At 48.3% G+C, this 121,896-nt stretch overlaps 2 protein-coding genes and 1 non-coding gene across 9 annotated transcripts; 2 read left to right on the forward strand and 1 right to left on the reverse strand.

The window, feature by feature from the left end:
• Window positions 1-52,825: 52,825 nt before the first annotated feature.
• Window positions 52,826-79,961, reverse strand: USP1 (ubiquitin specific peptidase 1). Of its 2 annotated transcripts, none has more exons than XM_061562129.1 (10): window positions 79,500-79,961; window positions 72,672-72,913; window positions 71,254-71,356; window positions 70,790-70,879; window positions 69,026-69,168; window positions 66,076-66,581; window positions 63,787-64,242; window positions 63,172-63,378; window positions 59,757-59,952; window positions 52,826-58,704 (listed from the first exon to the last, which is right to left on the reverse strand). In XM_061562129.1, the coding sequence occupies exons 2-10, from the start codon at window positions 72,908-72,910 to the stop codon at window positions 57,606-57,608; spliced, it is 3,039 nt and encodes a 1,012-aa protein (XP_061418113.1). In that variant the 5' UTR covers window positions 72,911-72,913; window positions 79,500-79,961; the 3' UTR covers window positions 52,826-57,605. The 2 variants fall into 2 exon arrangements, with proteins under 2 accessions (XP_061418113.1, XP_061418123.1); XM_061562139.1 differs by lacking the exon at window positions 79,500-79,961 and adding an exon at window positions 71,876-71,960 and having other exon boundaries at window positions 72,672-72,810.
• An 80-nt stretch (window positions 79,962-80,041) lies between these two features.
• On the forward strand, window positions 80,042-80,133 carry TRNAY-GUA (transfer RNA tyrosine (anticodon GUA)). The gene is given in 2 exon segments: window positions 80,042-80,078; window positions 80,098-80,133. It is a non-coding gene; the product is annotated as a tRNA-Tyr (tRNA).
• A 6,686-nt stretch (window positions 80,134-86,819) lies between these two features.
• Window positions 86,820-121,442, forward strand: LOC133348972 (ankyrin repeat domain-containing protein 13C-like). Of its 6 annotated transcripts, XM_061562170.1 has the most exons (16): window positions 86,820-86,835; window positions 87,080-87,164; window positions 89,793-89,888; window positions 90,869-91,229; window positions 103,100-103,141; window positions 105,583-105,687; window positions 106,494-106,579; window positions 107,860-107,905; window positions 108,824-108,890; window positions 109,384-109,528; window positions 113,735-113,866; window positions 114,201-114,362; window positions 115,660-115,739; window positions 116,622-116,720; window positions 117,481-117,581; window positions 118,550-121,442. In XM_061562170.1, the coding sequence occupies exons 3-16, from the start codon at window positions 89,874-89,876 to the stop codon at window positions 118,681-118,683; spliced, it is 1,575 nt and encodes a 524-aa protein (XP_061418154.1). In that variant the 5' UTR covers window positions 86,820-86,835; window positions 87,080-87,164; window positions 89,793-89,873; the 3' UTR covers window positions 118,684-121,442. The 6 variants fall into 6 exon arrangements, with proteins under 6 accessions (XP_061418154.1, XP_061418145.1, XP_061418136.1 ...); XM_061562161.1 differs by lacking the exon at window positions 86,820-86,835 and having other exon boundaries at window positions 86,989-87,191; XM_061562152.1 differs by lacking the exon at window positions 86,820-86,835 and having other exon boundaries at window positions 86,989-87,164.
• The last annotated feature ends 454 nt before the right edge of the window (window positions 121,443-121,896 follow it).

Consider the following 121,896-nt stretch of genomic DNA (forward strand, 5'->3'; position numbering starts at 1 on the left):
GCAACGAGCTCGTTAACTCGGGAAACTTTGATAGACTGCAATGGTGGGTTGGACCCGCGCGCTGGTGGCTTCCGTTGCGCGCACTGAGTACACGACCCTAAAAGATCATCCACGTCCCTTGCCATGCCCGGCCAAGAAAAATCCAGCTGGAGCATGGCAAGGGTTTTGTGAGTCCCCAGGTGAAGGAGTCGCTCGTGCGCAGCCCACACCACTCTACCCCTCAATGCGGAAGGCGGGATCTCCCGTCCCAATGCATCAAAAGACCCTGAAATAACCCCCACGAGTCGACATTTTCCGCCCCCCGACCAACTCCCCCGATGCGACGGCGCAAAGCGAGGAGGGAGGTGTCCTCCATTTGGAGGCGCCCCTACTCCGCAACAGACAACCCCAGCAAAGAATCCCTCCCTTCTTGCTCAATAGGACCCACAATCGAAGGCGCATCAGCCGCAGCCACAAGGACCGAATCAGAGATCACATTCGGAGGTCTGCAACACCCCGAACCCAGGAGGCAAGTGCACTCGGAGGTGGGCGGCAAACGCGACAGAACGTCTGCGTTCGTGTGGCGAACGCCCTTACGATAAGTAGTTTCAAAATCGAAATCTTGGAGAATCTCCAACCATCGAGACAATTGTCCCGATGGCCGTTGAACCCGCAAGGCGTACTGCAGCACCGCATGATCTGTGCGGATGGTGAAATGTTGACCGTACAGATATGGGCGATATTGCTGAATGAAGTAAACGATTGCCAATAGTTCCCGACGGGTAACACAGTACCTTTGTTCCTGCCGGAGACAACACCCGACTGCCGTACGCAACCACATGCTCTACGCCCCCAACAACCTGCGAAAGCACGCCCCCAATGCCCGTGTTGCTTGCGTCTGTATCGAGCAAGAAGGGTTTTGTAAAGTCAGCATAGCTCAATGGCGGAGCCCCCACTAGGACGTCCCGGAGGGAGCGAAAAGCAGCCTCCTCCTCCTGACCCCAATGAAACTTGACCCCCTTTGATGTCAAGGCATGTAAGGGTTTCGCAATTGTAGTGAAATCAGCGACAAACCGTCGGTAATATGACGTGAATCCAATCAAACTCCTGACCTCCCCCACCGAGGTGGGAGTCGGCCAGGAGCTGACACATTGTGTTTTGGCGGGATCTGTGGCAATATCTGAGCGTCCGACAATGTGCCCCAAATACCGCACCGATTCGCGGAGAAAATGACACTTCTGGGGCTTGAATTTCAAATTAGCAGCCCGCATTTTGAGAAAAACGGCACGCAACCTCTGGAGGTGTTCATCGAATGTTTTACTAAAGACGATGACATCGTCTAAGTAAATTAAACATGAATCCCATTGCAACCCAGCCAGGACCAATTCCATTAATCGCTGAAAAGTTGCCAGTGCTGAATGGAGCCCCATCGGCAAGCGGTTAAATTGGAAAAGGCCGTGCGGCGTACGGAAAGCAGTTTTAGGTTTAGATTCATCATTCAAAGGGAGCTGCCAGAACCCTGACAATAAATCCAATGTGGAGAAGAACCGTGCCCCCGCCAGGGCATCAAGCGATTCATCCATCCAAGGGAGCGGGTATGCGTCGGCTACAGAAATCTTGTTCAGCCGACGGAAATCTACACAAAACCGCAATGAGCCGTCGTGTTTTTTAACTAAGACGATCGGCGCACCCCAAGGGCTGGTAGAAGGGGATATAATATCCGCAGCTAGCATGTCGTCTACGGCCGATTTGACATGATCCTTTTCGGCGGGACTCAACTGAAAAGCATTTTGGCGGATTAGCGCTGTCACCCGTGTCAATATGGTGTCGCAGCAGATTAGTACAACCAAGATCGTATTTGTGTTGACTAAAAACGTCGGAAAACTCGCGCAGGAGGATTCGAAGCCTCTCACGCTGTGAGTCGGACAGGTCCGATGATCCCGCACAAAGCGCATCCAGCCACCCCTCATCACGGTCCGAATGCGGTCGCGACGGAGGAGTGGTGCTCACCTGACTAATGACGGGTTCCTCACAGGGTACCGGCGTTGCGTGTGCAAGCACGGTCCCTTGAGGAACCACAGCCGTTCGCAATCCCACATTGAGGACCGCGATGAAGGGGTCCCCGTCCCCTTTCGCAATGGTCTGGGCCGCTATCAAATCGGGTCTGTTGACCCCGGCCCTAGATGGTCCCAACAGAACCCCCCGATCCCCAACGCCCTTAGCAAATGGTCGCCGCAGACTAAGAGGCACGAGCATCTGAGCTCCCGGCGGTACGCATACCGTCCTCGCAACCAGCGCCTGTACCGTCGCAAATGCCGTACGGACAGTAGCGGGGGAGGACAAAAACATTATACGTCGGCCCGACGGGAGTTCGATGCAACCCTGGTCGACCAAGATACGAATTAGCATTTTGGCCAAGAAATCCGTCCCCAACAGGCATGGAACCGCCAACGAGGAGGAGACCAATATCGGGCCGGATAATTTGATGTCCTCAATACAAATTTGCGCGCGGATCTGTCCGATAATGCCCAGCGAGCCCCCGTTAGCAGCGTAGCATGGAACATCAACGGGGAGCAAAGGACGGCTTTGAACGGGGAGAATGTTATAAATTCAATAGGACACAATAGTTGCCGATGCTCCCGTATCAACTAAGACCCGCACCTCAACCCCATCAATATGCCCCACAACGACCGACGACCCCGATGACGCGGCAACAACGCGATGGGCCAACTCGGAACACTGGCCCGGTTGGAACGCACTCCCCAGCGTGGCATGTTTCGGCGCGACGACAGGCAATTTTTGATCCCCGTTCGTTGCAGTGCGTGAGTGTCACAGGTGTGTGCGTAGGCCAAACATGTGGGGTGCTACGACTCGCCGGAGTTTTCTGGTGAAGCTTGGGTAGAGGCGCGACGTCCGGCCGAGGCATCGCACCCCGCTGTCGAGGAGCCCGGCATCCCGAAGCCATATGGCCCCGGAGGCCACAGTTGTAGCAGCGCGTGAGCGCCCCAGACAGCTTGGGCTGATCCTGGCGGCTCGGTCCGTCCCGAGCTGGTCGTCTCCCGGATCTCCACTCCATCGGGCGATCCACAGCGCAGACCTCTTCCGATGGGAGGGTGGTTGCAGCCACGGTATGCCTGGCCGCCGCCTTGCTGGCCTTGCGATGCTGGGACAGCAAGTTAGCATGGATGTGCCGCGCGGCCCGCAGGGAGCACATCTCCGTGTCGTCTTGCACCAAGATGACAATGTCCAAATCGTTCGTCAACAGCAGTATCTTCTCTGCCACCATGGCGTCCACCCCTTCCTCGTCCATCCGAGGGAAAGCCGCCTTCGCCAGGGCCAGGAGAGCTGTGCGGTATGCCAGAGGCGATTCCTTGGCGCCCCGCTGGCGATCGTAGAACAACTGTCTGCAGTCAGACGGTGGTCTGTAGACTGCAGACAGGAGTTGGAGCGCCATTTGCAGCGTGGCGCACTTCGCTCTTGGCGCCGAGGTGAGGGAAGCGAGGGCGTCACTGTCGAGCATCGCCGGTAGCGCGCGTAGTGCTTCGTCATCCGTCCATTGTGCCATTTCTTGGTGAGCGAGGAAGCATCTTCGGAAGGCTCCCCAGTCATCGTCTTCCCCCACAAACTCTTTGAGAGGTGGTAATCGCTGCTGTAACGCGGTGTCCGCAACCGTATATCGTGCCCCGTCGTTCCCGCCACTCCGCACAGTTTCGGCGGGAAGGGTAGGTGCCATCGGCGGTCGCTCTTCTGGTGACGCGCCGGCCGCTATTGACGACGTGGCGGCTTCTGGTTGGCGAATGTCGGTCACCTGACGTAGCCCGGCCCCCCCCCCCCTCAGCACCCACTGTACTGATGGCGGCAAATTCGACTTCCAGGCCCGTAGAAAATGGCGGGAACCAGCGTCGCGTGTCGTCCGTCGTCGCCCCGTGCAGCTCCTCCAGCCCCCAGGCGAGTGATTTCCTCCAACGTGGCAGCCGCCGCGTAAAGTAGCTCCATCAGGCGGGAGTGAGCCAGCCGTAGTCCGTCAGCCGACGGTCCCCACCCGTCCTGCCGTTGCGGTGTGGGTGGACTCGGCCCCGGTTGCTCGGATTCGCCCTCAGCAATCTCGGGCTCTGTATCCATCCTTAGACGACCACTTCTGACGCCAGTTGTAGTAGGTTCCAGGAGACTTGGATGACGTAGTTGGAGGCACACTTATTTATTAACCACAATGTACATAACAGGCCGAGATGTACAACACTCGAAGGGGTATCGGCCCCTTCACCCGTCTAACAGGGAGATCACACAATCTATCTCACGGCTAGCCTACTCCTAGGTCCTCCACTGAGGGCTAGGGGAGGCTAGCTAACCCAGCTCTGGTTAAGCTGGGATTACGGCACCCTGAGTCCCCAGACCGGCTCTTACAAGAGCATCGGCTCTGGGCTCTTGGGGCCACGCCACTGGCTTGCCCTGGTCGGTCCTGAGAAGGACAGCGATCCAGGGGAGTCCCAGGGCCTATCTCGCCGGTCTTCTTGCTTCGCTAGTTAAGGCTGAACACTCAACCCCGAGCCCTCCGGCTCACCGCCTTATATAGCAACTCCCCCACTGAGGGGTGGGGCCGTGGGGGATCCTAGCGCCGTGTTAGCCCCCCAGGCTAAACGGTGCGGACGTGGATGTAAGCACCTCTCGGCGTACGGGCATAACCATGCCCAGTGTGTTTGTTTGCCCTCCGTAACACCTCCACACATGTGTAGTGAATTCAACTGAGTCGCAGACATACTTCTTGGAGGCAACACATATTTATGAATACCAACACATAACACAAAGGGGTTACTGCCCCTTCACCAGATAACCCTGACACTTGACCACCCCCAAGCCCCCCACCTGGGGCCCTTGTGTAGATCTTGCTGGTCACGTGACTTCCAGGGTCAACCAGAGTGCCATGGCCTAGGACAGGGTTGGAGAACGTTTTTTCTGCCAAGGGCCATTTGGATATTTATAACATCATTTGCGGGCCATACAAAATTATCAACTTAAAAATTAGCCTGTTATATTTGGTCCATCATTTAATTAACTCACCTCTAATGTGATGGCTGGAACTGCTTCTCTTTGGTGAGGCGTGTAATGTTAGCTGGTATTGATGATGTTGCTACTCGCAATTGCTTTTCCAGGTTTGCTCATAGATGTATTAAATTTCGAGTCCCGCTTGCGGTTGCCTTGGCAGGGCCAGACCAAATGATATCGCGGGCCTTATACGGCCCGCGGGCCGGACGTTCCCTACCCCTGGCCTACGGTAACTTCATCCCATGGCTGACACTCCCACTCGCTCCTGTAGGAATCAGCACTGCACGCCACGCGTGGTGCCACTGAACGCTATCCCAGTGCTCACCGAGCCACCTCTAGGGCTGTTTTTGTTTGTTGCAGTTGCACCCGATTCAAGAGCCGAATGGCTCACAGGGCTATGCCTAATAAATGAAACTGAAACCTGAAACCTGCGGGGTGTAAGCAATGACATTGTATCGCACACCGTGCCTCGCTAGAGCCGGCATTACACAGCGACATCCACGATGTCGCTACACACGTGATGTCCGCGATGTGAGTACATCGCACGCCGTGCCCCTCTAAGGCCAGCACCATACAGTGACATCCGCGATGTCACTACACTAGTATGTGTAGTTTTCGACTTGTATGTGTATGTGCGCGCTTGCATATTCTATGGGGAGCCGTGGCAAAGTGAATAACGCACTGCACTACGAACTTCGCAACCAGAGTTCAATTTCCGATCATGGCCAACCGGTCCTGAGCCTCCCCTAGGTCAACTCAGCTTTAAATGAGTATGTGTGTGTGTTGAACTGAACATCTTTTTTACCGTACATAGCAAACCGTGATAATTGGATGTTCGAGTACCTGGTGTGATGTGTAAATATCAGCACTCGGGAGACTAAGATGGCCGGGTGTTGTGTTGGTCACCGACCCCCCCCCCCCCCCCCCGTGTGCTGAGCTGGTCTTACTTAGGTGCTCACTAACAGCACTTAACCCAAATAGTCTTTTGTGTGACTGGATCTTTGTGTTTGCACATGACAACATTTCAGCACAAATTACATCCACACGCTTTGAACTGAACAAACAAAAACAACAGCCATAGTGAAGGAGCAGTGCAAATCTATGCCCTGTGGCTCAATCGCCCCGTGCTGTTCATTATTAAATCTGACAAACATTTATGCAGGAAGGAACAACAGGTTCCACACTGCCCACCAGGGATTATTTGTCTGTCTGTCGTGCATATTTGTCTGTCGTGCACGAATGCGCTGTCCAACCAAGTTTCTACCTGCCCACCCCGAAGGAACGTGTTTGTGCTGAGGTAGGGTCCTGTGACTAATGCACTGGAGCATTCGGACAATGAACAAAATGTACGCTGATTTTTTTTTACAGAAAGTACATTGCGAACAATGCAGCGTCCACGCTTCGAGGAAAATCATCGATGGACGTGCGCGGTCCGTGTTTGAGCGTGGGTCTACACAAGACGTGGGGAACGGTGGCGCAGCGGTGCATGCACCGCGGCCACGCACCCGCTCATCCGAATCGTATTCCAGGGCCATGGCTCAATTTGAGCGGCGAGTGATATCTGACCCAGTCCCGAGCCTTCCCTAGGTAGACTCGGCCTTGAGGTGTCTAAATATCAACAGCTGCGGAGACAAATGCGCGGCCTAACGTGGTCCCGCCCTCACCACCCCGCCTTGTGCGCCATGCATGCTTCATGGGCGCTCGCGAACAGCAATTCCCCCAACAGTAAATAGTTGACTATTCATGGGATATGTGTGCAGTATAAAAATCCCGTTGCGTGTCTGTGTGCTGCGTTGAGTTTAAAGGGTGCTTGCTAAAACAATTGCTCCAATGGGCTTTTGGGCCTGATTTGTGTTTTGTTTTTCCCCCCAAATATATTCCACAGGAAGTCGCGTAAATCTCAGTTATTTCATCCATATTTGGCCGTCTAACAGAATTCGCCTTTCTGCCAATGGATGACTCAGGTCTGACACTTGCACGATCATTCCATTCTCATCCCAGTGCTGAGCTCAGGGACCTGTGCCACCGCACCTGGCGCTCATTAAAATACCGCGCTCTCAAAGTCATCGTCGACCAAGCGTCTCGATGCTTCAGTGGGGAAATCGAGACCGTACGCATCTCCAGTGATGGGTGGCACCGAAACCAAGTTGCGGAAAAGCCACATTCCCATGACGGGGGCTGTTCGCTCCGCAAGACAATCCCTGTCGGCTTCCCAGAAGGTTTATTGGACTGAGTCATTCGATTGGGCTTTTAACTTTCAACCTATCATCTGTGAGGCAGCTGCTCTAACGAGAGTATACCACCGTGACTGTGATTCATAATGAGTTTTTTTGGGTTAGATCGTATGCGTATAAGGTCAATTGGAGCTATGTACCCTGAATTACCTCACACAGACAAACAAAGCAATTTGATCACCTGGATTAATGTGCCAATTGAGGTAATTGCAGATAGATTGGTTGCAAATTTACAGGGTTAAATAAGGTAAATCTATTTATTGGTTGAAAGTGAAACAGGGGGACTTCTCCACAAATCTGGCTGTCGCCTGATGAAGCTAGTTGTAATTACTGGCGAAACGTCGTATTCAGATTGTAAATGTTGTGGCTTGACTCTCCAACACACCAGTGTGCTGTACTAGTGACGAATTGGCATGTTCAGTTTACGTGATAATCCTTACTAGTTGGCTGTGTCGGGTGGTGGCGGGTTTTAACGACACATTTATATACAGTGAGGGAAAAAAGTATTTGATCCCCTGCTGATTTTGTACGTTTGCCCACTGACAAAGAAATGATCAGTCTATAATTTTAATGGTAGGTTTATTTGAACAGTGAGAGACAGAATAACAACAACAAAAATCCATAAAAACACATGTTAAAATGTTATAAATTGATTTGGATTTTAATGAGGGAAATAAGTATTTGACCCCTCTGCAAAACATGACTTAGTACTTGGTGGCAAAACCCTTGTTGGCAATCACAGAGGTCAGACGTTTCTTGTAGTTGGCCACCAGATTTGCACACATCTCAGGAGGGATTTTGTCCCACTTCTCTTTGCAGATCTTCCCCAAGTCATTAAGGTTTCGAGGCTGACGTTTGGCAACTCGAACCTTAAGCTCCCTCCACAGATTTTCTATGGGATTAAGGTCTGGAGACTGGCTAGGCCACTCCAGGACCTTAATGTGCTTCTTCTTGAGCCACTCCTTTGTTGCCTTGACCGTGTGTATTGGGTCATTGTCATGCTGGAATACCCATCCACGACCCATTTTCAATGCCCTGGCTGAGGGAAGGAGGTTCTCACCCAAGATTTGACGGTGCATTGCCCCGTCCATCGTCCCGTCCATCGTCCCTTTGATGCGGTGAAGTTGTCATGTCCCCTTCGCAGAAAAACACCCCCAAATCATAATGTTTACACCTCCATGTTTGACGGTGGGGATGGTGTTCTTGGGGTCATAGGTAGCATTCCTCCTCCTCCAAACACGGCGAGTTGAGTTGATGCAAAAGAGCTCCATTTTGGTCTCATCTGACCACAACACTTTCACCCAGTTGTCCTCTGAATCATTCAGATGTTCATTGGCAAACTTCAGACGGGCATGTGCTGTCATGAGCAGGGGGACCTTGTGGGCGCTGCAGGATTTCAGTCCTTCACGGCGTAGTGTGTTACCAACTGTTTTCTTGGTGACTATGGTCCCAGCTGCCTTGAGATCATTGACAAGATCCTCCCGTGTAGTTCTGGGCTGATTCCTCACCGTTCTCATGATCATTGCAACTCCACGAGGTGAGATCTTGCATGGAGCCCCAGGCCGAGGGAGATTGACAGTTCTTTTGTGTTTCGAATAATCGCACCAACTGTTGTCACCTTCTCACCAAGCTGCTTGGCGATGATCTTGTAGCCCATCCCAGCCTTGTGTAGTTCTACAATCTTGTCCCTGACATTCTTGGAGAGCTCATTGGTCTTGGCCATGGTGGAGAGTTTGGAATCTGATTGATTGATTGATTGCTTCTGTGAACAGGTGTCTTTTATACAGGTAACAAGCTGAGATTAGGAGCATTCCCTTTAATAGTGTGCTCCTAATCTCAACTCGTTACCTGTATAAAAGACACCTGGGAGCCAGAAATCTTTCTGACTGAGAGGGGGTCAAATACTTATTTCCCTCAATAAAATGCAAATCAATTTATAACATTTTTGACATGCGTTTTCTGGATTTTGTTGTTGTTATTCTGTCTCTCACTGTTCAAATAAACCTACCATTAAAATTATGACTGATCATTTCTTTGTCAGTGGGCAAACGTACAAAATCAGCAGGGGATCAAATACTTTTTTTCCCTCACTGTATTTACACGATCTAACCCAAAAAAAACCCTCTATACCTACTATAATCACCAAGCAATGTATGTCCTTTACGCTGGTGACGTCACTACACATCGACCACCCCTCCTCATTAATAATCATGAGCGGGTGACATCACTCAATATGGACTCCCCCCTTAATTCATAATCATGAGCAGGTGACGTCCTCCAAATGGACACCTCCCCTGTTATTACCGAGTATAATGAGCCAAGAATGTCTGTGTGCAACGCTCGTGACGTCACTCCACGTCGACCAGCCCCCTTCATTAATAATCATGAACAGGTTACGTACTCCACATGGACCCCCCTAATTAATAATCATGAACAGGTGACGTCACTCCACATCGAACAGCCCCCCTCAATAATAGTCATTATAAGGTAACATCCTCCAAATGGACCCCCCCTCCATTGATATTAATTAGCGGCTGACGTCACTCCACATTGGGGGCCGAGGCGCCTCCTCGCCTCTCCTCGGCGTCAACTTACAACCCTCACGACAAAGGCAGAACCCTCACGTCACGCGGTCTCCTTCTGAGACATCAAAGTAAAAAGGACGTTGTGATTAACAAGGTATTATAATCTTCATCTGAAATAGGTCTGTGTCACCGTGCCCTTACGAATTGCACACGCATTAATGCAATCAATATCACGTCGCGGTCTGCTTTTCGCTTGCAAGTTTCAGATTTACTGCAATACACCCGTCCTTGGACGGGCAAAATGTTAGTTATGGATATTGGTCGCGAAAGCCTGCGTGTTAAACTGGTTGTAAATATATTTATTCATTACGCTTAGTCAGCGAATAACCGTTGCGCCAAACGTGACGGTAAATATAGGCTATCCTTAATTACCTTGATATATTTTCCAGACATTCTGTCAGCTCGCCATGCAGACATCCAGACCAGTTGATCATCACTTCAACAGCGGGGGGACCACATCCCCCGTGTCATGTCGCTGCGTGGGCTTGCCTCGATCTCTCGTTGGAATGAGACCAATCAGAGGCCAGAAGCCCGCCTTGTTTTAAAAATAAATACCGTTAAACTTCACGTAAAACATCACTTTTATTAAGTGCTAAACAAACCTAATGCCTATTTAGTTTCATGTAATATATTTTTGTTTCATAGTTATACCTCACAATTCTTTTTCTCAGACTTCTCTGCCTCAGGAATGTTGGGCAGTTAAATTAATTTTATATTAAAATGGTAATTGCGCCCAGGAATGCTTTGCGAGGTAGATTGTACTTTAAACAATCCTTCCCATTATGAAATGTGCCAGCGACATTTAATAGTTTAACTTTTCATAAAAAATGTGTGTGTATTTAACAATTCGTTTTGCTTACTGAAAAATTTGTCTGGTACTCAAACGTTACTATTAGGGTAGCTAGTCACACGCCAATGTATAAACTTGTCTTAAGCAAACATTATTAAACAATGTCATTCTCATCAGCCCTCATGGTGTTAACAAGTGTAGTCTCCAACTCTTAGCATCCACTTGGTCTATCTCCTGGCCTCTCTCGTTATATGCTATGATGAAGGGCCATTGCCTGAAACGTCACCTATTATATATTTGCTTTTAAGGCCACGGTGTTTTTTTTTGGAATTAGAGGTTGCCCCACCCCCCCTCAATTTTCTTCAGGTATAACTGTTACGTTATAACTGATATTAGTTATTCGAATACCTATTTGTTTATAAAATCTCAATTTCCGTTATTAAACACAATTTATTCTATTTTTTTCACGAGGAAAAAGTTACGGTTAGTTACAGTGTTTGAGAGTCAGCTGAGTAAGAGAACATTAGTTCACAATAGAGGTTTTTTTTTGTTAGATCGTGTAAATATAAACGTGTCGTTAAACCCGCCAGTACCCGCCAGTAAATTTATAAGGTTTGTCACGTCAACCAAACGTGCCAATTAGTGACTACTTCAGCACACCAGTGTGTTGGAGCGTTAACCCACAACATTACAATTCACACCGGTACACTGAACTAATAACTAACTAGTAACTAATTGGCATGTTTGGATATTATTTATTATTTGTGCTTTCTGACAGAATGCCATGGGCTCCCATCACTTGTTCGACTGCAGGGTAGGGGCAGGAATTGTTCAGAGTATCGATTAGACCCGGGTTCTAACTCGTGTTCGACCCGGTTTCAGCAAAAGGAGCAACATGCAGACACACCTCTGTGCTGGAACGCATTAAGCCCTTGCAAAAGTGTCCCAGGAGAAGCAGGGTTGTATAGTATTACAAATCACGTTACTGTGACACCCACGACCAACTTCACCCAATCCTCCACTATAAGTGAAGTCACATGTCTACCATCATGGATGAGGCAGCCCATGTCCGATGTAGGATAGGCTCCATCAGGGTGTGGGTTAAAGGTCCAACCCTCCATAAGTCTCTAGGCTTCGTGGGCTTGACCCCTTCTGCTTTGCCCACTTTGCCCGATCTGCATCCCCACCTTCCACGCCAGGGGGTGGGAGTTGGGATGCGATAATAAAAAAAATAATAATGCGATTTTGGAGATGGTCGGGTCACTCGGTGGTCAAAGTACAAAGCCAGCACTCATTCGATTTTGGTATCCAATTCCTGCAGCCACCCTTGTTGAAACTTGGTTTTCGAGTGAACAGTTTTCAGTGCACCTGATCATCAGACACGTCAGGGACAAAGGCCCATTGCGCCAACCAGTGTCCACGTTTCACCGCATTGCAGGAGGCCTCCTGCAAGGATAGGCCCATGTCACGACCGATCTGACGAACCCACGAGTCTCTTGGACGACCGACTGGACAAGTGCTGTCATGAAGACAGTCGAGATCATCCACTCTTGAACTCCGGGTGAATAGAAGCCAGGCGCCATGTGTGGTAGAGTCGTCAATCATTCTTCTTGTACGTGGCCAAACAGATGACTACGTCTTGAGTAGACGATGTCATCTGAAATCGCACCCAAGAACCAATCTGTTAAACTCCCTGGCTTTTTGCATTGAGCAGGATCCCATTCTTAAATGGAGTGCTGTTGACAATAATTTGTGGTAATCCAGCACCATTTGTTTAAACTGGTCCAGAAGGTCAAAACCGGTCCAGAGTTTTCTTGCTTGAACAGACGTGGCTTGATATTGGTCTGGAATACCAATAGGATGCTGGATAATATATAATCCTTTCTGTTGTATAAACCCTCACAAAGGAATTACTCAAAAGCAGTAGATTAGTGTGCAATCTACTTACTCTTTGGTTCTTTCGGTAAAGTCACGTAGGTATAAATAAAATAAATCACGACGTTTCGATCGCAACACAAGCATTCGTCCTCAGGAAGAAAGAACATAATCCAGCAGTGGAACTGCTGAGCCAGCGAGAGAGCAGTTACAACAAGAGGTTATATATGTGGCGATGGGCAAGCAAGCGAGGTCTGAGCTGGAAAGGAATTCCATCCACGGACGTAAGCACGTCAGTTGTGTTAATGGGGGAGGTTAGGGAGAGATGGATTAGGGAGGGAGATTAGCATGAATAAGCTAATCCCTCTCTCCCTAATCTCCCCCATTAACACAACTGACGTACTTACGTCCGTGGATGGAATTCCTTTCCAGCTCAGACCCCGCCTGCTTGCCCATTACCACGTAAATCACCTATTGTTGTAACAGCTCTCTCGCTGGTTCAGCAGTTCCACTGCTGGATTATATTTTTTCCGCCTGAGAATGACTGCTTGTGTTGCGATCGAAACGTCGTGATTTATTTAATTTTATACCTACGTGACTTTATCGAAATAACCAACGAGTATGGATTCCTGCAGTCACGAAAGCTTCATTGCACTGCGTGTGGGTAGCTGTCTCGCTCAAATCTGTGTGTGATCCAACAACTCTCTCCACAACTTTCTGGTTTGCAGGACAGAAGATTAGGCAATCTCCTTAGTGATGCAACACTGAGTGGATTATGATAATTATGGGTTCATTGATCTGCCTTTGGTAGTCCTACCCATCATGCAATGTCCCATAAATATTAATTACTTATTTTATATACACATTCATTTAATAATACATCCGATTACTGAAGAGTTTATCGACTAATAGTCCAACGATCCATATGCTAAGTTAAAAACTGTCTATCAGGAAACACAAATTTCAATTCTCATAAAGCCCCATGGTGTTAAGTACAAACTCCAACTATTATTATCCTCTCTCTACTTTCCTCTATGTGCGATTAAAAAGGACCGTTGTCCAAAACGTCGCCCAATACGTACTCTTCCTTTCAAGGCTACATTGATATTAATTAGCTATTTTTTTATCTTCGGACAACTCTAGTGGTAGTGCCTTATTTCTATAATCCCAAATAATACTTAAGCCAGCCTAGCGGCATGCTATAAAATATCAAGCGAAACATTTAAGCCCCGGGTATGCCGATGAAGTGTGCCACTGCCACCCAAGTGTTGATGAATTTCGTTCAATGCATCGTTGCCCTCTTGTGGATGAGCGATATGCTGCAGTTATCAGTGGAGGTGAGAGAGATCAGATGTACTGCATGTTGAACTTCTTTCGCACCGTACGTAGCCAACCGTAATAATCGGAGGTGCATGGGAAGGACAACTCTTCAGGTGCCGGGTGAGTTATTATATCGTAGAATTGTGAGATGATGTAGTGGCTTGGAGGAAGCCTTAATCGAGCAGGGGACTGACCATGGTTGATTCTTTCAAACATAACCAGTGGTGCTGGCTCAGTTAACTGTTACCACGACTTTCTTTTTTGATACGTGGAGATGGGATCGCGAGTGTATGCGTGTTTGCATTAACTAAATTCCTGGTCCTGTGTGCCTTTTCCCAGTGTGGCACATCCGATGTTCACAGCCCAGACAGGTGTGCACGGCATCAATAGCAGATGCGATGCCATTAACGGACAATTCATGCCTGTCATGTGCTGACAAATTATAATCTTGGCTGTCACTGCAATTGGTAAACAGGACTTCTCTTAAAATGGTTTCCATATTTAAATACACAACATGCCTTATATTGAATTTTGGTTTGCGAATCGACATGCGACCTAATGCAGTCATACTTAAGATCATTGTATTGACAAAAAATAACGCATTATTAACACTGTGGCCTTAGAAGAAATATATAATATGCAACTATTTGGGAAATGGGCCTTCTTCTTTAGAAGTTAGAGGCTAGAGAGATAGTGGGTAAGAGTTGGAGCCTCCACTTGTTTTATATGGGGCCTGATAATAATTACGTTTTAAAAATGTTTTGTGACTATATTTTAAATAGGCTTATGAATAGTTACACTAATAGTAACTACGACATACCAGATGCAGCCGTCCACGCCCTGTCCCTCTCCTCTCGTGAATCGTAACGAGAGGACAGGTTGGCTAAATAGACAAGACAAATAATAAAGTTCAGAGACGATAAGCAGATTCCATGAGTTGTGTTCTGTCCTCCTGAGAAGAGCACCAGAGGTTTCAAAGTATTCTTCCGAGGAGTATTTGCGTAATCATGAACCAGACATACCCTTATCACAATGTCACATAACACTTGCTCAGTCCCTCAGCACGGAGTCTACTCAAATCTAAATCCTGATAACAGCCGCTTATCATATCTAAGAGCATTTAACAAGAAATATTTAAATATTTAAGATCAAACATCTGCCCAAAACATCTGTAGTGCCTCCTAAATTTCCCAGTCCCTGATAATACTCCTTAAACAAAACAATACGTGTTTATATAATTAATAAATTAACTTTAATATAAAATAGTGTTCATCATGTCAATCAGGGAAATCATAAAGTGGCAAGTGAAATAAATCTGGCCCAGAATAAAATATAAAATGGCCAGTAAAAAGAATGGCCCATGAAAAAATATATTGTCAGCAAAAAAAATCTGGCCATAAAATAATAAGTGGCTTATCAAAAAATAAAGTGGCAAATCAAAAATATCTGGCCTGGAAAAACATGAATTGGCCAGTCAAAAGAATTGGCCCTTAAAAAATTATGGCCAGTCAAAAATTGGTCAATCAAAAAAAAAGTGTCCTGTAAGAGAAATGTGGCAATCAAAATAATGTGTTCAGTGAAATAAAGGGGCCACTAAAAAAAAGTGGCATGTTAAAAAACAAAGTGGTCAGTCAAATGTTTATATGCCCTGGTGGCGAATATGGATCCCAACATGGAGGGTTTAGCCCCTTCACACCTGACAATCGTCTGGGGGTTTGTACACTTGATCTCTTGACCCAAGTCATCAGCACCCGACTGCTCTCCTAAACCATTGTCCTCATCCTCTTCTTCCCCAATACGAGCTACGCCGCCAGTGTTTTGATGGACGGTCGCTACATCTGCACTGGCGCTGCTACGTTATCATCCTTGTGTTGAAGCTTTCTGATCGCCTGCAGTTGGATGTGGCCACGGCCCTCCTGGTTATCAATTTTTTCAACATTTACCTGCACGATAATTACATCAGCGAGCGACGGCTTTACATGCTAAAGCGTTCTTGCCTCATTCTGGGAGGTTTGTCATTTGCACACTCATTCACTCACCTCTCACTTTCTCACAATCTTTGTCACTCACGTATTCACTTGCTTGATCACCCACGCGTTCCTTGTTGTTTTCTTACAAGCCCAGTTACTTTCTAAGTCAATACAGTATATCTATAACTTGTGTTAATTCATCCATGTGCTCTTATTTCTGTCCCACCACCCACTAAACTACTGTCACTTGCTTAACTTACTTCTCTCTCCTTTAATCACTTATTCCTCTATAATTCATTTATTTATCTCATTCATTTAGTCACTCATTCGACTCATTCTTGCTCATGTATTCTTCATTCTCACACTTTTTCTCATTCTGCCCTAATTCCTCATCTTTCATTCACTCGTTAATTTCAGGGGTTTCTCTTTCAGTTTCTTGATTTTCTCGATCAGCTATCTCGTGGGGGTTTCCTGTTAGTTCATTGGGTTTCTTTAATAAAAGTGGCTTAAAAAAGTGGCCCAATAAAAAAATGCCCTCAAAAAGTGACCTGTCAAAAATAGCGGCCTGTGAAAACGGTGGACAGTGAAAATGTTCATGTCAAACCCCAGTGCATGTTTAAAAGTCAAAAATCTTTACTCCAACAATGTTAGGTAGAAATTTCGATTTAAAGCTTTCGTGACTGCAGGGATTCATCTTCTTGGCTCTTTCGGTAAAGTCACGTATAAGGGAAATAATAAAATAATAAAAATAAAACATTATAAAATACAATTCTCACGACGTTTCGACCACAACACAAGCAGCCGTCCTCATGTGAAGAACAGGGCTGTCGGAAAGACAGCGTCCGAATGAACACCACCAAGCTTGGCAGCGTATATTTAAGCAGGGGTTAGAGGAGGAGAGCGCCTTGACAAAGGAATTTACATACCAACAGAGGAATTTAGCATATTTATGGAAAATGCAGATATGGGATTAGTCACTACTTGTGGAATGTGTAGGTGGTAGTGATAGTAAGAAGAGTTTGTTTGCCAGCTCAGGCGCACTTCTATGTGGAGTTTGTACGCTCTTCCCCGCTCTGCATGGGTTTCCTCCTAGTTCTCTGGTTTCCTCCCATAGCTAAGAACATACAATGTAACAGATATTGGCTAAACATCCCAATGCAAAAAATACCTGCAGATTACTTAATTGAGACTACACATAGTAGGACCCTCCTTGAAAAAGTCTTGAGGTGCAATGATAGTCAAAGTAATGTTGTGTAGAAGGCATAAGTTCAACATTAAAATTGTGGATGTTAAGTTATTATTGCTTACCCAGTCACTGTGACCACTGGTGGTGGAACACCGCAGTTTATCGGCAGTCAGCACTGCTGCTGCGCCGCTTCCAGATGACGAGTGGAAGCGGCGCCGCAAGCTCGCCAGCGTGCGAGCCGGTCGATGTGGCCACCCTCTGCTGCTCGGCCATCGGCGAGGGCGGCCTGCTCACTAACGAGCTGCCTCCCACACACACGCATGTGCGTCCATGGACCCACACACGTGCACCGATGCATGCCGACGCACGACCAAGTGCACGCACATGCTGCCGCCTGTATGGGTCAGCATCTCCGTGCATCCATGCGTGATGTCAGTACTTGTGTATTTAATTAATAGGTGGGGTTCGCCGACTTTTGCCTCGAGGCGCTCCACATGTAGCCGGCGCTGTGAACCTGGGGGTGGTGACCCCGGCGCCTCAGCGGCGTCCAGCTCCATTCGCGGCGTGGTGGGAGTCGCGGCCGCGTCGTCGGCCACCACCGGTGGCGCAGGAGCGGGCAGGGACTGGCCCGACACCGTCGGCGATGCTCGTTCCGTCACTGTGAAGCGGTCGAATGCCGCCACGAGCGTTGCCAGCTTGGCCCGGCTCAAGAATGGACGGCCGTCCATTCTTGAGCCGGGCTCGGGGTCTCTGCGTCACCTGGTTCGCCCTCCTGCCCCGGAGGCACCCGATTGTCCAGGTCCGCTGGGGGAGCGGCAACCTCTTGCCCCGACGGGGGCACCACGTCCACATCGCTGCTGTCCTCCAACGAGTCCGCCGGCACATTTCTTCGTTTAGCCGATTTCTTCGACATGTTGGCATGGTTCGGCAGTCACTTCCAACACCAAATGTAGTGCTGAACTTTACGCGGACAACTTCTTCTTTTTCCGTCGTCACTTTATTTTACAAACTCAACACATTCCACAACCAAGACGTCAGCGTGTTCTCTGCTCGCTCGCCGCGCCCCGCTGGCCTCGCTCGCTCCGTTTCCTCCTTCTCTTTCTCCGTCTCTCTCTCCCCGACTCTCCTCTCTGCTTTGCCTGTCTCGGCTTCGACTGTCTCGCTCTCTCTCGGCTTCTCTGTCTCACTCTGACTGTCTCTCCCTCTCGTCTCCGTCTCACTCCAACTGTCGCTCTCTCTTGGCTTCTCCGTCTCACTCGGACTGTCTCTCCCTCTCATCTCCGTCTCTCGTGTCTTCTCTATTCCCGTTCCACTGCTAGCCTATCCTATCTCTCATCTCTTCTTCTACTCCTGCTCCACTGCTACCCTATTCTATCTCTCATATCTTCCTTTTTTCCTGCTCCACTGCTACCCTATTCTACCTCCCATATCCTCTTCTTCTTCGTCTCTACTGCTAACCTATTCTTCTTCTTCTGCTCCGACTGTCTCCGTCCAGCTCCCAGCACAACTCCTCGTCTCACTCTCACGCTCCCGTATTTATCCCCGTCCTCATTAATTTCCAATTAACTAACCGGCGTCCCCACCGACGCACCGCGCCCGCGGCCCCCGCCGTCACCTGCTCCTATCCCTAGACTTGCTGGCGCCACCTTGTCCCTGACAACAACAACCGACCAATCACTGCCCTGGCGCCAGATGACGCCAAAAGGCGCCTTTTGGCGTCATCTGGTCCAACCCATGTGAGACTAGGCTCTAAGGAAAGCTGTCTCGGGTGTGGACCAATCAACTTCAAGGACAGTGCACATTATCAGAGTTATGTTTTTTGTTTGCATTATGACTGCAGGTATTGTGGTCTATGCAAACATGACTTTTTGTAAAAAAGGTGTCAGTTTTGTTGCCAGATGGAAGGGTAAAAAACCAATTATCATATTTTTTACTGGCAAATGAGGTTCCAATGGTGTGAATTTGTTAAAGCTTTATAATAAGATTCGGCAGCCTTCAAGTACCTTCAAGACTTATTCCCTAAGCTGTCTGAGGCAAAGATCAAAGCCGGTGTCTTCATCGGACGACAGATAAAGAAGAACCTGGAGTGCAATAAATTCCCCAAAAAGCTCACTAGTAAGGAGAAAGGGGCTTGGAACAACTTTGTCGCAGTGGTTCGTGGCTTCCTGGGTAAATACAAGGTCTAAAACTATGTGGAGCTGGTTGGGACTCTGATAAAGAACTACGGCACAATGGGCTGTAGGCTGTTCCTCAAAGTCCATATCCTTCATGCTCATCTTGATTAATTCAAGGAGAACATGGGAGCATACTCGGAGGAGCAGGGAGAGTGCTTCTACCAGGATATACTGGACTTTGAACGCCGCTACCAAGGACAGTATAACGAGAACATGATGGGAGACTACATTTGGGGGCTGATTCGTGAAAGTGGTTTACAGTATAATCCTAAATCTCGATAAACAACTCACTTCCAAATCTTTTGTAGTAATTTTTGTATTACTTTAGTGTAAATACATGTTAATGTTGATTCATATATTTTTTTCTGACTTTATGTGAAAGAAAAGACACAAATTCGCCCGTTTTCTCATTGTAAATTTCCTTAAATTTCAAAATATCACTGTCCTGGTCACAAAAGCAAAGTTTGTGGGGAATAATAGCCATTTTTTAAATACTTTTTAGGCATAAGCAATTACGAAATAACACTTTCTAAACAAGAACCAAAACTTTGTAACATAGTGTTATTTAATGATTGTGTAGTGTGGTAAAATATATGGCGCACACTGTTGGCCGAGAGCAACCGAGGACAAACACGTATGCGTGTGCAACATGAGGTTGCACGGGCAAACCGCCACCTAAGTTGGGAGAGAAGCTGGTGCAGACCAGGTCGGCCCGGGGTTGCACGTGTAGAGGTGTAATTGTAAAGATGTATGGGCACGGATGGGTAACAAACACAAGGGGCGTGGTTAGGGCCGTACACAGAGGAGGTGCTCACACCGACGTCCGCACCTGCATCCCCCACGGGCCCCTCCCGGGGGCCGAGTGCTATAAAAGGTGGTGAGCCGGAGGGCTCGAGATCGAGTGTTAGCTTTAACCAGCGAAGAGTGAAGACCAGCTAGAATAAGCCCTGGAGCTCCCCTGGCTCGCTGTCCTTGTCAGGACCGACCAGGGCAAGCCGGTGGCGTGGCCCCGAGAGCCCAGACTGACATTCTTATAAGAGCCAGTCTGGAGACTCAGGGTGCCGGGATCCCAGCTTGACCAGGGCTGGGATAGGTAGCCTCCCCTAGCTCCGTAGTGGAGGACTCGGGCGTAGGTTAGCGGGGTTAGACGTTGTGTCTCCCTGTTAGACGAGTGAAGGGGACGATACCCCTTCAAGTGCTGTGTATTCCCGTTACTGTACACAAGTTGGTATTAATGAATAAGTGTGCCTCCAACCACGTCGTCCAAGCCTCCTGCAACTTAGCAACTTACTACACACGCTGGCAGCGGAGGTGTTGCCAGGGAGACGTGCGATAATGGGTGATTAATGGCCCGACAGGTGCCAGCCTGTCTGGCCCGAAAGAGACACAAGGGAGGAGCTGTACAATTGGGAGGGGGATATAAGGACGCGCGTGAGAGCGGAACAGGGAGTTTGTGTTGCTGGGGGCCAGAGAGAGAAGACGTCTCGCCGCTGCCGCTTAAGCTGGGAACGGACCTCAACCCTCACGAGTCGCCGGGCGGGTGATGATTGATCTCCCCGCCCGGAACGGACGAGTGAGTGGGTCTGAGGGAGCGTAGGCGAGGGCAGCGGTGGAATGGGGGTGTTGTGTGAGAAGCTGTGTGAGCGCTGCTGTGTGCGAGCCTCTGTGTGAGAGCTGCTGTGTGCGGAGCCTTGAGTGCGGAGCTGCCGAAAGCGAGAGCTGCTGTGTGCAGGTTAGCGAGGTGTAACGTAGATAAGACTGGGAAGTGACCGTATAGACCAGGGGTCCTCAAACTTTTTAAACAAGGGGCCAGTTCACTGTCCCTCAGACCGTTGGAGGGCCGGACTATAGTAAAAACAAACTATGAACAAATTCCTATGCACACTGCATATATCTTATTTTGAAGTAAAGAAACAAAACGGGAACAAATACAATATTTAAAATGAAGAACAAGTAAAGTTAAATCAACAAACTTGCCAGTATTTCAATGGGAACTATGGGCCTGCTTTTGGCTAATGAGATTGTCAATGTCCGGTTCCATATTTGTCACTGCTAGTCGTAATAAGTGATGCAAGTGTGCATCCGTTAGTCTAGATCTGGTTGGAGATTTCAAATGTTTCATTCTGGAAAAAGTCTGTTCACAGACATAAGTGCTGCCAAAGATGGTTGCCATTTTGGGTGCATGGTTCCTGAGATGAGGATATGTCTCAGAGGGGAGAGATGCATAGAAATTATGAAGGCTGCTTGACTTGAATGCGTCTTTCAGAGAGTCACAATTCTGCAGTTCAGCCAGTTCCATTTGGTAAATTGTATCCACATTTTCAATGTCAATAGAAAACGGGTTACGGAAAAGCTGTATGTCCTGTTCATGGAGATGAAGCTCTTTAAATCTAAATTGGAACTCCTTTTGCAAATTTTCCAGTGAATCCACACATGTTTTGTTTGGGAATGCAACCAATGGTTTTTACGCTAACAGATTTTGAGTTGTGGGGAGATGGCAGAAGTTTTCCTCCTTCACTTGTTTGATGAGGAGGCCTAATTTTACTTCAAATGCTTTGATATGTGATTGCATATCACAGATGAGCTTCCCCTTTCCTTGAAGTTGCACATTGAAACTGTTGAGTAGCTCTGTTACATCTGTCAGAAAGGCAAGGTGCCGTTTCCATTCTGCATCATTGAGCTCTGGTACTTCTTTGTTTTTTGAAAGCAGAAAAGCTGTAATCTGTGGAAGTAAGTCATAGAAACGTTTCAAAACTCTCGCTCGACTCAGCCAACGGACTTCTGTGTGGTACAGAACATCTTCATAGTCAACATTTAGCTCAGACAGAAATTCCTGAAATTGTCTGTGGTTTAGTGCATGAGCTCGAATGAAGTTAACACAAGATACCACAATTTTCATAACAGAGTCCCACTTCAGTGATTTACTACACAGCGCTTGTTGGTGGATGAGGCAGTGTATGGCTATTGGATGAGAATGGTTATGTTTGTCCATCTCTTGGTTAATGCGAGCAATTACTCTTTTCTTAGACCCCACCATGCTAGGAGCACCATCAGTTGTCACACTGGCTAGTTTAACCCAGTTCAGCTCCAAACCATTCACAGTTTGGCAAACCTGTTCATAGATATCCTCTCCTGTAGTTGTTCCTTTGATGCTTTGCAGTGCAGCAAGCTCTTCTGTGACTTCGATGACTTCGAAATAGTCATTCGCCCCACGAATAAAAATTAGAAGTTGTGCAGAATCACGAACATCATTGCTTTCGTCGAGTGCCAAGGAAAAATAGGAAAGTTTTTTTGTGGAGTTTTGCAAATGCTGATGCAAATTGTCTCCCATTTCTTCAATCCTCCGTGTAATTGTAGGTCCTGAAAGACTCACTGTACTAAATAAATCGGCCTTCTCTGGATACATCTCTTTGGCAACAGAAAGAAGGCATTCTTTAACAAATTCTCCCTCCACGAATGGTCTGCCAGTGCACGCTATTAGCTTGGCAACTTGAAAACTTGCTCGCAGTGATGACATATTTAGCTGCTTTTGCTTCACAAAAGTATTTTGCTGAGTTGTTAATGTATTTTTCAATTTTAATATTTTATCTTTTCTCACTTCTCCGACCAAACAATCATATTTATCTTAATGTTGAGTTTCATAGTGTCGACGTAAATTGTATTTTCTGAACACAGACACTATATTCTGGCATATCAGACACACAGCTCTTTCCTTGTACTGCATGAAAAAGTAATCATAAGTCCACTGTTCTTTGAATATCCTACACTCCGAGTCAATTTTTCTATTTCTTGACATCATTGTTTCCTAGGCAGTCAAAATTGCTATTAGTAAAATACCAATATATATACAGCGCTACAAAAACAATATACCAGAAATAACTTTGCCCACACAGAGACATACAGACTGCACTGCCCATCAATGCAGTCTGATTGGGGGAACTCCGCTTTAACCCCAGGCTCACACTGGTGCGGGTGCCATTAAAAAGTTAATTACACCTGCAGTTTTGTTCACAGATCGCAATGCGATCTGCGAACTCGCATAGGAATCTGATCGCATGGGGGAGAAGACCCATGCGATCCGATTCCACTGCAGGAAAAAATAAGGCACATGTGCCTTTTTTCTTCCGAATCTAATGCAAGTTCAGCCATACAAGCATATGGCTGAACTCGCACTGCTCAGAGATCGCAACAGTATGAACCGGGGCTTACACAACATACAACATATAACTTCATACAACTGAATAGCAATCAGAATATAAATGCACTTACTGTCATTTAAATTGGGTTTCCTACTCCTCGGCTGTCTGTCACTGACCAGCATGGGAAAACAGCAGGCAGCCCCTCCAGAGATCAGAGATCACTCTGTTATTACCCCTCTATCATTTACTCAGCGGTGTGTGTGCTGGGGATCTACATCCCCAGCACACAGGGGATCTACATTCCCAGCACACAGGGATATCACTGGAAGTGGAGCCGAGGGGCAAGTGAGGGAGCTGAGGGAGGGAGAGCCAGTCAAGCGCAGCCAGGGGAGGGCTGGCAGCCTTAGGCCTGGGGGGCAAGTCCAGTCAATTGGCCCATTGAACCATTCACCAGCGCAGCCCAATGAGTGCCCACCGCCGCAGCTCAAACAGTGCCCACCGCCGCAGCTCAATCAGTGCCCACCGCCGCAGCTCAATCAGTGCTCACCAGCGCAGCCCAATCAGTGCTCGCCACCGCAGGCCAATCAGTGCCCACCACCGCAGCCCAATGAGTGCTCACCAGCGCAGCCCAATTAGTGCTCACCAGCGCAGCCCAATTAGTGCTCACAAGCGCAGCCCAATTAGTGACCATGGGCCGGATAAATGTCCTCGGCGGGCCGCATGTGGCCCGCGGGCCGTAGTTTGAGGACCCCTGGTATAGACTATAGACAGTGACAGGAGTGCCTGCAACTGGTGCAAGAATAGGCTAATAAAGTGGAAGCAGGTGACCTGTTACAACGTGTCAGTCTGAGTGATTTTACACGACACTACAATTGTAAGGGTATGTCCACATTGAGATTCAGAAACTTTTAATTGAGTGTGAATTATTGGAGTCGAGGTCAGTTTTGAAAGGTAAATACTCGTACAGTCATGCTTGTTGAAATGTATGGTGTAGTCTGATCTTGTAATAACTTTAGTCATACTAGGGGTGTGAAACGGTAACTGGTAAATCAGTAAGCATTATCAAGATCAGTTTCCAGTTCCAAAAGTCGGTAACCTATCCCAAAAGTCGGTAGCGTACACGCTGATCAAAACGCGAACGTACAAAGCACACGGTGGCCTAAGTCACCTCATGATTACATTTGCCCTCGTTACACAGCTCAAAGGTAAAGGCGCATCCCTGCAGTTGCTTGCAGCTCACGCCACTGCCGGCAGAAAGACCTCCACTAGCGGGAGTTCTAGATGGTATTTGGTCTTCACACTGACCAGGGTGTGTCTAAAACTTGTAGACTTGTCTATACATTCAACAAGCTGGTGACTGGTTTATTTTTTTCTTGCAGTTATCGGTAACACAAAAAAGTTCATTCACACAAGTAGTGAAGAGACTCATTGATTAATGTATTTATGCCGATTCTTAAGCTCACGGGTGATACTTCCCTCCACGATGGAGAGATATTAACTACGTCACTTGGTATACAGAAGGTTGTGTTCTACCCGTGGTTGAGTTGATTTTTCTCCAGGTCCTCTGGTTTTCCCCTCCACATTAATAAATGTTTAAGAGTATTTGACTGCTATAAATTTCCACACGATAAGCCACCTAGTTAGACTATCATTTGCGGCTAGGTCGCTTCTGAAAAAGAGCTATAGAGTATAGTTCAGTGGGCCTTACCTGGTGAAATAAAAAATAGTTTATAGTTTTTGTTTACCCGAGCATGCGCGTGCTTAACCAGCATCCCAGTACCACCTGCTACGAGTACCCACACTTTACCCCACCATACGCGACATTTCTGATTGACTACTTGTGGTATAGAAATGTGAACAGCTGGTTGGACAGAGGCGGGTGCGGATTTAAGATACTTGCCCAATTGTTTCAACTGCCATGCAGTGGGATGGAACCGGCGCCCTCTTTATTGCAAGTCCAGCGTGTTCACCGTTACACGAATTACCTGACATGTGAAATGTTCGCTTAATTTCACTTATTACAGCATGGAGACAAACTATTTGGTTTTATGGGCACGTGACAAACACCCCTGGCAGGGCAAATAAGAGGTTTGCACCTCGTGTGGGTGAAGAGAATGACCGAAGCAACTTCAGAAGTAATTCCGTAATAGCACTCTCCGTGACTGCGATGCTGGCCAAGTGTCAGAGTCGTAACGCTCACGAAGCGCGTCACGAATGGTCTGGGAATTCGATTCCTGACTCGCGCAACTTTCTGCGTGCTGTTTGTATTTTCTCTGCGTGCTGTTTGTATGTTCTCTGCATGGGTTCTTTGGTTTTCTCCCATAGTAAAAAAACAACATGTAATACAATTGACATTGGCTAAACATCCCAAAGCTGAAACAATCACCTGCAAATGACTCGGTGTATGCACGTATGTTGAACTTCTTTCGCACCGTACGTAGCCAACCGTGCTAATCGGAGGTGGGGTGTAAGTATATATGTTGAACTTCTTTCACACCGTATGTAGCCAAATATGCTAATAGGTTGGGTGTATGGACATGTGTTGCGCCATAATATTCAAGTATTTAGGTTGCGAAGAGTTGGAACAAAGTGTAATATGAAATAGCTTCTAGCGTTCCTTTGTCAACTGCAGTCTCACAATATGAAGGGTGTGGTATCTGATTTGACAATAACAAGGTACGCTGTAAGGTCCTAGGCAATGTAGAATATGCGTGATATGGAATATCACGTATCAATAACTAAAAGCCTAGTATGAAATTAAAATAGAAAGTTCACCATTCATCTGCAAATCTTGACGAGCAATTTTTACTTATCAAAAGTTCAAACTTACCAACATTAGTAATAAGTATTTGAAGCAATTGAAACGCGCATACTCTTTGGTTTTTTCGGTAAAGTCACGTAGGTTAAAAAGAAAACAAATAAATTAAATCACGACGTTTCGGAGGCAACACAAGCCGCCGTCTTCAGGTGGAACCGTCACAGCAAAATTACTGTATCAAGTGAAGAGAGCTCCAAGAGACACGACCTTATATACTGGCTAAGGGGAGGAGCCAGGATGGGCTGTGGTATAAGCTGGTGAGGTGACGACCAGTGCTGCAACTGGCGGCTATGCCTGGAGCTGCGACCGAGGCCTTGTGATGTAGATGGCGTAAGTAGATAAGAGAGAAAGGATTACGCCGCCTTTTGTTATGCACGCCGGTGGGTTGCAGGCAAGCAGTGTGTGAAAAGCTAAAAAACGACTATGGCTGTACAATTATAAGGCAGCTAGAGTTTGGCTTGGTTGATGACATCTTTCCAATGATTGCTTAGTTTAAAACCATCCTCTCGGTTGAAGTGTCTATGTTTGTATATCTGGATGGCTTCATGGACAAATCTTTGGTAGTAACCGGGTGGTTTGCAGAGTACTTTGTTATCGGAGAAAACGATTTCATGAGAACCCGCTGTGTTGAAACAATGATCAGCTACGGCCGAATAATTAGTTCTGCCGTGTTTCAAATTTGATTTGTGCTCGCGAATTCGGTCAGAAATATGTCGGTTCGTCTCCCCGATATAGCAGTCACCACAGGTACAACTCAATTTGTAAACACCGGGGTACTGTAAGTCGGGATGGGATCAGATCACGGATTTTGTGTACTGTATTGAATCGAACCTGGATCTTGTGTTTGTTTAGAATTTTGGAAATCTTTTTGGTAACGCCTACTATGTATGGCAACGTGATGATTCTGATCGGAGTTGCAAGTGGTTGTTTCTGCATGGTGGGAGAAACAGCTTGGTGGATAGCATGGTCAGAGTATCCGTTCATCTTGAGGGCCAGATGTACATGTTTTAATTCACTGGCCAGGTGGTGTTGGTCTGAGATGCAATGAGCCCTATGGTATAGTGTTTTGATGAGGAAATTATTTTGAGCCGGGTGGTGGTGGGAATCAGGCTTCAAGTAGGACTCTGTGTGGGTGGCCTTCCTGTAAACAGAATGTCCCAAAGAGCAATTGGGCCTCCTTTCAAAGAGGAAATCCAGGAATGGTAGCTTGCCATCCTTCTCCACTTCCATGGTGAATTTGATGGACGGGTGTATGGAGTTGATGTGGTCTATAAATTAGTTCAATGCTTGGAGGCCATGTGGCCAAATGACGAAAGTATCATCCACGTATCTCTTCCACAGGGAAGGACGCAGGATGGATGTCTGGATGGCGTCCGTTTCAAATTTCTCTATGAAAACATTGGCTATCACTGGTGACAAGGGGGAACCATTAGGGGTGCCCTCATTTTGTTTGTAGAAGGTACCATTCCAGGTGAAGTAAGTATTGGTGAGGCAGTGCCTAACCAGCGCAGGGACATCAGGGTTCAGTCCATGTTGGACTAAGTCTTGAATTATTGTTATGGTGTCAGGCACTGGAACCTTGGTGAACAGAGATACCACATCAAAGCTGATGAGGATATCATCAGTAGACAGTACAATGTCCTTGACTAGAGAGACAAAGTGAGCTGAGTTAAGTACTGCTGAGGTGGTCTTGCCAGTGAAGGGAAGCAGAGTATCCGATAGAAAACGGGCTAGCTTGTAGGTACGTGAGTTGATCGTGGACACGATGGGCCGTAGTGGGGTACATTCTTTATGGATCTTGGGAAGACCATAGAATCTGGGAGGTCTCGCAGCCGAAGGTTTTATGGAGGGACGTTTGGTTGGTTCGATTAGGGAAGTCGAACTAGTGATGATCTTGTTGGTTTTTGTCATTAGGCTGTTAGTCGGATCACTTTTAATTTTGGAGTAACTACCATCATTGAGTAGGTCCTGGATTTTGTTGTATGAGTTTTTATCCATGATGACAGTAGCATTGCCCTTGTCGGCCGAGAGGCTTGTGTTGCCTCCGAAACGTCGTGGTGTTATTTATTTATCTTTTTAACCTACGTGACTTTACCGAAAAAACCAAAGAATATGGATCCTTGCAGTCACGAAAGCTTCAAATCTAGAATGAAATGCACATGTCAACTTGATTATGATAGGGAAATAAAAAATGCATAAATAATAGATAAAATATTTACAATTGTAGTGGTGATACGCGCTGACAGTAGGGATCGTGGGGCAGCGCGTGGTGATTGGCTGTGTGCCGGTGACGCGCGCTGACGGTGAGGGATCACAGGGCAGCGCGGGGTCATGGGTTATGTGGTGGTGATTGGCTGTGTGTTGGTGACGCGCGCTGACAGGGGGTGATCGTGTGGCAGCGCGGGGCGATTGGTTGTGGAGTGGTAACACGCGCTGGGAAAACGGATCGTAGGAACAGCGCGCCGTGATTGGTCGACTAGTGGGTGCTCACATCGCGGTCCGCAAGAGGGCTATATAAGGCGGTGCGCGCGGGCGCTCGGGGAGTTGGTGACCAGCGAAGACTGAAGACGGCGGAGGAAGAGATAGGGCCCTGCGGCACCTAGTTCCGCTGTCCTTGTAAGGACCGGGGCTCTGTGTGACCCAGAGGCGGGACCCTGGGACCCGGGGCCGAACGTCCGTGTGAGGGCCGGCTCGCGGGACCCAGAGGTTGTGACCCACGCCCAAGCTTGGGGTGGGTCTGTAGGCTCCATGGACGTTACGGGGCTGGAATGCAGTGTGAGCATGCAGTGTGAGCATGCAGCGTAAGCTATAGTAACTACACGTGTCAGTGGAGTGTGTAGTGGGAGAAGTAGTGACCACACGTGTCAGTGGAGTGTGTAGTGGGAGAAGTAGTGACCACACGTGTCAGTGGAGTGTGTAGTGTGAGAATAGAGACCACACGTATCGTAACAAGTCAAGATTTAATAAAAGAGTGTGCTACCCGTCAAGTGGTTTCCTGCCGTCATTCCGAATACTTCAACTGGCGTCAGAAGTGAAACAGTCTTCCAGGCATGGATACAAGGAAGACCCGTCGGACTCACGGGAATGACCGCGTGGATAACCTTGACGACTCGGGCCAGCTGGCATTGGGGGGAGACGACGAGGAAATGCCGACGCCGCAGGACCCGCCAAGGGCGCCGGACGAGCGACTGAGGACCGAGGCCGTACTCCGCGAGGCGCACTCCCATCTGGCAGAGCTGCTGTTCGCCGCCGCGTCCATCCTGGCAGAAATCAACACAGCGGGAGGAGCGGGGACGTCGACGGACATTCAGCAAGCGCGGCCCGCAGATTCCCGCCAAAATGACTTGGCGATTCCCGCCATTTCAACTGCGCGGCCATCTTTTGGCGGGAACGGCGAGCAACACGTGGCGGCGGTTCTCCACGCGCGCCCGCTCACGTCATCAACGCGCGCCGCGGACCGCCATCAGCCGCCCGCCATTGGGGCCGCCATCTTGCAGACCGACGGTGCGGCAGAGAGGAACCACGTGGCAGAGGACGACTTCATTTTCCAGCAGCGCCTTCCCACATTGTCAGCCTTCAAGGCGGAGGGCGGGGACTGGGGCGCATTCCAGCGCAGGTTTCTGGCGCATCAGGAGATGTCGGCCTGGTCCGACGCTACGGCGCTGCGGGCACTGCCTGCCATGTTGGACGACGACGCGCTCGCGGCCTTCAGGTCCGCACAGAAGTCGGACCGCTCCACGCTCAAGGCGGCGCTGGGTCTCATGGCCAAGGTCTATGGACCTCCCTCGGCGTGTCGCCATCACTTTTATGCCCAACGGAAGGCAGACACGAAGACCGCCCTCGCCTACCGCACGGCGTTGTTGGCTCTCGCCGACGCCGCGTTCCCTCGTATGGACGAGGAGGGCCAGGACGCGATGGTCTTGGAGCAGCTGCTCAAATTGGCGCAGGACTTGGGGGTCCCCATCAACACGGCCGACGAGGTCGATATTTCTTCGTTGCGGGTCGCAACAAGTATACAGGCGTACGAGGTCCTCCAGCGTAAACAGGGGGCCGTCTGCACTGCTGCCGTGGCCTCAGCTCCGGGCCCGGTCGTCACCGAGCCCCAAGTCATCGGCCCACGGGAGGAGGCGTTCACCGCTGGACGACCGGGGGACTGGAGGTCGGGGGGTCGTTCGCCTCTGCGATCGGCCCGCAAGCCGGAGCAACCGAGACCTCCGACGTCCCTCATCACGTGTTACAACTACGGCCTCCGGGGCCACGTGGCGTCCGGTTGCCGCGCTCCTCGTCAGCGCGCCCTGGGACCTCGGCTGGACGACGACCAAGGCCCCAAGTCATCCCTACTACCCCCGGCAAGTCGCGGCACTTCACATGCTCGGCCTACATGCACGACACACATGTGTTGTATATGTTGGTTATGAAAATTTGTTATGCTGTATGCGTGCGTGGGTGAAATTATTATGTTGTATATGTGGGTTATGAATATTCAGTGGAAATAATAATAATTAAATGAAATTTGGCCAAATGTGTAATTATCCGGAAATATGTTAATTTATGTAATTACGCACATTTTAATTATGCCAATTCGAGAGGTAATCGTATTAATTATGCGAGTGGGTGTAATTATGATAGCGCAAGTCGTTATGATAACCAGACCCCGGTTCACCCCGTTATCGCTTTAACATTTACTGAGTATGTATTAGTGTGTTTATTAAGGTCACCAAGTTCAAATCTCAACGCAGAAGCAGATCTTATGCATAGATTTCAGGAAAGAATCACACAACCACTTCTGTATTGATCAATTTATTACTAATTCAACCTTAACTATGATATAGTATGCGAACTCTCAATCCCTGAACGTCAATACGGCATCAATACAGTATCATCAACGATTGTCTGATTTCACTTTGACAACGGCACATGGATCCCGCATAACGCGATGGTTGTTAGTGAGAGAGAGAGTCGTTAAAACATGCAAATACTATGCTAAGAAAACCTTAACGTTAATGAATGATTATACTCAATATTGTTCACGCAGTACCGCACTCCTTATTGATCATACGCAACCCTTATCACGTTGTTAGCACCTTGGGTCACGGAACAGTTGAATATTCTGTAGAGGATGCGAGTACGTGCGGCGATTATGACTGAAAGATACTTGAAAGATAATACGGCGATAAAAAAAAACACAATCAAAAACAGTTATTATTCTTAAAGGCACCAATCTCAACAGATACATCGGCAGGTTATCTCAGAACGGCTCGGAGTAAGGGCCTGCGACGGTGCTCCTTTTCCGAAGATCGTTATCTTATACCAAGTTTACTAATTGGGGACCAGATCACCTGATAAGGATCCGATGGGCCACCACTCCCCACGTGAGCGTGGCTCGGCGGAAGGAGGTGCCAAGAATCAGTTCGTATTGATGGATCTGTTGGGAATTTATGCGATTAAGAGTACAGTCCACTAAATATTAAAGATAAAAATTAAGAGTACTCTTATAAACGACGGAGGGCCATCCCTCGGTCTCGTTGTGATGCTTTCCAGCCACGGATGGCTTATGGGTTCGAGTGTTTTGAGTGGTAAGAGTTGTCTTGAATAGTCAGTGTTCGGAGTCGATTCTTTAGGTCAAACAGACGCCTGGTGGTCGTGTGGTGAGGGGGCGGTGCGCGTCATACGTATCAGGCGCTCCCCTGTCACCGTGGTGAATTGGCTCGGATGGCTGTTGATACGCTGTCGCAGTTCGGAACCCGGTCGGTAGGTGGCGCCCACAACTCGCTCGTAGCGTGCAGCGCTGGATCGTCGCCAAGTCGCGACGCTCACCACCGGCGGCAGCGGAGACCCCCGTCGGCAGCAGAGATTGACGAGCTGAAGATGAGTCGAGCCGACCCGCTGGTCGCAGCTCGCTCCTGAGTCGACCCTCCCGGTCGAGCTCGCTCCTGGGTCGACCCGCTGGTCGCCCTCGCTCCTGAGTCGACTCTCTGGTCGCACTCCTGAGTGGACCCGCTCTGGTCGCACTCGTTCCTGAGTCGACCCTCCCGGTCGAGCTTCTGAGTGGACCCTCCCGTCGCACTCCTGCTGAGTCGACCCTCCCGGTCGAGCTTCTGAGTGGACCCTCCCGTCGCACTGGTTCCAATGCTCAGGATCCTTTACTTTATGCCGAAAAATCCCCCTGGATCCCGCCCACAAGGCGGGGCTTCTTTTCGATTTTTGCTATGTCAGGATCTGTCCGTAGGCAGGTGTGTCCATGTGTCTGTCCGTATGTCCGTGTGTCCTTGTGTGCATCACTGACGGTATATTCGTTGTCACACTCCCTCCATAAAACCCACGAGCAAACAATCAGATGTTACAAATTGCCTCGAAGTCGTCTCTCTGTCTGGGTGCAATATTATCTCTTGTCTGGCCTTCTTCATGACCCAAAACACAGACGTTACAAATCGTCTCATAGGCGTCTTTGTTCGTGTTGCAGAACCGGGAGGGAGGGGCAACACTCTCTCCGACCCGGCGCACAAAGAAATGGTTAAAAAGTTTTAAGTTAACATTTGTCCCTTACTATTTCACAGTTATGATTCTGTATGTAACCTAAGGTCTGTCGTTTCCCATCGTGGTGCCCGACCCAAGTGTAGGTGTTTCCCCGAGCGTACACACACTCCTATCCCGCGCTGCGGGGATACAAAGACGGCCGGGATCTCCCTTTCTCTCCGACCCTGGGTTTAACATCGTTTTTTTTTATTATGTATTATATTCGACCTGGTTGTGATTCATCCCGTTATCCTGGCTTTTCCATAAGTTTTACTTTTGTCTTTCATGCATATACTTATTACTATAAATTTATTTCCGATATCTTAGGTTAAGGGGTAAGTTTCTTGATCCTAGGAATTCGTATTCCTTGGTGCCTGGATGGTTATATAAGCGGAATATAGTTTATGGTGAATAGAGTTAACATTGATGTTATGTGCGATACTATGTATTGTGATGTCTTTAACTTAACTTGTTTGTCAGGGCTTTACTGACACGAAGTTGCATTCATAGCCCGCAGTCTTTGCCCCACCCTATCTCTGCTCGCCGTTGTTGTTGCAGTCCAGCTGACGTCGTTAACTCAAGGCCTCATTAATTTCCGTCACTCCTGAGTAGGTGAGGGCGGTTGAACCTTGGAGTCAGTTCTGGTTTTTGTCTGCCTGCTTCTTCTTGTGTCCCCTGACCCCGGGAGTTATTATTCTACTTTATGGCCTGTCGAAGCCCCACTCGCTGTTGCTGGGCTGGTGTTGTTCCCGGCTTTTTGCTTACGTTTGCAGTTCGCCGTGCTCTTGATTTCCTTCCCTCTTCAACCTTATATTGACTATTCGCTCCTGTCTGGGTGCGATTCAATTTTGACTTAGGAAGGTTCTGATTGTCATATGCTTCGGGTCGAATTGTATAGAAAGTATTGAAGTATGGAAATAACATTTCATATTGACTTAATAATGGTGATGGTTCAGTAGGCGTAACTTGTGGCCTGGTTTAATTGGAGTGGGTGTGAATATCGATAACTTTAGCCTACCCTGTTGTTAAATTCCGACTTTAACGTTACTTTAATAGCAATACAGAATAATTGAGCTTTTTGTCTTAACTAGGCGAATGCGAACTTCTGGTGACCCCGCAGCCTTGTTGTTCAGCTGGGTCTGCCTCCTTGAGAGATATACACCACTCTTATTCTCGTCTCACTGTGGTCATCCAACCTTCTGCTCTGGGAGTGTTATTCTTACTTTCAGGTCAAAGGCCCCCTCACATCCAGACGCGCAGGGTTGTTTACATCAGCTCCCCCCCTGTGCACGTGTTCTAACTAGCTCGGAATTCCTGAACACACAATCAGTGATGATTCCTGGCTTTCTGTGGTTGTGATTTAGACAAAGGCGCCTCTGTTTTCTTCCATTGCCTTTGAGTCGACACTGCCCTATTATTTGCCCATGTGCTGAGGTCATAGAATTCGTTTTGACTTCAGTAATATTAACATTCAGTATTGGATTAGCAAATGGGCAATGGTTCATTGATGTAGCTCGCAGCCTGGTCTCCAGTTTGAGCGAGCGCGAGGATCGATAATTTAGCCTACTCTGTTGTTGAATTTCGAATTTTGACGTTACTTTAAAACCATGCAGGATGATTGGGCTTTTGCCTTAACTATGTCTGGCTGACACTCCCACTGTCTCTGCCGCCTGCACGGGTGACATGTGCCCGTTCATCAGGCCTTATCTTCCCTTGAAGCAACGTTGTAAATTCTGCCATCCTAGCCCTCCTCCGGTTCATTACTTAACAACACCTGGTGTTTTGCAGTTTGCTGCGCTTGGTGTGTTTCACTCATTAAAAAAACAAGTAAAAAGATAATATATAAAAATCATCAAATATTATTAATCTCAATTATGGAAGAAGGGTTAGTATACAACATTCCGCCCTTTTAAAAATGACCAGTGGTCAAATGGCCACGGGTTATTTTTAAAAAAATGTATACCCTTCTTCCATCATGAACCATCGATTGTCCTCAAGTTTTGCTGCTATTCCTTACAACGCGCGCGTACGTGTCACAACTTAACATGGTTATTTTGAATTGAGCAAAGAAAATTAAACAAGCGTTAAACATCGATATTGCGTTACATCGGTTCTGATACATCATGACTCCGACGAATATTCATTTTTGTTTTTGTTAAATCCTGGGAAACGCTAGGTAGCGGTTTCGAACGCATTTATGCGTTACTTTCCTCATGTTGCCTCGTTCACCACTTATCACTTCGATAATTCGATCACGGTTTTCGGGGTTCGTTTTTGTAGTTTCCTCTCTCACTCTCTGTGTCGTGGGAGTGTGTGGTGAAAAATTGTGCTGCACATAACCAGAATTCGCGCACCCGACCCACTTTGACCCTTGGTTCGAGGCATTCGCTCTCTCTGCGATTACATGCACATTTGCCGAGTCCGTGTGTCGATTTAATTCTGTCCCTCGTAATGTTGCCCTCTTTGTTTTTACTAGTGTGTTGGATTTCAACACCATTCCCGATACGTCATGGACATTCGTCTCCATTTTAGCACTCCGATCCACATAATTTTTGGTTTCCCTTGGATATTTTCCATTCAAAGGCTCATGCCTGCGCTCCTCAGGGCGTGTCCCTGCTGTCTGTTTTTGTACTGTCCGATCACGCTTCAATGCAACCCTGTCCTTGTATTCGATCCGCGCGTCATTTACGGGAGCACTGTCCACGTTTTTGCCCGCCCTGTCACTTGCAGCCTGCCTGTATTTCACATTGAGCGCCGGGTTTAACACCTCGGCGGGTGTGGCGCGTATGGGCTGCCCGCTCTCAATCACTGTGGATGGTTCATCACGTATTTGGACCGTATTCTGTGTTATTCCTCTATTCCCTCCTGGTATAGCCGGTGGAGGAATTGGTCGGAATTGTATCGATTGTGTTTGACCTCCCATCCTGCGATTCTCGTGAATGTTCGCATCCATACCTCCGCGGTATGTGTAACACCTTCCCGCTAGGTGGTTATCTTCCCATCTCTGTGCGTAATTTGAACCTTGCGTGTGTCGTGGGATGGGGTGTTGATATGGTTCTGCTCTGAACCTCTCCCTCCTGCGATTCTCCTGAATGTTCGGCTTTGTGCCGCTCTCATTCTCGTGCCAACCTCTCTCTGGGTTATTTTGCCATGTGTGCGTGCGTTTCTGCTGCTCTCTGCATGGTGGGACTGCTCGGTGATTTTTATTCCTCTCTGAGAGGCTGGGTTCCTCATCCCTCTCCCTGTGTTCTGGATCCGAATTATGATTCTTAGCTCTGTATAACCATGCCATGTACGCCTTGCTCTCTATGCGGCGTAAGGATGCGGTTTCTGGATTCAAAACCATCCTCACCCTTTCTGTAATCTCTGGGCTCAAGGATTCAAAAAACATAATTTTGAACATATTATCCCCTTCGTGGTATTGATTCACATCGCCTGCGTAATACGCTCTTTTAAATTGGACGAGGTAGTCACGTGGATCTTGGTCCATGCCCTGGGTCATCGATTTTACAGCATAAAACCCCTCAGTGAGTGTCGAATATTCTCCAAACTTCCGAATCACTGCCAGGCTCAATTGTTTAAAATCATTTCTAACCTTGTGTGGTAGTGACTTTACCCATGGAATAGATTCTTTATGTAAGGTCCGTTTCAACAAACTCGCTTTTTCATCCCGTCTCCTCAGCCCTCTAATCATTGCCTCCTCTTCCACTGTCGCGATATGTGTGTGGATATCCATAGTCTTATTGTGGGGGTCAAAATCGGGAATTCTGACCAGAGCCTTGTCCATCAACTTAAGGGTTTTACTGGTGAACAGGTATTCCGAAAGTTGATTGCTGACAGCGTCATCATCAAACAAGTTATCATCAGGCAATCTGTCACTTTGGTCTGTGCTGTGTCTCCTGTGTTTAAGTGGTGTGCATTTTCTGTGTGCGCGCCCAGTGCCGTGTCGCTCGTGTTGCCATTTCCCTTCAGTTTTTGCCTCTGCCCTTAGTGTACCATGTCCTGGCGATTTTACTTTAACTTTTGTGCGATCAATCCCTGGACTCTGTCCACGTACCCAAGAGAGTGATTTGATGTTACTTCCATATTTATTTTGTGGCTCAACGTCTGTGAGTTTCGCTGGTGTCGCGAGCTTTGACTTCTCCTCCCTCTCGAGGGCGTCTGCTGCTTCAATTTGTTGTTCTATTTGTTCTTCTATTGTAAGGACTCTTCCCTCTTGGTTTGGATCTAGGGCCTTCGTGGTTTCGGGCGGCTCAATTGAAAGTTCCTTTTGCGTTACTATCGGTTGAGTTGCCTTGGCTTCATCCGAGGGTAATACGCTCTTGCCCTTGGGTTCTCCTTCATCAGTTTGCAGTTCGTCGGTTTGGCCTCCAGGGGGCGGTATATACTCCATGAGGGGACGGTCTTTCGGTGATACTGACTCTAAGTCGGCTTCCTTTCGGACTTCTCTCAGTCTGTTAGTCATTAGCTGAGTGATTCGAATTCCTGCGGGGAGCTTGTCTTCGTTCCTGATTGTCGTTGATAGGTCGTCGAGCTCTTGTGTTATCACTTGGATTCCCGTGGAGTCTCTCATAACGTCTTCATCTTCTGAGTCCCTTTGTTTCTCCGGCATTGACTGTGCCCAAATTTGTCGGGATTCAAGGTTCACAATGGGTTTCAGGCGATTCAGTAGTTCGATCCCAAAAATCAGTTCTTTACCTGGGTATTGTACGACATATAGTGGATGGTTCATGTTGATTTTGTTGAACGTCAACTTCGTCATAACTTTGCCCAATGGTCGCATGTGGGTCCCTTCACATCCTGAGTAGGTAAGTTTACTTGGCATCATTTGTAGTGTTTCATTCTTCCTCTGGAGGGCAGTCTGGAGTTCGTCAAATAATTCTCTGGATATCATGGATATTTCTGCTCCAGTATCACAAAGGCCCTGGCTGGTCAGGGTGTCTTGCAGTATTACTTCCACGTGGACTCGTCCGACTGGTCCTACGGGAATCAATTCCCCCAGATGGTACCCTTTTCCCTCTGGTACCACTTCGGTGATTGCTTCGAGGCTTCTTGTCTTCTCTACGTTCACTTGGGCTACCTTTGCTCTGGGTGTGTCCTCCTCCTGTGTGGGTATAGTTGGTATTCTTCCCTTCGCTACTTGCATGGAAGTCTTCATACTCCCTAGGAGCTCTTTTTCCATCCTAATGTGGTGAGCATATCGATTCCTGTTAGCTAACGGTGGTCTATGCTCTATTGCTGGTGGAGGCGGCAGTAGGGGACGATATGGTGACTGGTTTGGTGGGCGTCGGCCTCCGCGGGGTAGGTGTGGCCCGTCACTCTCTCTTCCTCCTCCATAATTCCAGCCTCCGCCCTCTTCTGAATTCCATGGTGGTGGCGGCTGTGGGTGCCAAGTTCCTCTGGCCTCGTTCCTCCCCCCACGTGGAACGTTATTCAGCGTGTTGTGGACGGGTGTCGATTCTATTGGGTTAGGCGCCCTCTCCTGGGGGAATTCATGTCCACCCCGTGTGGCGCTAATATTATTCCTTGGGGATTCGCTTCCCTCCAGATCGAGGCATTCTTTATCTCTGGTGACGATGTGGGTTTTGGCTATGCCAGTGGTTTTCCGTCCGTTCACCCAGGCCGTGTGGGCCTTGCTTTCAATCTGGCGTAGGGAGGCAGTCTCGGGGTCCAACATCATTCCTACTATTCTCACTATTTCAGGTCTCAATGATTGGAAGAACATCACTTTTAAGACTGTCTTATCTCCCTGGGCATTGTCCACGTCCCCTGCGTAATATGCTTTCTTAAGGCGTAGGAGATAATCTCGTGGGTCTTCGTCTACACGCTGGGTCATCAACTTTGCCGCGTTCAATCCCTCGGATAGTGTGGAGTATTCCCCAAATCTCTTAACTACTGCTCGGCTCAATTGTTTAAAGTCACTCTTCACCCTATTTGGCAGGGAGGCTACCCATGGTCTGGCGGGTTCATGTAGGCTCCTTGATAATAAACATGCCTTTTCTGCTGATTTACCCAGACCCCGGATCTTAGCCTCCTGTTCTACTGTAGTTATGTGAGTGTGGATATCCCTGTTTTTGTTATGTGGATCGAAATAGGGAATTCTCACGAGTGCTTTGTCCATTAGTTTTAGTGTCTTACTGTTAAAAGTGTGTTGTTCGTCACCAGTGGTGTCGGTTCCTGAGGAGTGCTCCCTTGAGCTACCCTTGTCTCCACTATCACTGTTGTCATGTGTCCCGTGTCTGTGTCGTGATCTCCCTCTGTCCGAGGATTCGTATCTGTCCCGTTGCTTGTGTCTCTTGTTTTCCTTATGTGGGTCTTGTGATTCGTGCTTGTGGGTTGGTGTGCGTGATCTCCTTGAGCGGTGTCTATGTGGTGAGTGTTTTTGTCCTCGACCTTCATGCTGCCTACTACGTGTGTGGTGCCTGCTAGGTGAGGTGTTGAATTTATGTTTGTCTCGTGCTTCATGGTTATCGGGATTCCTGTCTCTGGGATTTTTGGTGCGGGTGGTTTTGCGTGGGTGATTTTTACATGTCATGCGTCCCTCTGGTGAGCTCTCTCTGGTACCCATGTCGTGTTGGTCATTGTCAGAGGAGTCAGTGTTAGATGAGCCGTCACCATCACGGTGGCTCTGCTTAACATAACTTTTGTAGTGCCTTTTGCACCTGTTACGTGGGTCAACTTGGCTCGGTGATTTCTGCTTATCCCATGGCTCATGCTTGTGTGATGTGCGTCTCTCTGGTGAGCTCCTGTTATCCGTGTCGTGTTGGTCATTGTCAGAGAAGTCAGTGTCAGATGAGCCGTCACCATCACGATGGCTCTGCTTAACATAACTTTTGTAGTGCCTTTTGCACCTGTTACGTGGGTCAACTTGGCTCGGTGATTTCTGCTTATCCCATGGCTCCTGCTTGTGTGATGTGCGTCTCTCTGGTGAGCTCTTGTTACGTGTGTCGTGTTGGTCGTGTTTGTGCGAGGTGCGTTTCTCTGGTGAGCTGTCTCTGTCATCTGCATCATGTCGGTCATACTTGCGTAGCGTGCGTCTGCCTGGTGTTCTGTTTATGTCATGTTTCCCGTCTTGCACCAGCTCCGCCCTTTCCCGCTCTATCATTACAGTGTATCCTGATGACTTAGGGTTAATTATTTGTCTCTCTCTAACGTTGGGGTGGTCGGCCTCATGTTTTCCCGTTTGTATTATTATTTCCTCTTCTCTCTCCTCGATTTGCGAGGGTGTTACTTTATCAAAATTGCTTTGCATAGTAGCCATACTCATTGTGGGATCTGGCCCTGGGCTACGTCCCCGTGGCTCGGAGTGTGGTAAATTGTTACTCCCGTATGTGTTCTGTGTATCAACGTCTGGGTGTTTCACTGGTGCATTTAGTGCGGATTCTTTCTCTCTCACGAGGGCGTGCAGACGCTCTACCTGCACCATTAAGGACAGTTTCTCTTGTCTCTCCCTTTCAAATTTTTCCTCATTCCATAATCTTTCTCTGTCTGTCTGTGCGATGAGATACGAGTCTACCCTCGCTATTTCTGCAATTTTTACGTCACGTTTGGCTTTGCCACATTTCATCACGTCCTTAAGTAGTTTCCTTCTATGGGCCTTAACATCTTCTGTATGGCTCCCCTCCCATATATCTCTCTGCTCCGTCTGCTGGCTAGCAGTCCGTCCAGTACGTTTTAACACAAATTCCCGATATTGTTTTTCCATAGATTCCATCTCCTCCTCAGAGGTCCACTCTGTATCAGTGTTATGCGTTGGTGTGTCAAACTCAGAATGTTGTGGATCCTGTGCCATCTCTATTATGTAGTGTGGTTAATAGACTTAAGAGTGTATCTTAATTCTAACATCTCATGTGCGTCGTGAGTTACTCTAGAATTCCCCTTCAGAGCACATATAAACAATTGTATCACAGGATGCGTCAGTTCAACTCGAGCAAATAATCTCAGCCCAGCTGTCTTTGTTATACTCTGCTACTCTGGTATTTCCCTTCAGAGCGCGTTTTGTTTGTATACCCCCGTTTACAATCACAAGGCAACGTTAGTTCACAACACTTTGATTAACACATCAGTGATTCGTTCCTGAATTCATGCATAAACTGTCTGCGAGAGATCCCGGAAGACGAGCCCCCATTATGTTGTATATGTTGGTTATGAAAATTTGTTATGCTGTATGCGTGCGTGGGTGAAATTATTATGTTGTATATGTGGGTTATGAATATTCAGTGGAAATAATAATAATTAAATGAAATTTGGCCAAATGTGTAATTATCCGGAAATATGTTAATTTATGTAATTACGCACATTTTAATTATGCCAATTCGAGAGGTAATCGTATTAATTATGCGAGTGGGTGTAATTATGATAGCGCAAGTCGTTATGATAACCAGACCCCGGTTCACCCCGTTATCGCTTTAACATTTACTGAGTATGTATTAGTGTGTTTATTAAGGTCACCAAGTTCAAATCTCAACGCAGAAGCAGATCTTATGCATAGATTTCAGGAAAGAATCACACAACCACTTCTGTATTGATCAATTTATTACTAATTCAACCTTAACTATGATATAGTATGCGAACTCTCAATCCCTGAACGTCAATACGGCATCAATACAGTATCATCAACGATTGTCTGATTTCACTTTGACAACGGCACATGGATCCCGCATAACGCGATGGTTGTTAGTGAGAGAGAGAGTCGTTAAAACATGCAAATACTATGCTAAGAAAACCTTAACGTTAATGAATGATTATACTCAATATTGTTCACGCAGTACCGCACTCCTTATTGATCATACGCAACCCTTATCACGTTGTTAGCACCTTGGGTCACGGAACAGTTGAATATTCTGTAGAGGATGCGAGTACGTGCGGCGATTATGACTGAAAGATACTTGAAAGATAATACGGCGATAAAAAAAAACACAATCAAAAACAGTTATTATTCTTAAAGGCACCAATCTCAACAGATACATCGGCAGGTTATCTCAGAACGGCTCGGAGTAAGGGCCTGCGACGGTGCTCCTTTTCCGAAGATCGTTATCTTATACCAAGTTTACTAATTGGGGACCAGATCACCTGATAAGGATCCGATGGGCCACCACTCCCCACGTGAGCGTGGCTCGGCGGAAGGAGGTGCCAAGAATCAGTTCGTATTGATGGATCTGTTGGGAATTTATGCGATTAAGAGTACAGTCCACTAAATATTAAAGATAAAAATTAAGAGTACTCTTATAAACGACGGAGGGCCATCCCTCGGTCTCGTTGTGATGCTTTCCAGCCACGGATGGCTTATGGGTTCGAGTGTTTTGAGTGGTAAGAGTTGTCTTGAATAGTCAGTGTTCGGAGTCGATTCTTTAGGTCAAACAGACGCCTGGTGGTCGTGTGGTGAGGGGGCGGTGCGCGTCATACGTATCAGGCGCTCCCCTGTCACCGTGGTGAATTGGCTCGGATGGCTGTTGATACGCTGTCGCAGTTCGGAACCCGGTCGGTAGGTGGCGCCCACAACTCGCTCGTAGCGTGCAGCGCTGGATCGTCGCCAAGTCGCGACGCTCACCACCGGCGGCAGCGGAGACCCCCGTCGGCAGCAGAGATTGACGAGCTGAAGATGAGTCGAGCCGACCCGCTGGTCGCAGCTCGCTCCTGAGTCGACCCTCCCGGTCGAGCTCGCTCCTGGGTCGACCCGCTGGTCGCCCTCGCTCCTGAGTCGACTCTCTGGTCGCACTCCTGAGTGGACCCGCTCTGGTCGCACTCGTTCCTGAGTCGACCCTCCCGGTCGAGCTTCTGAGTGGACCCTCCCGTCGCACTCCTGCTGAGTCGACCCTCCCGGTCGAGCTTCTGAGTGGACCCTCCCGTCGCACTGGTTCCAATGCTCAGGATCCTTTACTTTATGCCGAAAAATCCCCCTGGATCCCGCCCACAAGGCGGGGCTTCTTTTCGATTTTTGCTATGTCAGGATCTGTCCGTAGGCAGGTGTGTCCATGTGTCTGTCCGTATGTCCGTGTGTCCTTGTGTGCATCACTGACGGTATATTCGTTGTCACACTCCCTCCATAAAACCCACGAGCAAACAATCAGATGTTACAAATTGCCTCGAAGTCGTCTCTCTGTCTGGGTGCAATATTATCTCTTGTCTGGCCTTCTTCATGACCCAAAACACAGACGTTACAAATCGTCTCATAGGCGTCTTTGTTCGTGTTGCAGAACCGGGAGGGAGGGGCAACACTCTCTCCGACCCGGCGCACAAAGAAATGGTTAAAAAGTTTTAAGTTAACATTTGTCCCTTACTATTTCACAGTTATGATTCTGTATGTAACCTAAGGTCTGTCGTTTCCCATCGTGGTGCCCGACCCAAGTGTAGGTGTTTCCCCGAGCGTACACACACTCCTATCCCGCGCTGCGGGGATACAAAGACGGCCGGGATCTCCCTTTCTCTCCGACCCTGGGTTTAACATCGTTTTTTTTTATTATGTATTATATTCGACCTGGTTGTGATTCATCCCGTTATCCTGGCTTTTCCATAAGTTTTACTTTTGTCTTTCATGCATATACTTATTACTATAAATTTATTTCCGATATCTTAGGTTAAGGGGTAAGTTTCTTGATCCTAGGAATTCGTATTCCTTGGTGCCTGGATGGTTATATAAGCGGAATATAGTTTATGGTGAATAGAGTTAACATTGATGTTATGTGCGATACTATGTATTGTGATGTCTTTAACTTAACTTGTTTGTCAGGGCTTTACTGACACGAAGTTGCATTCATAGCCCGCAGTCTTTGCCCCACCCTATCTCTGCTCGCCGTTGTTGTTGCAGTCCAGCTGACGTCGTTAACTCAAGGCCTCATTAATTTCCGTCACTCCTGAGTAGGTGAGGGCGGTTGAACCTTGGAGTCAGTTCTGGTTTTTGTCTGCCTGCTTCTTCTTGTGTCCCCTGACCCCGGGAGTTATTATTCTACTTTATGGCCTGTCGAAGCCCCACTCGCTGTTGCTGGGCTGGTGTTGTTCCCGGCTTTTTGCTTACGTTTGCAGTTCGCCGTGCTCTTGATTTCCTTCCCTCTTCAACCTTATATTGACTATTCGCTCCTGTCTGGGTGCGATTCAATTTTGACTTAGGAAGGTTCTGATTGTCATATGCTTCGGGTCGAATTGTATAGAAAGTATTGAAGTATGGAAATAACATTTCATATTGACTTAATAATGGTGATGGTTCAGTAGGCGTAACTTGTGGCCTGGTTTAATTGGAGTGGGTGTGAATATCGATAACTTTAGCCTACCCTGTTGTTAAATTCCGACTTTAACGTTACTTTAATAGCAATACAGAATAATTGAGCTTTTTGTCTTAACTAGGCGAATGCGAACTTCTGGTGACCCCGCAGCCTTGTTGTTCAGCTGGGTCTGCCTCCTTGAGAGATATACACCACTCTTATTCTCGTCTCACTGTGGTCATCCAACCTTCTGCTCTGGGAGTGTTATTCTTACTTTCAGGTCAAAGGCCCCCTCACATCCAGACGCGCAGGGTTGTTTACATCAGCTCCCCCCCTGTGCACGTGTTCTAACTAGCTCGGAATTCCTGAACACACAATCAGTGATGATTCCTGGCTTTCTGTGGTTGTGATTTAGACAAAGGCGCCTCTGTTTTCTTCCATTGCCTTTGAGTCGACACTGCCCTATTATTTGCCCATGTGCTGAGGTCATAGAATTCGTTTTGACTTCAGTAATATTAACATTCAGTATTGGATTAGCAAATGGGCAATGGTTCATTGATGTAGCTCGCAGCCTGGTCTCCAGTTTGAGCGAGCGCGAGGATCGATAATTTAGCCTACTCTGTTGTTGAATTTCGAATTTTGACGTTACTTTAAAACCATGCAGGATGATTGGGCTTTTGCCTTAACTATGTCTGGCTGACACTCCCACTGTCTCTGCCGCCTGCACGGGTGACATGTGCCCGTTCATCAGGCCTTATCTTCCCTTGAAGCAACGTTGTAAATTCTGCCATCCTAGCCCTCCTCCGGTTCATTACTTAACAACACCTGGTGTTTTGCAGTTTGCTGCGCTTGGTGTGTTTCACTCATTAAAAAAACAAGTAAAAAGATAATATATAAAAATCATCAAATATTATTAATCTCAATTATGGAAGAAGGGTTAGTATACAACACATGGCCCCGTCGCGTTGCGGCGGAGGAAGGCCGGTTAGGGATCGGGGATTCGGTTCGGCGAGGGGGGTTCGTGCGGGACCGAGGGGACATTGAATGGTCTGAGTTGGGGCACAGGATAGTGGCTGCGTCGGCGGGATCATCGGTCGTTACGGGATTCATTGACGGGGTCGAGGTCAGGGTGTTGGTGGACACGGGGGCGTCGGCGACTATTATATCAGACCTCATTTACAACATTCTCCCCGTCCAATGTAGACCTCTGCTCCCGGTCGACGTGCCATTTTACGCGGCAAATGGGGGCTCGTTGGGCATTGTCGGCCAAATTAGGGCGTCCATTTGCATTGGAGATATTAAATTGTCGGGACCTGTTTTCGTTTCTTCTTCCTTAGCGGTCCCTTGTCTGTTGGGCACAGATTTCTTGGCTAAAATGCCCATTAAAATTCTCATCGATCAGCGTTGCATTGAGTTACCATCGGGTCGCCGTATTTCATTTTTGACGAATCCTACCGAAATTCGGACGGCGTGCGCTACGATACAAGCGCTGGCGACGCAGACCGTGCACGTGCCCCCGGGTTCACAGATGTTAATTCCCCTCCGGTTGAGAAAACCATTGGTTGGATAGACCTCGGAACGAGGCATGATTTTGGGTCCTTCTAATAGGGCTGTGGGGGGTCTCGATTTGTCGGTGGCTCACACTTTGGTTCGGGCTGACAGGGACCCATTCGTGATGGTTTTAAACGCTGGTTCGCGGCCGGCCGTTATTCAGCAGGGCACTGTACTAGCTCACGCGGCACGGGTCCCTGCGGAGGAGCGCCTAGTTGCACAGGTTGACCCAAGCCCGACGCAGAACAATCCATCGAGGGAGGACCTTGAATGGGTTGATTCGCTGTGGGCGGACTCGACCCATTTGTCAGCGGTACAGTTGGGTGCGCTGCGTGCGTTACTGATTGAATTTTCGGACGTCTTCAGTAAGCATAAATATGACATTGGGTGCACGGACCTGTTGCACCACCACATTGAAACAGGCGATGCGGCACCGGTCAGGCTAAATCCCTTCCGGCTGAGTCCTGTTGAAAAGGAACACGTTCAGTCGGCCGTTAACGATATGCTGGCGGCCGACATTATTTCGCCTTCTTCCAGTCCATGGGGAGCACCTATTGTGCTGGTTAAAAAGCAAGACGGGTCCTTGCGATTTTGCGTAGATTTCCGTCGCCTGAATAAGATATCCGTGGCTGACGCGTATCCGCTCCCCAGGATGGACGAGTCCCTCGATGCATTATCTGGCGCGCGATATTTTTCGACTCTGGATTTGTTGTCGGGATTCTGGCAGCTGCCACTCGACAACGAGTCTAGACCCAAGACAGCATTTCGGACTCCAGGGGGCCTGTTCCAGTTTAACCGGTTACCCATGGGTCTTCACTCCGCTCCCGCGACATTTCAGCGCCTTATGGAGTTGGTTTTGTCGAGCTTGCAATGGGATACTTGCTTGATTTACCTAGACGATGTCATTGTTTTCAGTAAAACGTTCGAGGAACACCTCCAGCGATTGAGAGGGGTGTTCTTGCGGATGCGATCGGCTAAATTAAAGTTTAAACCGGCCAAATGCCACCTTCTTCGTAAGTCCGTGAGGTACTTGGGCCACATTGTCGATTCTTCGGGGATCTCTACCGATCCCGCGAAGACGAACTGTGTCAGTTCATGGCCAACGCCCACGTCGGTTTCGGACGTGCGCAGTTTCATCGGTTTTGCTTCTTATTACCGCCGATTCGTTGAGCATTTCGCCACCATTGCAAAACCCTTGCACGCTCTAACGGCAAAAGGAGTCAAGTTCCGATGGGGACCGGAGGAGGAGGCCGCATTCTGCTCCCTCCGGGACGCCTTGGTGGGTGCCCCGCCCTTGCGTTACCCTGATTTTACAAGTCCCTTCTTGCTAGACACGGATGCTAGCAACACGGGCATTGGGGGGGTACTCTCACAGATCGTCGGGGGAGTCGAAAGGGTGGTTGCCTATGGTAGCAGGGTTTTGTCGCCGGCGGAGCAGCGCTACTGCATCACCCGTCGCGAGTTGCTGGCTATTGTTTTTTTTGTACAACAATTTAGACCATACCTCTATGGCCGTCACTTTACGGTCCGGACGGACCACGCGGCACTTCAGTATTCATTGCGGGTTGCCCAACCCTCGGGCCAATTGTCACGGTGGTTGGAAGTCCTCCAGGACTATCAGTTCACGACCACATTCCGAAAGGGGTTGCGCCACACTAACGCCGATGCCCTGTCGCGATTGTCGCCTTGTCACAAATGTGCGTGCTTAATGGGATCGGCGCGCTGTAAACCGCCAGCTGCGGAAAGTATGGGGGCGTTCGCCGCGACCGCGGATGCACCGATCGGCGATGTTCCCGCTGCCCCGGAAGGAGTGGACTCGCTGCTCTCATTGTCGCTGATTGAGTGGGGCCGTCTCCAAATGGCCGACAGCTCCCTGCTCGCGCTGCGCCGCAGGGTGGGGGGTCCCGAGGAGGGCCGGGAACGGACTGGCTCCTGGGTGCTCAAGCAGGGCCTGTTAATGAGATGGGACAATTTGTCCCGGCGGCACGCACTCGTGGTGCCTTCCGCTGTGCGGGGGAAAGTTGTCCTGGCCGCACATGAACGCCTCTTGCATTTAGGGGTCAACAAAACGCTTGCTCTGCTTCAGCGTGACTATTATTGGCCGGGGATGGGGAGTGATGTGGTGAACATTCTAAAGGGGTGCGTTGATTGCGCCAGACGAAAACCGCCGGCCGTGGCGTCGAATCCACCGCTGCAATCTATTCAGGTTTCGCGCACTAACGAGCTCGTTGCGCTCGATATTTTAGGGCCTTTTCCAGTCACGCCGAGGGGAAATAAGTACCTGTTGGTTGGTGTCGAGTACTTTACCCGGTGGCCTATGGCGTGGCCACTCGCCAACCAGTCGGCGGCGGCTGTGACGGACGCCTTTGTCCAGGGCTACGTCCTGGACAAGGGGGCTCCCGAACGCTTGCTAACCGACCAAGGGAAAATTTTTTCTAGTAAATTGCTGCAAGAGGTGTGCGACCTATTGGGTACTAAGAAGGTGCGTACCTCCCCGTACCACCCACAGACAGACGGGATGGTGGAGCGACTCCACAGGACTTTGACTTCTATGCTGTGCCAGCAGGTGTGCGAGGCACATGTTGACTGGGACCTGCAGGTCCCGGGGGTCCTCGCCGCGTATAGAATGGCCCCCCATGCAGCAACGGGATTTTCCCCATTCTATCTGATGTATGGTCGGGAGGCCGACCCGCCCATGGAAACGCAGCTGGGACTATCCGCGCCACGAACGAATTAGAAATTGGCTGAATATATTAAATTTAACATTCATAAGCTGACCGAGGCAAGGGAGGCTGCACGGCTTAATTCGCGGGCTCGCCAAATTGCCAACGAGCGTTTGCGTGCACGGAAGGTGTCCGTGCACATCTGGAAACCAGGCGATAGGGCCTGGCTGCACTGCCCTCAGGCACCTTTGGCTACGTCGCCTAAATTGTTGAAGCCATGGCGGGGACCCGTGGAGGTCGTGCGGGTTGCACGCCCCCAGTGTGTTCAGATAAAATGGGGAAAGCGCCGTTGGTACGTCCACCCCTCCCGACTGAAACCGTTCTCGCCTCCATATGGCCTCCCTTTGTGTCATGAGGGCCGAGCATGTGACGTGACCGACGACCCGAGGGGGGAAATGTCTCCGCCTGATCCTCACATGTCTCCGCCTGATCCGCTCCCAGGTGTCTCGGAATTGACAGCTGCCGACCACCGGCGGCCGGATCCCCGCGGCGCGCCCGGTCCTTCCAGGCCCGATCCGCGCCTTCCAGGGCTGCCGGAGCCACCAGACGGTCGTCAGCGTCCCGTACCATACGATGGACCGGCCAGGCGGACTCGCGCTCAGTCGCGCAACTTTTCTTGACCAACCGAATGAGGGGCCGATGCGGCCGGAGCGCCTCGTCACTGCGTTCCTCTTCCGCTCGACCGCTCCATCATCCCGGTGGAGGAGCGAGCGGAGCGGGGGGGGGGGATCGATAGTCACAGAGACACTGGACACGTTCCTTTTCTCGGACTTGCTTTTATTGTGTTGTTCGTCGGTTTGTACATAACTTGTTGTCTAGGTGTTGTGTGTTGTTGTTGTTTTTTTTATTGTGTTGTTGTCGGTTTGTACATAGGTTGTTGTTTGGTGTTATGTCATTGTGTTGTTGGGGGGGTTGGGGTTTGTTGTGTTACTATTGTTGTTGTTGTTGTGTTGTTTAGCAGCCGGGCCGGCTGCGAGCTATGTGGGAGGGGGTGATGTAGTGGTGATACGCGCTGACAGTGGGGATCGTGGGGCAGCGCGTGGTGATTGGCTGTGTGCCGGTGATGCGCGCTGACGGTGAGGGATCACAGGGCAGCGCGGGGTCATGGGTTATGTGGTGGTGATTGGCTGTGTGTTGGTGACGCGCGCTGACAGGGGGTGATCGTGTGGCAGCGCGGGGCGATTGGTTGTGGAGTGGTAACACGCGCTGGGAAAATGGATCGTAGGAACAGCGCGCCGTGATTGGTCGACTAGTGGGTGCTCACATCGCGGTCCGCAAGAGGGCTATATAAGGCGGTGCGCGCGGGCGCTCGGGGAGTTGGTGACCAGCGAAGACTGAAGACGGCGGAGGAAGAGATAGGGCCCTGCGGCACCTAGTTCCGCTGTCCTTGTAAGGACCGGGGCTCTGTGTGACCCAGAGGCGGGACCCTGGGACCCGGGGCCGAACGTCCGTGTGAGGGCCGGCTCGCGGGACCCAGAGGTTGTGACCCACGCCCAAGCTTGGGGTGGGTCTGTAGGCTCCATGGACGTTACGGGACTGGAATGCAGTGTGAGCATGCAGTGTGAGCATGCAGCGTAAGCTATAGTAACTACACGTGTCAGTGGAGTGTGTAGTGGGAGAAGTAGTGACCACACGTGTCAGTGGAGTGTGTAGTGGGAGAAGTAGTGACCACACGTGTCAGTGGAGTGTGTAGTGTGAGAATAGAGACCACACGTTGTATCGTAACAAGTCAAGATTTAATAAAAGAGTGTGCTACCCGTCAAGTGGTTTCCTGCCGTCATTCCGAATACTTCACAATTACAAACACTTGACAAACACCTTCGAAATCATTTTTTACCAATATACTACGCTTTTATTTTATCTGGGGATAACCAAAGATATATTTTATTATCTGTATCTAGCTATTACATGTACATGTCATGTATGTACTTATGTTTCCTTCCACTAATATACTGCCACCAAGAATAGAAGTTGCCATAGGAAGGTGAGAAAAAAACAATGGGTTTTGGTAAACTTTTCATCACTTTCCAGTCAACTGTTCTTAAAAAACAGTTCAACACGGATACGAGTAGAAAGAGCTAGTAATACAGATTTAGTAATTATACTCAAAACACTTGCACATGTTCTACACTTCATGACAAGCTTAAATGACATCATTATCAACATTTTGCCTTCTACTACTAATGATTGACTATAATTTTGACAAACATTGTATCACACAAATAAACTTTGATCAAAATCCAAAATTTTAAAGCAACTCATTATGCCACCCATCTCAAGCCGACATAAGACCTTGTTTCAGTAGCTTTCTCTTTCACCCGAAGACGGTTGCTTGTGTTGCGATTGAAACGTCGTGATCTATTAATAATTTTCTAGCGACGTGACTTTACCGAAAGAACCAAAGAGTGTGTCTATAGTTACTCCTAAACAACTTAAAGGAATAGCAATACTGAGTGTTAGAAACGAAGACTCTCTTGATCTTAACAGTAAAGCACTCGGCAATATTAATGGAGCTGTAGTGGTCTTCAAATGCGTGGATACTATTGTGATGATACTGCTATTCAACTTGCATTCCCAGAAGAGTTAATAAACAGCCTTACTCCTACCGGAATGCCTCCTCATGAACTGAAACGTTAAGTATGAGCCATTATTATGCTCCTTAAAAACCCAATGCCATTGAGAGGAATATATAATGGTACAAGACTTACTCTTACTCGAATACACACAAAGCAAAAAATATTAGTGCAGCAAACTCAGACATGGTACTGAATCCAAGAATCCCACTCATTTCATCACACAAGTTTTTCATCGTTTCAAATGAAAATAATTCCCCATACAATTGTTGCTCTATCAAGAGCCATATCGTTTGATTCACTTAGTGTAGTGTCAGAAAAGAACCCAGAAATTGACAATTGTGTCTTTAGAAATATTTTGATTCAAAAATGTAAGTAAAGAAATGCGTGAATGTTCAATTAAGATCATACATTACAATTCTATGTCGTGTATGTATGACTTACTGTTAGTAGCTCAGCTTATTGGAGAGTATATTGAGTATATTGATGTTAGCTTATATTTTAGTTTTTTACGTGGTAGTTTGGCTGCTGCAGCTCCTTACTATTAAAATTTCCTCCCTTTATTACTGCTAATCCTACATAATACAGGAGCATGACTTGAAGACCTCCCCCCACCACCTACACATTCCACAAGTAGTGACTAAACCCATATCAGCATTTTCAATAAATATGCTAAATTCCTCTATTGATACGCAAATTCATTTGTCAAGGCGCCCTCCTCCTCTAACCCAGCTTAAATATACGCTGCCAAGCTTGGTGGTGTTCATTCAGACGCTGTCTTTCGGACAGCCCTGTTCTTCACCTGAGGACGGCTGCTTGCGTTGTGGCCGAAACGTCGTGATAATTGTATTTTATTATGTTTTATTTTTATTATTTTATTATTTCCCTTCTACGTGACTTTACCGAAAGAAGCAAGAAGATAAAATCAGCTAGATTGGCATGTTACGCCCGGTACAGCTAGTGTATTTTACATAGCATCACTCCATATGCGTGGTGGATGGTCTCAGGCATATTCACTACTTTGGCTGCCAGTCTGTTGTGATGTAGAGTGAGCAACCGTGAGGGAGCGTACACAGGGAGGTGCGAGCGAGTTGACAGCGGAGGATGACGTCATGTCACGGGTGCTGTAAGGGAGGGGTGGGTACCTTCGGGAACAAAGGCGGGTCCAAGCTTAGGGGGAAGAGCCGCCAAGGGGTACTTCAGGGGGACCCCGTGACGGCGTGGTTTCCGTTGGGAGAGGAACAAGAGCCTGTGTGGACGACATCCCATTCGCCGCCGAAGAAGGGCTAGAGATGTAGAGGTCTCACCTCGTCGCCAGGCGGCGATGGGTGATCCCCCGCCCGGGCAGACGAGGGGGTAGACAAAGGGGAGCCGTACCGGGGCGTAGATGGCTGAAGGGTTGTCCGCGTAAAGGACAGAGTTCTGACGTGCGCCATAACGGGTGTAAGCGTCGAGTGCAGATGGTGTAACAACCAGTGAGTGTACAGTGGACAGAGTGTGTAAGAGTGTGAATAAGCGGCAAACAGCCTTAAGTAAGAATCCTCGTCTCCGTCTGGTTCTACAAGTCTCCTGTGTGTCAAGAAGTACGACACATGAGCAATAGCCAAGGGACCGTCCCCTCTAGCCATGACCTGTGTCCCCTGCTCGAACCCACTTTACTAAATTCTCACAAACTCACGGAAGTTCTCTACTCCACGCGTGCGTCCTTTATATATTCGACCGTGGAGAGTTTTGTTATCAAGCACCTATTATACCCATACTGGGCCTATCGGAAGTTTCCGAGACTGCATAAGAATGTGAATACATTGGTTCCGTATCTTACAAAACAATTACAATGTTCGACCACGATAATTTAGTCTATTTGTCAAGATTGTTTACCCGTACCTCACCACGTTGGTCAGTGCGAGTTGGTGAATTAGGAAGATTACACTTAACCAGAAATCAATCATGTGAAGTCCGGTTCAAAGTGCCGTGTACCAACCATTGCATCACCACTTCCATCCATTATATCCTCACTTCAAGACAATTTATGATTCTTAAAAAGTACCGACCGATATTAAAGTTCAAAGCATAACCATACACGAAATATTACCTTTCAATTTCTGGCACACGTTTCATGCACACACAAAAAACCCAACGACGCAAGTGAAATAGAGGATATTTTTTACTGAACGAAAAAGGTTAACCGATGATAAAACACGATTACAACAGGATAAAATATAACGAGCAATATTCCCTAGAATGACTTACACTCACCCTCCAGAATACATCCAAAGCCACCATCGAGACTCACTTTCACGTAACCTTGCATAAATAGTTTTGAATATCACGAATAAACTCCAATTTAAAAAATACGCGTCCGAGGTTTGCTATGATGTTGTGTGTCACTTGGTACCGCAACACGAAATAGCAAACGCTCCTATCTCTAGCCCCACCCCACCCCTCGTTAACCACTTCCCAAGGTTCAAAAGAACACCTTGCTACAGGCACGCGTTTATATTTAAAGGATTGCCCCTTCGTCATTCGTGCAATACATCCACTGAATTTGCAACACATTGCACTATCAGTTTGCGGTCTATTTTCAGAGTATATAACAGTCTTAGTCACAAGTATATAAATACCGATGAACAAAAACAGCACCATGTGTTATATTTATTGCCTAGTTACCGTCTAGTTGGGTGGCAGTGTGGCGAGTGGACTTGATTTATAAACGGAAAGATCGTGAAGTCACATCTCGGTGGGTGGTAGACTGAGTCCATCATCTTCTTTCATGGGTTGCTAAAGTGTCTGCAAAGGTTATGATTTACACAGAAACAGTACTTGGATCTGTCGAGGTATACAATTTACACTAACGACTCAGGACTGTCAACGGAGATAAGCCAGCACTGCGGAGACGCTGTGTTTGAACAATCTAGGAGCCCAAAAACAGTGCAATTGATCTTGATGGTCTCACCATGGTGACTAACGACTGCACGTATAAACCCGGTACGATTCATCATGCGACAACGACTATTTCCAGGGCTTTAGTCTACAATTAGGGAGCGACGATCGTTATGTATGAACCCAATCGAGTAATTTGTGCGCAGTTTTAACCTATGGTTCACACATACAGTAGGAAAGTCAAACGGATAGATTTTTTTATATTCAAAGTTGCAATTTAGCCAATGATGGCCGTTTAATTTATAAGTCCAATAGTACATTTCACGATGGATCTTTTTTTCGTGCAGTTATTGGTGACCGGGCTGAGACGATAGCCTCACTGCACCGAGAACCCGGTGCAGTCACAAGCAGCTGAACACTGGCTCGGTGCTGACCTCTAAGCCACCTGGCCACCTCTGCTAAATAACAAAAATGTATTTACCCTTAAATCCACTTTATCCAGTGCAGCGTAGTAAAATGGACACATATACAAGTAACGTGGTTAACCAATCATTACAGCATGTTTTGAGACCTGGTAATGGGCAAGGGAGGCCTTCCCACAGCCTAGAAATATAGCGACAAGATAAGGTGTTGCTTTCTTTTTGAATAAAGGGATTTAAATGACTGCCTTGGCACGTCTCTTCAATAACTGGGTAATTTGAGTACGTTTGCTTCTCAAGTGCATTTCTTTAAATGCAGAATTTACCGTATTCTCTGTATTCTAAGACACTTTGGAAAGGTGCAACCAAATCTTGTGCCCAGTGTCAATAAATTTACAAACACAAAGATCGACCATACAGCATTTAATCATTTTGCAGAACGTGCTGTTAGCGAGCACCTATTAAGGCTGGTACAGCACACCAGTGGGTGGGTTTGGTCAGCTCTTACCTGACCGCCTTTGTCTCTCCAACACTGCACCAGCTATGAGCGGAAAGCAAACTCGGGTCGTAGGGTTTGTAGCATGATGCGTTAACCCCACGTGACCGCTCCTAACAAGACAAACTACAACACACACTCACAACTACAGGATTATGAAGAACCCTAAATTTTTGCTTTAAACAGGGCAAAAAAGCAGGTCCTAATCCGGGTTATAAGGTCGAGCATTACATCCTGGTATCTCAAGTTAGCGGTGGTTGGGCAGTGGTGGCCTGTAATCCAGCACTGTGGAGGCAGAGGGTTGGTGAATCGCGAAACTCTCGTCCCGTGGGCGTCGATGAAGTGCCATACCCTGATTGGCCAGAAGGCCGTTCACCAAGTGGACTAATTGCCATCAGTTTTCATCTGTACTGAGATAGGGTGTTGCCCCCTTGCATGTGTGGGTTTTATTCGGGTGCTCCGGTTTCCTCCCATATGTTTAAAGAATCACTTTGGCTAACCATGCAAAAAATAATTACTGCATTGTACGCTTTCAGATGCGCTTCTGCGGTCATCTGGTACGCTCTTCCTTCCGATATTAGGAAGCCACTGGAGCTATGCACTTTTAAATAACATAGGCCGAAAGCTAACTTCTTAAGAGCGGATTTTTGTGCTTGGTATGTTGTCCTTCCCTGGTATCTCTGATTAGCATGGTTGGCTACATACGGTGCAAAAGAAGTTCAACGTACATTAAAAAAAACCCAAAGCGGGCCGCGTCTGAAAAAAGTCATACGACCTCGCCACTCTCCTAATGATTAAACTCAGGTGTATGAAAAATAAGAAAAAGTTTTACCGTTTCTGGTAATAAAACAGGTGTTAAGATGTTCAAACATCTTAACATGCATGTTTTGCCACAAGCATGTGAGGTTAATGCAGACTTGAAACCTTGCAAAAGGTATCTATTTGGTGATTGAATATCTTAACACCTCCTGTTTTATTGCCAGCAACGGAAAAAACTTATTCTTATTTTTAATACTTTTATACCGGAAGAAAACGGTCCCAGGGATAAACTCCAGGTATGCTTACACTTCGCCACCATTTCCCCCCCTTCCTACTGCGACTATAGTGATACTGCTGGCAACTGCGCTCACTCGATGGGACATGGCCACCTCTCGGTCGCACGAGTTCCCGAGGGACGTCTCCCCACTCCGCGTCGTTTCACCTCGTTGTTCACGAAATGCGACGGCCAAGTGCACTTGGGGAGCACGCGTCGTTCACAACGAACGAGCCCGGGCGGCGACAAATGAGCGAGACGACGGATGGAGGCAGCGGTGAGCGGACAACCCGCTCGGTGGGTGCGACAACCCCAGGAAGACGTGCGACAGCGATGAGTGGGCACCTTGATATATAGGGGACAAGGGGCCAAAGCAACCAAATAAGAACTAAACTCAATTATTTTTATTTTACCAGGTTAAGCCCACTGAGCTATATAGCTTTTTTTTAAGTAGCGACCTGTCCACAAATGATAGCTCAAAGTGGCTTATGTCAACATTCCTAGCAGCCAAAAACTCTAAAAACATGTTTTTAAATGTGGAGGGAAAAAACCAGAAGACCTGGAGAAAAATCCATGCGACCACGGGGAGAACACGCAAACTACAAATATACAACAGGCATCAGGGTCGGCATCGAACCCACAAACTCCTTTATAACAGGCGACCGAGTTAGTATCCCGTTACCTTCGTCCAACAACAGCAGAGGTGATGCATCGATTCACCAAACAGCAATTATAATAACAAAAAACACAAGTGGTGATGGCCCTCACAATGAACTGGTGGGACAAAGGAGTTAACACATCCAAGAGGACGTCTCCAGCAGAGATGGAGTGCTGATCGACTCGTGCGTAGTTGCGAGCTGCAGCGTTGTATCATAGCGAGTGAGGCATGGCAACAGCTGGGGAAGCCGTTCATCCAGCAGTGGATCGACAATGGCTCATGATGTTGGTATATGCATGAAGTTGTGAGTGAACAATTATATATATAAAAATATATACACATCTATGTTTGTATGTACAGTATATGTACAGCTCTGTCAAACCACTGCAGGATGATGGCCTCCACATGCTGTGAGCCATGGGGGGGAGGGGGTTATTGATCATATTTCACCACTCTGGTCATTCAGGTTGAAGGGGAGAGGGGATCAGGAGCAGTGCTAATGTTAACCATAACTGGGAATCAAACTCAGGTGACCGGGTTTATAGTGCATTGCATTAAACCAAAGCGTAACCCACATCCATTCGGATCGATTCATCTCTCGGGACGCACGCATTGCGTAATAATCAATGCATTTAGATTTGTGTGCGTAAAATGCAATTTACGGGCCGATACGTGTGACCTTTGCAGCCACTAGTGGCTGCTATACCACAATGTAAAAGAAATAACCATTTATAAACCGGGTCTGAGACCATGCGTTCATGGTGTCAGACCGGTCAACAAGCCTTGTCACTCTAAATTTGGTTCAGCACCTTAAATTTCCATAAATTCCAGCTGAGAATTCCAATGCTGAGTCTGATCATCACGCAACGAACATTACTCTCAGTAGGAGAGTGGATGGGAGAGTGCCGCCCGTTACGATGTTGTCCAGAGGTCACCTGAAGGAATCTTCAAGATGTAGTGCTGGAATATCTGCTACCGTGGGCCGGTGTTTAACAAAAAGGGGCTTGCAGTGTTGCCTTGCAAAACACTGCAAATAACTAATCGTCTCAAAACATCACCCCGATAGCAGGAGGGGGAAAAAAAATCATGTTGTTTAATTCGGTAAAACAAAGAACCGGATATTGGATTTAATGACCAGGTGGCGAAGAAAGGAATACATCTTTACATGCTTATCTGTTGGACGAGTGTAAAAATTACCTTTTATACAGCAGTTTAACACCACTGTATAGCTCTTCCTAAAACACTTTCTGCGCGGCCTCTCTTTTAATAAAAATGCGTTGCAGCTCGTTTTACATGAGGCTAATGAAGTCCGGTCCCATGTAACATCAGTTTCCTGGAGTGTTGTTGTTGCTGCAGGAAGCTGCTGCGGGTACTCTCTCATGCGCAACCCAGTACGCTACTGAAAATAATCAATGAGAAATCAAAGGTCCCCGGGGCAGCGCAAACTACCGCGCCTCCTCCTCCTCCTCCCACTTCTCCTCATCCTCCTCCTCCTCACTGCTGAGGCGGTAGAAGAGGAGGTAGGGGGTGGCACTAGCATTGTCCAGGGGCACTAGCAGCGATGCCATCTCTCCCTCGCTCACGTCGTTCACTTCAGCGTCATCAAAGCGCAGCCAGCGACCCTCCCACTCGCCCGCCATTGCACCAACAACGCCATCATCAACATCAGCACCGTCGTCGCTGGTCCTGCCGGAACAAGGTCGACCGGCAGCACCGTGCTCTCCCCACTGCCGATCGCTGGCACTGTTCGCCGTTGCCAGAGCTGCTGCCGCACTCTTAACTTCGGTGAAATCCACGGTTCGCGCCGACCTGCCGAAATTCTTCTTCTTACCGAGCAGCGGCCTGGAGCCGGGCAAGGGAGGTTTGCGCTCGTCCCCGTGGTTCTCTCCTCCGAGCCGCTCCCTCCCACACGCTCCCAGCCCGTCTGCTGGCGGTAATTTCGCTTGCGCCATCCTCGCCGCGATTTCTTTATAGCCGCCTCCGTTATGTCCCCCCACCGTTGCTGCCTTCACGGCTGCAGTCTGCTGGGTTGTGAGACTGTCACTGCGGCGCCGCCCGTCCTCACGCTGTCCTCCGCGTCCAGCGCCATTGGCGGCGCACAGGGAAGCGTTTCTCCTGCTCCCCTCACTCATCTCGGAGCCGTTTTTGGGTCCGGGCTTTGCCGATGTAACAGGGCGACCATTGACCGCCAGCGAAGCGGCCGTCTTCACGCCATCTCGCTCACCACTGGCCTCAATACCGCCGCCCTCGCAGCCGTTGTAACAATCGCGACCGCGAGGACAATCGGGGTCACCTGCGCCATACAGCGCACGCCTGGGCCCCGCACCGCCGCGGCCAAGTAGACGTGGCGAGCCCACGCGCACGTACGCCGTGTAGTGACCCGCACCGGCCGAGCTCCCGCTGTGGGTGATGAGCGCTGTCAGGCGGTACAGCGGGACCTGGAGGCGAGACCGGGGGCCCCCCACGAGCCACTCGGATACGGAAAGGCAGCGCGGGGTGAGCACCGGGGCCGTCACCTTGGTGGCGCCAACCACCGGGCACAGGCTGAGAGAAGGGAGGTGGGGAGGGGGGACGCAGGTTGCAATGGTGGTTAGTCAGAATCGGAATCTTTATTTAGACTGGAGGAAGCCGATGAACTCTGAAGCTCTTTTTCACAGACGTCCAGTCGGGGCGGGTCAGAAAGTTACAACAACAATGCAAAACCCGGCAGGAGTGCAAAGTATAGGAAAGGTAACCAAGCCACTAAATGTGAATGTAGCAATTCACTGCCCACCAACCCCCTGTCGTCATGGCGATTTGGGGAATTCTCATGATTGGGGGGGGGGGGGGGGGTACCAATTCAGTTAGAGGGTAAATTCCATTTTGTCTCGGTTTTACCGTCTCATTTGTATAATTTATCATTATTCCTGTCTCAGATGTACAGTTTGGTCTGCTCAATTAACCTCAATGTATCAATTTAGCATTGTCCAGGAACTTGCAAATAGGTACGTAAATCACAAACAACGGTTTCTCGCACATACAATGCGGTAAGCGTTAGAATCAATTCTAATAGATGAAGCCATGCGTAATTGCATGCCTAGTCAGTGAATGGGTTCAAATCCAGGCCATTGTAGAGCATACATGTCAAGTAAAATGCTGAGGTTAAAGATTGATCTCAGTAAAGAAAACAGGTAAACATGACCAGGTAGATGTCAGAGCTGAGGTCCTGGGTTCCAATCATGGCAGTCACTTATGATGAAATTGGGTTGACAGTGGTTATGGGGGTGACGGTAGTGGTTGCTTTGATATTGCAGGGGATCGTGGTGGTGATGGAGGTGGCGAAGGCGGTAAAATTGGCGGTGGTGATAGTGGCAGCGTTGGTAGTGGTGGCGGTTGCGGTGAGTGTTGGTAGCGGCGGCGGTTGTAGCAGTGTTGACAATTTCGGTGACAGCGGCAGAGATGGTGGAGTCCTCGGTGACAGCGCTGGTGGTTGCGGTGGTGACGTCGCTGATTGCGACAGCGGTAGTGATTGCGACAGCGGTAGTGGTGAAGGCGGTGACAGTGGGCGGGGTGGATGGTAGTGGCGGCGTTGGTAGTAGCGGTTGCAGCGGCAGTACCCGATGGCAGAGAACCTCTTGAGGTGAAGCGTGAGGATGCGGGGGAGCCGCCCGAAGCGCAGGGTGCGCTCCGCCTCCGCGTGGTGCAAGCACGTCTCGCAGAAGTACTTGTCTCGCCCCACGAGCCGCTCGGCACGCGCAAACCGTGCCAGCGCCCACTGCACCGACTTGCGGCCGGCCTTGGGCTCCGGCGACACTGCACACGCAGGCACGACCGCACAAATAAGAACTCAACTATTTTTTATTTCACCAGGTAAGGCCAACTGAGCTACATAGCTCTTTTTTAGAAGCGTCCTGGCCACAAATGATAGCTCCAACAAAGTGGCTTATCACGTGGAAATGTATAGTAATTTTATTTTAAATTTGCAGCAGTCAAATAATAGCAAGGTTGGCTACATACGGTGCGAAAGAAATTCATACATACAATGGTGAGTGGTGAGTGCCAGGTGAATAACAATTTTAGCTCGCACGGTGCCTTTCACCTAATAATTATCAAGGAAATGCTTTAGATCAATGACAGTGGGTCTGTGGGGGATGGGTAGGAAGTGCTCTAAGTTCAAATAGGAAACGCTTTCTGAAAGAGATATTTTTTCAGGCGGGACTTGAAGGTCCCCTCTAAGACACTGTTGGGACAAGTGCTGTCGTGTGCCGGTACGGCACATGATGGGGGTGGGTAGCTCGCACGTGAGCAGTTGTCTCCCAACTGCTGATATTTGCACCGTGTATCAGGTGTAATAAACGACTTCCACGACACGTTGAGACTTGCGTCCTTTCTTTATTAGTTATGACTGCTCGGCTCCGCACTCCCTTTAGATGGTCACCCTCTCTCTAGCCGCATGCACGCGCTCTCTGCTCCTCTGTTCCCGCGCGGCTTCCCTCGCTCTCGCTTCCCTGCGCACCGCTGGTTGACGGCGCGCTGGGAATCGGGAGAGCTTCGCCTGCGGCTGCCACGTGGTCGGTGGCTGACGAGATGGCGGAGATGCAGTGCGGACCCAGGCTTCCACACCGAACCCCGAGTCCTCCTCCTGCCTCTCCTTATATCCTCCTTAGCGGAGCGAAGCCCCGCCTCTAACCACGCCCCCTTCAGAACCTTCTCGATGGTTCCCGCATGTACCCCTGAGCTCCGCCCATGAACTTTGGCCCAGATCGAACCCGTAGCCCTGATTGGCTATGACCGATGCGGCAATGCCTATGCAGCCCTCCGTATGTCGGTGTGCTCTCTCATTACACAGGCACTAATATTTAAGGCCAAGTTGAGGCCCAGAACTGATTCATATATTAGTCACTGTTATTAGCAGTGAGCGGGAATTGAACTCCAGTCGCCGGGTTCATAATGCAGGGCGCTGATCACTCTACTACCGCTCCCCACACGTGCAAACATGCACACATGAGCGTCAGTAGGCCAGTGGAGCCGTGTATTGGAGGGCGGGTATCTGCAGGTCTTTGTAAATGCCTCCATTTGTTGTAATATTGATTTGAGGTGGGCTATCGAATTGGTTCAGTAATAATCGATCATTAGGTCTGTCGTTCGACTAATCGGATTACACTAAAATAATTACAAGCCCCCCAGCTTGATAGACCCATTTCAAAATCATACAACAAACAGGCATGCGCTGTTGCGGAGAGGTGTGGGCGAGCTTCTGTATTTCAACAGGTTTCCCCAATATTGATGACTGGTGATTGGTGAGTGCCAGGTGAATTGGTGACAGGTAGGCGAGCTGATGGTTGGCAAGTGTCAAGTGAATCGAAAACTGGTGAGTGGCAAGGGTCAAGTGAATTGCTGATTGCCGAGTGATGAGGGTCAGGAGAGAAATAATTGCCTAACAAGCCGAGGTGAGTGTCATGTCACCCCATTTATATGACGGGCTGCTCGCTAGCGCTGTATCTTCTCTTGCGACCGATGTCCAAACCTTACCGCAAAACCTGGCTCTCATTCCAGATGTATCTCACTGTTTACGCGACGGACCCCACTTACTATTAATAATATTCCTACCCATGTCAGCAATCGCATTCCCACTTAACAGTTTAATAGCCCCGTTAATTCCGCTCGCCTCCACTGGACAATGCTAGTCGTGATTCAGTGATTCATTCACTCAAAGACTGTGTTTCTCGCACCATTCGCATGCTAATTGGCAGGCGGTGGTGGCTGTGCTGCACTTGGTCTGTTAAATCCAGCACTGTGGAGGCAGGGAGGGTTAGCAGATCACACAAATGTTGCGAGAACTCCCTTTCCATGGATGTCGAAGGAGGTGCCATACTCTGGCTCGTCAGTAGGTTGTACAACAAAGTGGGGACTAATCTCTATCTGTCCCATCTGTATGGGACAGTGTTGCCCGCTCGCACGAATGGGTTTTATCAATGTGCTCCGGTTTCCTTTCACGTATATAAACACTCATTAATTGGCTGAAAACAACTCAATCTGTGGAGGACTGCAGAGCTTTGGCAATTTCTGGCACCAGCTCATTGACTGGCTGCTGCTTCCCGCTCGTTTGTGGTTCCTCCTCGCACCTTTTGAGTCGTTCTCTCTCGTCGAGAGCAAACAAACACTGTGTGGTACCGCATAAGTAGATTTTTTTTACAATTGTTAAATTAGTCTTATTATAACAACGCATTTATTCAAATTCAAGAGTGAGTGGTGTTGACTCATGCAAGGGGAAGGACATGCGACTCAAATGGGATAACGAGGGCAAGCAACGCTCGGGCACAGATTGTCTGGAGGATAGTGCTGCCGCATCCATCGCACAGCTTGGAATGCCACCAGTCCCGGTTTTCCTAGGACCGTCACCACAGTTGATGAACATAATAATGATTTTGCTTGATATAGCACCTGTATGTCTCAGAACGCTTCCCACGTGATAAGCGACTCGCATCTCATTTCATCTCAAAACATTTGAAGGGGCACCCTGGGTGGCAGCCGTCCCTGTGTGGCACAACGTGCCTTAGCAACTGGCCTGCGAGCGAGAATTAGTCTGCCAGTCAGGGGAGAGGATTGCTGTTTAATCCCAACCGAGTCATTTGCAATGTAATTTGCAGAGTTGGACCATGATGAGAATGATGATGATGTGCGTGTGTGCGTGGGCAGGTGTATGAGGAGCAGCAGTGCAGCAGTTAGCACGCTGTGCTACAAACTTGGCGACCAAAGTTCGATTCCTGCTCAAAGTCAACATCGTTGACATATATCTGAGCAGGTCTTAAGCCTCCCCTATGGCGACTCAGCCTAAAATGAATACCCGGTGCAATGTATAAACATCGCAAATTGGGAGACAAAGGCGGTCGGCCGTGGTACTACTGGCCACCCACCCCCTCGTGTTCCGTGCCAGCCTTCATAGGCACTGCTCGCTAACAGCACTTGCCCTAAAAGTCTGTGAAGGCTATACGGGGGATCTTTGTCTTTGTGGGCGAGTGTGGCGCGTACCGCCGAGTACGTCACTGTCCGCATTGAGCAGGCAGCCGTCGGCACCCTCTTGCTCCTCCAACTCCTCCTCGTGCTCGTCCTGCACGGGCAGCGAGACGTCGAGGAAGCTCTCGGTGCGCTCCGAGCCGCACTCGCACTCCAGGCAGCGTGTGCGCAGAACAAGCTCCCCCTGGAAGAGGTCGCCCACCACGCAGCCTTCGCTCCGGCCTGTGGGACGGAGCAGTGGCGGAGCGAGACGTTGGGAGACACGGGGAGATGCAGTGAGACACAGGAAGAGCCTGCCCACCACGCAGCCTCCGTGCGGGCCTGCAGGACAAGCAGGGGTGGAGGGAGACGCAGGGAGAAACAGGAAGACACGGTGAAACGCAGAGAGATACAGACACACAAGATAAAAGGAGACACAGGGATACAGAGCGAGATACAGCAACACAGAGAGGCAGAGTGAGGCAAAGGGAGGTTCATGGAGACATAATGAGACACTGGGAAATACAGGAAGAGAGTGAGACGCAGTGGGACAGTGAGTGATTCGAATGAAGTAGTCAAACAAGTTCCATGACCAAAACGGTGGGCTGATAAAAAGGCTGTAAATTATATTCGTACAAAAATCTCACAAACCTGTTTCCACAGAAGGCAAGAGTGTGCGTGGAGTGCCTTCATCGCAGGAGAGAGGATGACAGCACTTCTCAGCTGAGAGCGATTTCACGTCTGAGCTTCCGTTTCCGTTATCCCGACACCCCAACTCCTCCCCATTCTGCGCGACACCCCCAGCTCTCCGGGAAGCCTTTACGTCGATCCCGTCGGAATGCTCTCCGTTCCGGTTGTTCTCCGAACCAGGGAGAGCATGAGCTCCACTCGCGGAACTGGCTTCCGTGCTGGAGCACTGGTCGTCACCGCTGCTGCTGCCGCTGCTTTTACGGTCGCTCTGCCGGAAGGTGAGCCCACTCACGATCTTGCCGATGGCACGGAACTTGGAGAGGATGGAGGGCTGGCTGTGCAGCATGGACGGAGCAGGGACGCGCCGGGAGGCGCCCAGCCGCCGGCGCTTGCTGGGCTTGGGCGGCGAGCAACGGCCTAAGCACAGCGCGCAAAATCATGGTCGTGCACGCACGACAACAAAAATGCATGAAATCATTAAGTATTTTGAATTAAAAGGTAAATCCCTGTAATGAACTCATTCTGATGACGCACGTGAACGTTATCGGTTTTTCTTCTGACGTACACGTCATGGGAACGGAATCGGAAGGCCATGCAGGCGTGCGTGGAACAGTTTGGCATAAGCTATCATACAGTGGGGTCGTGTTGCTACATTGTACTGCGGTGAGTACAAGAGGTTTTTAAAAACAACGGGACTATGCCTCTCTAAATTAAATTAACACTAACTAAATCTTAACTTGAAGCTTTCGTGACTGCAGGAATTCATATTCTTTGGGTCTTTCGGTAAAGTCACGTAGATAGGTCAAAAAATTCATTTAAAAAATAAACAAAAACCACAACGTTTCGATCGCAACACAAGCAACCGTCATCAGGTGGAAAAGGGGGGGAGGAAGCTGTTTTACAAGGTTTAAAATGGGCGTAACCCAAGCGTCCTGGTATCAGGACGAAGTAGGCGGGGCACAAATGCCATGGGGGCCAGCACAAGCGGGGATGGTTATGTTAATGTGAAATCGGAGAAACAGGATAAGGGGAGACGCATGGAGAAAATAACAACTTGTGGTACGCCCAACGCAGGGGCGACACCACAGGAACTGGAATTGCTCGTCCCATCTTTAGTAAAATAAAACTAACATTGGAAGGTGACAAGATGGAAACATCACAGCCAGTTATGACTGAAACTGGTTGATGACATCCTTCCAATGATTGGAGTTTGTACCCATCCTCTCGGTTTAAATTGTGTCTGTATATATGGATGGCTTCATGAACGAATCTTTGTCGATAGCCAGTGGGCTTGCAAAGTACCTTTGTCTTAGAGAAATAAATTTCGTGAGCCAATTCTATCATCATTACTTAATATTTATACTATGTATCCCATGTGGTAGATCTGGAGGCACCTTGTTGCAGGGACTCCCACCCCCCGTGTCACAGCTATTTCCTATTATTTTCCTTTTTTATTTTACCAAATAACGCCCATTGAGATATATAGCTATTTTCAGAAGCAACTGGGCCACAAATGATAGCTCAACGAAGTGGCTTATCACGTGGAAATTTATCAGTCAAATATTCTAAATGCATGTTTATAAATGTGGTGGGAAAGACCGGAGGACCTGGAGAAAAATCCATGCGAGCACGGGGAGAACATGCCAACTCCAATATACATGCGTCAGGGTTGGAATCGAACCCACGACCTCCTGCATACCATGTGAGGGAGTTAACATCCCACCACCGCGGCACCGTGTGGCACAAGGTGAACACAGCCCCGGCCTCTAAGTGCGCATTAGTTTGCCAGGTTTCTCCTGATTTTCCCAATGGTTCTGGCCACCCAATCCTTCGTGTCCAGTGTCGGCCCGCATAGGTGCCCGCTAACAGCACTTGTCCAAAAAGTCTATTAAGGCTCCATAGGGGATCTTTGTCTTTGTCACACGGAGAGGCAGTGCGTCTTTTGGATTACACGGAGATGGAAAAAGGAACACGTAGACAAGAGAACCTGTGCAAATTAGATACATCATATTAACTGTACCTTCCTCAAACTTTTCAGAAGTGAATACTCGATTACTTTATAATTAAGTGGCTTTTTACTTTGGCATAGTATGGCAATCAATTCGGGCTAAATTCCGCCATTCGTTTACTTTGGTGTAGTATTAGCATGGCTATCTATGTACGGTGCAAAAGAAGTTAAACATACATTTGAACAAGACAGAAATGTTCTAAAAGAAAACTAAATGTGGTGCGTGCTCAGGCACTCCTCACCTTGCGTTTTCTCGTACACGGAGTCGTCCTCGGTGCTCTCCCGCTCGCCCTCGGCCTGAGCGCCAGCGCGCGTCTGCCTCAAGTTGCGCAGCTTCTTGCGGGCGTTTCCTCCCAGCGCCGTTGACTTCTTTCGCTTTCCCTCTCTGCCCTCAATCCCCTCCTCGTCCGAACCCTCTGCCAGGAAACCATCATCGTCGGCACCCTCCTTTTCACCACCACCATTATCATCCTCGTCAGCTTTTCTCGCATCCCTCTCCTCTTTAATTGTTGCCAACTTGTTCGAGGTCGCCCTGATAGGTCGTTTTTTGTCGTCGTCATCTCCGTTATTTTCGTCATCACTGCTGCTACTGGCGGCGTTGCCGTCTGCTGCTGCTCCTGCAACTCTCGGGGCTGGGCCATGGTCCTTGAGGATGGAGGCACAGGCATCTTGTACGTGTCCGAGTAGACAGCGCAGCAGCTCCTGGGCATCGTGCTGGAGGTATCCTAAGTACATGGGATTCAGATCCCTGAGAGGAAAACAACGAGATTACTATTCAAAGTGGATTTCGTGGAGTCAAGTCACATGAATTAAATTTATTTTCGGTTAACGTGCGGTGCCTTTCTGGTACAAATCTACCACCCAAAGTGTCATTACTTCATTAAACATAAAAATAAACAATTCTATACATTACGACCATATATAAGCAAATTTCAAGATTCTGCACGTAAATAGTGGGCTGAGAAACTGTCAAAAGCTGAGAAGAGGATGGCCTTGAGCATGGACAGGGAAGCCTAGTGGCATTCAATGACCATTGTATGTACAGTGAGGGAAAAAAGTATTTGATCCCCTGATTTTGTATGTTTGCCCACTGACAAAGAAATGATCAGTCGATAATTTTAATGGTAGGTTTATTTGAACAGTGAGAGACAGAATAACAACAACAAAATCCAGAAAAACGCACGTCAAAAATGTTATAAATTGATTTGCATTTTAAGGAGGGAAATAAGTATTTGATCCCTCTGCAAAACATGACTTAGTACTTGGTGGCAAAACCCTTGTTGGCAATCACAGAGGTCAGACGTTTCTTGTAGTTGGCCACCAGGTTTGCACACATCTCAGGAGGGATTTTGTCCCACTCCTCTTTGCAGATCTTCTCCAAGTCATTAAGGTTTCGAGGCTGACGTTTGGCAACTCGAACCTTCAGCTATCTCCACAGATTTTCTATGGGATTAAGGTCTGGAGATTGGCTAGGCCACTCCAGGACCTTAATGTGCTTCTTCTAGAGCCACTCCTTTGTTGCATTGGCCGTGTGTTTTGGGTCATTTTCATGCTGGAATACCCATCCACGACCCATTTTCAATGCCCTGGCTGAGGGAAGGAGGTTCTCACCCAATATTTGACGGTACATGGCCCCGTCCATCGTCCCTTTAATGCGGTGAAGTTGTCCTGTCCCCTTAGCAGAAAAACACCCCCAAAGCATAATGTTTCCACCTCCATGTTTGACGGTGGGGATGGTGTTCTTGGGGTCATAGGCAGCATTCCTCCTCCTCCAAACATGGAGAGTTGAGTTGATGCCAAAGAACTCCATTTTGGTCTCATCTGACCACAACACTTTCACCCAGTTGTCCTCCGAATCATTCAAATGTTCATTGGAAAACTTCAAACGGGCATGTATATGTGCTTTCTTGAGCAGGGGGACCTTGCGGGCGCTGCAGGATTTCAGTCCTTCACGGCGTAGTGTGTTACCAACTGTTTTCTTGGTGACTATGGTCCCAGCTGCCTTGAGATCATTGACAAGATCCTCCCGTGTAGTTCTGGGCTGATTCCTCACCGTTCTCATGATCATTGCAACTCCACGAGGTGAGATCTTGCATGGAGCCCCAGGCCGAGGGAGATTGACAGTTCTTTTGTGTTTCTCCATTTGCGAATAATCGCACCAACTGTTGTCACCTTCTCACCAAGCTGCTTGGCGATGGTCTTGTAGCCCATTCCAGCCTTGTGTAGGTCTACAATCTTGTCCCTGATATCCTTGGGGAGCTCTTTCGTCTTGGCCATGGTGGAGAGTTTGGAATCTGATTGATTTCTTCTGTGAACAGGTGTCTTTTATACAGGTAACAAGCTGAGATTAGGAGCACTCCCTTTAAGAGTGTGCTCCTAATCTCAGCTCGTTACCTGTGTAATGTGAGGGTATATCCGGGTGGTTGATTGATCACACCTCATTATGATTGGCTCTACCGGTCCTGGCCCATAGCCAATGGGGAGAAGTCTAGGGGCGTGGCCCTGACATAATGGGAAGGTGACATCTGCAAGTAGATGATTGAATCTGCTGGCTTTAGCCACAGCCAATGGGGGGACGAGTCAGGGGCGCGGTCCTGGGATTGTACGATGGAGTCTGGAAGATTCCATGGAGGTTAACCAGGACTGGTGGAAAGGTACCACGTGACCCGGGCATTAAAAGGGGTGGAGACGACACCTGTATAAAAGACACCTGGGAGCCAGAAATCTTTCTGATTGAGAGGGGGTCAAATACTTATTTCCCTTATTAAAATGCAAATCAATTTATAACATTTTTGACATGCGTTTTTCTGGATTTTGTTGTTGTTATTCTGTCTCTCGCTGTTCAAATGAACATACCATTAAAATTATAGACTGATCATTTCTTTGTCAGTGGGCAAACGTACAAAATCAGCAGGGGATCAAATACTTTTTTCCCTCACTGTAATTAATTGAATTTGGGGACTTTGGTCCATAATGTCGGCACACAATGGCCTACTCATTCCGAATGTTGTCATTGGGATGTTTAACGGTCCAGTGTGAAGCGTACGGCATAGCATTTTACGGCTTACATACACCCACAGTATTGACAGTAAAAGGATGCCGGATTTGAACCGCCGCAACCTTTGCTACAAGTGCTGATAACGCGACTGCTGAGCCACCGTGTCATTCCGCACCACATCCAGGCGTCCTCACCGCAGTATGTCGAGCAGCTCGGAGGGGTGGGTTACGGGATTCTCGTAGGGTGCGAGCGCCAGTGATTCTTGGTGTAGCACAGACATCTTCTCCATGAGGCGAGCCAGGCTGCGCAGGAGAGACACGTCGAGGGGCGCCACCGCCTGAGCCCCCGCGTGCCACAAGCATTGCTTTTAGACTCATGCGAAACACGTAGAGCTTATGCTGCGGTAACGTAGCACCCAACTGGGATAGTGGTCTGCTCTCTGTAACGAATGGTAACGGAGAGGCAGCCATGGAATAGAATGCACCCGACAGAATGTCCACTGTGGAGATAGAGCAATGAGATCGGTTCATGTGCACTAGATGGATGGGATTGTTGCATCACAGGATCATGAAAGGTGATGGCGGTGGCTTGGGGAGGCTTTCATCCAGCAGTGGATTGATTATGGCTGATGATAGATCATCCATCTAAGTACTATTGCACAGCCCAGAACATACAGCCTGGGTAGGTGTCAAAACTGTATTTGTCCTTTCAACATCGTGTTTATCTAAAGCTGCAATATATTTCAGTTGCCAATTACCAAGGCACTGTTACATGAATAAAAAAAAACATTATTATTACTCGGCTTGTTTTCCCAAAAAAGTCTCATAACTATATTTCAGGAGAGTTTTGTCAATTATTTTGCAGAAGTGGGTGATGTTGCATTGTGTAATCCCAATCAATTTACGTGCAGTGTCATTTTTCAGCACTGGGATGTTTTGGCCAATACCAGTTATTTTGTACGTTTTATTTTAGAGAAGAAAAAACTGGAAAACCTGGAAAAAACCCATGCAGATGAGGGGGAGTACATACACAGTGGACATCTGTGAAAAAAAGCTTTATAGCTTATCGGATTCCTCCAGTCTAATTAAAGATTAAGATTCTGAAACAAACTCCGCTCAAGAGTTTGTAATAGCATGTGAATGGTGCCACGAACACAGCCTTTGAATGAATGAATCACCGAATCAAGTACGTTTTTCAAGTGGAGGCAAGTGTGATTAACTGGGCTATTAAACTGTTAAGTGGAAAGGTGATCGTACAAACGGGTATAGAAATTGGTAATGAGTGCGGTAGGTCGCGGAAACGGTGAGAGACATCAGCAATGATGTCCAGAAAATGAACTGCAAAGTGCATGTCGGAGATCAATTGCAAAGAGTATAGTTACTGCAGTGTGGGGGCACGTGCATGTAATCCAGCACTTGGGAAGTTAGGGTTGGTAGATCACGCAGCCATCATCAAGTGCATAAAACAGCAAACCACGAGATTGTGGTATGAATAGTAGCATAGCAAAACAGCATGTAGGTTATTGACCTATATGTTTTATCTATTTGCCAAGGGATGTACCATGTGTTACCCAAGTATGCCACATGGAGTATTTTTCAGGATCTTGCATTAGGTGATTTATTATTTATTTAAAGACGTTATCAGCCATCGAATGAGTGTTTATGCACCCAGAAAAAACCCACATGTGCGAAGGGGCAACATTCTATCCCATACAGATGGGACGGATGATATTTGTTCACACTACTGCTTTCGCCTGTCTAGCCAGTGTATATGGCACCTCACTACCCAAAGGAAAGAAAGTTTTGCAATATTTCTGCGGTTCACAAACCCTCGCCTCCAGTACTGGATTATAGGCGTGCATATTCTCCGCTGCACATCTATGTGCCTATGAGGGAGGTTCCTGCAATGTAGATAAATGTTTGTGCTTGCATACAGAATGTCGACAAACACTTTCTTACCTCGGAATTTTCCTCTGTCTTGAACTCACGCTCGGATAGTTTGTTCAGTCGTTTGAGGTCAACCCGGAATTCGGGCAAATGATACAGCACCTGAAACATAACACTCAAGTAAACGATACAGGAGCCAGGACATAAGCTGGTGCTTCATATAAGCTGCATGTTTTTATCTATGGGAGTAAACCACAAGAAGAGGGAATCCTTGCAGAGCAGGGGGAGAACATACAAACAGAAAGGCGCCCGAGTCGGGAATCAAACCCAGTTCCTTCTTACTGTGAGGCATGAGTGTTACCATTGCGCCACTTTGCCACCCATTCATATCATTGCACGTGACGTCATCTCACTTGTATTGCGCATCTCGTATAGATGATCCAAAACAAACTAAACATTTTGGAAAAGTTTGGCAGCGAGGTTTCCCAGTTTGCGGAACCGACCCACAAGAGTGTAGGCAACTGTGCGAGTGTTACCTGCAGCACGCTGTTCAGGTAGCAGGTGTTGCCTAGGTTGCCGAGGCCTACGAAGGGCAGGGCTGGAGGAGCTTCCGCACCTTGCGCAACAGCATCACAAACCCTGCACCACAGCACAAAAAGTCAAACACATCCTCGCAACAAAACCTCTACCAAAACAAAGTGACGTTCCCTCATCATTATCATCGTCATCACCGGCCTCGATCAATCCACCACTGGATGAAGGCCTTCCCAAGTCGCTACCGCCGCACCACCTTTCAACAATCTGCGATCACAATAATCCCTCGATCGCACACAGATGAAGAAATGTAATTGCTCCATCTCAACAGTGACGTTTAGCATTGTAAAATAACAGTCTGTTTACAAAAATGCATGCATTGAGTCATGTGTAGAGGATTATTTTCGGTTTGTGAGAATTACATGGAAATTCTATCTCTGGGTTAATGGTAATAATGAATGCGACAGAATGAGATCAAATAACACTAATACAGATGACAAATGCAGAATGGTACCTCACAAATGAGACACAATACAAACGAAAAACAAAGTACAAAGGAGCAAGACAGATGGTGCAAATAATGAACAAATGTGATGACAGAAAGAGGCATGTAAAAATTACAACCCTGTGGTAAGAAATTTTGGCGACTGAATTCACTGGCTGCATCGGACACGGCCAGACATCCCATGCAGGATCCATGAGAAAAGCCCTGCTGGAAAAAAGTACTATTATTATCAGTATTAACCAGCTGTAGAGCTGTAAACACCACCCAAAATAAACAACATAAAAAGATAAAGCACTATTGATTTTGCACGATTTACCTTTAAACTAATTTCCCTAAATGGTAGACAATAATTGTGAAAATGTATTTTAATTAAATGTTACATGCCGACTCCTCAAGCAAGGTTGTGTCCAATTTTTTCTCACAAGAACAAACCTTTCCACAATGCATTGTGCTAGCGACATTTTGTAAATTAACTTTTAATATAAATTAGTTTATTTAGATTACTTTTGATTATTGAAGAGGTTGTCTGGTACTACTATTTGGTAACTAACCCGATACAAATTTAAAAAGTCATTCACATTCCCAACACAGGAGCCAGTTCATCCAAAAGACAAACACTGCCGGCTTCCCAGTGATTCTCCAAGCATAGAATCGACCAAGAGTGACCGATTGAGTGGCCGCCTGCCCAGTTGCGATCTCCTAACTTTGCGCCAAGTGCCATCTGGCCAAGTCAAGTGGTAAAACGTATTCCTTTACTTGTTGACAAGTGACAGCCTAGTGAGATTAAAAGTGTATTTGTAAAGCTAAACCTGGGTTTAAAATGTTTTTTGTTTTGCAAAACACAAACATTACACACAATTCAAAAGCTAGCAGGGCAATTAGGAGATGTATCCTGGCTTAAAAAAAAAAACACACTCGTTGAAGGCTGCGATGTCGCTGGCGCCCTCCGACGCGGAGTCTGCCTCCTGTGAGGACCGTGCCACGGCAGCGCCCGCTTCCTCCTCGCCGCCCTGAGACGATGTCAGCGCCGCCTCCCGTCTCCGAGTGAACTTGAGCGAGAGACGGTTCTTCCGCGGCGAGGGCTCCTCAGAGCGATCCGCCGCCACCACCGCCGGGCCCACCGGTCTCGCGTGCAACGTCAGCAAACCAGGCATGTTCTGTATGAAATCGAAATAAAGACCCAAAGGTCCATCCCTTAACAGACTTTTTAGAGGAAGTGCTGTTACCGAGTGATACCAACGAAGGCAAGCACGGAACACGAGGGGGTGGGTGGCCAACACCAAGCCCACCCGCCTTTGTATCCCCAGTGACGATGTTTACACATCACACCAGGTACTCATTTGAAGCTGAGTCGGCCAAGAGGAGGCCCAGGACCGGTTCAAATAATCGTCACTGGTATTGGCTGTGAGCGGGAATCGAACTCGGGTCGCCGGATTCGTAGTGCAGCGCGTTAAACGCGAACCCTACCGCTCCTCACATGTTCTGTAAGTAAACACACATGCGGGGGAAAGAGGTAGGGGGATAACCCTAAAATAAATTGTGGCCACCGATCCGAGCACCGCTCCCGCAAGTATATGATATGTGTTTAGTGAAGGAGCAGGCAACTTTGTTAGGCTTTGACTAGTGTGGCCGCAGTTTCCCTAATCCCCCTATTTCGCATAAGGCTTAGTATTGCCTACATTGGCGGGTTTGCCAACCATGGCGGTTTCAGTAACATTACCCCCGCGGTTGGCGAGGGATTGTCGTATTTAAGTGTAAAGAGAAAAATTAACCATCACAAAAAAATAGCTAAAGATTTACATCAACAACACTGAGAACAAGTGAACCCGTAAAAACAAAGTTTTTCACTCTAAATCCTTTATATGCGTGGCGGCTAGAGTCCTCTCGTCCTCTGGCTTGAGATGGCTGCAATCTATGGGTCAGATGATTGTCTGCCAGTATTAAGCAATTGGTAATTAAATATTTAATTTGTTTTCCCTAAACAGTGTAAAATTTTGGAAAAAAATTTTCACAAAAATTAATTGTCACACACAACGAGTCTGTGTGGAAAATGTCAGCTCGATTGGATCACGGGAAGTGGGTTAAAAAACGAGCGGAAGATTTGCACGGTCCTAAGCAAGCAAGCGAACTTAATATAAAGGATTTAAAAATATATTCGCCTGTGGAGGACGCGGGGATCGATCCCGCGACCTTTGGCATGGGAAGCGAGGGCACTACCAACTGCACTACTCCGCCACGGCCTGTGGAGGGGTTACGCTCTGGGCTCTTACACTGTGACGTTCAGCCAAAGCCATGAATGAGTTCTATTTGAATAAATGTAAAATAAATGTTTTTGACTAAAAAGTGTTAAATTTTTGAATTTTTTTTTCACGAACATTAATTGTCTGTCACAACGAGTCTGTTTGGAAAATGTCAGCTCGATTGGATCACGGGAAGTGGGTTAAAAAACGACCGAAAGATTTGCACGGTCGTAAGCAAGCAAGCACGCAAGCAAGCAAGCGAACTTAATATAAAGGATTTAATATTTAATTTGTTTTCCCTAAACAGTGTAAAATTTTGGATTTTTTTTTTCACGAAAATTAATTGTCACACACAACGAGTCTGTGTGGAAAATGTCAGCTCGATTGGATCACGGGAAGTGGGTTAAAAAACGAGCGAAAGATTTGCACGGTCCTAAGCAAGCAAGCGAACTTAATATAAAGGATTTAAAAATATATTCGCCTGTGGAGGACGCGGGGATCGATCCTGCGACCTTTGGCATGGGAAACGAGGGCGCTACCAACTGCGCTACTCCGCCACGGCCTGTGGAGGGGTTACGCTCTGGGCTCTTACACTCTGACGTTCAGCCAAAGCCATGAATGCGTTCTATTTGAATATATGTAAAATAAAAATTTTTTGCCTAAAAAGTGTAAAATTGTGGGAATTTTTTTTCACGAACAATAATTGTTTGGCACAACGAGTCTGTGTGGAAAATGTCAGCTCGATTGGATCACGGGAAGTGGGTTAAAAAACGACCGAAAGATTTGCACGGTCCTAAGCAAGCAAGCAAGCACACGAACTTAATATAAAGGATTTAAAAATGTAGTAAATGGGTGCACGAACAATAACCTAAAATTCATAAACACATCATACAAATACCACTAATCAAACGTTTCATTCTTGTGCCCTAAACAATATATCAACCTGAAAGGTGGCGCAAAGACTAGCAATGTGAAGTATGGTAAAACAAGCCCCGTGACCAACAAGGTATGAGTCTTCATTCACCAGTGGATTAACCATGGTCGATGCGATTATGGTAAATAAGGTTTACACACATATGAACTCGATAGAGGTAGCTTAAATTCACCATTCAATTGGCAGGTTGCACAATGACTATTGGTTAGGCGGCTGTATGTTTCATATTTCATATCAGCATTCTTTACAACACACGCATACAGGTAAGTTACGTATTCGATTAACGTTTAATAGGCGAATGCAGTTCCACTATTCATACTCATTTGACACAAATGAAAATATATTGCATGGTCTTACCTTTACTTGTTTATTTACAAAGCCTATTCGCCTTTCCTTCTGGACAAATATGTCAGTGACTTTGATGTAGAAGTCCTCTTTATTTTCTTTTAGTTTTAAAGTCTCCCCATCTCAATAGAGATGATTGCCAGGGATTAAAGTCGTCCTTGGTCAGTTCGATTCCGACTGTATGTTTTGAATCGTTTCAAAGCAGAGAACGACATTTCAACGGACGCTGTTGTAGCTGGTATAGTGAGCGCCAGCTGGAGTAACTTTGTCGCCTCGGAAACCGTCTGCATCAGATCATTCTGGGCCAAAAAGCTGAGGAGCCGTCCGGGTGATTTGCATTCGTTTCATTCGTGAACTATACAATCCGATAAGATCAGCCTTTAGTCTAACAATGTGCAAGTACTTGCACATTGTGATTGGCTCTGCAGTTTGGTGTCATCGAAATGTTGTGACATTTCATAAAATTTCATCCAATCAACCAAACCAAGGAAAGTTAGCTCACTGAAATGATCAAACCTAGCTTTCATTTGAACACTGATATTGTCAAGAATGTTATAAAATTATTTTCCTCTCACCTCTGATCGGCTGTTTACTTCGGGCATTGTCTGTCAGGCCATGTATGACGCATTTCTGCTCGAATCGATCATAGAAACTGTCGAACTCTTGTCTCTGGCATTCCACAACTCCCATTGTGCCGCGGATTAGCGCACAGCAGAATCCAATGTCCATTACTTTATTCTGCAGCACACAAAATAGTGCATCGGTTTCTTTAAAAATGCCCTCATATGCCATTATGAAGAAGCAGGTTGATGCGTTTGACAGTCAGAGATCATATCCGGTGGCCATCATCAGGGTGTCATTGTCCCAACCATCGGGATTTTTGCTCATAATCCGGAACACAGCACGCAGATCAGATTGGTACATGCTGATCGCCTGAACTAGTCTAGAATTTGAGCTCGATCTCGTGGGTGCTGTTCTTGGTAAACGTCGCTTCACAACATCGTCCAGTAGGTGGGTAAGCTTGGTAGACTTATTGAAAAAGGTCGCAAGTCCCTCGACTGTTTTAAAACACATTTTACACTCAGGCATACATTTTGCTGAATGCGAGAGCACCAGGTTCAATTTGTGTGCATAACAATGGGTAAACGTGGCTTCAGGTACCTTTCATCTTGGCCTGCACCCAATTAAAATCTGATGCCATCACAGAGACTCCGTCGTGTGAGCTACCAAATTTTCAACGCAATTGTATTTCCCCAACACTCCCAAAACATAATCAGCAATAGCCGGTGCTTGTCTGTCATCAGTGACATCATCAAATTCCAAGAACACCTCCCTCACCTCACAAGTTACCTCACTTTTAGCCACATAACGCAAAATTACAGAGACCTGGGCTTTGTTTATGACATCCGTTGTCTCGTCTACTTCGACTGCAACAAATGGGGCTACATGAATATGCTCTTTGATATCATTTCTAATTACATCACCGACTGCTTCGATTAAATCGTTGTGTTGTTTGATAATCCAGAAAACACAGTGGATGTCTCCAAATGTCTAGCTAACTTTTCATCTTTCTCAGCAAAAGCATGTAATAGCTCCACATCGTTGCCACGATTAAAATAGCTTGCACTCTCATCATTACCACGAAATGCTAATTCTTGTTTGGCTAGGAAGTAGGTCGCATGAATAAGGTCTTTTAAAACCTCATGGTTTTCCTTTACCTTAGCATTGTGGATGCTGATATTTAATCTCCGCTGTTCATTCAAAGCCAGATCTATCCCTGAATCTCCAAAAGTTTTTAAAGCAATTTGGCTTTGAATGTGAGTTGTTGATTTTTCATGTTTGTTGAGGTTCCTTGGTAGATTTTTCAAGTCACAAAATCCCGTGTTAGTCCAAACGTTGTCGGTAGTGGAGAACAGAAAGCAGGGAAAGCAGTAAAGGCGATTCTTCGTAGCACAGCCACACAGCCAGTCGTTTTGTTGGTACCACTCCATTTGAAACAAACGTGTTATTTTCTGTCCCTTCGTTTGAAGTAGGTCCTTAAGCTCAGGAATTGGTCTTCCATTGTTTATCACTCCTTGTTTTGATTGAAAGTCCAATTGTGAGAAATTTTTCAGGTTAGATATAACGTTTTCCTTTTTGGCAGCCGCTTGATTTTTTTGCTAGAGCTAGTTAACGTGGAGGGAGAGCGAGCGTCAATTACGTGGGCTCAAGACACGCCCCCCTCAGTGAGGCAGATGTGATAGCTGCCTCCCCTGGTGCTATTTCATTGCAGTTTTATGACGCACATGCATGAAATAAGTTACCTGGACTATGGATGGTGAGGACATGTAATGAAGGGATCTATAAACATTACATTGGTGACATGCACGCGCTTATTGCCCGCGCTCCATCCAGTTTCCGAGGGGTTGCGCAATCAGAGGAGAGGCTGAACTCGTCGATGCCTCGCCTCTCGTCTCTCCCTGTATTTGCAAATTTGGCGATTTTGACTAGAAAAAAATTAACCCGTAAAAACAAAGTTTTTCACTATAAATCCTTTATATGCGTGGCGGCTAGAGTCCTCTCGTCCTCTGGCTTGAGATGGCTGCCACCTATGGCTCAGATGATTGCCTGCCACCATTAAGCAATTGGTAATTAAATATTTTAAAAAAATTCCTAAAAAGTGTAAAGTTATGGAAATTTTTTTTCACGAAAATAAATTATCACGCACAACGAGTCTGTGTGCAAAATGTCAGCTCGATTGGATCACGGGAAGTGGGTTAAAAAACGACCGAAAGATTTGCACGGTCGTAAGCGCGCAAGCAAGCAAGTGAACTTAATATAAAGGATTTAAAAATGATTGGAATCATATAGAAATTACATTTATAACACAGATCAGTGGAAAAATCTTAATATTAATTTATGTACTTTTCGTAACAGCTATTTTCATTGGAGTATGACAGGCGAGGCTCTGCCTCCCCTGACCGCACGTCCCTGCTTACTACAAAGTGGTACTCTTATTTTATCGACTACTAGCGGGAAGTACCCGTCGATGCACGGGGGAAAAATATATTTAAAAACTTCTCAAAACTTAAAAACATAACATAAACAAATGAAAATTTAACTTTGATCATTATCTCATTAATTAAAATAAAACCGAACTCGCGGTGGAAAAAAAACTTCCGCTCGCGCGCAAAGGTTCGATTCTTTAAATCGCAAAAAAGGAATAGAAGGTTGTAGATATCTTTAGACTCGGCTTATTCCAGTTTAATCGATACCACAAACGCTCACCAGATATCGATTCTCGCTAGTTCTGTATGATGCGGGTTGACGCCACACACTTCATGCTCATCCCCCCCTCCCCCAAAATACAAAAGTCTATTTTTATACTTTTCGAATTGTGTACAGTCTGGAAGCTACCCACATGCCAAATTTCAAGTTTGTAGCATGTTGGGAAGTACGCTAAACATTTCGAACACACACATTCACAAATTTCCCTTTTATACACATAGAAAAAAAAGATAGATTAAGACGGCTAATATATATCGTTACTTTATCGCAAATGCCCGTTGCGCGCGGTAGGGGGCCATCCATTTAGTCCGCACGCAAACATCTGTCAAAGCTTGACAGATTTTTGTTTTATTTTAATTAATTTTGATGTTTTACCTACGTGACTTTACCGAAAAAACCTAAGAATATCTGTCAAAGCTTGACCCCCTCCCTGTCCACACGCGCACTTTTTACCTGCGTTCGCCGATATTTAATCCACACAGAAACGATCAAAGATGAATAATATTAACGTGTTTAAGCAAGCAGATAGTCCACCGCCGGACTATCTAACTAATTTGAAGGCCAATGTAGACAAATTATCGAGGCTTCACCCCCACACCCCCCCGTTTCCTATGCGTACGTACATTGTCAGTAAACCCCACAAACGCAAGCGTACACATTTGTGTTAACCCCCCTCCATGCGTACGTACTAAATGGATGGCCCCGAGGGGGTTTCCGTTCAAGAGTTCGCCCACGGCCTAGTTTCCCCGCGGAAAGCCACGCGCCTTTCCTAGTATTCTCCCCGTGGTGATGAGGCACGGGCCCGGGGCACGAGAGCGAGAACGCCGCCTTATCGAAGTTGCGCGTTTAAAATGAACAATAATGCGTTAAGCACGCGGTAAAAGATCGCTAACTGAAACAAATATTACATCAGTTAACACGTGGCGAGGTAGAACATTGTAACGTTGCTGTATTTACCGTAACGGTGTTTGCTTCAATTCCGTCCGAATGTTAAAGATTCCCGCCTTATCCTCATCCTTGTCGCCGTCGTCGTCTCTGCCGCTCGTTTTTTTCGACGTCTTCCAAGACGAGCCAGAACCGGTAGAATCTTCCGGTGGCGATCTTCCGTTTTCGGTAGAAGGCCCGAATTGCATTAGCGTGGTCGCGTTTTATTTGTTCTCTACCTCTACCGGAAGACCGTTTATTCCGGAATCAGAAGGAGGGAGGGGGTGTGACCACGTGATCATAATCATCCAACCACACAACGCGACACAACAACTCCGGAGAATCAACCAATGGCGTGCGCCGTAACGAGTGGGACCAACACCCCATTGAAAAATAAATAAAATAATAAAAGGTGGATTATACGCGACTCTCCAGTAATTTAAATAACGTATTCATCACGATCGCTGTATTTCACACGAGTGTGTGTGAAATTGTTTTAAATTAAGAGCAAACATGAAACGTGTTGCCCGTAAGTGAATGATATAATGCGAGTTGAATTCCTTGGACACTCATCTCCTTCGATAGCTCAGTTGGTAGAGCGGAGGACTGTAGAGGACGACTCGCTGTTGAAATCCTTAGGTCGCTGGTTCGACTCCGGCTCGAAGGAAGATAATATTTTTTGCAATTTTTTTTTCAAAGTACCCTTATATAAAATAAAAAGGTGTAGATGCAGTCTTTATTTTTTCTTCCTCATTCGCTTGCTTGCTCACGGGCATCTCTAAATGTTATCTTGCTGGAGAATACATTGCTCGCGAAAACGCCACTGGCGGTGGCAGAGGCTATGAGAGGGAGGCAACTATATAGAGAGGAAAAGTCGAGGAATACCCACACTTTACCCCACCACCTGCCGATCAAAGACTAACTGCGGCTGGAGCCATTGTTATTGCTGGATAAACAAAGGCTCGGAGGAAGATTGTGCAAAAAACAACTTCTCACCATTGTTTCAACTGCCGTTGAGATGGAATCCAACCGGCGACCTCGAGTGCCCTGACGATTTACGCCACTGGCAGCATCATGCCAATTGCTGCACAACTCACAATAAACTCCAACACAGTAGTCAATAACACTCTGGCCTACATTTTTAAAAATCTATATACACATTCTTTGGGTCTTTCAGTAAAGTCACGTAGATAGGTAAAAAAAAAATAACAAAAAACTACGACGTTTCGATCTCAACACAAGCGGGCGTCATCAGGAAAAGGGGGGTCAGCTTCTAAAGACAACTGCTTATAAAAAAATATACAAACACAGACATAATTTCAACCGTGATGACGGTTACAAACTGAGTAATCATTGGAAAGATGTGATTAACCATGCAAAAAAGATTTAACTACACTTATCTGCCAAACTTATTTGACAGACACCCGTTACAGTTTTACCATGTTTAGTGGTGGTCTCCCTGTTACAGGTTGAGTCACAAACCGCACCTCTCCATAACAAAGGCTCAGCCTTTGCTACAACTCGGTGGGCTCAGCCTTTGTTATGCAGTATATTCTTAGTCTTAAGCCTCACCTTACCATATTAATAAAAGTATGCGGCCCTTGCTCCACCACCTTCTCCAACCATTATATAAACGGAGTGGCAGCTTCTGCAATCTCTCATTTACTTGATACAGCTGTCGTGGCTGTGACGGTTCCACCTGAAGACGGAAGCTTGTGTTGCCTCCGAAACGTCGTGATTTTTTATTTTATTTTACTTTTAATGTTTTTTAATGTTTCTTACCTACGTGACTTTACCGAAAAAACCTAAGAATATGCTTATAAAGGTTTGAAATGGGCATAGCCCAAATGTCAATGCAAGTGGTGGGCAGCGACCGCGGCGGTGGTGGGCTTTCCATCAATCAAAGGGCTGCCAGGCAAAAATTAGCATGTCAATGCAAGATCGTTGAGCATCCTCCACGGCGAGCTTGCCAAGGTGGATATTTTAATGTAAAGAAAATAGCATGCTAATGGCAGATCGTGAAGCAGTAGTCTCGAGGATGGCTGGCGAGGTAGCTGTGTTAGTGAGAAATTTAGTCTGTTAATGTAAAAAATCAGAGAGCCGAAAATAACAACTAACATCGGAAGGTGGTAGGCTGGGAACATCACAGCCAGTTATGGCTTCAACTGGTTAATAACGTCCTTCCGATGATTGCTCAGTTTGTACCCATCTTCTCGGTTGAAATTGTGTCTGTGTCTATAAATGCAGGCTTCATGAACGAATCTTTGTTGATAGCCAGTGGGATTGCAAAGTACCTTCGTCTTAGAGAAATCTATTTCGTGTGAGCCCACCACGTTAAAACAATGATCAGCCACGGCCGAGGTATTGGTCCTCCCGCGTTTCAGATCTGCCTTATACCTCACTGCCTTATACCTCACTGGGAAATACGGAACATAAGGCAGATCTGAAACACGGTAGGACCAATACCTCGGCCGTGGCTGATCATTGTCTTTAATGCGGTGGGCTCACAGGAAATTGATTTATCTAAGACGAAGGTACTTTGCAAACCTACTGGCTATCAACAAAGATTCGTTCATAAAGCCAACCATATACATAGATTTTCAACCGAGAAGATGGGTGCAAACTGAGCAATCATTGGAAGGACGTTATTAACCAGTTTAAGTCATAACTGGCTGTGATGTTCCCAGCCTACCACCTTCCGATGTTAGTTGTTATTTTCGGCTCTCTGATTTTTTACATTAACAGATTAAATGTCTCACTAACACAGCTACCTCGCGCGCCATCCTCGAGGCGGCTGCTTCACGATCCCTCATTAACATATTAATCTCTTACATCGACATAGCTATCTTGGCGCACTCGCCGTGAAGGATGCTCGACGATCTTGCATTGACATGCTAATTTTTGCCTGGCAGCCCTTTGATTGGTGGAAAGCCCACCACCATCGCGGTCGCTGCCCACCAATTGCATTGGTATTGGCTGCTGATATTTGGGCTAAGCCCATTTCAAACCTTTATAAGCAGTTGTCTTTAGAAGCTAACCCATCTTTTCCTGATGACGACCGCTTGTGTTGCGATCGAAACGTCGTAGTTTTTTGTTTTGTTATTTTATTTGAACCTATCTACGCGACTTTACCGAAAGACCCAAATAATATGAATTCCTGCAGTCACGAAAGCTTGAAGTCTATATACACAGTTACGTGCTACGAAGGGTCATTGCCCGGAACGTTTCCCGCTCTATGTTTGATTTTATGGCAGTGTTGTTGACGAATATGTTGAGCGGAGTTTGTTGTTGTTTTTGCCTTTGCACCACTGTCAACGCAGCAGTATCACCAAACATTTGCCTTCAAAGAAAATGTATTTAATATGCATAGCATATAAATAGTTTACACTGCGTAACTAGAGAGCTCGAACAAATAAGAAGTCGTTGGCACTTAAGTACAGTTGTCTTGCGACGGATGCTAGGAATGTCGTGGCAGGACAGGAGAAGCAATGCAGACGCAGGTGAACAAGCCGAGTCAACACACGCTCTGGATGGTGGCTAGGCCTTGGCAAGGAAATGTAAAAGTTAAAAGGTTAAAACAAAGAGCTTACCTTTACCATACCTTTTACCTTACCACAATATAATCACTCTACCCTACCTTTTACCCTTTAGCAGGTAAGGTAAAAGGTAAAAAGCAACGAGCCTACCTTTACCCTACCTTTTACCCTTACCCCATACACATTACCCGATTACAGGGTAATTACTAGGGAACTACACATGAAAAAGGTTTATAATGGTAAGTGTTAGGTAGAGCGCTTTATTCATGTAGAATACTCTCGATTCCAATTTTACACACTTGTTGTTGTCATTGTTATTGTTGTCGTTGTTGTTGTCGTCGTTGTCGTCGTTGTCATATCCTCAAATCGTGTAACTCAATTTTAACCCACTTCCTAATGCGGGATCGACTGCAAACTTGTATACTTATGTCATACTGATGACAATATATTCTATCATAAAAATATATATTTTTAAACATTATTTTTACATGTTATGTTTCGGCTTGGGTCTAATTGTCCACGCTCAACTGACGTTGGCTGTAATTGGCCACGGTCCCTTACGTTATGGCAAGTTTCGGGGCCACTTCCTGGAGTCGTGGAGTTCTGCCATTACTAGTACATTTAATAAAAGCGTGTTTAAAAAAAAGTTTTTAAAAATATTACTTATTAAATGGAGGCCACGGACTGCGCCACCGAGCTTTTAGCGGTAAAGAAGGTACCATATTTACCGGGTAATACTTCGCGCTACCTTTACCCTACCGGGTAATTCTTCCGAGCTACCTTTACCCTACCCTTTACCTTACCCCTTGGCATGTCGACATCTTTACCTTTACCCTTTTACCCGGTAAAAAGGGTAAATTACCTTACCTTGCCGAGGCCTAATGGTGGCTACGCTGCACGTGGCTGCTGACTTTAATCCAGCACTGTGCAGGCAGCAGCGTGGATTGGTGAACCACATAGATGTTGTGTAAACTCCCTTCTCATGGGCGTCGAGGAGGTTGCTACATAACCCTGGCACGCTACGAGAAGGTGGTACGGCAAAGTGTGGGTCAATCTGCATCTGCTCCGACTTCGCATGAGCGTCAAAGAGATGCCATAACCCTGGTTTGCCATGGCAAGGGGGCATACAGCGAAGTGTGGACTAATCTCCATCTGTTCCAACTCCCTTTCTGTGGGCATCGAGAAGGTGCCGTACCCTGGCTTGCCAGTAGGAGGTACAACAAAGTGCAGACTCCATCTGTTTAATTTGTACGGGATACAGTGTTGCCCCCTCACATGCGTGTGTTTTTTCTCCGGGTGCTCGTATCCCACTAACCCCACCCTACCTGTATACGCACTCATTAATTGGTTGAAAACATCCTCGTAAAAAAACTAAAATTCAAGACCCTGCTAAAAAAAGAGTAATGAGACTCTGGGGTTTTTCTGGGTAAATAACTAGCACCTTTGTAGTGACATCGGGGATGTCACTGTATGGTACCGGCCCGGGAGGACCGTGGCGTTCGATGTTCCTACGTCGCGGATAGCACCGGGTGGGTGTGATGTCGGCTTTAGCATAGCACGGCGTGTGTTGCACCGTCATCGCGTACACCCTGTAGATAGGTGTAGTACCAACCCTAGCGGGGCTTGGTGAGTGCTGCAATAGCGAGGGCACCACGCATAGTGTGTGGGGGGTGATCACGTGTCCAGGGACTAAAAGGTGATCACGTGTCCAGGGAGAGCTCTCGAGGGGGATCGAGAGGGAGCTAGAACGCTCGAGAAGGCAGGCAGGGCCGAGGGCGGAGCAGCCCCAACCCGAGAGGATATAAGTTGGGTCCCTGAGAGGGACCGGGGTCGCTTCGTTCTACAAGCTGGAAGCTCTACGTCTACAAGCTGGAAGCTCAACGTCCTACGAGGCATCAACACGTGGCCGGAGACCCGAGTGAGGGTCCGACCCTTCGTAACTATAACTCCTACGTATAGTGTAGTTAGCTGGGTGGTCACCACCCTAGACTGTATCTGGTAATGGGGCAGTTACCCCTTTGTATATACGTGTTACAATAAATGTGTTGCCTCTGAAGAATAACGTCTGCGACTCAGTTGGACTCACACCTTAAATTATTATGTTTTGTGATGGATGGATGAGGGCCAGTTGCCGAGACAGACATTTGAGTGTTCTCCCATGAGACCTCAGAGCAGATTATGGGGTACTGTGAGACCAGAGTTTATGGGTCTCTTTGTGAGTCTTTGGGTTTTTGTGTGAGTCTATGGGTCTCTGAGTCTGTGGGACTCTGTGAGTCTACAGGTCTCCGTGTGAGTATATGGGCCTCTGTGAGTCTATAGGTCCTTGTATGATTCTAAGGGTCTCTGTGAGCCGATAGGTTATTGTGTGAGTCTAAGGGTCTATGTGAGTCGAAAGGTTTGTGTGAGTATATGAGTCTCTGTGCAAATCTTTAGGTCTTTATGTAAGTCTATGAGTCACGAGTCGGATTAAATTAAGTTGTGGGTTATATCGGTCGAATGAAACTAAGTCATGGGTCGTATGGAATTTAGTAGCGGGTAGTATGAAATAAAGTCACGGGTCGGATTAAATTAAGTTATGGGTTGTATTGAATATTTTCCGGGTCGTATGGAATTTAGTCAGGAGTCGCATGAAATCAAGTGACGGGTCGTTTGGAATCTCGTTGCGGGTCGCATGAAATCAAGTGACGGGGTGGCATGGAATCTCGTTGCGGGTTGCATGAAATCAAGCCACGGGTCGTATTGAATTTAGTCGCAGGTCGCATGAAATCGAGTTACGGGTCGCATGAAATCAAGCCACGGGTCGTATTGAATTTAGTCGCAGGTCGCATGAAATCGAGTTACGGGTCGCATGAAATCAAGCCACGGGTCGTGTGGAATTGAGTTATGGGTCGCATGAAATCAAGTGATGGGGTGGCATGGAATCTAGTCGCGGGCAGGAGCGGTTTCTTCATTAGGGCGATTGGGCGACGCACCACCAAAGTGTGAAAGGGACTTTTTCAATCACATTAAAAATCTCATTCAACCACAGAGTCACGCTAGCCATTACTGTGCCTCTGGATATAGTCCAATCAGCGTCATGTCACGTTCTGTGGAGTACCGCCTCTTTTTGGGCGATTTCACTCCGGCTGAGAATCGCCCAGAGTGTTCCCATAGACTTACATTCAAAGATGCTTTTTTTCGAACGGCGGGAGCTGCAATGCATTCTCTATGGCTTCTGGGAGGGCTCGCACTAACGTGCTTACGTCATCATACGTAAGCACGTTTCAGTCAACAATATTATTTGTCGCCACCTAGTGTAATCTTTAATAAAAGAAACTGAGTGGATTGTAATAATAGTGAGTATAGAAACAAACAAGGAGATGTATTGTAAGAGTCACTTTATTTTTCATTAATATTAAAGTAGTGAAGTTGCCTTTACATGCTTAAGCTGTTAATTTATCCATTGCATGGGTGGACCTTATCCTTATCAATCATCCAGACATTTGCCCCCCCTGAGAGATTTTGCAGGAGCCGCCACTGGTCGCGGGTCGTGTGGAATTTAGTCGCGGCTCGCATGAAATCAAGTGACGGGGTGGCATGGAATCTAGTCGCGGGTCGCATTAAATTAAGTGACGGGTCGGGTGAAACCAAATCACGGGCCGTGTTTGTCCCAGGGGTGTTGCCGCCGCTGCTGCTGCTGCTTGCCGCGTGGTTTATTCGCCAGCTCCACTGATGCCCCCCCCCGCCACCGATGACGCACTCGCCCCACAGCGGGCCCGGCCCCGCGACGATCGGCACACAAACCGCGTCTGGCGGTGCTGCTGCTGCGCGTGTGCCTCCTTCCTTCCCCCGTTGTGCGTCTCCAGCCTGAGAATCAAGACGGCGGCACTTTATTACGCACTCTCGTCACGAGAGGATCATTCGCTCGTGTGCACGCCGAGACACACACGTCTCTCTCTCTACGTGGATATTCACGCGATTATCTTTATTTTGCCATCGTAATTTAGATAACATTCGTTCCGCTGCAATAGCATATCGGATAAGGGGCATATGTACGCGTCAGAATAGATATATTTACTGAGCTTGATTCCTATTCAGATTGGTGGTTTCGTGTGAGAGGCTGCTGCTGCTGCTGTCTGAGATCCAAGAGGAGGCGGCAGGCGGAGCAGCTCAAAGGAGTCGGGTAATCGTCAACGTCGCCAACTCGTCTGTATGCAGCGCGTGTGTGACGTGTGTCTACTGTGTGTAGTGTTGTGATGTGTGTGTGATGTGTGTGTAGTGTGTGTCTACTGTGTGTGTAGTGTGTGGTGTGTGTGTAGTGTGTGTGTCTACTGTGTGTAGTGTTTGTGATGTGTGTGTCTACTGTGTGTAGTGTGTGTGTAGTGTGTGGTGTGTGTAGTGTGTGGTGTGTGATGTGTGTGTGTCTACTGTGTGGTGTGTGATGTGTGTAGTGTGTGGTGTGTGTGTATACTGTGTGTGTACTGTGTGGTGTTTGTGTGGTGTGTGTGTACTGTGTGTACTGTGTGTGTAGTGTGTGGTGTGTGTGTGGTGTGTGTGTACTGTGCGTGTACTGCGCGTGTACTGCGTGTGTGCTGTGTATGTATTGTGTACGATGTGTGCTTACTGTGTACGATGTTTGTGTACTGTGTATCTTGTGTGTATACTGTCGGATCTGTATGTGATTTGTGTACAGGACTGTCGGATTTGTGTGTGATGTGTGTACTGTCTGATATGTGTGTGTACTGTGTATACCGTCTGATCTGTGTTATCTGTGTACTGTGTATGTATTTTATGATCTGTGTGTATTGTGTGGTGTGTATGTGTGTACGAATTGTGTGGCGTGTGCGTACTGTGTGTGCTGTATCGGTGCTTTGTGTTGTGAGTGCAATCCGTTACACGTGTACTCTGATGCACGTGTGTCTGTTCTGTATGTACTCCCTCTTGCTTATGTGTTGTGTACTTTATATTGCATCTGTATACTCTGTTGGTGTGTACTCGGCTGTGTGTATCTACTGCTTATCCTCATTTGTGTCTGTTTATATCTTCCCGGTTGTGTGTTTCATGCACGTGTGGTGTGTATGTGTGGGGGGTGTATGGTGTGTGTATGTGTGGTGTGTGTATGGTGTGGTGTGTGTATGGTGTGTGTGTGGTGTGTGTGTGGTGTGTGTGTATGGTGTGTATGTGGTGTGTGTGTGTGTGGGTGGTGTGTGTGGGTGGTGTGTGTATGTGTGTATGGTGTGGTATGTGTGTATGGTGTGGTGTGTGTGTATGGTGTGGTGTGTATGGTGTGTATGTATGGTGTGTGTTGGTGGTGTGTGTATGGTGTGGTGTGTGTATGGTGTGTATGTGTGGTCTGTATGTGTGGTGTGTGTATGGTGTGGTGTGTGTATTGTGTGGTGTGTGTATGGTGTGTATTGTGTGGTGTGTGCATGGTGTGTGTATGGTATGTGTGTGTGGTGTGCGGATTGAGTTTGTATGTATAGTGTGTGTATGGTGTGGTGTGTGTGATGTGTGTGTCTACTGTGTGTGTAGAGTGTGGTGTGTGTCTACTGTGTGTAGTGTGTGTGTAGTGTTGGTGGTGTGTGTGTAGTGTGGTGTGTGTATGGTGTGTATGTGTGGTTTGTATGTGTGGTGTGTGTATGGTGTGGTGTGTATGGTGTGTATGTGTGTATGGTGTGGTGTGTGTATTGTATGGTGTGTGTATGGTGTGTGTGGTGTGTACATGGTGTGTGTATGGTATGTGTGTGTGGTGTGCGGATTGAGTGTGTATGGTGTGGTGTGTGTATGGTGTGTGTGTTGTGTGTGTGTTGTGTGTGTGTGGCGTGTGTGTTGTATGTATGCTGTGTTTGTGTGGTGTGTGTATGGTGCGTGTACTGTATGTACAGTATTCTGTGCACATACTGTCCTGCTGTTTGTGAATGTTGACGTGTACTCTGTATTTCGTGTGCTTGCTTGTGAACGTACCGTCCAGTAAACACGCCAACGTTATGGCCAACGTTAGCATGTTTTTGGAAGCGATTAACCAATGTTTTATGTTTACTGTGTGTGTGTACTCTGCATGTACACTCTACAAAGACATGTGTATGTATGTTGAACATTTTTCGTACCGTACGTAGCCAACCGTGCTATTGTGTGTGTGTACACTCACTGTACTTTAAAATTGTGAGTGCAAATTGCCCAATTTCATGTACTCTGCAAGTACTACACTGTGTACTGCAGAGTGTACTCCACGCATGCTCCACAGTACATTAAGCGGAGACGTACTCCGCTTAATGTGTGCATATGGGGCCGTCCATATATGACGATTTTGAACGATTTTTGACCCCCCCCAATCGTCACACGGCGTCACAAAAAGTCAGACCCCCCCCTCAAATATGACGTCACAAAGCTCTGCCCCCCCCCCAAAAAAAAAACATACTTCAAATCGCTTTAAACTATTGTCATTGTAGTGCATATTTAATGTGGCGCTGCACTCTGATGTTGTAGGAGAAAACATTTAACAAAAAGTCGATTTAATTAAGTAGAACGTGTTGTCTATATGTATTTAAATTTGCGCATTTTGACGTGACGTCACATTTCTCACCCCCCCCCCCCCTCGTCACACATCGTCACAAATGTCTGACCCCCCCCCTAGGTGCGTGACGTCATTTATGGACGGCTCCTATGATCTCCCCTGCATTTTGTGTCTTGTGTTTTTGGCTATTGTGTTCTGTATGCTAGTGTGCTGCGTGTTTTATATGTGCTTATTTAGTACAAATGCAGCCTGCTTGTTCAAGCTTCAAGTTTATTTTGTTTCACCCGGTGAGACCAGGATGGAGTCTTATTGGCCAGAGACACCTGGGGTACTGGTCTGCCAGCAGGGGGCGATGATTAGTTGCCCCGAGCAGGGGACATGGGGCAATTGAAGGTGCTTAAGAATACACAAGCAGGCATTATTGTCTCATTCACACGTATCTATTTCCACGTAAAACACATAAATATGTATTACACATCCCATCAGCGTGACGTTACCTTCTGGGAGTGCATCATTTCGGCAGCATTGATTCAGAGCAATTAAAACAAAAACTCTGGACCAGTTTCGACATTCAGCGTCTCATCAATCTTGACCAGCATTGATTTAAGCAGCTGCCAGATGTTTATAGGTAATGGCCGTTTCCCTGTTAGACACGGGTCCTAGTTTGACGCAACACCCAACACAAAAAATACATCTTCAGAAGTAGTTCAGTGGTGTCCCCTCCCACGAGCTGTTCCCTATCACGCAGCAACGTCATACCATGTTTTTATTTATTTCGTGAGAGCCACGGATGGAAATGTTTTCCTCCTGGGACACAGTGTCGCTGGCACACCTGCAATTATAATTGGGGAAAAAATATAACAAACAAATGTCAGGGTGCGTGTTAATTACAGTTGCTAAGCACAGGACCAATGGCCCCGTGATGCAACATAGCCGGCAACTGAGATCACTAATAATAGCACGGCAGACAGGAAATAATCAGAGACTCTACCATGTCTGTCAAGTTGAGCAAGGTTACACGAACTCGGCAAGAAATGTACTGGGAGCAGAGTAGAACAAGAAAGATGTTTTGTCGTGGTGTTACACAGCACGGATTAGCAGCACGTCCTTCCGACGAGATGGAGCGATGAATTAGCTCGCTAGGTGGAGTATCACATCGCCAGATCGTGAGAGGCGGTGGCGGTGACTGCTTGGGAAGGCTGTCATCCAGCAGGGGAATGACCATGGCTGGTGATGATATCCAGCGGTGATGTTTATTTAGCGACGTTTTACTTAAAGGAGTTGGCAACGTTGCTCTGCATACACACGTATTGAACTCTTTTTGCACCATCTGTAGCCAACCACACGTATCTGACAGCCCCTCCATCCCCCAGGGCCCTGGCAGCATGACGGGGGAAACGCTGCACCTGTCGGGGGAGCTGCGCATGCCAGCCGGCGCTGCTCTCCCGTGCAAGGACGCCATCTTCCCTCCGCCGACCCCGGCTTCTCCGGCCATCGGAGGGGCCGCCGCCATCGTCGCGGCCGATGACGACGACGCCGGTGGCGGCGGGGACGCGGCGGTGGTGGTGGCATCGCCTCGGCGTAGCGGGGTGCCTTCCCCATGGCGGAGCGGGGGGCTGCCCTCCTCGGCCGGGCTGCACCCCCTGCACCACGCGTGCTTCCACGGGGACGCACGGCGCGCCCTCGCCGTGCTGGCCGGCAACCCAGCAGCACTCACTCAGAGGGACCCGCACGGTGAGCTCGACCCGGGGAGAGAAATAACTCTGTAGCTCATCGGATTCCTCCACTATAAATAAATATTTTGATTCTGAAAAAAATAATCTGATTCTAAGATGGGTAGATAGACGGAGACAGATGACAAGAGAGAGCGATATAGAGAGATACACGGAGAGGGAGAGACGGAGAAAGAGAACATGGAGAGAGATGGAGAGGAAGAGAGAGACAGGAGACAGGAGGTGAACACACTCATACAGCACACAGTAGCAGCAGTGGGAAGGGATGGAGTAACCTTGGCATGAGATGTCCTTAAGGTGCCATGGGCATGAACCTGCATGGGTGACCACCACCACAAGGACTTGCCAGGTGTTGTAGGCTTAGGGGGATGTGAGGTGTAGCCAGGAGGTGGTAGAGTCGAGTGTCTCCCCCCTCGCATACAGCAGTGCCGGCGTTGGGTTTTCGTCGGCGTCTCTAATTTATGGTTAAGTTTCCCCATGTACCAGCAGCACCCTGCAGAAAAAGAGTCTTGAGACTCAGTGAGGCTTTCCTCGGTAAATTTCCTTTCCAGAGGTGCCACGGTGGTGAGATGTTAAATACCTCGCATGGTATACAGGAGATTGTGGGTTTGATCCCGACCCTGATGCCTGTATAATTGGAGTTTGCATGTTCTCCCTGTGGTTGCATGTATTTTTCTGCAGGTCCTCCAATTTTTCCCTCCACATTTAGAAACACGCATTTAGAGTATTTGGCTGCTCTGCATTTCCATGCGATAAGTCACTTCGTTGAGCTATCATTTGTCGCCAGGTTCTGATAGAGAGCTATACAGCGCAGTAGGCCTTTTCTGCTAAAATCTCAAGTTCAAGTTCAAGTTCATTTATTAGGTACAGCCCTGTGAGCCATTCGGCTCTTGAATCGGGTGCAACCGCAACAAACAAAAAACAAAAACATGAACAAAAAAACATCTTAAAGTGAATATGTGACTGAGTGCAAACAGAAAATACAAAAAAGACAGCACAATATTGCAGAAAAAGCACCGTATACCAACACTGTGTGCAAAAATCCCAGTGGGATGCAAGTCAAACAACAACAACCACAAGACAACTTAGATTAAGGCCATCAGTCTAACTCTGTACTACAACAAACAAACATGGCCAAACCAAAAAACTTTTCTAAAATCACCAAAATAAAGTCATAAAAGCAATGAAACAGTGGTCATAGGAACTGTGACCGAATTTTCACAATAAACGATGTAAACAACATGTACTACTAAACTCTGCAGCCATAGCTGGCTGCATGAGTCACTCCACAACAGTAGGAGCATCAGTCGGAGTATCAACATTTTTCAAAGCACCTTTAAGATCAGCACACTAAATCAAAACACAGATCATACTTTGCAGCGATCATCCGGAGCGAAACATTGTATTTTAGGCCACTAAATTGCAGTGGCAGCTAGGGGTGTACAACTCTTCTAGACCAGTCTTGAGTGAAGATCTCATAGGTAGTGATTCAAGTTGCAGTTTATTGGCAATAGCATTCCAGACCCTGGGGGCATCAATAGCAAAGGCCCTTCCTCCAGTATTTGTACGGCAATAGGGAATGTGAAGCTGGTAAATGAGCGAAGACCTTAGGTCAAATTTGTTCTTTGAAACAGAGGGGAGATCCAGCAGGTAATCTGCGGATTTTTTTGTAAGTACATCATGAATAAATAAGATCTGATGCACAAGCCGTCGAACATTGAGAGATGTTAAGTTTGACCCAATATAGAGATCAGAGTGGTGAGTCCTACATGGGCAGTTCAATGCAAATCTTAAGGCCGAGTGATACATTGAGTCAAGCTTCTTCAGTACAGTACTTGGGGCTGATTTATACACGATGTCACAGTAATCAAGTAGAGACAGTATGGTAGCTTTTATCAATTCCAAACGGAACATAGGGGGAAGCAGTGCTTGTGTCGATACAGAAAACCAATTTTTATGTTTGTCTTTTTACCAATATAATCAATGTGATCTTCAAATTTCAGTTTTGAATCAAGAATGACCCCAAGATACTTATAGATCTTGACTTGCTCTATTTGATAATTATTTAAGGAATGTAATTGGGAAAAAATAACTTCCTGCTTTAGTCCTGGTGAGAAGCATAGCACCTTGGTTTTGGAGGTATTCAGGACTAGTTTAAGAGCAACTAGCTGATGTAGTTTGTTGAAATCACCCTGGAGCTTAGCAATCACATCATCCGGAGAGTGGCCAGCAGTAATCAGTATCATGTCATCTGCAAAAAGATTTACCCTGGAATGATCCAGGTCAGTGCCCAATTCATTGACATAAAGAGAGAACAAGAGGGGGCCGAGGATTGAACCCTGTGGAACCCCTTTTGTTATCTTAACACTGTTTGACCTCCAACAATCTGTGAGTACAGTTTGGGTGCGAAAAGAGAGGTAATTTTTTAACCATTCTACTGCGTGTTTGGAGAAACGGATGCAACTTAGTTTACTAAGCAGGGTGTTGTGGTCGACTGTATCAAAGGCTTTGGACAAGTCAAGAAAAAGACTGGCGCCAGTAGTGCTTATTATCAAGGCTACTGTAAATGTGATTCAGAGAGTCTAATGCAGCAGATGTGGTGCTGTATTTTTTTCGGAACCCAGATTGTTTTCCATGTAATAGATTGTGGTCAGACAGGAAACTGCTAATTTGGTAGTTCAATAATTTTTCAAAGATTTTCATCAACGGGGACAAAATTGAGATAGGTCGGTAGTTATTTGGATCATCTTTAGGGCCCCCTTTGTGAAGTGGACGAACATATGAATATTTCTATTCTAGAGGTATTGATGCTTCTTTGATGGACAGGTTGAAAATATGGGCTATAGGTTTGTATATTAGGTGACCAACAGTTAGCAGAGCAAAGACGGGAATACTATCTGCTCCGGTAGAGGAGGACCCTTTGAGGTAGGACAGTTGTTTCAGAACATTACTTTCGTGGATTGGCTGGAAACTAAATTCGTTAAATGTTTGGAGAGGTGTGTAGGAATTTGCATGCGCAGGGGTGACTTCCAATACATCATCAAAAAGGTCACCAGCTTCAGAAAAATGAAAGTTAAAATTGTCAACAATTTTTTGGGGCTCTGAAAAATATTCCCCATTTCGGTTAAGCTCAACGGGCAGATTATCTGTGTTAGATGCCTTTTCGATACTTGTTTTCCAGAAGATCCTGGCATTTCCATGTGATTCCAGGAGAGTGGAGGAAAAGTATGCATTTTTTGCATACCGTATTTTTTTGACACATCTATTCCTTAAAATCCTGTATTCTAGCCATTCATGGACCAAATTACTTTTCTGAGCACATGTCCCTAGTTTTCATGAGCTTAGTAATTAAGGGATCAAACCATGGTGGGCGGTTGCCTTTAGTTTTAAATCTAACCAATGGAGCATGTTTGTTAAGAATTTGGAGAAACGTGTACCTGAAAGTCTCTCAAGCCGTAGTCAGGTTGGGGATATCACAGACCGAGTGAAGCACATCATTAGTAAATGCCTGAATGCTGAAGTGTCTCATGGAGTGCTTCTCAACCAATTTAGGGGGGGCTTTGGGTCTGGCTGATGATCTCACTCCAAATATGAAGGAGTGATCACTAAGGTTATTACCCAGAACACCAGTCAGCGCAAAATTGTGAGGGGCATTTGTTAATAGGATGTCAAGCAGAGATGACTTTCCCGGGTTTTTTAGGTTGGGTCTTGTGGGGACATTTATTAATTGAAATAGGTTAAATTCATCTGCAAAATTTGTGGCCACGGCCGGCGGGTTTAGCCAATTCCAATTGAGATCACCCATTAAAATGATTTCACCTTTAGGAAGGCCCCCAAGAAGCTCCCTCAGTGCGTTCCCAGCTTCAACATCCTTACCACTAGGCGGTCTATAGCAGCACACTACCAATATCTGTTGATTTTTAGGGAGAGTGATTCTGAGAGCCAGACCTTCAAAGCAATTTTTCTTTAACAAGGAATGAGCTGGTGAACATGCAATAGTACTACGAACATATATCGCAATTCCACCTCCTTTAGACCCTCGGTCAAGTCGAAAAAGGTTGTAGTTGTCAATCGTAATCTGCAAGTCATTGATGGCCGGAGTGAGAAATGTTTCTGTAAGGCAGAAAATGTCCGGGTCCAGATTTGCCACTTCTAGTTTTAGTTGACTTAATTTAATCACAAGCCCTCTGATGTTGACGTGTAGAACACCAACACCTTTTCTGCCAGAAAAATCTACAGAATTAAATGAGTTCTTTACATTTGGGCCAGGGTGAAGCTCTACTACCTCCCAGAAATAAGAAAAGTAGAATTAATAGTTTGCACAAGTATTTTCTGTGAAAGGATGAAGAGCGACGAACCTTGGACGAATAACAACTGCTTACGTATGGTGACATATTTAAGAGCATAATGAAGTTTGGAAGGAGTGCTGGTGAAGTAATAGGATAGAGATAGGGTTTAACAGGATACAATGATGGAGTGTATTAGTGGCTATAAGCTGTTTCACTAGCAGGTGTAGTGACAAATGGAGCATCAACTATGGACGAGAAATAACGAGGGCTGCCAGTGGTGGAGTTGTGTTTGGCACTAGATATGGCCGGGAGGGACAGCAGTAGAATACACAGCAGAATTGCCATCTTTAAAATAACAAAGAACCACAACAGTTAAACACACACGTGAAAACGTACAGGTAGGCCGAGCGCGAGTAATGTCTTGCCGCACTCGTCGCACATGTACGGCTTCTCGCCCGTTTGACGAGCGCCCTCCACGTAGGCCTCGACGTAGGCCCCGACATAGGCCTCGACGTAGGCCTCGACGTAGGCCTCGAAGTAGGCCTCGAAGTAGGCCTCGACGTAGGCCCCGACGTAGGCCTCGACGTAGGCCTCGAAGTAGGCCTCGACGTAGGCCTCGACGTAGGCCCCGACGTAGGCCCCGACGTAGGCCCCGACGTAGACCCCGACGTAGGCCTCGACGTAGGCCCCGACGTAGGCCCCGACGTAGACCCCGACGTAGGCCTCGACGTAGGCCCCGACGTAGGCCCCGACGTAGACCCCGACGTAGGCCCCGACGTAGGCCCCGACGTAGGCCCCGACGTAGACCCCGACGTAGGCCTCGACGTAGGCCTCGAAGTAGACCCCGACGTAGGCCTCGAAGTAGGCCTCGACGTAGGCCTCGACGTAGGCCCCGACGTAGGCCCCGACGTAGGCCTCGACGTAGGCCTCGACGTAGGCCCCGACGTAGGCCCCGACGTAGGCCCCGACGTAGGCCCCGACGTAGGCCCCGACGTAGGCCCCGACGTAGGCCCCGACGTAGGCCTCGAAGTAGGCCTCGACGTAGGCCTCGACGTAGGCCCCGACGTAGGCCCCGACGTAGGCCCCGACGTAGGCCCCGACGTAGGCCTCGACGTAGGCCTCGACGTAGGCCCCGACGTAGGCCCCGACGTAGGCCTCGACGTAGGCCCCGACGTAGGCCCCGACGTAGGCCTCGACGTAGGCCCCGACGTAAACCCCGACGTAGGCCTCGACGTAGGCCTCGACGTAGGCCCCGACGTAGGTCCCCACGTAGGCCCCGACGTAGGCCTCGAAGTAGGCCCCGACGTAGGCCTCAACGTAAGCCCCGACATAGGCCCCAACGCAGGCCCCGACGCAGGCCTCGACGTAGGCCTGGGCTGGGGGGGGTAGCCAGGCTGGCTACCACACTAACTAACTACCACATTAACTACCACATTAACTACAACAATAACCACAACACTAACTACCAAACTAACCACAACAACCACACTGACAATCACCGCACTACCACACCAACCACCACACTACTAGAACTAACTCCCACACTAACTACCACACCAACCACAACACCACACTAACTACCACACTAACACCACACTAACGAATACACTAACTCCCCCACTAACTACTACACTAACTACCACACTAACAAGCAGCACTCTTCTCTACTCTCGCCAGCCACACAGCGCCCGCTCTGTAACCCCCACACAGCTCACTCACACACACAGCTCACTCACACACACAACTCACTCACACACACAACTCACTCACACGCAGCTCATTCTTACTCATTCTCACGCACAGCTCACACTCACAAGCTCACTCACACGCCGCCATCTTGCCTCTAAATCGTTTTAGTTTAATTTAATTGAAGGGAGCGTTGGTACAGTGGTGCCAGTGGTTCACAAAGTACTTTATGAACCCGGCGACCTGCGTTAAATTCTGGGCCATGGCAAACATTAGAGGAGAGCAATATATGAACCGGCCATGGGTTTCCCCCGCCAAATATTAACCAAACCTCGGTGACCGTCGTGGTGAGGTACGGTCACGTTTGCGCTGGGCGCGCAGGGGGCAGTTTGTCCGTAGGCCACGATGAGGCCACGGGGCCTGCAGAGTGGCTCTGCTGGGGAGGGGCGACTCGACTGGCAGAGCCGGAACGCCGAGGAAAATTCTTTTAGCACGGTTTTCTTTTGTTTGTCTCCAAGTTTTGGGTAACGCTTTGATGAATTTATCTGGTTTTTTACAGCGCGAGTCACAAATAGCAACAGAGATTTACACACCCGTTTGATTTATATTCTATCAAAGTTACAAGCATTATCGTGGCCCCACGGTTACAGAGAGACCGAGTTTATACTTAAACGCTTTCTACCAAGTTTTGGGTAATGCTTTTATCAGTTTGGCGTGATTGTGGTAGGGTCAGTCCTTAATAGCAACACAGCTTCACACTAAAGTTCGATTCGTATCGGATCAACTTCAAGACATTTATCGTGCCATCCATGTTACAGAGAGAGAAACGGAGCTACTGCGCCAATGCTTTCAAACGTGAAACACATTCCTGCGGAGGGAGCTGGTAGGAACGTTGGGTTGCTCGGTCAATGGCCAGGGTCAACGGCGGCGTGGTGTATTCCGCAAATATGCCCGACTGTGAGGGCGGGCACAAGCCGGCGTGAGTAGGTTAAACATTGAGTTTTATAAGGGCACCACGGGGTGACCAGCCCCTCCCCATCCTCCCCTCCCCTCCCCACCCAGCCCCACCCACCCCACCCAGCCCCACCCACCCCACCCAGCCCCTCCCCACCCAGCCCCTTCCCACCTTCCCCTCCCCACCCAGCCCCTCCCCACCCTCCCCTCTCCACCCAGCCCCACCCCTCCCATTTTTGGATGCACGACGGACGGACGGACGGACACAATAATCCCCTGTGGGCTGGTGAAACCAGGAGGTTCCTACCAGTAAAATGTATATATATATACACACACACATGTGCCAATTAAACACCTACGTGGGGGAGATGTGAATCACGAATCAAACCCACCACACTCCCACAAGGTTGTGGTGATTCACACGTGTCGAGATGTGGATTCAGAATAGATTTCTGGGTGGGTTCCGCAGCGTATTGACCGAGTCTGTGTCGTGAGTCTCGCTTCCCAGATTCTTATTTCGAGGCCTGGATATTGTTTTCTTAACTCCCTGACGACGCTTGGCATAGTTCCAAATGACCAAGATGTCCACGTCTGACCAGCGTGATGAAGTACGGTCAAATAAGCCCCAAACGGCTTAGGGAGGAGTTTCCTGTCTAGCAGTGGAGTAGCAGGCACGACTGTATTCGGACTCAAGCTGGTGCGGTTAAAGAGGCACATCGGAAGCGACTTTGGCAGTAGTTCTGTGAAGTGATCTTCCGCGGCCGCACTCTGACGCGAGATCATCCACGGATAGCTGCAATGGAAGTGCCTTCACGTGTTGACATAACACACTGTTGGAGAATAATCTGCGGAGGAAAAATTCATTTTGTAATAATCGTAATCTACTGATAAATTCTGGGTAAATATTTTTTTACGCATATATACACACATTTTAAAATATATTTTCAGCTAAATAAGCAAGAGACTTTTGCTGCTGACGTCTAGCGAATTCCGCGTGGGGTACTCGCGATTTTAAGCGGCTGCCGACTCAGTTCCGTCGTCGGTTTCCTTCACAAAAGAGACGTCGGTGCATTTGCTGAGGCAGAGCTTCTCCTCCGGCGCGTGACGTTATCTGTGGTCGCATCGTTAAGAAAATAATTGTGCGCAGTAGACTCGCACAGTGCCACCAAGTCCAGTGCGCTGTTAGTCTGTTACGCTACTACTGTGGCAGCGGACCCTAACAGATGTATATGTGGTGTTAAAAAACACAAAAAAGTTGTGAAATTGCGTCTTAAATATTTAAGCGAAGTTATTGTGGCTGGACGTGTTTAAAAATTATTTTGGGGGGGGGGGCACGGATAAGTTAAAGGTTCACCACTCATCTCGCTAACGGCATCACGGGTGGGAAACGGAACGACGCGGCTCGTCACGCGCCCACATCGTTGTTAAACCGCGCTCCGGGTCACATGCGGCGCGGTTCGACCTTCGACGCGGGCGGAGAAAACGAACGCGACCACCCCCCAGGGTGACAATAATGGCAGCTGCCAGAAGCCAAATGAATGGAGAAGCCAAGTGATTTTACGATTGTTTAATTATTATTTAATTTAAAAAATGACGGTGGGCACAGTAGTTACTGCACGGCGCTACGACCTGGTGACCTCAGACTCGGACTGCCGCGGTGGCGAGATGTTAACTACCTTGCCTGGTATACAGGAGGTCGTGGGGTCGATCCCGACCCTGACGCTTGCTGTATATATTGGAGTTTGCATGTCTTTTTTTTCCCCCGTGGCCGCTTGGATTTTTCTCCGGGTGTTCCAGCTTTCCCCTCCACATTTAGAAACATGCGTTTAGAGAATTTGGCTGCTATAAATTTCCACGTGATAAGCCATTTCGTTGGGCGATTATTTGAAGCTGTATAGCTCAGTGGGCCTTACCTGGTGAAATACAAAATAGTTTAGTCTTAGTTTTATTATATGAAGCCGGTGAGGCCTCTTTGAGCTAAGTGGCTCTGTTACACAGAAGACCACATGCCAAGATCGGTTAGAAGTGGTGGCAGTTATGGGACATTGTGGTTACATAGATCTATATAGAGATCCATAGATGATAAAAAAAAAATACAAAATACAGTAAAACCTTGAATTGTGAGTAACTTGATCTGTGAGTGTTTTGCAAGACGAGCAATATTTTTTGATATTTTAACTGAATTTTAACTTGATAAACGAGCGAGGTCTTGCAATACGAGTAGTAGGTACAGTATACGCTTTGTCTGCCGAGCGTCACGTGATCACAACTGAGCCGATGGTTCTTCTCTCTCTCTCGCTGCGGGATTGTGGGTAATTATCTCCCATGCTCGGTCTCAGTCGGCGTGCCTCACTCGTATAGTCAACATCCGTGTGAGCGTATACTGTTTACTATCGTGTTGTGGCCACGTGTGTGTGCGTAAAGCATTTTTTTTGTCCAAGTGTAGTGACTGTTCTTTAGTAACTGTACTGCAACAATAGGCCCCCTCCTCCTCTCCTCTCTCTCGTCTCCCTCACACCAGCCACGATTAAATGTAATTAATACATTTGATTACTTTATACAAAATTTAAATAATAAAAATATAAAAAGGTATTTTGTATTAAACACATTCCTGCGGAGGGAGCTGGTAGGAACGTTGGGTTGCTCGGTCAATGGCCAGGGTCAACGGCGGCGTGGTGTATTCCGCAAATATGCCCGACTGTGAGGGTGGGCACAAGCCGGCGTGAGTAGGTTAAACGTTGAGTTTTATAAGGGCACCACGGGGTGACCAGCCCCTCCCCACCCAGCCCCACCCCTCCCCCACCCAGCCCCACCCTCCCCACCCAGCCCCTCCCCACCCTCCCCTCCCCACCCAGCCCCTCCCCACCCTCCCCACCCAGCCCCTCCCCACCCTCCCCTCTCCACCCAACCCCACCCCTCCCATTTTTGGATGGACGACGGAAGGACACAATAATTCCGTGAGCTGGTGTAACCAGGAGGTTCCTACCAGTATAATTTTTACATGAATATTTTTGGGTTGTGGAACGAATCATCTGAGTTTCCATTATTTATTATGGGGAAATTCGCTTTGATATACGAGTGCTTTGGATTACAAGCACGTTTCCGGAACGAATTATGCTCGCAATCGAAGGTTTTACTGTACTTTCATTTTTATCAAGGTGCCATTCATGCCAACGGCATCCCACAATGCTGTACATTCATTATATATAAGGACCAAATCCCATATACTAGAGAACCCAGTTTAATCAGAGCTCAGTCTATCAGTCTGTATGTGAGTCCTATGGGTTTCTATGTGAGTCTGTGGGTCTCTATGTAAGTCTCTGGGCCCCTATGTGGGTGATGGACGACCAGGCAGAGACCATCAACTCGGGTACACGAGAGAACCTGGTTTATTCACGGGGCGTTTGAACCCAAGATCACCGCTCAGTGTGGTGCGAGCTCAGCTCGTTTGACTTACCCACTATGAAACCCCCATTGGGTTAGCCACAGCCAGCTGTGGTTCTATAAATAGCGCACCCAAATTTGCTGAGCGCTATGCTTCGAAGAGAACCGGCCAGGTGGCTCAGAGGTCAGAGATGCTGAGCTAGCACCGCTGTCGTAGCCTGGTTTCCAATCCGGGTTTCGGCTGCATGGCCACAGCGAGAGCACCGCGGTCTCAAGTGCAGCGAGTTGATGGGCTCAGCCTGGTCACCGATGACTCGCACAGAGACCCATAGACAAAGATCCCCCGTATTGCCTCAACAGACTCTTTGGGGCAAGTGATGTTAGGGAGCACCTATGAAGGTCGGCACGTCACACGAGGGGGTGGGTGGCCAGCACTACACCCGACTGCATTTGTCTCCCCAGTGGCGATGTTTACACACCGCACCAGTTAATCATTTAAATCCGACTTGACCTGAGACCCATAGATATACACGGAGACCTACAGGCTGACATAGATAGATGCTCATAGACTGTAGGCGTTACTTAACTGGGTTGCCAAGTGTAACAGTGAGTTTATGGTTTCAGCCCGGTCAGCAATGACTGCACACAAAAACAAATAACATATATTTGTTAATAATCACTTGAGTTGGCTTAATTCCACCCCTGAGAATAAAAACACACCCCCCATAGCAGAGTGTGTGGTGGGGGGGTGGGGGCGGGAGGTGAAGGGGGGGCTCCCCCTACTCGTGTGAAGGATGAGGGAGGTCACTCGTGGGCCACGCATGGTGGTGGTGCACTGCTCTCTGTTGATTTACAAACCGATTCCTCTGTCCCGTGTGAAGAAGCCACGACACCACCAACGGCGCAAACTAAATACATCAGGGAAAGGATTTAAATAAAATAAACAAAAGCGACTTCTGAGATACAGTAATGGATGAAAGTGGAGACGGATGGTAAATTGATTTTAGTTTTTTTCTTCATGTACACAGATTGATACGGTTAGAAATTGTGTTATTGTACGACATGAACACAATTCTAAACGTATTCATTGTGTTAACGTCGTTGTGTTAATGTACGACGGACGCATCGAAGGGAGCCTGACTCACCGCGCTAAATGAATACGCTCGCAATTGTGTTAACATCATATGTTATCACGATATTAACTCTCAACACATTAGCATGTGTCAGCGCACAATCTCGGCGCGTAGCGGTGTCCATGGTTGCACTGCTGTCGCAGGCGCTGTCCGGCGCGTAACCCAGGCTGTCCTCCGCATGTCATACGGCCAAGATGTCCGACGTTTCTCAACCACGTGCCGGCCGGGGGGCTTCTGGAGTTTTCTGAAGAAGCTTCCAGGCACGTGGAGTGGAAACGTCGTCAGCAATTGCCGAACGGCCGCGCGGTAACAACCGCGATGCGGCGTCGCAACTGGAGATTGTGTTCCTTTCACCGTTGCTAATATGCGGCCAACACGCAGCTAACACGCGACTAACATGCGACCACGTTTGTGTTTGTGGTTAGGAAACACTGCCCTGCACGTCGCCGTGATGCTGGGCAATCGAGGTGGGTGCTGCTGCTGAACGTTCCAAGTCTCTGCTGTGCGTGTAGCTGTGTGCGGTTGAGCTGTGTGCGGTTGAGTTGTTGGTGGTTGAGTTTTTGGTGGTTGAGTTGTTGGTGGTTGAGTTGTTGCTGGTTGAGTTGTTGGTGGTTGAGTTTTTGGTGGTTGAGTTGTTGGTGGTTGAGATGTTGGTGGTTGAGTTGTTGGTGGTTGAGTTGTTGGTGGTTGAGTTGTTGGTGGTTGAGTTGTTGGTGGTTGAGTTGTTGGTGGTTGAGTTTTTGGTGGTTGAGTTCTTGGTGGTTGAGCTGTTGGTGGTTGAGTTGTTGGTGGTTGAGTTGTTGGTGGTTGAGTTGTTGGTGGTTGAGTTGTTGGTGGTTGAGTTGTTGGTGGTTGAGTTGTTGGTGGTTGAGTTTTTGGTGGTTGAGTTGTTGGTGGTTGAGTTGTTGCTGGTTGAGTTGTTGGTGGTTGAGTTTTTGGTGGTTGAGTTGTTGGTGGTTGAGATGTTGGTGGTTGAGTTGTTGGTGGTTGAGTTGTTGGTGGTTGAGTTGTTGGTGGTTGAGTTGTTGGTGGTTGAGTTGTTGGTGGTTGAGTTTTTGGTGGTTGAGTTCTTGGTGGTTGAGCTGTTGGTGGTTGAGTTGTTGGTGGTTGAGTTGTTGGTGGTTGAGTTGTTGGTGGTTGAGTTGTTGGTGGTTGAGTTGTTGGTGGTTGAGTTGTTGGTGGTTGAGTTTTTGGTGGTTGAGTTCTTGGTGGTTGAGCTGTTGGTGGTTGAGTTGTTGGTGGTTGAGCTGCGTGTGGTTGAGTTGTTTGTGCAGCCAGCACCACACATGCCTGGCCACCTTTGTCTTCCTACTGCCGACATTCATTCGTGGACTATGCTACTTGGTGCTCATTTTAGGCTGAGTTAACCTAGTGGATGCGCAGGCCCAGTTTCAAATACATACCACCGTAATAAAAACGATATTCCCACATAGAAAGATATAAACGCATTAACTGTTTGGGCAAGTGCTAGTTAGTGAGCACCTATTAAGGTCACCACTACATGATGTGGTGGTGTGGCTGAAATCATGCCCGTCCGCCTTTGTCTCTCGAGTGCTGATACTGTTGTTAAACACGACAAGTTAAAATGTCACTGGCAGCTGACGTTAGCCGCGGGCGGGAATCGAACTCGGATGACGGAGTTTGTAGCGCACTGCGCTAACCGCTCCGCCACTATGCGTGCTTACAACATTCGCCACGAAGTGGCGGTCATGTCATCACAGCACTTGTGCCAGTCTAGTTGCACCTTGAGACCACGGGAAGTGAATTTCATAGTGTGAGCCACCAACCCTCGCTGCCTCGAGTGCTGGATTAGAGGCCTCGTGCAGCATAGACTCCTCCGCTCCTGGATACACACACAAAGCCAACATCACATCCTCACACGTCGCTTGTGCCATGCTAGGTACATGCACATAGACAAAGATCCCCCATATAGCCTTAACAGACTGTTGCAGCAAGTGCTGTTAGCAAGCACCTATGAAGGCTAGCACGGCACACGCCCAGCCGCCTTTGTCTCCCCAGTGGCAATGTTTACACATCGCACCAGGTACTCGTTTGAGGCTGAGTCGACCTAGGGAAGGCCCCGGACCGGTTCAGATAATCGTCACCGGTGTTGGCCGTGAGCGAGAATCGAACGCGGGTCGCCGGGTTCGTAGCGCAGCGTAACGCAGCGTAGCGCTAACCGCTACACCGCCGCTCCCTATACCGCTCCCACACACAGACACATACCCAGACACACTCATACACACTCGCATACATAAGCGTACCCATAGACGTACACATACACACAATTAACCTTTCAAGTTCGTGTCATGGCCACTCGTACCAGACTAGGTGCACCCACCCACGTGCCACACTGTGGGGGCTGGCTAGAGCCCCCCCACACCTCCATCTCCTTGGTGACGTAGGGGCCGGGTTACATATTGCCCGGTTGCGCCGGTTGCTAGGTGATGGCGGTTGCTAAGCAACGCGCTGCTCCGCCGCGGTCTATAAAGCATTGGCGAGCCACTGACGCTCGGACGCAGTGTGGGGGGGGGGGTCAGCACTGATTAAAGCCCTAGGGGGCAGGCAGGACAACGTGTGATGTTTGCGTGTGCGGTGTGTGTGTGTGATGTGCGTGTGCGGTATGTGTGTGTGATGTGCGTGTGCGGTGTGTGTGTGTGATGTGCGTGTGTGATGTGTATGTGTGTAGTGGTTAGCACTACGCTGCACTACGAACCTGGCGACCCGAGTTCAATTCCCGCTCATGGCCAACACAAGTGATGAATATATGAACCGCGCGTGGTGCTGGCCACACCATCCGCTCGTGCGCCGTGCCGGCCTTTATTAGTGCTCGCTGGCAGCACTTGCCCTAACATTCGAGGCTACACGCGAGATTTTTGTCTTTGTGGTTGTGTTGGTGGTGGTGTAGACTGCACGAGGGTTCTGCTGGCTCACAACGCTCCGGTCAAGTCCCGGAACGCACAGGGATGGAGTCCCCTGGCCGAGGCCGTGAGCCTGGGACATCGGCAAACGAGTGAGAAGCCAAAACACAATAACAACAACACAAAAACAATATAACAATAACAACACAGCAACACTACAACATCAACAACGCCATTAACAGCAACACGACAACACAATGACAACGGCACGTAACAACACGACGACACAACAACAGCAACAACAATACCAAATTGTTGTCCTTCCCCTGCACCTCCGATGAGCACGGTTGGCTACGTACGGTGCAAAAGAAGTTCAACATACATACGTACAACAAATAACACAACCATAACCACACAGCAACACAACAGCATCAACTCAACAACACCAATAACAACAACACAATAACAACATGACATCATAATAACAGCACAACAACAACACAACAATGCACAACGCACTAATAATAACAAAGAATAACAACACAACAATGCCACAACAATAATAACAAACATTGACAACAACACAATAATAAGGACGTCACACGCAGCAAAATCGTGGCGAGTGCTTTGGTCGCCGCGCCGTCGCCGTGGCGACACGATGGTCCATTGCACGCCACGAGACCCTGCGATCGTCGGAGCTTCCGCAAAAGTATCATCTTGTCGCGATGATCCTCATCATCATGATCACGATTCATGGGCAGATCGCCCGTAGATGCCCACTGCACATTTCGTCGCGATGATCAGCGCTCGGGTAATTTTCAAATATTTTCGTCAAAATTTCGTGGCTGAAATGTAGAGTCCCTGGTTGTCGCTGTGTCTCTTTCTCTCTGAATCACCCCCCAACCCCGACCTGCCCCCGCCACCCCCTTCCCCCTTGCCGCCATCCGCCACACTTCAGTCGCGTCGCTCGTGAGGAAGTACAAGATGCAGTCGCGGGAGAGCGCAGAAATCCGCAGGCCTCGCCTCCTCAAGGCCATGCAGGAAGTGAGAATGAGCAAGGGCAGCTGCAGCAGCACGTGAACAACACGTGAACGACACGTGAACGACACGTGAACGACACGCACACGTGAACGACATGCGAGTGAACACACGCCACCCCTGCGTGTGGAATTCGCGCCATTCCTGTGGCACAAAGCCGCTGTGTTTTGCTCACGGCCACCACCAACACCGGCGACGATTATCTGGACTGGTCCTGGGCCTCCTCCCCTATGTTGCAACGTCCCCACGTAGCAGGGCACGCCTGAGAGAGAGTTTCTCGACTCGGTGTATCCGTACGTACGCGTGTACGTCGTACGTAGCCAACCGTGCTAATCGGAGCTAGGCACAGAGGAGGCGTGTGTACAGGCAACACTGTGAGCTCCAGGGCTGGTTAAAAGGTCCGGTGCCTCAGGGGGGGGATAAAACAGTTTTTAAGCACCAGACATTCACCTCTGAGATCCTGGATTCGAATCCGTGTTGTTTGTATGTGTCGTGACTCTCGGACAATTGAACTGTAGAGGTTTCTTTATTGATTATTTAGGGCATTTCACGCAAATAACTTGGCGAGGAATGACGCACAGATAACTTGGTCAGGGATGGCACACAGATAACTTGGCGAGGAATGACACACAGATAACTTGGTCAGGGATGGCACATAGATAACTTGGTCAGGGATGGCACACAAGTAGCGACGACGCGAAGACACCGACGGCCCCAAGACGGCGATAGCGTGAAGACAGTCGACGCCGATCCCACGGCAGCCCTGAACTTCGCCTCTCGCCCCTTTTTATTCCCGGCATGGCCCTCACTCCGCCCCAGGCCACACCTTCTTTCTCGAATCCTCTAGCACGTTCCCGAACTTCCCAGATGGTTCCCCTCTGTAATTACCCCTCGTGACCATTGGCCCACGTACTGTTCCTGCACCCGCACTGTCTCTACATCCGCACTGTCTCCACACACGCACTGTCTCTATGTATGTATGTATGTTGAAATTTTTTTGTACCGTACGTAGCCAACCGTGCTAATCGGAGGTGCGGGTGAAGGACAACAAACTTAACACAAAAAGCAGTTAGAAATAAATTAGTTTTCAATCTAGTTTATAAAAAAATGCCTAGCACCAGTGGCTTTATAATATTGGAAGGAAGAGCATTCCAGACGGCCGCAGAAGCGCATCTGAAAGCATGTGTGGCTTGCATGGGTAAATAGATAATTACTGTGATGATGATAACGATGATAACGATGATGTTGATAGAATTGACGCAATGTTGTGAATATTGTGTTTCCAGCTCGGAGACTTTTACCTGGAGGTTCACTGGGACTTCCAGAGCTGGGGTGAGAACCCAGTAAACACGGATCGTTGGGCCAACATGAGACCAACGTTAGACCAACGTTGGCCCAATATTGGCATGTGGATTGAAAAGATCGAACAAAGATCACACGGAGCTTGAGGTGCACGTGATTTGTTTGTGACTTGGAGTACTTCACATCATAAGCGTGCATATATATGTTTTGATTGCGTGTTTGTGCAGACTCGCGTGTGCTCGTGTGGTTGTGCGTGCACGTGTTGTTGCGTGTATATGATTGTGCACCTGGCCTGGCACAGGCGCCGTGGTGACGTGAACGTCACTTAATGGCGAATGGCGGGCATTGGTATTGGTATATGATTGTGTGATTGGGGAGTAGTGGCGCAGCGTGCTACGTTAGGAACCCGGCAACTTGAGTTTGATTCGCAGCTAACATTGGTGATGAATATCTGAACCGGTCCTGGGTCTCCCCTAGGTCGACCTGACCTTAAAGGAGTACCTGGTGTGGTGTGTTAAGCATCAGCATTGGGGACACAAAGGTGGTCGGTTATGGTGCTGGCCACCCACCAACTCACAGCACTTGCCTCACCAGTCTGTTAAAGGCTACAGGGGGACCTTTGTCTTTTTATATTTGTGCGTTTGCGTTATTGTATTTGGTGTAATTGTGTGTTTGGACAATTGCGTGAAATGTGTATTTATGTAATTGCATGTTTGTGTGCACGCCTGTCTGTTTTTTTTTGCTAAATGTATGCTTGTGCAATTGTGCATTCGTTAGCGATTGTCTGTTCATGCAATTGTGTGTTGGTGAGATTGTGCGCCGGTGCGATTGCCTGTTGGTACGATTGTGTGTTGGTGCGATTGCATGTTCGTGCGATTGTCCATGCGATTGTCTGTCCGTGTGATTGTGTGTTCGTGAGAGTAATGGCGCGTTCCATGACTCCTGCAGTGCCACTCGTGTCCCGAATGCTGCCGTCGGATACGTGCAAGGTCTACAAGCACGGAAGCAACATAAGGTGCGCGAGCATCCGTGGTCGTCGTCACATTTCGTTCACCCACTCAAGACTCTTTCACGAGGGTCCCTGCTAAGTTATTTTTTCGAAGCAGGGGGGTGCGGTTTCCCCCTTGAATAATATGCAGTGTAATTTTTTTCAAACTCTGGATAATTCTGACCACCGTGACGCCGGCACACGACGGCCTACGCCCCTTCGGGTGACGTCCCAGGATGTTTGACATCCCGCCGTGAGCGAAGGGGGCCGCAAATACGGTTTGTACGCACCGCCGCAGTGTTAACTGGGGCGGTCTGCCTGATTCGAACCGTGAGCCTCTGCGACGATCGGCGAACGTGCTGCCGGCTGGGCCACTTGTGTATGTAGCCAACCGTGATAATCACAACCGCGACGCTGCTCCCACTGCGAGGGAAGGACACGTCACAGACGAGTCAAGCGTGTAAACGCATCGAGAACGTGTGAACGCGTCGAGCGCGTGTAAACGTGTAACCCGTTCTAGGATGGACACGACGCTGATCGATTTCAGCGACATGAAGTGGCAGCGGGGTGACCTCAGCATCTTGTTCGGCGGAGAGACGACGTCGAGCCAAGCGTTCACCGTGCTCGACAACAGCAGTCGCGTGTACCAGCGCATCCAGTACAAGGTGCGCGCGACGCTCATCACACCGCCACGCTGCTCCCACCCTCATCACACCTTCACGCTGCTCCACTCCCATCACACCACCACGCTGCTCCCACACTCATCACACCACCACGCTGCTCCACTCTCATCACACCGCCACGCTGCTCCCACCCTCATCATACCGCCACTCTGCCCCCACCCTCATCACACCGCCACTCTGCTCCCACTCCCATCACACCACCACGCTGCTCCCACTCTCATCACACCTTCACGCTGCTCCCACTCCCATCACACCACCACGCTGCTCCACTCTCATCACACCGCCACGCTGCTCCCACCCTCATCACACCGCCACTCTGCCCCCACCCTCATCACACCGCCACTCTGCTCCCACTCCCATCACACCACCACGCTGCTCCCACTCCCATCACACCGCCACTCTGCCCCCACTCTCATCACACCGCCACGCTGCTCCACTCTCATCACACCACCACGCTGCTCCCACCCTCATCACACCGCCACTCTGCTCCACTCTCATCACACCGCCACGCTGCTCCCACTCTCATCACACCGTCACGCTGCTCCACTTTCATCACACTGCCACGCTGCTCCCACCCTCATCACACCGCCACTCTGCTCCACTCTCATCACACCGCCACTCTGCCCCCACTCCCATCACACCACCACGCTGCTCCCACTCTCATCACACCGCCACGCTGCTCCCACTCTCATCACACCACCACGCTGCTCCCACTCTCATCACACCGCCACTCTGCTCCACTCTCATCACACCACCACGCTGCTCCCACCCTCATCACACCGCCACTCTGCTCCACTCTCATCACACCACCACGCTGCTCCCACCCTCATCACACCACCACGCTGCTCCACTCTCATCACACCGCCACTCTGCTCCACTCTCATCACACCACCACGCTGCTCCCACCCTCATCACACCACCACGCTGCTCCACTCTCATCACACTGCCACGCTGCTCCCACCCTCATCACACCGCCACTCTGCTCCACTCTCATCACACCGCCACTCTGCCCCCACTCCCATCACACCACCACTCTGCTCCACTCTCATCACACCACCACGCTGCTCCCACTCTCATCACACCGCCACGCTGCTCCCACTCCCATCACACCACCACGCTGCTCCACTCTCATCACACCACCACGCTGCTCCCACCCTCATCACACCACCACGCTGCTCCACTCTCATCACACCACCACGCTGCTCCCACCCTCATCACACCGCCACGCTGCTCCCACTCCCATCACACCACCACGCTGCTCCCACTCCCATCACACCGCCACTCTGCTCCCACTCCCATCACACCACCACGCTGCTCCACTCTCATCACACCACCACGCTGCTCCCACCCTCATCACACCACCACGCTGCTCCCACTCCCATCACACCACCACGCTGCTCCACTCTCATCACACCACCACGCTGCTCCACTCTCATCACACCGCCACGCTGCTCCCACCCTCATCACACCGCCACTCTGCTCCCACTCCCATCACACCACCACGCTGCTCCACTCTCATCACACCGCCACGCTGCTCCCACCCTCATCACACCGCCACTCTGCTCCCACTCCCATCACACCACCACGCTGCTCCACTCTCATCACACCGCCACGCTGCTCCCACCCTCATCACACCGCCACTCTGCTCCCACTCCCATCACACTGCCACGCTGCTCCCACCCTCATCACACTGCCACTCTGCTCCCACTCCCATCACACCGCCACTCTGCCCCCACTTTCATCACACCGCCACGCTGCTTCACTCTCATCACACCGCCACGCTGCTCCCACCCTCATCACACCGCCACTCTGCTCCAACTCGCCATATCCTCTGCCTTGCCAGGAGATGGCAGTACAGCAAAGTGTTCCCCCCCACCCTGGCACGCGTGGGGTTTTCTTCTCCCGCACGTATAAACATTCATTATTTGGCTGAAACCACCTCAATATATAGAGGACCGCAGAGCTTGGGCAATCGTTGGTCGTGTTTGGTTGTACTTCCCCCACACCTCTGATTAGCAAGGTGAGGTACGTACGGCGTGAAAGAAGTTCAACATACATACATACCATATAGCTGGTTTAACACATGTTATCAAAATCAGTTATACATGGAAAACTTTTAAACAAGAGCACTTTCCTCGAGTACATTAAACCCATCTTTTTGGTTTAGATATGTTGATGACACGTTGGTTGTCTGGCCACATGGTAAAGATACACTTAATGGTTTTCTCAATCATCTCAATGCACAAAACCCGGCCGTCCAGTTCACTCCCATTCCTAGATATTTTGCTTGGACATGGTCTAAATGACAAAATAACGCACAGCGTTTACCGAAAGCGAACACACACTGATGCCTATGTGAATGCAGATTCAGATCATCACCCAGCTCAGAAATCCTCTCTTATCAAGACACTCATACATCGGGCTAAAACAGTATCAGATCGTGAAAGTCTAGTGAGAGAGATTAATGTTAAAGAAGCAGTAAGACAAAATGGCTACAATAATGCTCAAATTAACAGAGCACTGACTGCCAAATCACGAACGCAAAGCAACACTGCTGAAAGCGATCAGATTGTTGAAACAATCAAAATACCATATTTCTCAGGAGTAACTGACAAATTAGCCCGTGTTTTGCAAAAGCAAGACATTAAAGTAAGATTTGGTACAGTATACAAAATTCAAAAACTAGTCTCTTGCCCTAAAGACGAATTACCTAAATTACTAACAGAAGGTGTATATCGGATTAATTGTTTATGTGGCAGATGCTATATTGGTCAGACGGGATGAAACATCAGCATAAGACTAAAAGAACACCAAAGGAACATTAAATTATCTCAAACACAACTGTCGGTAGTGGTGGAACATATTTCTCAACAAGGACACTCAATTGATTTTGATACCGTTGAAGTGTTGTGTAAAACAAATTATTTCTGGCCAAGACTAATTAGATAATCCATTGAAATTGAGAGAAATACAAATAACTTTAATCGCTCTGACAGCTACAGGCTTAGTGCGGCCTGGAAGCGTATTATTAAATAAAATATATATTACAATTACAATTCCTTATAGGGGAAATAAATACTAATGAACAAAATTGAATGATTACCAAGCTATTATATAATTATAATACCCTCCCCGCCTCAAATCACTGCACCTAATTGGGTTAAATGATGACGTCACCCTGCTGCTGCTCTATTTAAGACTGGGAACAGATGGAGGGCTTCACCATTCTGGCGAATTTCCCAATGATGCTGGATGTAATTACCAGCGAAACATCGTACTCAAAAATTGTAAATGATGTTGAATCACTCTTCAACACACCGGTGGGCTAAAATAGTGAACTATTTGTCTTTTGAAAACGTGACACTTTTTTTACTGTTTGGCCGTGTCGGGTGGTGGAGGGTTACGACACATTAATAAATAACGCGATCTAACCTGAAACACCTTTATTATGAACTCTATGTAGCTGCTGCTGCTTTCCCACACAGCTGTGGCCCCTCCTCTTGGCGCCGCTGACTCGTCCTCTCCATCTCTCTTTCTCTACGGGAGGAAAGAGCGAATGCCGCCTGTCGGGTGCGGTGTTACCAGTTGAAGTTGTTATTGTGAGAGCCAATTTACCACCTCCGTGTTGGTGATCTATCTGTGCGGCCCCCAACCCCCATTAGCCCGGAATATCAGGACTGATTGGTTCATATTGTGTCTGCATGGACGATCTGTCCAGGGCTTATTAGGTGTTTAAGACGTGGTGCTGCGAGATATTGTCAGATGGCGGTACGTACGTACGCACACACACACGCATGTGTGGTGGGATTTACTCACAGTTCTTTGAATTTCTTCCCTTAAGTCGACTCGGTCTTATAAAAAATGTGGACTGTGCATGGTGCGAAGTTGAAGCAAAAAGGCAGCCGGGCGTGGTGCTGGCCACCCCCCACCCCCTCGTGTGCCATGCCGGCCTTCATAGGTGCCGCCTGCTATACAGCACTTTCCCCAACAGTCTTTTAAGGCTATACAGAGAATCTTTGTCTTAGTTGTGTATTACTGAGTGTATTTGTGTGTATGTCTGAATGTGTATGTGTGTCCATATATGTGCGCCTTGCCGGCCTTCATAGGTGCTCACTGACAGCACTTGCCCCAACAGTTTATTAAGGCTATATTGGGGATCTTTGTCTGTGTGTGTGTCTGCTGGAACAGGACGCTGAGGTGGACACGGAGGAGGAGGTGGATGCTCTGATGAGTCGCGACATCGTGTCCATCACGATGTCCACCAAGAACATCGGCTTCCACCGCGCTCACTCTGGCTGGCTCTTCTCCAAAGGAAAAACGGTCTGTGTCTGCGGATTGACTCGCCTCTGCCACAGGAATGCAGAATGGTCACCACGTCTGGCTGACGGCACCATCGATATGGTTTTAGTGTCATCCTCTAACCCTGCATATCACAATAATAATGTACACAGCCTCTGTCTGCGCACTGTTGAATGAAGGCCTTTCCCACCGTGAATCGCTCATACTTCACGCTGGTCATTGCAAGTTGGTAAAGTGTCTCCCCTCTTTCTCCCTGTGTCTCTCCATGCCTCCCCGTGGCTCCCCGTCTCTCCCCGTGTCTACCCGTGTATCCCCGTGTCTCCCCATGCCTCCCCGTGTCTCTGCATGTCCCCAGGAGCGAGTGGGGGACTTTGTAGGGGAGCTCTTCTCCATCTCGGGGCTGTGTCTTGTGTCGAGGAAGCGCCGTGAGCATCTCACGGAGAGCGACGTGCAGCGGAACAAGGCCCTGCTCGACAGCCTACGGCAGGGGGGGGCGCCCCCCCACCCCCCCGCCCTGGTGTGGCCCGCACTCACTCAACCTATCCACCCACACACTCACACACTCGCTGACCTACTCACGCACTCGCCCACGTACTCACCCAACCAACCTTCCACTTATCCACTCACTCGCCCACCCACCCACTCACTCACTCATTCACTCACTCATCCATCTGTCTATCCGTCTGTATAGCCTAATGTGTGTCTAGCCATCTGGAGTTGGAACAGATGGAGCTTAGTCCACACTTTGCTGTATCGCCTTCTCCTGGTGAGCCAGGGTACCGCTCCTCCTCAACGCCCATCCACAGGAAGGGAGTTTCACGACATCTGTGTGGTGTTCCACAAACCCCCACTACTGCCGCCACAGCGCTGGAGCACTACAGGCAGCCACGTGCAGCAGCGTAGCCACCACCGCCGCCACCGCCGGCTGTGACAGACTTGACGAGAGTAATTGGGCTTGGGGCAAGACATGTCTTGGCTCGACGGCACCATCGTCCACGGTTGAGACTCACGATGCGAAGGGGCAACCAGAGGAGGCAACCGTGCCTGTGAGGGTCGACCGCCGCAGGAGATGGAGCGATAAAATCGTGCGCAGGTGCCAGGTGGATTGCTGCATGGCTCGACCGTGAGCGGCGGTAATGGATTGAGGTGGGGGTAGGCCTTCATCCAGCAGTGGATAGATTTCATTCTCTTCCCTACCCTCTCCCCTCCACTCTACAAGGTCGCACAAATGAACCGCAATACCTCGCTGATCTCGTCAAGGAGCACAAACCATCACGCGAACTCCGGTTATCCTCGCAGCAGCAGCAGCAGCTTTTGTCTGGCCATTGAACAAAGATGCTCACAACATCACGCACTTTCAGATGCGCTTCTGCGCATTAAGAAGCCACTGGAGCTATGAACTTTTAAATCTATATTGAAAATTCGTTTCTCTAGAACTGCTGTTTGTGTTTAGTTTGTTGTCCTTCCCCCACACCTCCGATTAGCACGGTTGGCTACGTACGGTGCGAAAGAAGTTCAACATACATACATCCACTCCTTCCTGTCCCTCCCCTACCCTTTCGTGAAGTAACCTCTATCGCTGTCACTCTTTCCTCAATTCTGCTACACCCCTGCCATCTACATAATTATATTCGGCCACCGTTTTGTAAACTATGTCAAGTGCCTCGAGTGAAGAAGGCGTTCCATTAATAAAAAAATGAAATAGAGTAAGAGAATGTTAACCCACACGACACCTTAATGGAACTGAATGTTGTAATTCTGTGCCGCCGCCCCCCTCTACCCCGCCGCTATGTGACACATTCCGCCAATCGCAGCCCAGCAAACGGGACTCTTTGGCTCCGCCCCCAAGCTGCACCGTCCAATGGGAAGACTACATCGCAGCGGAGCCTGGAAGGTAAGACAGTGTTTGTGGATTACATTTTTTTAAATCTAAAACTTTAATGATGATGATAGTGAAGGCGATGTCGGGAGAGATGATGGGGGATGAGGGAGGCCTTCATCCAGCAGTGCTATTCATTGTTGTTACACGTGTTTACCCAGGAAGGCCTCACTGAATCTCAAGCCTCATTCTTAGGAGGGTCCTGACAAGCCTTCTCAGCAGGGGGCGATGTTGCTCTATGTAATCCAAAATTTGTCATTTGTGCATAATGAGGGTGATAGTAATGGTGATGGTGTGGAGGAAGATGATGATAATCCTGGCGATGATGGTGATAGCAATGATGTTAGTAATGATGATCATGGTGATGATGATCGTGTGACAGTGATAACAATGGTCATAGTGATGATGATCATGTGACAGTCATAACTATGATCATGGTTATTATGATGTGATAGTGATAACGATGGCAGTAATGGGGGCATCGCGGTGGCGAGATTTTAACTACCTCGCCTGGTATACAGGAGGTCGTGGGTTCGATCCTTGTGGTCGTGTGGATTTTTCTCCAGGTCCTCCAATTTTTTATTCCACAATTCGAAAAAACGTGCTTTTAGAGTATTTGGCTGCTATACATTTCCACGTGATGATAAGCCACTTCGCTTCTGAAAAATAGCTATAAAGCTCAGTGGGCCTTACCTGGTGAAATAAAACTAGTTTCATAATAGTTTAGTAATGAACTCGAATTCGGCGATGATCGCGATGATGGCAACAGTCTTCAATGCCGCCGCGTTCGAGTGTGGCTCGTCGCTGAACCCTCCGCCCTAAACTCTAACCCCGTGACCTTTGACCCCGCCGCCCCCGCTCCCACCCCCTCTCTGCCCCCCCCCCCACGCGGTACAGGCCTCCGGTGCTTGCTCGGCGTCCCATTTGCAAGGAGACCAAGAAGCATTTCCGCGCCACGGTGGCGATGTGTCCCGACTTCCCCGTCAACCTCCACCTGTGAGTCTGCCGCAGCCTCGCCATGCGATCGCGTCTCTGTCTTCGCCTGCTCGCGTCTGTTTGTGTGGTTGTGCAGACTTTTGTGTGCACTATTCCAGTTGCACATGCATGTATTGTTGTGGGGAGCGGTAGTGTAGCGGTTAGAGCGCTGCGCTACGAACCCGGCGACCCAAGTTTGATTCCCGCTCATGGTCAACACCAGTGACGATTATCTGAACTGGCCCTGCGCCTCTCCGAGGTCGACTCATTCTAAAATGAGTAGCTGGTTGGGTGTGTAATCATCGCCACTGAGGAGACAAATGCGGTCGGGCGCGGTGCTGATCACCCACCTCTTCATATACCGTGCCGGCCTTGCTAACAGCACTTGCCCCAACAGTCTGTTAAGGCTATACGGAGGACATTTGTCTTTGCTGTGTGTATATGATTGTGTATGGGGAGCGGTAGTGCAGTAGTCAGCGGAACTTTGCTACAAACTCAGCGGCCAGAGTTCGATTCCCGCTCACGGACAGTAACGGTGTTGAATTTCTAAACTGGTCCTGGGCCTCCCCTAAGTCGACTTAGCTTAAATGAGTACCTTGTGCGGTGCGTATAAATCGTCGGCGCCCGGGAGACAACGGTGGCCGGGTGTGGCGTCGGCCACTCACCCACCTCGTGTGCCGTGCCGGCCTTCACACATGCTCGCTAACAGCACTTGCACCCCAATAGTCTGTTAAGGCGACACGGGGGCTCTTGGTCTCCACGTGTGATTGTGTGTGAACAGGCTGCTCAATGTGCTGGAGGCCGTGGCTCCATTCAAACACTTCAGCAAACTGCGACAGTTCGTGGAGATGAGACTGCCCCCTGGCTTCCCCGTCAAACTGGGTGAGACCCCTCTCTCCCCGCCCCACCCACCCACTCCCCTCCCCTCCCTCCGTTTGGGGAGGCCTTCATTCAGCAGTGGATCGACAATCAAAGATGTGATTATTCACTATGCTTGGTCCACCCAGGAATGCCAGCTTTTCGCTGTAGAGGGCGATTACGTGTAGAGTATGTACATGTGTGTGTGATTGTGTGTGATAGAGGGCAGAGGAACAACGAGCGGAGCGCCGGGCAGTTAAAACACAGCAGGTTTGCATAGTAGGGGTACAGCCCATGGCACCTGGGTCTATCCCGTGACCTGCCAGCAGGCGTTCAACACTTCACATGGCCTTAAAGTGCACACAGTCTGGCACAAGCGCCATGGTGACGTCACTGCCATTTAGTGGAGAATGCCGCTTGTTGCTGTTGATGGTGTGATGACAGTGGGGAGCGGTGGTGCAGCGGTTAGCGCGCTGCGGTACAATTCTACCGACCCAAGTTTGATTCTTGCTCACGGCCTACTCCATTGGCGATTATCTGAACAGGTCCTGGGCCTCCCTAAGGTCCACTCAGCTGAATGAGTACCTGGTACAGTGTGTCAACTTTGCCACTGGGGAGACAAAGGCGGTGGTGCTGGCCACCCACCTCCTCGTGTGCTGTGTTGGCCTTCATAGGTGCTCACTAACAGCACTTGCCCCTACAATCTGTTAAGGGTATACAGGGGATCTTTGTTTTTTGCGTAATTATATTGCTGACTGGACAAATGCGGGGTGGAAGTTTAAGACATTTTCCCATTGATTCAATGCCGTGCCGGGAGATGGAATGGAACCGGAGAGCTGCTTCGGATCGCATATCCAGCTTGCCGACCAGCACCATTACCACGGCATAGTTACCATGGCACTGTCACCACGGTGATAGCGACTGCGCTATTACGACGGTGAGGAGAATGCAGCTGATTGCCGTGGCATCTCTTCCCCCCGCCCCCCACACAGACGTGCCGGTGTTCCCCACCGTGAGCGCCACCGTAACGTTCCGAGAGTTCCGCGCCCAGGAATCCTTCCCGCCGGAGCTCTTCCTCGTGCCGCACGGATACACTGAGGATCCGGCACACTTCCCCGACCTCTGAGAGAAACAGCTCCACTCCGTCCCACCCTCCATTCCTCCATCCCTCCCCCTTTCCCTCCCTCTTTCCCTCCATCCCACCCATCCTCTGCACATCGCTGGCTCTCTCTCTCCTGTCTCTTTCCTGTCCATCTCCTCTCTCTCCCCTCTCTCGTCTCTTTCTCCAGTCTCCTATCTGTCTCACCCCCCTGCCCGCCACTGGCCTCTGACGCCTGCCACGTTGCCCGTCATCATGACACAAACACATTTCCTAAAATGAGAGAGACATTTCCCAAAACCCTCGTTAAAATTACACGAAAAATTAAGCGAACAAAGTACGCCGATTTCCCATATCCGTCCCTCCACGTTACAAAAGTTACAGGCATGGTAATTAAGTATATTATTTACGTATCCCAGAAGGCCATTATTTCACCAACATTGTTTCGGGGTTCGACAACTCTGGGTGGCCCTCCTCCTCATCCTGAACCTGCGACCCCCTCTCCCTGCCACACGAGTCGATATCGCCAGACGTCGGGCGTCCAACATTTCGCTTCACGTGCCCCAGGGTGCTTCCGTCAGGAGCGGCAATGTGACAACGTCCGGCACGTGGAGCGAAACTGTCGGGCGTCACGCCGAATGGTACACGCAGCGCGACCGCAGCACTACCGAAGCACGACCGCAACACTACGTAGCGCTACCGAAGCACAACCATAACACATACCATAGTATAACCGCAGCACGACCGCAAAACTACCGCAGCGCTACCGCGAACGCCCACGCGGTGTTTCCTGTCTTCCCAACGTCTCTCTTCTGTCTCTCTTTTACTCGCCTAACCCAGGATGGGAGGGGGGGCTCTCCTCTCCGACGGAGAGCCAGATGAATTTCATTGCGCTGCAACCTACGCAACGCGCTGTGTCTCTGTGTTTGTGTCGCGGCCCCCGAGCGCGAACACCTTTGTGCGTAAACCCCTTCGCGTTGTTCAGAGATAACGAGAAGTGTCCCTTTCTGCGCGTCGACCGAGCCGAGAGATCCTCGCAGAGACAGAAGCAAGTAAATTATAAACACGTTGGCATTGCCGGGTAGAAAATATCCGACCCCCCCCCCCAAGTACTCAATGAGTGCTGCTCAGGCTGATGGACATCGGTGTTCGCGGGCCATTTCCAAGTGGTAGGCCTCTTGTTGCCGTGGGCCGTGTGAAGTCATGGGCCGTGTGAAGTGAAGTCACGGGCTGTGTGAAGTGAAATTACGGGCCACGTGAAGTGAAGTCACGGGCTGTGTGAAGTGAAGTTACGGGCCACGTGAAGTGAAGTCACGGGCTGTGTGAAGTGAAGTTACGGGCCGTATGAAAATATACGGTAATGCTAATGGGGCGAATGGGCCAGGACAAATGGGACAGAAATATAGTGAGAAACGACACAAAGAGAAACAGACAGAGTGAAACAAAAACAAGACTTCAGGAAAAATTAGGTGGATGATAAAAACAAGACGGTTCAAACGAGTTGGACAACCCCAGTGGACATGATTAACGAGATGTAGACATTCCAAACAAGTCGGTACAGATGAGATGGACGATACAGATGAGACGCACTTAATGAGACAGACTGTCTCGTTAAGGATTGGGGGGGGGTTGAGTTGCGTGACCCGCACACCAGCATTTAATGACGAAGAGTGTCCGACTAAATGTTTATGACTGCTGTAGCCGACTCGACTAAGAAATGAGTAAACATGAACTTCCGCTGAGCCTCGACTAGAACTCCACAGGCCGCAATGGCCGTCGGCAATGAAACCGACGACTCGATTGCCATCGCCCGTCCCAACTGTGCGAGTCTGGAGATTTAACCAAATGATTCGGTGCTGTTGCTGCTGCTGCATTGGCAGTGATGCACAAGCACAAACAACAACAAAAACAAACGCAGCTCTATACACTCGTCAAGAACAACAATGTGTGTGTGTGTTGCCTTTCGAAAGGGAGAGAATATAATTAGGTGATGTTTTGGGCAATGGTTCCTTCGTCACAGTGTCACAGCACGTGGAGAGAGAGAGGCGAAAGTGTGTGTCGAGTGGTTTGTGTCATTTGCGAAAGGGCGAGGTCTGGGAATGCTGACGCGTGACATTTTAATCGTTGTGCTACAAAAACAGTAATCCAATAACAGTTGCGAATTAGTCGGCAATGCAAATAGTAAATATGATTCATCATCTTTGGGGGCTAGATCCTCATGTACGTGTAATGTAATTTTTCTAACAATAACCCTCCACCACCTGACCGGCAAGGCCAATCAAATCCAGTTTGTGACAGCGTTGACAAAAATATCGGTCGTTATCAAATGTTTTACGAAAGGCGTTTCGGGAGAAGACGTTTACTTTCTTAGAGCGATTTTAACATATGACAATTATTATTCCAAGTGGTATCTTTTAAACGAAATTACGTTTGGATACGACCAGACTTTTATTTTTTAAAAGAACAATTTAACGGATGACAAAAAACAAGTGGTGTCACCCGTCGAACAAATATCCCGGACCAGCAAAATTAATTTTAGCGTGTCCAGCATGGTGCTGAGTGTATTCTGGTGATGCGATGACCACATTCCAGCGAGAGGTGTTACCGGCGGTAACTCAATAACCCACATTCACGCTTTTAAGATATCCCACGCGGAGGTTTATTGGAATGCCTTGCGAATCGATTTCATTCATCGTAATCGATTTTGTTGGGGTCAGATCGCCGCGTGAGCAAGATCCCAATGTTGTGTCATCCACAACAACAATAAAGTTGTTACGTGAACAAACGCACTGATATCTTATTGTGCCGGCAAAAACGGTAAGTTCGTGAGCGAGCTATGCACATTTAATTCTGAGGTACGGACGTTTTACTGGCAGTTGCAAGCAGCAGCATCAGGCGATCGCAATTGTGATGACATGAGAATGGTGATGACGTCACAATGGTGATGACAGTCACACTGCCGAAGGCTCAAAACTGGAAGAGATTTTTCACGATTCTGGCTACCAATGCATGATGCTGCTTGTTGTAATTTCCCAGTGAGATGTCGCACCGCATTGTGATGTGTGCGTGGATCCCCCTGCTGCACACGGCCGTGCTGAAGCATTAACAAATCAGTGCTAATGTTCACGTGGAGAAGGGGTGGACGACACAACATTGGCATTCTAGTCACGCGACGATCTGACCCCCCAACAAACTGTCGGCCACAAATACCTGCAAGCGTTGAAATAAATGTATCACTGT

Source organism: Lethenteron reissneri, chromosome 4 (genome assembly GCF_015708825.2).
Source record: "Lethenteron reissneri isolate LAM-NWPU_2019-01 chromosome 4, ASM1570882v1, whole genome shotgun sequence".
NCBI lineage: Eukaryota > Metazoa > Chordata > Hyperoartia > Petromyzontiformes > Petromyzontidae > Lethenteron > Lethenteron reissneri.

Bases quoted from the DNA above. Each gene is read 5' to 3' on its own strand.
- USP1 (XM_061562129.1), bottom strand. From the start codon at position 72,910: ATGCCTGGTTTGCTGACGTTGCACGCGAGACCGGTGGGCCCGGCGGTG. The intron at 66,582-69,025 runs GTGAGGACGCCT...TTTTCCTCTCAG, and splicing joins GAGCTGCTCGACATACTGCG to GGATCTGAATCCCATGTACT. The intron at 63,379-63,786 runs GTTTGTGAGATT...TCCGTCCCACAG, and splicing joins CTTGCCTTCTGTGGAAACAG to GCCGGAGCGAAGGCTGCGTG.
- LOC133348972 (XM_061562170.1), top strand. The intron at 106,580-107,859 runs GTGAGAATGAGC...TTGTGTTTCCAG, and splicing joins TCCTCAAGGCCATGCAGGAA to CTCGGAGACTTTTACCTGGA. The intron at 115,740-116,621 runs GTAAGACAGTGT...CACGCGGTACAG, and splicing joins ATCGCAGCGGAGCCTGGAAG to GCCTCCGGTGCTTGCTCGGC.